The sequence below is a fragment of the Vipera ursinii genome (assembly GCF_947247035.1).
Source record: "Vipera ursinii genome assembly, chromosome: 2".
Lineage (NCBI taxonomy): Eukaryota > Metazoa > Chordata > Lepidosauria > Squamata > Viperidae > Vipera > Vipera ursinii.
The window spans coordinates 161,437,738-161,543,726 of NC_139513.1; the positions used below are offsets into that span (position 1 = coordinate 161,437,738).

At 42.7% G+C, this 105,989-nt stretch overlaps 1 protein-coding gene across 1 annotated transcript; it reads left to right on the top strand.

The window, feature by feature from the left end:
- Positions 1-711: 711 nt before the first annotated feature.
- Positions 712-102,544, top strand: NXPH4 (neurexophilin 4; the record flags this gene model as incomplete). Its single annotated transcript, XM_083351842.1, has 2 exons — positions 712-765; positions 101,777-102,544. The coding sequence occupies 2 exons, from the start codon at positions 712-714 to the stop codon at positions 102,542-102,544; spliced, it is 822 nt and encodes a 273-aa protein (XP_083207968.1).
- Positions 102,545-105,989: the final 3,445 nt, after the last annotated feature.

Sequence of the window (105,989 nt, forward strand, 5' to 3'; positions counted from 1 at the left end):
AATCTCCTATGCTGCACCCCGCATCTTAAGAACACCCTGCTCCCCCACCCCAGTTTTCTTGCTCTTTCTCTCTCTCTCTCTCCTACCCGTGCCGCTTATTAAAATGGTAGAGAGGGTTCTTTCCTTAATCCTACTCCCCCCCACCACCAGCCCCCTCCTTCAGAACGGCCCGAAAGAAGTTGGCAACATCTTCTCCCACCAGGTCTGTGGTTAAGGGTGGGTGGGGTTGGTAAAACTCGGCACCCCGCCCCTTTCCCCGGGCTCCTTGGACAGGGCACGTGCAACTCACCCCCGCCTGTGCTGGCGCCCCCCACCCCAACCCTCCCCAACCAAGTGCAGAGTCAACTTTCTGCATTTGTCCCCCCCCACCCACCCTCCCTTCCTGTCAGGGCTCGGTGCATCTTGGGTTGCTGCTCCGAGAACCTGCTGCTCATCCTTCTTCTCCCGCTCAGCTCTTTCGCGCTCCGCTCCCCACCCACCCCGAGGATTCTCTCTCTCTCTCTCTCTCTCTCTCTCTCTCTCTCTCTCTCTCTCTCTCTCTCTCTCTCTCTTTTTGGAGGGGGGTGTCTTTCTTAAGGAGCAGCGCTCGGCCTCCCCACATCTTTCCCTCCAGCCTCTTCTCTCCTTCTCTTTCTCCCTCTGGCTCTCTCCCGTTTTTCTCCTCTCCTCCTCCCCGCTCTCAATGCTGGTGAACGGTCTCTCCTTTGGAAGATGAAGGTCCTCAGCTGGGTACGGCTCGCCCTCAGCCAGTGGCTTGTGCGAGAGGTAAGGCGCGCGGGGAGGACGGACTGACGGACGGACGGCGGATGCGGGGAAAGCGCCGAGCGAGGGGGAAGTCGGTGCGGCCGGGGAACGGCAGCCTCGCCCCGGACCAAACTTGGTTCCGGAGGACGGGAGGAAGAGGGAGCGGGGCGTCGAGAAGCCGGGAGCGGCCGGCTCGATGGGAAACTGGCTCCCGCCGGGGCTGGGGGATCGGGAGGGCGCGTTTGTCGGGAGCTTCTCCCGACGACTCTTTTCCTAACTTTGACTCGACTCTGGGCTGTTCAAAGAAGCGAACGGAGGAGACTCGACGCGTGTCTCCAAAGTTCGCGCTTGACGCGGGCGGGCTGGCGGAACCGGCTGGAACCCGGGGAGCGCGGGGCAGGGGGGAGGGGAGAAACTCGCCGCGGCGGGACAAACCGCGTTGGATGGAGGGGTGGGGTGGGGTGGGGAAGCGTAGAAGAGTCCCGTTTCCTTCTCGCGGGGGGTGGGGAAACCAACCGTCGAGGCAGCCAGCAAGTCGCCTGCTTCGCCCCCAGGATCAAAGTGGGGCGGCGGGCGCTGGAGGAGGGCCGCGACTGCCGAGGTGGAAAAAAACAATACCAACCCCCCCCAAAAAAAAAAAAAAAAAACTCAACCACCTTCTGACGGGCGACGACGACCCGTCAATGGCGTAAAACAGCGTTTCCCAACCTTAGGAACTTGAAGATGCGTGGACTTCAACTTCCAGAATTCCCCAGCCAGCTATGCTGGCTGGGGAATTCTGGGAGTTGAAGTCCACGCATCTTCAAGCTCCTAAGGTTGGGAAACGCTGGCGTAAAAGATAGCCTGGCCTGCCAAGTCGGGTTTAATCTTAGCCTGCAGAGCGGCTTGGCCTGGGCGGATTCAGGTGGAAGCCCGAGACGAGACGCGCGCTTTCCCCTCGCGTCTCTTGGCTGACAGCGAAACACCCGCTCGCCCTCCTTCCCCCCCCCCCCCTTCGAGCGGCTGATCGGGCCAGCCGAGGCCGGCAGCGCGACTTCTGCCCGCGTTCTTGCCCGGGATTGGAGCAGCTGTCGGGTTCCGCTCGGCTCGGAATAGGATAGCGTTACTTTTCGGGCCCCGCGGGTCCAACTGTTGAAGCTCGGCTGCGCCGTCACGTACTACTGGTTGTGTGTACAAACGCAGGCACGTGGCCGGGCACTTCCCGCTAGCTAGCTGTTGTGCGGCCGGGTTTGATCCGCGCCTGATTGTAACGGTATGCAGTGTTGATAACGTGGGAATGGGCATTTTTGGAGGTACCGTGGCTCGTTTGCGTTCATATACAACGCGGTGGAGAGACCACGCAAGCTAATAGCGGGGAGCGGCGCGTTGTCTACTTGTACGTGTGAGCCCGCCCACCGAAATTCCAATCGATGTGTATATATATATATATTTTCTTGGGAAGGGTTCCGTGGAAGTGCCACACATCCATCCACCTATATATGTGTAGGAGGATTTCCTGGGCTGTAGGGAACGGATCGTTTGTATCGCCAGATCACCACCCTAATCCAAGACGTTTTTGTTTAAATTCATCACTTTTTCAGAGCACAGCTGCAGGAGTAAGAAGGGGTACAGTTTTCTTCGAGGCCGTTTTCCTGGTCTTTCCGCCTCCCCCCCCCCACCTTCTCAGATGCTAATGGTTATTCCTGGCATCCAAATTAAACAGAGTAATTTTGTACCTGTTTTTACTAATTGTGAATTTAATTCTACCAGTATAAATATAGTCTCAGGTGTGGAGAAGCCTTTGATCCATTGTTGAGTCTCCCCAGGAGATTTTTCCAGGCCAGCTTCCCTAGATTTCTATAGGGAAGAATTTTGGCTAGGCAGACACAATGAAAACACAGGGTCCAAGGAGCTGGCTTTGTAAACCTCTTGCTGGCACAAAACCTGCCTGCCCCCCTCCTGATGTTATGAGCCACTTGCACCCCATCTTCTGAAGCAATATGGCTGAAAAAGGAGATGCACCCCACCAAAAAAAACCCCTCCCAAGCATTTCCTTTATAATACACACAAGGGGCAATTGTGTTGCAGCAGACAATTGTTTCCAGATTAATTTGCTTATAAGACAGCACACCAAGTGTATTATAAATAGGTTAGCCTGGATTTTTTTTTTTGTTAAACCAAGGATATAATTGTCCCACTAACTATTAACCTGGAAGCTCGTGCCTCCAATTTATCCAGTTAAGCTGAATAAAGAAGCATTTAATGCAAGTGATATTAAGTAATTGTAGAGGCCTTTTTACCCAGACCTTTCGCCTTTTTCTGCTACCATCCCCTTAGGCTTTGAATGTTTTTCTTCCTTCTACCAAATCAGGTGCCATTTTTTTAAAAAAAAGTCTTTTTTTTTAAAAAAAGCAAACTGTCTCACACTCTTTTTCTGGTGGCTTGGAACTTTATAACTTCCTTATTTCTTCTTAGAACAAACAATAGCACCCAGAAAGGATCATAAAATTTTGATTCTTCTCTGCCTGCTGCATCCACAGCCGCCTGTGTGCAAAAATAATTCTTTCACAGGTAAATGGCATTGCCATTTTTAGTGCTTGCAAATCAGGAGTCGAAGCGCCTCAGCTTCATTTTTTTTTATTTTTCTCTCTGTGTGTCTTATTTTTCTTTTTACGGCATTATAATGTTGCAGGGAGAAATAAGGAATGGGCTCATTAAGCACTGGGCCGGTGAGAATCGGATTTCATAACAATCAATTTTTACTTTTCAACAATTTCATGAAGGCTGATCTGCTCCCCCACCTCCCCTTTCAAGGCATTGCATTCAGACTTCCAGGAAGTAAGATCTAACTAGGCTGAGGCTCTTTGGCTTATCCTGTTCTTTAAGGCAGGAAGAGGAAAGGAGGAAATTCTTTGCAGGCTACCTCCAGCCTTTCTCGTCAGCAAAAAAGGCTGCTTTTAAGATGGTAAAAACCTTTGTTTCAAACAGATAATATATACTTTTTGCGGGGTGGGGTGGTGGTGAGGGAGTGGGAAAGGAGATAAAAGAAAGTAGATCTGTGTCGGGTTTGAAAAAGAGATGTAGCTGCTAATGCAGATGTTTAGTATTTGTTTAGTTGTTTTAGGATTTATTTATTTATTTATACCTTGCATTAAAAAAGAGCATCTAGGGGGAAAGCATAAATTGAGATGCTTTTCAAACCACCTAGTGTGTGTGTGTGTGTGTGTGTGTGTGTGTGTAAAAACACAGTATGAGCGCAGACGTCCTCTCCCACTTTTCTGGGAAGGGGACCCGCCCTCCTTCCCTTGTACATCTAATTAAATTGGAAAATGGCTGGCAACTGGTTTTTATTTTAAACCCAAGTTAAGAAATGTGGAAAGCCCTGCCAGGTATTAAAACATTAGTGGATATATGCTTGGTCTGCGTGACCTTTCTTAGTTGTAATCCTCAATCTAGTTTTTGTGTAGTTCTGAGGGTGTTTTATATTTTGTTTTTGTTTTTAATTCAGACATTGTTTTATTTCCTTTCTAGCTGCTACATTCTAAACCTCTGTATTTTTCCTGTCTTCCATACTTTTTTGGGGGAAGAAATAAGCGTTCCCTATCCACAGTCCTCCATGATGGTCTTAGACCTAAGAAAAACAAGATGCTTTTATCTGAGGATACAGTTACTGTTCAAACCCACTGGAACCCTATCTAACAACAAAGAAGGAAGAATGTAAAGCCTCAATTTCATATTGTAGAATCTAAAATACAATGTGATCATGTGGAATCCAGTAGTTTCCACTCCATGCTCACAATCTAACCATGTTGACATCTCCTTTCAGTCCATGCAAGAAAAAGACCAGCTTTTTAGTCTTCAGATGGTAGAATCCATCCTTAAAACACTATATTAGCATCTACAGATTTCCTGTTAGTTAATAATTGTTGCTATTGATTTTCGTTAAGCACAGAATTTCAAGTAACCACTTTTTATTTTTTACAAAAAGTCTAGAACAACATTCATGGGAAGTGATGTCTCTCCTTTAAGGCACATGAGATCATAACCGAACGCAGTCCAGTGAATTCAGAATTTGGGTTCCGGTTTCTGGATTTCTCCCTTCCTATTCAGTTCAAAATTTACAATTACTTTTATGTAGAGTTGGATCTGGATTTTGTTTAGTTTAGATTACCTACGAATGAGTCAGAATCACTTTCATGCATTATAAATCTAGGAGGCTTACTTGCATTAGATTGGACTATGTGGCCACCATGACATGTCAGAATGCCAGCTTTTTCCATATCATTGCTACATTTTTTTAAACAAAAAAATGAGAGATACCAGCTTAGAATCTTTGGCATGCAAAGTGTGTTATCTACTATTGATCGGTAGTCACTGCTGGCTATATCTGTTGACTAATATAAAAGATAGGCCTTACTTTTTATTGCAGTGATGAACAAAGGCTAAATTTCATTAGTGATACTGCCCAAAAGAGAACATTTGCAAAAATCCAGATGACTTTCTAGGATTTATCCTCAGTCTCAAATAAGCTCCATAACAGTGCCTTGTCACAAGCATCCTGTTCTTTACCTGGCATAAAAGTGTATTGCTGAGAGGCTGTCTTTTACAGCCAGGGCAGATGGGTGCTAAGGGCAGTTACTAACAAGCGGATGTCCATCCACTTTCCAAAGGGGGCGGCATCTTAGCGCAGGCACTACAAGGTGATTCTGCTTGAAGCCCGGGGTCCCATTGCCACCGTGATCTGCCTTCAAGTTGAGATGAAGTTGGTAGACCAGCTGGCAATCGTACACTGAATATAGGGAGTCAAGCAGTTTTAAAATATGAAATATAAATAAATAAAAATAAAATGGGGGCATCTTCTGCTAATAGGGTTGGGTGCAATTTGTTCAGGTGAGGTTTACCTTACACCCCATTTGTTACTTATGGTACTTAATCAGGGAACCAACTTTTGGAAAATTTCTAGCTATACTTATGCCCGCTGGAAGTTAAAGAATGTTTGTGGCTGCCTTACTTCTCTTGTGGTTTTGCATCTTCAGTTGTTGGTTGTTTTTTTAACTTACCTTGATTTTGAGCAGATACTGTCAACAGATGTTTGCAGATTATGAGAGGCAGATCCAGAGCTTCTGACTAATAAAATAAATTTAAAACACCCCAAACACACTGCAGGGAGAAAGAAGCGTGCAGTTTTGCTTAGAATGCATACTTTGTAAGTGTAGCGGAGACTACCCAATTTTGAATTTACTTACCCAGGCTGTACTATGGGGAGGGGATAATAGTGACTGAGTAAGTAAAGGCATTGGAAAGGACACGATTAGAAGATGTGTGGCTGAAGATGCATCTGAGCATAGGACAAGAACTAGACTTAACCATGAGCCATATGTAACCATCTGATTTTTTGAGCTTTTAGAAAAAAAGCATTTGCTTTTGCATGATGGGGAAAAGTTATCTATGTTTGGAGGAAGATTCGTTTTTTTTGGGGGGGGCGCAAAATAAAGGCACAGATGAACTAAAAGCAAGCCAGTTCGGTTTAGTTAAGGTGCCAGGTTAGAAACCAGGAGACTGTAAATTCTGGGCCTTTTTTTTAGGCATGAAAACCACCTGAGTCACTCACTCACTCTCAGCCTAAGCCTCACAGGGTTTTGTTGTGTGGAAAATGGAGGAGGACACAGTATTAGGCATTTTTGCCACCTTGAGCCGTTTATAAAAATAATAAAGGTAGGATTAAAAAAAAAACCTTAAAAAGAAAAAACCCCACTCTGGAACTCTAGAAAACTGAGTTTTATACCTGTGGTGAAGCCATTTTCTGAAATCTGTCCTCATATATTAATTCAGCATTATGAGACAGTGTTGTAAGAAAACTGTCTTTAAGAAAAAAAAACAAGTTAGGTTAAACCAGAGGCAATTGCAACTGGTACATTACTTTGATTCTGATACACCAAGTCCTTTTTTCCCTTCCTCCCTCCTTGAATCCAGCTTTGCTTCCTGTGACCCCCTCCCTCCTGTAATCACATTTTAAGTGTTGAAGGTGTGATGGACTGACACACTCTGGCGTGGCTGGGAAGAATGAGTAAGCTCTTGACTCAATTGCATCCAAGCGCCTTCGTGTTACAATTTGAATCTGCATCAAAGCAGACTGGCACGCTTCCAGTTTTGCTCTGCAAGGGGAATTTTTGATGTTATTGCCTGATTGCATTTCTCGCTTTTCCCTGTATCCCCTTGGTGAGCGTCGGGGGCTTTAGACACATTGATCACACAACTCATCGGGCAGAGCGTAACTTTGAGGGGAAGGTCAATTTTGTCTTCAGTTCTCAAGGAGGAAGAAGGGCGGTGACTGATTCTGAGTTTCTCAGGATTTCTTATTCCTGGTTCCACCGAACATCTTGAGTTTCCAACCTGGAGCAGCCTCTACAAACACAATTGAGCCCCAAAATTACTGTCGCTAAGTGAGACATTTGTTAAGTGAGCCTTGCCCCATTTGGTGGACTTTCTTACCACAGTTGTTACGTGATTCACTGCAGTCATTAAATTCGTAACACAGCTGTTAAGTGAAATCTGGCTTCCCCACTGACTTTGCTTGTCAGAAGGTCACAAAAGGTGTTCACGTGACCCCCCCCCCCCCCCGACACTGCAGTGGTCATAACTATGAGTCAGTTGCCAAGCATCTAAATTTTGATCACATGACCATGGTCAGGGGTAGGCAACCTTGGCTCTTTTGTGACTCGTGGACTTCAACTCCCAGAATTCCTGAGCCAGCCATGGGAATGCTGCAAAGGTCACACACATTGAAAAACGACCATAAGTCATTTTTTTTCAAAGCCGTTGTAACATCAAACGGTCAGTAAGTGAACTATTGTAAGTTGAGGACTACCTGTATTGAGGCTTGTTGAACTTGCATGCTTATCTCACCAAGACCTATTTTGGAAAGCAGCCCCCCTCCTTTGAAAATGGGACAGTCTGCTTTACTTCAGGGTTATTCACTTAACTGGTCGTGAAATAGTTTCCTAAAATAATGGCACATGGCCATCTTTTATACTTCCGACCCTTGGACAAGGGCATATGTCCTCCTTCCAGGGATAATTCAGCTCGTCCTCTCACTGGGTCTCCTCACTGGCTGCATCCAGCACTCCCCTGTTCTGAGGGAAAAGAACTGGCTCTCTTCTTCTTTTCCATTTATTACGCTCAATAGCCACTTAAAGTAGCTGATGGGTGCCTGGAGCCCCTTCTGGCCCTGCTGCTTCTCAGGGTCATGCGACTGCCAGATGTTCTTGCATTTAAACAGCTGTCATAGCCTCATTTTGATAAAATAATAAATCCCCCCCTCCCTCTTTAGTTTTAACTACTTCCTGGCTCTTTCTGCTCTCAGCCATGGTTACAGAGGAGCATACCATCCACGTACACAGTGCACTGCCACGGGATCTGGAGAGGCAGAGGGGTTATTTATTTACTTATTTATTTATTTATTTTAAAAGAATCCCATAGAGAAACGGGGCTGGTTTCTACCTGGATGAGTTGAGGCACTCTAGTTGGCTGGTGCATCATAGGACACAATATCTGGGCCTTTGTGCATGTAATATGGTTAAGGGTGGTAGCATGGAAGCGTCCGTTGCTTTCCTCATTGCAGCAATGTTAGATCAGTTAAAATTATCCTGCCCCTAAATGCAGGGGCCTTCTTATCGGTCTGAATTGGGCTACTTAGCTGAATTGTGTGGCTCTCGACCTACGTGCTCCGGATCCACACTCCCTGCTTGGAAGGGAACCCACTTTTGACACAGCTACATCAGAATGGTGACTGACAAGAAAACAGCATCCAGCAAGCAACTCTTAGTTGGAGGGAGGGGCATCTTATGTCCCATAGGAAGCAGCCTTGTTAACCAAGTGGTTTCAGCCAGAAAGACTGTTTGGATGATGAGGAAAAGGAGAAGAGTAAGGGGTACTAAGAGTTAAGCCAGGATGTGGAAGGGCTAGGTGGGGGAGATGTATAGTTGAGCATTTAGTGGCTAATTTTCTGCCAAATGGCTGAATAAAGTTAGACGCATGTGACTGGTGCCCCATACTGAGTAGGCTGGCTATATCTGAATGGCCTAGGATCATTCTCTGTACATCGGGCATTCCATATTCATATGGCCCTTCTTGTGTAAAACAATTTTCACTCTCCTAATGTTTGTTCTGTTTCTTCAAAGTCTCCATCTTGAGCAAATGTCAAGCCTGTAGAAGAACTGTGTTTCCTCAACCTGGGCTACGTTTAAGATATGTGGACTTTTTAATTCCCAGAATTCCCTGGTGGCTAGGGGATTCTGAGAACTGAAGTCCGCATATCTTAAAGTAACCACGGTTCAAAAGCACCTGTGTAGGAAATAGAGGTCTGTAGGATACTGAGGCTAAGTTAAAATCCAGCTTAATTTTGGAGAAATGACTGGTTGGGGAGTTTTGGTGCAGCCTCAGGATCTATTATTCAAACAACAATTAGCGATGGCTTATTCTGAAGGGTAATTGGGAGGACTGGAATAAAGACATATTCCTATTTGAAATAAACATTGAATTGTAAAATAATTACTAGAAAAGGAGATGGTCCTGAATTTAAGATGGCCCCCTGCCAGAGGAAAACTAGGTTTTTGTTTTTGTTTTAAAGCTCCCTTGCTGCTGTATTTTCCGTGAGTTTAAGACAATCCTCCATTTCAATGATAAAGTATTTAGAACAAAACAGCTTGCCTTCCTTTCAGGTAAATACAATACGCACATTTAGGAAGCATAATGGGCTTTCAGCTGAATTTAGTCCACCCTCTTTCCAGCCTGATCTTGGAGTTCATTTCTCATCTTAGCTTCTGTGTTAGATCGTCAGTGAGCCGAAGGTAAGATTGAGGTTTGCAATAATAATAGTCTTGAGAGGGATTTGCAATTCTTAAGCAGTTTTTTTTCTGACTCCCTGGTTTCTACGAACACTTGCAACAGCAACAAAGAGAACCCCCAAACGCTACTCGCAAATTATGCTGTTGGAATACATTTTTAAAGGCACAGTTAACTAGAACTATATTTTTTATTTGCAATTCATTTAATGTTCAAAAGACAGCCCTGGGCTTTGCAATTCTTTATTTATAAGCGTGTTTCTTGAACCAGGCTGCCTTGTGGCGTCTTGGGGTCCCAGTAAAAAATAAAATGGGACCTGTATATCTATAATTTGATCACCCTGCACTTGACCTTAATTCATGCAAACATACTGCTAAAAAAATTAAGAATACAGTATGTGTCTAGGATGAGTTAGGGGATATCACTATGAAATGGTTTGTTCACCCTTGAAACCCAAGGGCTGCTAACCCAAGCCATCCTGCCACCCTTGTTCTTTAGATTAGCAAGGATTTAAGCCATTGTCTCAAGTAACTGAGATGGTTGTGCTTGTGAGTTTCTTTTCCATCTTCACTGTTCCCTGCATGCTCCATGTCTGTCCATTAGGGGGAGCTCTTGATTTCCATTCCTTTCAATCTTTTGTTCCAGACCTTCCCCCCTTAACTTTTTTTCCCCCTGGAAGTTTCTTGAGAATAATTTTCCTTTTTTTTTTACCAATATGGAATATGGATACATGAATTCTAAATAGAAACGTAAATTCTGAATAGAATATAGAGTTGATTCTAATATAAAATTGTTATGTAACACATTTTAAAAATAAATTTCTAGCCCCTGTGATGTTTGAAAAAAATGCTTCAAAGCATATTGGTCTTCAGAAGTAAGGCAACCTTTCCCCCATTTCCTGTGCATGTATTTTTAATTGGCCTTGGCTCTTCTCTTGCCCCTGCCCTCCAAGTGGAAGTTTTATATCCAAAATATAATTGATTCTGAGTTGAACAAATCTCGGAATTTCTTCTGTGTGCAGAATCACTACCAACCTTTGGCAATAAACTGCCCTGAGTCCTTCGGGAAAGGGCGGTATATAAATTTAATAAAATTTAAATAAATAAATAAATAAATAAATAAATAAATAAATAAATAAATAAATAAATAACAAAAAGACTTGAGTTAAAAGTTATCCAGTTGACGGAATAGCTGTGGGATTGGTCTCTTCTCCCTTGCATAGTGCCACATTACTTCAGAGCTACATAGGATTTCCAAATATGTCAGGTATATATATATCAAGGATGGGCTACACATTTATAAATGAAATAAATAGCTAACGTAAGGGGAATCCCCTTCTATATAGGTTTTATTTATTTATTTGTTTATATCCTGCCTTTATTATTTTTACAAGTGGTAAACATATCCAATAAACTTCCTCCTCCTATTTTTTCCCCAACAACAACCCTGTGAGGTGGGTGGGACTGAGAGAAAGAGTGACTGGCCCAAGGTCACCCAGCCAGCTTTCGTGGCTTAAGGCGGGACTTGAATTCACAGCATCCCACTTTCTAGTCTGGTACATTAACCACTAACCAAACTGTCTCTCTTCTCCCAAGGTACAGTGTAGCCCAGGCTGGATGCGTCATGTGCCCACCCCATTGCCGGCAATGGAGAAAAAGTTGCGATACGTCGCGACAAGTCATGTGATGTTGCGAGTTTGACACCCCGGCATCTTGAGAAATAACAGCAACACACAGCAATTGAATGCTGCCAGATCTTTATCAACTCTTGCAGTCTCTTACTCCTCTGCTTTCCGTTATTTTCTCAGTGTCTTGCATACAGCTAAACTTCTGAAGAGAAGTCTGTATACATGTAAACAAAATAGTTGGTCCCTGAAGATATGCCCATTTCATTCTATACAGCCATTGCTTTCCTGTCCCACTCCTTTCCTTAGATTGTGCTCCTAAAAGAGGGAGGATGTTGTTCTCCATTCTAAGAGGGGCTCTTGGTGTAAGCCCCTGCCCATTTCCTGACAGAAAGAAACCTGGAGCAGTAAATACACCTACCTTGACTCAGCTGGTCTTGTTTGGCCTTGCAGCCTCCCAAAAGAGCAGGAGAATGTGGTCCATTCATGTTTGACTTTCAGACATTCCAGAGGCGGCACAAGAACGAGGCCCTCTCGTGTAACTTCCAGAGGGTCTGGAGGCCTGGCGTGTCACCAAAAAGGACATGCACGTCATAGGTTCGCTGTCACCGTGTTAGAGAAACGACTGTATTGGAAAAATGCCTATACAGTAAAAACTGCAACCCTTGTGGTTTAAGCTGGAGATTTCTCGTGAGAAAGAAAGATTTATGGAAAATGCTTCTGCCCTTATTGATGGGCATAGGAAGTCTGGGGTAGGGGAAGTTCCATGAATATCTCACAAAAGCACGAATTTGTGCAGAATTTAGTATCCTCTTTTTTTAATGTGTGTTTCTAGCCCTGAGGGCTGATAAGTGTATGGGTAATACTAGGTAAAATCTCATAGGTTAAAGGATAGCAGTTTAAATAAATTTCTCTCTAGTCAAGGTTTCTGATCACTACCTCTCACTACAAACAAAAAACAGAACAAAACACAAAAGTCTTGAATGAATTATGCAAGTAAGGTCAAATAGGCAAATACCTACATTTGTATAAATTTATTCTGATTATAGAATCTTTGTTTTTGGGTGGGTTTTTTTTGACCTACTATGCTTGCAAGCAGAGGGATACAATAGGGCCCTGGGCCCTGGTACATATAAAATAAATAATAATTTTATAAGCAGTGCATGCTGCCTTGATTTCTGCCTCTGTGGGTGCTAGCCAAGGTGCTGATGCAAAGGACTACTCTTGATTGAAAAGTTGTCTCTAAGAGACTCAAGTGCTGAATCTCTTTTCAAGCCATCTCCAGAGCTAATATATTGCCGAACAAACACACTTTAATTCAGATTGAAGCTTTCCAATATGACTCATTTCCCTCCTTTAATAATACTCCCCCTGCTGTGGCCTTTAAACCCTTGGCTGCAAGCAATTCAATAAAGAGGCACAGGACCCCGTCTGCTACATTCGTTGAGAATGGAAATGAACTGCTAGCTAAGGTGGGGAGGGGGAGGGGCTACGCTGGGGCAAAATCCTCTTTTCCATGAAAAACACAGCTTTTTAATAAGAAGGAAATATACTCCCTTCGCTGCTGCTCCCCCTCGTTCCCCCCTCCCTTCTGCAGCTGATTATATTTGAAAGCAATTCAGGAGTCGGAATCAGCAGGGAGGCTGGAGGTCAGAACTGAGGAGACCCATCTGAAGGAGGTTATGAAAAGTTGCAGCAAGAGATTGACAGCACGGAGAATGTGGTGGGAAGCAGAGCATGGTATTTTGGTGGGCAGGCCATCAGGCAGTAGAGCCCACAACAGCTGTTTGGCCTTATTCCGTAATGTGGAAACAGGCCTGATTTTCAGCATCTCTGAGGTAGGGTGGTGGGAAAATTCAAACATTCAGGCAGAGAGGTTTAAATTTCCTGGAAGAATCTGGGAAAAACAAGAGCAGGGCTGGTGTCACTGTGCCATTCCATCCATCCAACCATCTACTACAGACATGTTAAACTCGTGACATCGTGCAATGTATCGGGACAGTTTTGCCATTGCCGGCAATGGGGTGGACGGAGCTTCCACTTGATGCGTCTGGCCCGTGGGCCGGCAGTTTGACACCCCGATCTACTGTGCTTTAGGTTATGGTTTGCTAAGGATTGAGGTTATCAATCACATCATTTTTATTGAAGATGTTTCAGAAAAGGGCTTTAGCTACTAATGTGAACTTCTGAAATCCATACATGGATGCTGTTCATTTAGAGAGGCTATAGAAGAAAAATTTATGAGGGGAAAACATATATACGTATGTGTGTGTATGTATATATGTGTGTGTATAATATAATTATTAAGTGTGTGTGTATGTATGTAGCAATAGCACGTAGACTTACATACCGCTTCATAGTGCTCATGCAGCCCTCTCTAAGCAGTTTACAGAGTCAGCATATTCCCCCCCCAACAATCTGGGTCCTCATTTTACCAACTTCAGAAGGATGGAAGGCTGAGTCAACCTTGAGCCAGTCAGGATCGAACTTCTGACAGTGAGCAGTCAGCTTGCAATACTGCATTCTAATGTCTGTGCCACCACGGCTCTCATATGTAGTGATTACTTACTGTATATGTGCTAGGTGTTTCATAATATAATGATGCTTTTTTTCCCTCTATAAGCATATTCACCCAAGAGCTCTCCAGTTTCTTAAAATAAGAAGTGAAACACTTAGGTTTGGTATGTTACACTAATTGCGCCTATGGATATTCTCGATCATCCAGGTCATGATTGTCCCAAACGTGCTTTTCTGAAAGGCAACTAACTGGACTTTCTCTAGTTGGAACTGAAGAAGCTTCTTGGATGAGAAACACAATGTTTTCAAAGGAAAAAAAACAACAAATCAAGTCCAGCTGCCTTTTGGAAAAGTACCTTTGGGACAATCATGACCTGGATGATTGAGAATCTCCATAGATATGATTAGTGTAATATACCAACTAAGTCTTTCACTTTTTATTTAAGAAACACTGACTGGCAGCAGCATTAAGGTTGCAGGCAGGACTAACACCGGGGCTTGAATCCAAGGCCTTTTGCATGTCAGGTGAATGCATAAAAAAGGTAAGAGATTTGAGATGATTCTGGGCAGTAGCAAGAACATTTGTTTAAGTGACACACAACCAGCCCCACAGTGAACAGCTAACTGCTCTGCACCATGCTAGGTAAAAGGCTAAACAACACTAAAATGTGAGTACAGCAGAAGGTAGGCAAAAGTCCTCTCTGGAAAGGCAAGTGGCACTTTTCTCTGTACTGCAGTGACTCCATTTGCTTATATGCTCTTAGAACTATTCCTTCTGTAAAGATATTCATGGATCCCAGCCTTCTTTAATTGGGAAGGATAATTTCGGCACACCTGGGGAGTACAACCGTGGGATGGGTAGGTGCATGGGATGAAACCGGAGACTGGTGGTCCAGCTGTGGGGCTCAATTAGGTGGCTTCTTAGCCCAACGTTTACAATGCTATCTTGCCATGCTCCGTTTCTTAACAGCGTGATAATCGGCCACAAATGAACGTTGAAGGCAAAATTATTATCCCTTTTTACAGAAGTCTTGTGCATTGGCGACACCAGGTTTTAAAGATCATTGTGCGAGAGACCGTTAGAACAAATGACCAGTGTCTCTTTCCTGTGTAGTTGTTGGAAAGCTGTTCCTTCTCCCTCTCTCTCCCACCCCAACTGCTTCTCCTGTTCAGCATTCTCCTCTGTCTCTAAGGCTAAATGGCCCTCAAAAGATGAAAACTTTTCTCTGCGCCCGGCTGGATTGATGCTAAAGAAATAATCAACCCCCAGATCGCTGGGCAAAAAGCCATTCGGCAAACGAGCGCCGAGACTGCAATCTTGGCTATTAAGAGCTGCCAAGCCCCATTCTAGAATTGGAATTATTTTTCCTCTTCTTCGTCCTATGGAGGGGATGCTGTAAAAACTGTTGCTTTCACACTCGGGGGAACGATGCAGTAGAGACTGTCCTGTTGTAGCCTGCTGTCTCTTGCCAAACGTGTCCCAGGTACGTTTGTCCTTCACAGTGGACAAATCGTCCTTCCTTTTGCTCAGTTGAAGAGGATTAAAATATGTGCCCCCCTCCCACACGTTATATATGCTGAACAGACTAGATTTTGAAAGCCTGAGGCTACCATAGGGATGTGCAGTTTTTTTCTGTGCACAAACCATTTTGTGCCTGGAACAGCTGGCCTGTGCCTGAACTGAAATGTCTGTGTTTTGGACAGTTTGTCATACATATGGAATAAAATAGGTTGGTTCTGTTCCAGATACTGGATTCTGGGTAGAAATAACAGTGGGGGAGAAGACCAGGAAAAGCTCATGTCTTCGTAACACTGGCAGTGGCTCAAGAGAAAAAAGTAGAGGAAAAGTATTGGAATTGAGGATGGGTGAGTTGCACAAGTCATGAAGAAATAGGGCAAGACAGGTCAAGACACACTGGTTTTGTCCTACTCCCCAGGATCCTTTTAGACTTTGTTTCAGTCAAGACCAGGAACTAAAGCTTTTCTAGCACTGATGGATCTTACCTGTTTTGGGTAATGAAACGTCTGCAAGAAAACAAGCTCGGAGAGCACCAAGGATTCCTCAAAACCTTTCCAGATTTTGTTTCTGCCAAACCACAGCCAACCATAATGATTCCTCAGGACTTCAAGAACACAGTGGTTTTGCTTCAGGTTAGAAACAAGGTGTATTTTCTACTTCATACTCACTCGTAAGCTTCCATCTGGTTGCTCAGAATTGAGATAGCTGCAAGAGTCTCTTATCATTTTCGTGCTACCTAATGGACCTCTGCAGTTTTGCAGGCCTGATTTGATAGCCCTATGTAAGCCAATTTCTTAATATCCAGCATGGTAAGGATTGGAATAGGGGTAAGGAGGAAAATTCTTTGTGTGTATGTACATGTTTTGGAATATATAAAGTTACAATATTTTGCTTCTGAAAAGTACCACAAGCTCTCAGCTTGGTGCCGATTTACCTTCTCTAAAAACTTGGACTCAGCAAAGTCAAATCTGAATTGCACTAGAGCAAGGGTGTCAAACTCGCCACGTCACGTGACGTGTCGTGTCTTATCGTGACTCTTACATTGCCAGCAATGGGGTGGGCACGGCTTCAGTATGATGAAACCAGCCTGCAGGCTGGCAGTTTGACACCCCTGCACTAGACTATCATCTAAGGATGACTTGTAAACGGAAAACTTTAGTTGTCAGGATACCCAACCTAGCTGAGATGACAAAGACTAGACTGGTCTGTTGTATCAAATCCCATTATGTCCACCACCATCTGTGCTCACAGAACATAACCATTTCCTCATTTCAATCCATCAGTGCTATCATTGAATAAAGGGACATGTTGTTAAAGAAGGCCTCTAGTAAGTGCCAAGCAAGAGATCGGTTTTGAGAAGTTCCCTTTAGAGCATTTCAAGGAAAGAATGGAGCTGGGAGGTTGGTCTGGCACTCAAGACATAAAAAGCTGAAGGAACAATTTCTCCCTTGGAGCCTTATGAACTTGTCAAGTTCACCCAAGACATTGTTAAAAGTTTGCTACTTTGTGCTAGGAAAGAATTGGCCTATATTGTTTTGAGACCCCATCTGATAGTATTTAAGAAGCTTAAACTGTAAGGATTGGAGAGAATTTTGTGCAGGCAAGCTTCCTACCAATTTATAAAAATAAACTTGGTGGGGGGAGTGTAATCTCCAAAAGTCCCCATTCATATCCTTGTTTTGCTATGAATCTAGAGTAGATGAATCTGGACCAGTTATCATCGCTCAGCCCAATTCACTTCATGCATTTGTTTTGTAGATAAAACAGGAAAGTGTACTTTTATGTGCTATCTTATAGAAAAATTGGGATGTGGAAAAAATAAGGGAGCAAACTTTTTGGTTGAGCCCAACTCTACAAATAAAACACCAATGAAGATATCGGTGAATTGCATATCAGTCTTCCAATGCTTCTGCGCTTCAGGCGGGTGATCCATCTTATTTTTAAAAGAGCTGCATGAACATTTATGTATGCCTCTGTTCCTTCCTTTGCCCTCTCTCGTTTCCTTAGTTATTACACATTGGAGCCAGATGTTGTCATTCAGAATCAGTTATATTTCAGAATTTCACTTGTTATTGTTATTTTTAAAAAACCCATAACAAATCACATGCATTCCAGTTTCAATATGTAGAATCACTCCGTCTTTTCTCCCCTGGTATCACAAAGCCTGGTGTAAAACATTATACAAGGTGTGGCCAGGATAATGTACAAGTTAGAATCAGGTTAGATAAAAATAAAGAAATAAATAAATGCAATGAATATGCTTTTTTGTCAGTGGAGGGCAAGCAAAATAAATAAGCAGCTCACAATATTTCATTTCAAAATGTTCTGAGGTCATAATGTTGTGAAATGGGTCGCCTGAAGCTTTTTTGGAATGATTGCAAGCTTAAAAGCAAGGTTTTGGAATACTCCAGCTTGAGATCTGAAACGCTTTCAATATTCTTGAAATGGTCGGTATCACATTTGAAGTGAGACATTTTGCAAATGCTGCAACTTGAAACACCAAATGTTTGGCAGTCTCTGATGGAGAAAATCTCTGTGATTGTGATGAATTGAGAACAACTTGATGGCACATAATCAAACTATCAGTGTTTAGATATGTGGATTTGGATGTGTTTCCCATAATCCTTTGCCTTTGATATTTCCAGATTACTCAGTGTTCTCAACTGGCTTAGTTCACACTTAGCACGCATCTCTCTGCTCAGAATCCTCTTCCTGGCCTGTAACTATGAGATTACTAATACCATTTCATGCTTTATGTAAGTCCACAAAACATAATGCCTGTTGCCTTAACCCAAGCAGCGAATACACAAATACACAGGATGCCTTTATTTGATAAACACATGAAAAGTGAATAGAAACATGTCTTGTGGTAATAATTGCTAATAATGTAGCAATATGGTCGCTGGTAAGGTCTCCCCAACCCCAGTCTCTGCCTTAATATTATTCTGAAGAGGGTCTTTCAGACCTACCTATACAAATACAGAATTATTAAAGCTGTGGCCAATTGGCATGTCTTCTTGTATGCTAAGCCACACATATACTTACATTGTTGGCTCAGATGATTGGGCAAGTATAGATACAAGCTGTGGGAGAGAAAGAAAGGAATGCAAAGTTACCGACTCTTGGCAGAGAGAGTTCATGAAGCTCGGCATTTTTCAAACTTGGCAACTTTTAAGATTATGGACTTCAGCTCCCAGAATTCCTCAGCCAGTATGCTCTCTGAGGTATTCTGAGAGATGAAGTCCATCTTAAAGTTTCTAAGTTTGAAAAATATTGCTGCAGCTCAGTGGGAGACATAAAGCTCAGGATCATCTTCGGCCTCTCCGAATGAAGTGCATAGGAAGTGGTGGTAAGAAACCCCGGAAGGCTTTTGCAAATCAGAATGAGCAATATTGACCTAAATAGGCAAGGGGTCTGATCTGGTATAAGAAGAATTTGGATCCCATGACATGGAATACCTTGTTTTCCTGGCTTTATGCTTATCCATCATCACTAGCTCTTCATGAAAGGTCTAGATCTTGTGGGACTTTGTCAAGGATTAGTATAATCCATAGCTTATCTTCCAGATCAGGAAAGGAATACAAAGAAGCAGCAGCCAGAAGTCAGCCTCCATCTACTCCCTGTAGTGTGGATTGCTTTGGATGAACAATCCTTTGGAACTGAATTCAGTCTGAATAGATCGGGAAGCAATAAGGCTGAACTACCTCTTTGAAGGGTTTAGACCAGGGGTAGGCAACCTTGGCTCTTTTATGACTCGTGGACTTCAACTCCCAGAATTCCTGAGCCAGCATGGTTCAGCTTGGAAACCTCTCCCTTTCCCCTCAGCATGGCTGGCTCAGGAATTCTGGGAGTAGAAGTCTAAGAGTCATAAAAGAGCCAAGGTTGCCTACCCCTGGATTAGACCAGGGCTTTTCAACTTTTTCACCCATTGTACCAGTTTTAGGATATGGCAACATTTGAGTACCACCAGTCGCCTAGCAAGGTGTCAAAAACTTGATGACCAAAAAAAAAAAGGGAAAAAAAGTGATGAAGTACAGGTAGTCCTCAACTTACAACAGTTCACTTAGTGACTGTTCGAAGTTACAATGGCACTGAAAAAAGTGCCCCCCCCAAGCCACAGCCGAGCAAGACACCTGCCTGCCCGCCTGGCAGCGCTCTTCCTCCTGTCCGAGGTTTTCATTGTGAGGATTGGCAGCGGGGGTGGGGTGGGGTTGTTTGGTTTTTATTCCCCCCCCCCCCGCTGGGTGGTTGCAGCAGGTTTTGGTCACTTCACGTGACCCTGGGACACTGTGACCATCATAAATATTAATCCGTTGCCAAGCATCTGAATGTAAATCACAAGACCCTGGAGATGCTGCAACATTCCAGCTGAGCTCCAGCTGGAGCCTGGCGCTGATCCTGGCGCTTCCACTGAGCCCTGACAGCCCTGCAGCTCCAGTCATCTCTTGCTCAAGCTTGTGCGGTGCTGCCACCATTTCAGCTCATTCCCCTCCCCTGCTACCACTTTTCTAGGATGGTCGCGTACCACCTGCCAGGTGGCAATGTACCACAGGTGGTACCTGTACCACTGGTTGAAAAGCCCTGGTTTAGACAGTGTGCAGGTGACCCCTTTGGTGCTCAGCCTCCTTATTGAAGTGCTCGCAAGAACAAGGAGCCAGGATAAACATTAAAGGTTCACAATGCAGCTGGACAATTGCAGAATCTGGTCCTCTGCTTATCCTGCCTAGAAAATAGCATGGAGACCATCCCATTTTGCAAAGAAAGATAACTTTGAACCACTAAGTAGCACCCTAAGGCAGACATGTCAAACACAAGGCCCAGGGGCCGGATCCGGCCCGCGAAGTGGTTTCATGTGGCCCACGAAGCCATCCTGGAAACAGTGAGGGAACGGCCCCCACTGCCTTGGCCCTGGCCCAGAGACCCTCCTTCTGCCAGAGACCCTCAGATCTGTCCCACTCCTGCCCAGGCCCCCATAGGCACCCTTGATACGAACGATGTAGAGCTGGCCACGCCCACCCAGTAGGCCATATGCACTCTGGCCACGCCCACCCAATAGGCCACGCCCACCCTGACCATACCCACCCGGCCCCCTGAGGGCAACCGCAATGCTGATGCGGCCCTCAATGAAATTGAGTTTGACACCCTTCCCTAAGGGATACCACTAGGAGCGCATGTATTCTGGTGCTTGCTCACTCTCTAAGTGTGTACTCTGCTCAGGATTGCTTACTTGTACCACACAAGCAGCCCTATCCTCAGCCACAGATCACACAGTGGCCTTCTTTTAACCCCAGAGGCATCCTCATCTTTCGATAGAATCCATTAGAGAGAGATTCCAGTCACATCCAGGCCCGGTGGACTTAATTTTTTTCCATTCCTTGGAACTTGGTCTGTGTTAGGCTTCAGTAACTTAGCAACCACAATCCTTTTATGGTCACCTTTCTGTATTTGGGGCTTGAGACTGAAACCTGGTTGTATCAGATCAGGGACAAGAAAGTTTTAAGTAACTGTCTTACCACTTGTACTTAGCCTGAATAGAAAAAGGGAGAAGGTTTTGTGCCCGTGTGGGCTTGTGCACAAAGCAAACTGGGTCTGTTTTGTTGGAATAAAGGGACTTCAGCATAGTTTAATATACAGCTCACTTATCTACCTCAAATATGTTTGCCAAACAGAAGGGCCTTATGCTCCCAGAGTCGTTATTTGCATTATGTGAAGAATCCATTTCTCAGACAGCAAAATAGAGGCTTTGGGAATGTACCACCACTTTGAGTTTTGAACATAATGCTTCCAGGCCGATTGGTGAGAAATGACTGTATTACAGGCTGTGACTGGTTCCCTGAGGCAGGCTTCTGGCTGATGTAGGAGCTAATTATGTCAGCCTTGTCATTTCATTGTCCCTTTTCTCTCTAATCCTGGAATGTCACGGGAAGCAGCCCTGAGAGGGGGAAAAGGCATCATTCCTGTAACATCTTATTTAATACGAAGCGTCTGCATCAGAGTACGTTCCGGTTTTTCACTTTTAGTAATTCTTGAACTTTTCCTGCAAGGCTAATGAAATGAAGTCAGTTCATATGACATTGTTTGCACTATAATGAGCTCAAAACTTCCATTTTTGTATGGTGGGGCTTCTGGGTGGAATTTGCTATTTCTATTGCAGATAGAAATAGCTGCTAATAAGGCAAGGGGCAATCTGTAGCATACACACTGAATGGGAATGCAACTCTGTGACACCATCGGTGAGTTTCAGGGGGAAAGAATCAGAACAGACAGAGAGCCTACAGTCCCTTTCACGACATTTCACTGTTTTACTTAAACATACTATGTCCTGAAGTTGTTTGTTAAAGGAGAGTCCTTCCTTGGCTGAGAGATTAATTAGTGGAAGTTGGTCCTAAGATTTATACAGACTTGTGATGGATTGTTGCTGTTATTTGTTTCTGAGATGACAGCATGCAGAGATCTAAATAAGCAATTCTATTCTCTAGCTAAATCTGTCTGTCTGTCTATCTGTCATCTGCTCTACCTATCTATCTACCCATCTCCCTCAGAGAGCAACTCTGGTTTAGAAATTCAGAAACAAATCACAGATGCATGCAGATAATAATCTTTTTCTTCCACTTTTCATCGTAGGACTCTGTTCCATCGTAATATTTGGTCCTTGCCATGAGAATAAGAAAGTTCTTTTATTTCTTCACTATCTTTCCAACATCTTCTAAAACACTTCATTTCATTTCAGGAGCAAAGCCGGGAGAAATAAATAAATAAATAAATAAGTACGTACGTATGTACATACATACATACATACATACATACATACATACATACATACATACAGGGTAATAGCACTGTCCCCTGCCTCATTTTTCCAAATGCCTCGGGCTCCACCCCTCCACATTTTTCCAACTCAGCTATTTTTGTTTGACTATATTTATCAGCAAAACAAATTTTCTCTCTGGCTCCTCTGCTTTGATTGCTTTTTTTTTAAGCAAGACTTCTCCCATGGTGATTTTAATCTGTGCTCCTATTTTCCTTCCTCCTGCCCCAAGGGAGAGTGGGCTATATAGACAGAGAAGGTGTACAAATATTTCAGTCCACCTATGCAAGCAAATTTATGTTCCCTAACAGGCTTTTACACTGCAACGGGCTCGGAAGTAGCGTTTTTCCACCCTGTGACAGAAACCTTTCATCATAATGGGTAAACATGGTTGGATGAGGCCTCAGCATCAGGAGCTTCATTAGACAGATTCAGATCTTAAGTCCACATTGTCTGCATCAGTTTTTCCCAATTCACACCCTTCCAAATGTCTTTAAATTGCATCCCTCAGAAAGACCAGCCAGCTTGACTTTTGCCAACTGAATACATTTAGAGGGCATCAAATTCTAGTTTGGCTAGTCATGGCTCTCTTGTGTTTTCTCCATGGACTTTCCCCAGCCCTGCGCCTACTATGTGGAGTAAGAAATGCAATGTCTGAGCTTGATATCTTTTGCAGGTAGCTTTTGTGTTCTCAAGGATTGATATATTCTGTCCTTCCTCAGTGGAGCGACAGGTGGAGACAGGATGGAGGGCAAACTGGAATACAGATAATCCTTGAGTTATGGACCTTACATGAGCCCCACAATTACAGTTGTACGTTGTGACAGTAATAAAACGGGTCACTGTATGATCAGACTTCATTTTACAACATTTTTTCGTGGAGGCTTTAAAGTGAATGCCACAGTCATTAAGTGAACGTCGCAGTTGTGAAGCGAACCACTAGTTCACAAGGGGGCATCCTTTATCAGAAACTGGAAGTAAATGCTGGTTTCCGGCAAAACCATTGTGAATCACGGTCACATGATCATGAGGCGCTGAAAATTGCTGTACATGTGAGCTGATTGCCAAAGGCCCAAAATGCAGTCACGTGACTAGGGGGGACATGTTGGATCTTTGAAACCAGGTTGTAAGTAGGTTTTGGGGAAATTAGTCGTAACTTTAAATGGTCGCTAAGTGACCTGTCGTAAGTTGAAGCCTTATGGGCCACCCACCAAAAAGGAATGTGGGGGAAATTAGTCTGGCTAGATTGCCAGGATTATTTGGGGCAACGGTGCTGCAGTTACAGTGTTTAATTCGTTCCTCATCTTGAAATTCTTTGGAGAATAGCAGGCAGCTGATGTGTCCCTTTGCTTCCCACTGTTTCATTCCCACATCTAAGCTTATATACCATCCTCAGTCAGCTTTCTGACAAATCAAGGGATTTGCACCATGATGCAAGGAAAGGCACCTCAGAAATGCAATTTATGATCCTTTCTGATAAGATCTTATAAAATTTCCTGGGCACAGTCGGAATTACGTTTCCATAGCTCTCTCTCGCACCGATCTCCTTGAGTAGATGATACTTGCCATTTTTATGGCTACATTTATTGCAATAATAAAGTGAAATGGTGAGCTTGGTGGTACAGCGGAGAAAACCAGAAACACTGGGGCATTTGTCTCTCTCCCCCCCGCCCGAAGTTTAGCATCAGGCAAAAGTTTTGTTTTTCCTTGGCAAGAATGACCCAGCTGCCGGGCACGGGTGCCTTACATTAGGAGAAAAATGCCTTTGCTTTCCAAAGCATTTGCTGTTGCCTATCAGAGTCGTTGTTTAATGGTTTGCAAAAATGAAGGTGACATAAAGAGGAGAAGTGCTGCTTTTATTTTCCTGGGTTTTTCCCTGAGCCTTTAGTTGCGAGCCAATTGCAGAGAACGAGGAGCACGGGCAGTTTCTGTTCAATCTTGCTGTAAATTGGCACTAGGGGCTATTAGTTAATGTCTACTTATTAAACTTGCACTCAGTCTTCCAATATGTGATGCAATACAGCAATGAAGAGTGCTCTTTAGCATATGCAAAGCTTATTTTCCATTGTCAAGTGACCAGAATTTGACAGCTAGAACCTGGGATTAGCAATAGCTAGTGGGCTCCCTCAGTGAAGGATTGTTATGTATTTCTGATTATCCCCATGTGCATTACAGTACTTAAACTTATAAATTAGGTTGAATACAAAAGCTGGCATCGACAAAGGAGGTTCCTGATTCAGTGTTTGGTCTTAATTTGTATGCCAACTTCTGTTTTGAATACTGGAAGAGGCAGCCTATCTACATTCAAGAAGATGGAAACTGTGACTGCACAATGGTTGATTTTGGTTCGGAATTGGGCTTTGGGAACAAACTAAGCACAGTAGTCCTTTATTTACAACCATTCATTTGGCAACCACCGGAAGTTACAATGGCAGTGGAAAAAAAGTGATGTATGACTGGTACTTGCACTTATGACAGTGATGATCAGAATTTGGGCCCTTGGCAATCTGCATGTATATATACAATGGTTGCAGCATTCCAGGGTCACATCATTGCCGTTAGTGATCTTTCCACCAGTTTGCAACAAGCAAACTCAGTTGGGGCGGGGGGAGCTGGATTTGCTAAAGAAGGAGGAGATTCAATTAACAATTGCAGTGATTCACTGAACTGTGGTTAAAAAAAAATTCTAGAATTGGGTGCGACTGACTTAATGACCACCTTCCTTAGCAGTGGAAATTCTGGTGCCAATTGTCGTATGTTGAAGACTACTTATAATCCAGCCGTGCCAGACCATACCAGTCTCAGCCCCCTTTATGATCTACTACAATATTATATTATAAGCAACGACTCTCTCAACCAAGCAGTGCAACCTCTGAAATGGCTGTAGCAGTGAAGTAGGCTATCTTGGCCAGGCTGTAGTGCAGAGACAGAAATAATAGAGAAGATGACCACGTAGCTGTACTCTTTCATCTTCAGACAATCCCTAACTTGTAACTGGACAAGAGTTATGGAAAAGGAAGTTGGAGACTCCTCTGCTATGTTTGGTATATGCAGCAGCCAAAAGTTGTTAAGATTGCAAAAACCCAGTTAATCAATAGGTGGCAGCAAAGGGATATATGAAACCAATTTGTTTTGTATCCCAGATCTGGTAGCTATTTATTACTGTATCTGCTCTTTTTTCTCTGGTATGGTCCCTTCCACTCTTCAGTATCAAGAATGCCTTGAATTTTCTTTTTTAGAATATGTACTGCCCTTTCCTTAAGACCCTTTTGCCTTAAGAATGGAGGGAAAAAGAGCATAAAAGAACATGTTCTTCAGTGCTATCAATGAGGGGCAAGTGGAGACATTGATTTCTTTGCTGTAGTCAGTCTCTGAGATATTAGTGCAAGACAGGAAATTAGCTATCCGGATAATAAGGCGCTTTAGTCTCTCTGTTTTATTTCTGTTTCTTTTCCTCTCAGCTTTGCACCAGCTCAATTACTCCTTCTATTCAGAATGGTCCCTCACCCCACTGTCGCATGATCAGTCTTCCATTTTAGATATAAAAGATGCTCCCTGTTAGCATTCAGCCTAGAGATCTTTCTGTTCCACCCTGCTTCATGTTACTCACTCTCTTTTTACTTAATGCTTGAAAATCATTGGAAAATGAAGTTTAACATTCACATAGGCTGTCAGAAAGTTTAGAGTGTTCTGACCTCTTGAGAGGCATTGTCTTGGTGGCCCTTTTACAACAGCCTTTCCTTAGGTCAGCATTCCTTCTCCATATTTAGGTTTGCTGGGTTAGATATCATATCCACCTCAGAGTGCCCTGTAAGAATTCCACAAACAGGAATATTTCCGATGAAGCGTGTGGGCTCAGGCAAACATTTCACTAAATTTGGTGAAGGTTAAAGCCTATCTCAGAAGAACTAAAGAGCCTGTTGTTGCGGGTGAAGAAGCAGAGTGCAAAAGTTGGGTTGAAACTTAACATTAAGAAAACCAAGATCATGGCATCCGGCCCTCTCAATTCCTGGCAAATAGATGGGGAAGAAATGGAGGTAGTGACAGATTTTATTTTCCTGGGCTCAAAGATCACTGCAAATGGGGACTGTAGCCAAGAAATTAAAAGATGCTTGCTCCTGGGGAGGAAAGCCATGGCAAATCTAGACAGCACAGAGACATCACCCTGCCAACAAAAGTGCGTATAGTCAAGGCTATGGTCTTCCCAGCTGCAATGTATGGCAGTGAAAGTTGGACCATAAGAAAGGCTGAGCGCCAAAGAATTGAAGCCTTTGAACTATGGAAAAGACTCCTGCAAGTCCCTTGGACTGCAAGGCGATCAAACTGGTCAGTCCTAGAGGAGATCAACCCTGACTGCTCTTTAGAAAGCCAGATCCTGAAGCTAAAACTCAAATACTTTGGCCACCTAATGAGAAGGAAGGACTCAGTGGAGAAGAGCCTAATGCTGGGAAAGATTGAGGGCAATAGAAGAAGGGGACGACAGAGAATGAGGTGGCTGGATGGAGTCCCTGAAGCGGTAGGCGTGAGCTTAAATGGACTCCAGAAGATGGTAGAGGACAGGAAGGCCTGGAGGAACATTGTCCATGGGGTCGTGATGGGTCGGACACAATTTCACAGCTAACAACAACAAAGCCTATCTCATACCTACTTAGCCTTAGGTCCCCTTGATTCCAAAGGGATTTATTCCCAGGAAAAGTTGTGCAGAATTGCAGCCTGATATGGTTATGTTTGTTTCCAGCTGCCATTTTTTCCGTTAGCTTTCAAACGCAAGTACATTGCTGGGCTGTTGATGAGAGAGATGGCTCTACTGAAGCACACAAGTCATGATTGCTTCTCAAATCATCTGACTGCTGGATATTCAATTCACAGCAGGGAAACTTGCCTGAAGGAGATTAAGGTCCTGCCTTGGCATCTCCAGAAGCAATCTGGGATGAACCAGGGCATCGCCTCGTTACCTTCTCACAAGGATAAGCAAAAGTCTTAACAAGCTTCCAAAGTGTGTGCTTAGAGGAGAGGGTGGATTTCTAAATGATGAGGCCTTTATCCATCTACGGCCATCAGAGAGGAGACGTAGCTTAGGGGATTCTCTTCTCTCCTATTTCAGTCCCAGCTACCCACATTAGCTGTGGATTCACACAGCCTCATTTCTTGATGCTTTCACGTGTTTTGCCCCGAGTTTTCCTGTCATTTTCAGGAAAATGATATCCTTTCTCCCATCTCCAGGTAGAATATTGTAGAAATGGCTGCCCTGATTCCCCCATTCCAGTAGGTCAACGTCCACTTGACAGACCAAAGAAATCTGGGGTGGAAAAACATTTCCCATGTTAAAGCAGGAATTGTGCTGCTTTAAGGCACCTGCAGCTTGATTAATCCTGAACAAGGATTAATTCTCTGCCTATTATTAAACTTTGCTTAAAGCAAAGGGGCGCAGAGCCATTCTAAGAAATCTGCTCTCCCAACCATAGGATTTGAACCATGAAAGAAAGAAAAAAAAGGTTGGCTCCCAATTACTTTTTTTTTTTTTTGCTTCTGTAACATTTTAAGATCAGGATTCAAAACCTTGTAAGAACCATCCAGGGATGTTGAAGTGTACTAGATGGACATTTTAACTTTTGTAACTGACAGTTATTGTGTGTCTCCATCACCCATCTGCATTCATAAAAGCTGCTAATAGGATAGTTCTTGTTTTGCGGCCAGTGGAGCTCTTGAGTCCCCTCTTGAGCTTCTGATTTACCAGTTTTGTTTTATTGTCTTTGCACATGTCCTGTATACTCACTGCTAATGCACAAAATTTAGTTGCAAATCCATATTAGCCAATTAACATATCCACGGTGCTTAACATTTTGATCTTGATTTACAGGTGTCTCTTTTCAATTAGTTATGAGTCTGTTAACTCTCCCAGATAGTACAATATAACACATTTCAGTTCATTTGCTTTGCAATCCCTTTGGCCTACTTTTCTTGTTTCCTTGCATTATCTCCGAATCCATGTTATTGACTGTGGTATTTCTTACGTGATCAAGGCACTGATGGTGATGGGTATATGGTCTCACAGATATGGAAGCATACTCCTAACCAAGACTGATGCCCTACTGTTGTTAGGAGATGCATGACAAAAGCACAGCATCATGTTACCTAAAAGGCAGGCCTTTATTTTTTTCATTAAACTTCCAGATTTCCTCACAGTTCCCTAACACTTATAAAAATGCAAAGGACTACAAAAAATATGCTTCCCTCTTTTTTAAGTACACTAAATACTAACACCGTGTACAGTGTATATACTCGTTTAGGGCTTTGTAGTACCGTGTTTCCCTGAAAATAAGACCTACCCTGAAAAATAAGCCCTAGCTTGATTTTTTTTGTGGGGGGGTGGGCCTAATATAAGCCCTACCCCAAAAATAAGCCCTAATTTTGGGGCGAGGCACAGGCCTAAAAATCAAGCTAGGGCAGGGGTGGGGGGTGGAGCTGCCCCACGTGCCCTGCACCTGCTTACTATTGCAGCCAGGCCTCCCAAGCCCTGACACCTGCCTTGCCTTGCCAGCCCACTTCTTCTGCAGCCACTCACCACCGCTTGCGTGTGCCGGCCCTGGCCTCCATTTTGCCATCAGAGTCCTTAAGGAAATATCTCTGCAGCCAAGAACAGAGCTCTGGATTGATGTGTGTGTCACCTCCGTGGCCTCCAGGGGGCGCCATACATGTCAATCCAGAGCTCAGTGCTGCGCTGCAGAGGCCTTTCCTGAAGGCCTCTGATGGCGAAACAGGCCGGGGGCAATGCATGTGAGTGGTGGCGAGCGGCTGCAAAAGAAGTGGGCCGGCTGGGCAGGCGTGTCGGTGCCGCTGCCGCAAGGTGAGACTGGAAAAGACATCCTCTGAAAATAATAATAATAATAATAATAATAATAATAATAATAATAATAATAATAATAATAATAATAATAAAGTTGGAAGGGACCTTGGAGGTCATCTAGTCCAACCCCCTGCTCAGGCAGGAAACCTTATACCATTTCAGGCAAATGGCTGTCCAGTCTCTTCTTAAAAACCTCCAGTGTTGGAGCATTCACAGCTTCTGGAGGCAGGTTGTTCCGCTGGTTACGGTATATACTTGAGTATAAGCCGAATTTTTCAGCCCACTTTTTGGGCTGAAAAATTCCACTTCGGCTTATACTCCAGTCAACAAAAAAACTTACCGAGGACTTGTGCGCGGCCGAGGCTTTGGTGCTTCCGGGATCGCGTGCACCTCTCCCAAGCCACCGCCGTCCGAGACCTGCCGAAGTTTGGGGAGGTTTGGGGAGGTGCGCGCGCACCTCCCCAAACCTCCCCAAACCTCCCCAGGTCTCCGTTCCTCCGCGCAGACCTGCTGACGTTTGGGGAGGCCATTTAGCTGCCATTCAAAACAACCAACACCCCAAAACTACAAATAACCTCTTTCAAATTTATGACAAATGCAGCACTCCAGTGGTCATTCACACTTACCACAGACCCTGGGGATGTTGCGCTGTCCTCCCCTGCCCGTCTTCCCCTGCAGCACTTAGGCCTGCTCCCCAGGACTCCTGGAAGCAGCTGCGAACAATTCCTTGCTAAAATGGCGGCTACTTTCAGAGCCTTCTCCGCTAATCAGCTGTCTGCCCATCAGCTGTCCATAGGGATGCTGCAAAGCTCTCCTTCTCTAGGCCTTGGACTCCCTCCTGGCTGAAGAGTAGATGAACCAAGCCAGCAAGGAGACAAAATGTTTCTGCAGCTGTTTTTCCTCTGAAGTTTTTTTTTTTTTAAAGTAATCTCCGAAGGTTATGCCAGAAAATGGAGGACGCTGGGTCTTTGCAAGCTTTAGCTGTCCGCCTGGCTGCCTGAAGGCCGCCCTTTTCAGGCAGTCTGACAGACAGCTAAAACTTGCAAAGACCCAGCGTCCTCCATTTTCTGGCACAACTTTTAGGGATTTATTATTATTATTATTCCTACTACTACTATTACTACTATTACTACTTCAGGAGTAAAAAGTTGCAGAAAAAAATTCTCTCCTTACTAGCTTAGTTCCTCTACTCTTCCATCTGGAGCCAAGGTAAGATTTTAAAAAGGGATCTTGGTTGGAAGGCAGAGGGAGAGTTTAGTTTTAGCATCTAAAAAAAGGGGGGGGGGAAATCAGCGAGTACATCCCAACCAGCTTTTTATGTTTTTGTTATTGAAGAAATATGGGGGAGGGGGAGGGGTTCTGGGGTGGGTTGGGGAGGGGATAATATTGTAACTTCAATAAAAATTTTCAATAAAAAAAAAGAAATATGGCTTTCTGGGGGAAGGTGGGGAGGGCGTTAAGGAAGGAAAGGGTTTTTGGAAGCTCGTCCTGAAGCTGCCTTTTGTGCAAGGGGCCTTTTCTCAAAGAGGCAGCTTTGTTGCCTCCCCGTAGACAGCTGATGGGCGAACACCAAAAGCTCCAAAAGGCTAGGGAACTAGTCCCAGAACAAAACGGAGACCTGCCGTTTGGTTTGGGAGGCGCCCAAACCTCCCCAAACGTCGGCAGGTCTGCGCGGAGGAACGGGCGTGTTTCCTCGCCTGCTGGGCGCCGCGATTTGCCCGGGGAACGCGCGGGCCCCGAATGGCAGCGTGGAGTGAGGAAGCGGACAGCCAGGGCTTCCCCGAGAGCCGCGGCCACACAGGGTATTCCTGTGTATTCAGGCTTGCAAAATGGCGGATCGAGCCTCTGCTGGCGGCAGAGGCTTGCAGAGCGCGGATCCAGCCTCCGAGGCATGCAGAACGGCGGATCGGCTTATACTCGAGTCAACAACTTTTCCCAGTTTTTGGGGGTGAAATTGGGGGTCTCGGCTTATACTTGAGTCGGCTTATACTCAAGTATATACGGGGTAATTGTTCTAACTGTCAGGAAGTTTCTCCTTAGTTCTAGGTTGCTTCTCTCCTTGACTAGTTTCCATCTGTTGCTTCTTGTCCTGCTTTCAGGTGCTTTGGAGAATAGCTTGACTCCCTCTTCTTTGTGGTAGACCTGATGACTCTTTTGGAGGCAAAAAAAAAAAAAAGTAAGACCGGATCTTATTTTGGGGGGAAACAGTAGTTCTCGAAGGAGGACTCAGCTGGCCCAGCCTGCAAATAGGAAGAACAAGGAAAAATAGAAGAGGATATTAGAATCCTGTAGCCATAGTTTTCAGTAAGATAGTTCAAATTAGTTAGGTGAGCTTTGGCACCCCTTCTTACTGCCTTTTTAATATTGGATTTCTAGCTCTCTATCTGCAATGACAGCAGATGCTCTTTTTATATTATTACAGACATAAGACTTTTATTATTCCTTTATCTCATTTCCCTGCTCCGTATTCCCTTTCTTTCATCTTGGCCCATGAATGGTTGAAATGTTTAAGATCATCCTATTCTATCACACCAGCTCAATCAGTGTTAAGTTTCTTTACTGTTGTAAAGTGCCTTATAAAATAGGTTTAATCTGTATTCATTTGAATTTTAGCCATGGGGATGGGGAGCGTATCAGTCATTAGAGGCATTTCAGAAATTTTAACTGCCCAGCCCAGCCCAAGAGATTGGAGAAGTTGATTTTGCATAAGGAATGGGATTGTCTCTTCCTGCAGGTAATCAGCTAACATAAAAACTGGGAAAACACTTCTGGCTGGAAGGATATAGGCTTCTTCCCCTACTTATGCAAATGGCTGTCTGGGACCAAGTCTTAATCTATGGTATTGCTTTTAGTGTCTATCACACTGTCTTGTAGAAATGTGACAAATTTTTCTCTCTCGCAATCCCTTATTTTGCAGGCGCTGTGCTATTTCAGATTGGGTGTTAAGCAAATTCATAGCAATCCCTGTTATCTTGAAAGCGTCCAAGAGGACCTTGCACTATGTTGTTCTTCCTACATGTGGACGGGAGGTACAGATAATCCTCAACTTACAACAGTTTGCTTAGTGACTGTACAAAGTTACAACATTACTGGAAAAAAAGTGACTTATGATCATTTTTCACCGTTACGACCTTTGCAGCATCCCCATGATCATGTGATCAAAATTCAAATGCTTGGCAACTGGTTCATATTTATCACCGTTGCAGTGTCCCAAGGTCATGTGATGCCCTTTTGCGACCTTCTGACAATGGGGAGGCCAGATTCCCTTAAGCCAGGTTACTAACTTATCAACTGCAATGATTCACATAACAACTGAGGCAAGACAGGTTGTAAAATGGGGCAAATTCATTTAACAAATGTCTCACTCAACAGCAGAAAATTGAGGCTCAATTGTGGTCGTAAATCAAGGACTACCTATACTGCCCTTCTTCTCTTGTTAACTATGCTTTGGACAACCACTTAGAGCCTCATGTACCTGTCATGGTTTGCTATATAAATTTAGCAAATCAGTTTACAGAGGTGGGCAATGGACACCTACCACATTTGTATACGGACCTTTTCCATACAAGGAAGAAGCCATCATTGACCATGAGTTTTCCCTCAAAGAATCCTTTTTAATTATATTTCAGAATATACTTTCTTGATTTCTCTGATTCATGTGAAGTACATCGCTTACCCTCAAACACTAGGCACATTTTCCCCACTATCTAAAGAACATAAAATAATTATTTTGCGACCCACCAATATGTTTTCCCCCAACATAATATGGCACGGGATTAGCTGGGATGTGCTGCCTGCATGCATATACATGTTGGACCGTGCATGAATATTCAGGGACAGCCAGTAATAGCTCACCTAATTCTTTGTCTCTCTAATGTGTGCGAACATGAATTGAAAGATTAATGAGCCACCTAATACTTATTTACTTTAGATGTATAACCGGCTTTTCTTTTAGGAATTTAAATTAGCATACTTAGCATGCTAGTTTTTTCCCCCCACAACATCCCTAAGAAGTACCTTGGGCTAAGTTTATGACTGGTCCAAATTTAGCCAATAAGGATCAGTGGCTAAGGATGGATTTGGACCTGGCTTTCTTGGTCATAGTCCAATATGGGACTTTAGCAGTTTTCTTATACGTTGATCAAGACTCACCAATGTTTGGGTGGAAGAAGCAGCTACGTGATTCTAACAGTTGCATAAAACCCTTTGTAAAACCCACCCATGGCCAAGATGGTCCTTCTTTCATTTAGAAGACAGCGTGGTATTCTTTTCTTGGGAAAAGACAATATAGTTAATTGTTCTGTCTCCCTAGATTCTGGCAGGCAAACCAGCTGCCCCCTTATAGTCCCAAAATTTCTACGTATCTTCTTTGCTATGCAAATTCCTTACAAAACTCTCTATTCTGGAAGGTTAGGGCTCTTTCTGTTTGTCTGGAAACCACCTTCGAAACAGGTTATGATTCAGCAAGATTGCTTTGGTTAGGACATGCAGGATAGATTGCATAGCACCTAGCTGGCTTTGAAAAGGCTAAACAGGATCAGGCCAAGTTAAGCTATGCATGGGCACCACTAGGAAATCTAAGGACTACTGTAAAGGCTGAACTAGGACATTTTTTAAAAAAAGGAATCCCATTAGTACTGCAGGGAAAAAAACCCCATGGATTTGTCCAGGTATTCATCAGGAGCTGAAGTTGACTCAAGCAAAGTCTTATCTTCACTTGGCTCTCTTCCTGGACCTTGCCTCATTTAGACTCACAATAAGGCAGATCCCAGAAATATCTGTAGGGTATGATTGAAAATGTCAAGACGATGGCTGTGGCTATCTGACCAAAGCCTGGCCTGTTTTTATGCACAGAGTTTCCATAATAACATCCCAGCCCTCCATCTTGAGTTTTTTTGACCATGGCCGATCCTGTCAACTTTTGAGCCAGGGACCCCCCCCTTTCCGTCACTTTCCCAATATTGTTGTCCCCTCATAATTTGACAGCCTGAAGCTGCAAAGCTCCCATTGGTGCTTTAGATTAAAAACATGAAGAAATTGTATTTTCTTCAGCCGGTTTAAATCTGGGCTCCAGTTCTGCTGTTTCTGTGGGAAGAGGCGTGCCTGTGGCCAAACATATCCTGCTTTTGACCAGTCTCCCCGTTGCTCTTGCCACCTTCCGCGTATCACATCCCTGCCTTTCTTTTGCTGCCATTGACTGTTCATTTATTCCTTTCTCATATTTTTCGCCTTTATTTCTTCATTTTTTTAAAGCACCCAATGAATCACCCAGCCCCAGCCCAGATTCATTGTCCTCTGTGCGACTGCATTCCCCCTCTCACCCACCCCAATTTTCCATTTCCAGACTTTGGTGCTTGATAATGTTGAGGAGGGGGGAGTTAAATCAAGCGCTGCTCCCCCCTCCCCGTCCTCCTCCCCGAGTTACCTCCCAGCCACGATGTTCAAACAGAGAGAGAAATAAAGGGAAGGAAAGAGGCAGAAAACGAGTGGCAGAAATAAAGCGCTGGAGAAATTGGGGAGCGGGGTGGGAGTAGAGATGAAATATTTATTAGCTGGTGTGCGTGCCGGGCACATTAATAACAGTGCCAGTTTTGGTCTCCTGTGGGGGATGCTGCCATGTATATATGGGGTGGAGGACAGGGGGAGAAGGGGAATACATTGAAATGGAGTCTGGGAGAGGGAGAGGCCAGTTTTGTACTGGAGGGATAGGAAAATTGCTTTGCCAACAGTGCAGCAGGCTGGTGGATGGATGGTTCCTTGGCCTGCAGGCTTTGTGGAAGCTGGAGCCTCAGCAGGGCATTTATTAACAGGTGTGGAGGGACAACATATTTGCAACCAGTTTGTGAGCTGGTTTGCCACTGGGGAAACAGGTACTAGGTTAGGCCAGTTTTGAGTGTGATTCATTGATTACATCTTATAATGGGGGTGAGGGGGGGCTTGTTCTGAAGCAGTGTTCTATAGCTTTTTTGTGGGGGGAGTATGCCTTCAAGTCATTGTTAACTCCTGGCAACTGCCTGGACACGTCCCTGCAGTTTTCTTGGCAAGATTTTTCAGAAGTGGTTTGCCCTTGCTTCCTCCTTAGGGCTGAGAGTGACTGGCCTAAGGTCACCCAGCTGGCTTTGTGCCTCAGGTGGGACTAGAACTCCCTGTCTCCCTGTCTCTAGCCTGGTGTCTTAACCACTTGTAACAGTAGGTGGGAATGACTTCAGGTGACAGGAGAGCCACAGACCGGACAACCAGCTTGTAAGAGATAGCCTATAGAAGGAGGCAGGGTGAGAGAAACTTTTCAGAAGGGACCCTCCAGGCATTAAAAGGAAAGAAGGGGAGAAACACTTTTGGTTTGCAAGATTAATATAACCTGTCAATAAAGATAAGAGTTAGTACGGCTGGCTGTGCTTCTTGTCTGGACTACCTCGCAGGGCTAGCACCACTACATCAACCTGACTCACTTTCCCAATTTGAGTGTCCTCAAATGTATGACCGCCAGGCTGTTTGGGGTGTTCTGAGCGCTGGAAGACTTCCTGTCTGCAGGACATGGAGAAGGGAAGGGAGAATAAGCAAATGGCAGGGGGGGGGAGTTGGAAGTTCCTTCCAAAATGGTCTTTTGCTTTCTGAAAATAAGCATGTTCTGCTGGCAGAGTTCATGCACATTTATCATTCGTGGATCTTAGCGCATAGATTTCATGGGTAGCTCAAAGCACGCGAGGTCCTTGAGGTGCCCGCCTTGTAGCCAAAATAGCTTTGTCAAATTTGACCCATTTCCTAGGTAAGAGAAAGGCCAGAGATTACTAGGAGTTAAGTCCCATAAAACTGGCATGCCAAAGAAATGCACCTACAAAATGGTAACCAATAAGACTCGTACTATGGTAATAGAAGACCTGCAATATCAGCCTTTCCAAGGGCTCCTGTTTTCAGCATCTGATTTCTGGCAGGGCTAGCCACAGGACCCCCCCACACACACTTTTCTTATCTGGCACCTGACTGTGGTAAGGAGGTAGGGAGGAGGAGACCAGTTTGTTTATTAGTTTCTTTGTCTAAACTAGGGCTGTCCAGCCTTGGCGACTTCAAAACACCTCTTTAAAAACAAATCTCTGGCTGGCTCACAGCCAGTTTACACAACAAGAGGCAATGTGTTTCAAAAGACTGCTTTAATTGACTTTAGTACACGGGTGTCAAAGTGCCGGGCCCGCAGGCCGGATGCGTCATCCGGAAGCCACGCCCACCCCATTGCCGGCAATGGCAAAACTCTCCCGATACGTTGCGCGGCATCATGTGACGTCGCGAGTTTGACATGTCTGACTTAGCATAAAGTCTGTCTTGGAATTTTACTCTTAAAAGTTTCAAGATTATGTTTTGACCCCAGCTAGCATTAAAGATGCCTTTCTGAAACTTGTATGGTTCTTGCACCAATTTTGGAAATGAAAAACTACACATTTTAGGAATATTGTTCAGCCTTATGATTTTAACTATTATACTGTAGTTCAAAATTATCTTCCAAAACTATTGTATTTCCAAAATTATACTGCTGTAAGGTATGATTTGAAAGCAAAAGAAATCTATAGCTGGACAAAGCAATATCAATTTGAGTTAGAAAGACTTCCAACATTCTTAAAATGCCAGTGCGCGCGCGCACGCACACACACACACACACACACACACAGAGAGAGAGAGAGAGAGAGAAATCTAACGTCCAATAATTTTAAACACTTTTTGAGGAGCTCAATAGATATGAAATAACATTTTGATGCATTTCATTTTTAAATGAAACAAGTCACTTCTTAAAACTTGGACCTCTTTGATTTTCTAAAATTTGATACTGCAAGTCTTCATTCTACAATTCAGTCATAGAATTAATTACAGAACTAATACTAACTTTTGTTCTGCTTTATAGTTTCTTATAAAATTAGATTGTTGTCAGTTCAAGTGCTGCATCTCTTAAAGATCCTAAGATTGCAAGTACCTCTGAGGCTATTAAGCATCCGAGCCACACTGTTTAGTCAGTCCATATTTCAGTTTTATGTATTGAAAAGCAGATATTACAGGTAAATCATATTCATAGCACAATCTCTCAAAATCTTTAAAGCAACCGTAATAAATCAAATAGTTCGAAGTATTGATCTCTTGTTTGTCCCAAATATTCCAATAAAACCCCTTTCCCCACTACCTTCAAATTTAAGTTATTTCACAACATCAGTTTCTCATGTGATTTGGATCAAATTTTAGCACCTTACCCATTAATAACCAACTGCATCTGGCAGCTTTCAAGGGGGAACATGAAGATCCATATTTAATATATCTAAAACTTGCCAAGATTTCAGAAGGGTTACAAACTTGCTCTCCACAAACTTGCTCTCCGTATTCCTAAAAGTTTTCTTCCCCCCTCTCCTCCAAAGCAGATTCAAAAACAGCCAAAGCAGAAATAACTGCTCTAGAGGGACAAAGTGTCCCAGTAGGAGGGCGCAGTCTTGCAATCAGCCAGTTGAAGCCTGGACTGTCATTTTGTGTTTTAAGCAGAGTGGGGACCATACCCATTTTTGTGCGGATGTCCTGGATTGAATCTAGAAATCCTGTTAATTAATTAAATGTATATGCCGCCCAACTCACTGTCACGCAACTCTGGGCCGCTTACAGCGTAAGAAAAACAGCATCATAAAACAGTGAATATAGTGCAGAACACAATATTTGCAGGCCAGTCCTGCCCAGAGCCTGGAGTTTGATCTGAATTTGACTCAGCCTTCCATCTTTCCCAGGCAGTAAAATGAGGACCCAGATTATTGGGGGTAATATGGTGACATTGTAAACTGCCCGGAGGACACTGTAAAGCAGGGGTCCCCAATCCCATGGCCACAGACTGATACTGGTATGGGGCCTGTTAGGAACTGGGCCACATAGCTGGAGATGAGTGGCAGACGAGTGAGCAAAGCTTCATCTGTATTTGCAGCCGCTCCCCAATATCACTACCTCAGTTCCTCCTCAGGTCATAGGCATTAGATTATCACAGGAGCACAAACCCTACCGTAAACTGCACAGGTGAGGGATTTAGGTTGCACGCTTTTCCCCCCTCCCCCCAGTCGGTGGAAAAAGTTTTCTTCTACAAAAGTGGACCCTGGTGCCAAAAAGGTTGGGAAGTGCTGCTGGAAAGCACTGTGGGGTGGTGTATAACTCTTAAGTGCTATTGCTATTATTATAACATTAAAATTAACAGAATTTATTAAGATAGGGGGAGTATACAATGGGTGGAAGTGGGATCTTCCATTTAATCCAGTAACTGCCTTCAGAGTGGTATACCCCATCCAGGCCCCAGCCAATTGGCAGAGCCAGGGTTTTAAGGCCCTTTCAGGGGTCTAAGAGGGTGGGAGGATGGATCTATAGTTTGCAAATATCTATCTGGGTTTGCCTTGCTTGCCTTTGTTGTGGTCATACAAAGTGTTTCACACAACAAGCCAAGGGAAGCCTTCAACAAGCAGACTTCAGAGTTGCTGAATGTACGAGAAGCTTTTAATCCACTCTTCATTGCTTAAGGGCTAGCACAGGGGTCGGCAACCTTAAACACTCAAAGAGCCATTTGGACCGTTTCCCACAGAAAAGAAAACACTGGGAGCCACAAAACCCTTTTGACATCTAAAATGAAGATAACACTGCATATATCGTTTTTTACCTTTATGGTATGTATAAAAAAACCTATAGTGTGTTGCATTTATGAAATCAATGAACTGCTACAAAGAAAACAAATTTTTATTTCTGCATGCAACAAAAACATTTTCAAATCTAAAAAAAAACATGCTGGGTTGAAGGTTACTTTCAAATAAAATACTCATAATAAAATTATTCCCATACCTCATCTTTTAATTAAAAAAAATCAAAATATTTCATTATACGTTCTTTACTAAAAGTCTAGTAAGGACAACCACATATATTCTCTCTCTCTCTCCCCCTCCCTCCCTCCCTCCCTTCTCTCTCTCTCTCTGTTTCCTCTGCCTTGAGAAGAAACTGATTCAAAGGCTGAGAAAGTTCATTCAGCCAATTTTGGGGGTCTGGGAGAAAGCCCCCCCTTGAAACCTCCTTTTTGGCAATAGACTCAGCTTCACCTGCAGCCAAATTGCTTCCATCTTCACACCTGGGAAGGTTCCTGATTTGGGGGAGGGAGTCCAAAAACACCCACAAACATTTAAACTAAAATTCGGGTCATAAGAAACATATCCCGTGGCAAGCTGTCCGGCATTGAGCTGGCTGCGGCAAGTTGGGTCCCCTTGCCCCCACCCCCCCATCCCGGGCAGAAATTCCCATCAGGTAGTGGGACCCCTCCCCACCTCCTTCCTCAGGAATGACCGGTTCCTGTGGCTGGGAAGGAGGCCTGCCGGCTGCAGGCAGAGGGTGGCCTGGGGGGGGGGAATCTCCCACCCAATCCCCCCAAAGCCCCCCCTTGAGATCCCCCAAAATCTCTTCTGTCCATCTTGCTCCGAAAGGGGGATTTGGGGTTTGTCAGTCTTCAGCTGGGGGGGGGGGGAGAAGCTCTTTCTTCAGGGGATTCTGGCAGCAATGGGGAGCAAATGGCTGCCCCTCATTGGGGTCCTTTGCTCTTTCCTTAAAAATGTCTTTGTGTTGATGCTTCCTAAAAATGTTGGATTTTGCAGCCACCTCACACTTTGCACTTTTCCCCCTTGAATCTTCTGCTGGATTTTGTTTATTTGTGTATATTGTGGGCCACAAACGCAAAAAAGAAAGGAAGAAATTTTCTTTCTCCAAATAAAACTTTTTGAAAAGTGATTGAAACACAGGAGAAAATTAGGAGAAAGATGGGCCTTGGCTTGAACCATTCAAGCTTTTCTTTTTCTTTTCTTTCTTTTTCTATCATGTATTTAAAAGTGTTTTTATTATTATTATTATTTTTAAAAAGATATCTCTGAATCAATACAGTATTATGGAAAGCATAGCATTTTTTCTTCCAGCATTCTCTAAAGTTTGTCCTCACAGCCTTCAGCTTGCACCTTCATCAATTGTGGCATTTTTATTGATGTTGTTAGGCATATGGTGCTAGCCTACAATGTTGGGTTGAAAATATATTAACCATAATGCTATGTCTTTAAGATGTTAATTGGCCAATGGGTGTGTAAGTGTTCTCATGGCCATAAGAGGAAGCTAGGAACGTAGCTTCTCTCTCTCTCTGAATTCACTGATCTCTACTGTTACTGTTTTTTGCTCTGCTGTTGGTTTACTACTGTTGTAACCTAAACTGTGTATTGACCTCTGGACCGGTAAGAAGACTTTGTATTGTGGATTGCTACTTGGACTGTTGCTATTGTTTATGACCTGGACTGTTTATTTTTTGACTGTGCATTTTTGTTCTTACACCACCTCAAAAGTAAACTACTTTTTGTTTTTATAACTCAGTGTATTCTTGTGTGACTTTTTCTACTCAGTACCATTCCTTGTCTGTGCAACTCTTTGTTAGCACAAGGAGACCTCTGCACAAATAAAATTCCTTAACACTGGTTATGGGCCCAGGCCTGTACTGAGAGTTAGTACACACAGTATTCCTAGCTGAGTTTGTGTTAGTTATTTTTGGTGTAAAATGGCACAGGAACTGTTGTCAGGCATCTCCTGGATAACCCGGTTGGATGGGACAAACTATGTTTCCTGGTCCACGAAATGCTGCTTGCTTTTGCGCAAGGAAGGACTATGGTCTGTTGTAAATAACCCACCAGATACTACTGCTTGGGATCCAGATGATGAAGAGGATGCAAAGAAGTTAGACGACTTTAAACGAAGCAACGAGAAAGCTCTTTGCATTATTGGACTAACACTGAATGACCAGCAGCTTGTCCATATTCGTGGTGAGGAGTCTGCTGCTAGGTGTTGGGCTGTTTTGCGAAGGCTTTATGTTCGTGACAGTGTGGGTGCACATATACACCTTACACGTAAGCTGTTTAGGGCTCGTCTGCAGAAGAATGGAGATATGCTGACCCATTTAAATTACATGAAGGCAGCTTTTCAAGAGCTTCATGAAAAGGAGCTGATTTTTTCAGAGTTGCATCAGGTCTACATTATTCTGTCATCTTTGGATGAGAGTTATGATGAGTATGTTTCTTCTTTGGAAGTCCTGACCAGAGAGGAACTGACATTGACTAACATTACTGGGAGACTGCTGGAAGAGTCCAGAAGGAGGCGTGACAGAGACCAGCTGAGAGAGACACAGCCACGAGAGGAGCAGCAATTCACCACTGCTTACAACGTCAAGAAATGTTTTTCTTGTGGGGCTAGAGGGCATATAGCCAAATTTTGTAGAAAGGGTAGAAAACAGAATGTAAATAGCAGTGGGAAGGCTAAGAAGGGCATTGGTTTAGCTATTTCTGATGAATCAACATCCAGAAACAATGAATTGTGGGTTGTTGATAGTGGGGCTTCACAATGCATTACTAAAGTGAAGGATAGGTTTATTAATATGAAAAACAGCAACCAATATGTTTCACTAGCCAACGGTTGGAGGATGAAGGCCTCTGGTGAAGGTAATTCCTATTGTCCATGCATTGATGAACAGTTACCTATGTTATATATACCTAAGCTAAGATTCAACCTGTTATCTGTAAGGGAATTGGTTAAGGTTGGGTTTGTGGTAACATTCAGAGGGGAGCAATGCACTATTGAGAGGAATGGAACCTGTGTAACTGCTAATTTGAAAAATGGTTTATTCGTTCTCACAAGTAACCAGGTTAGTACAGTTAAAGCTAACTCAATATGTGAGAACAAGAAGCCACATGATGAATGTATACAGTTATTGCATAGGCGGCTAGGGCATGTAAACTTTAACTCACTACGTAAAACAGTTGAGTTAGTAGAGGGAATTAAACTGAAGCCATGTAGTAAGTATTTGAATTGCAATGCCTGTAATCAGGAAAAGAGTAAGGCAAGTCCGGCAAACAGGATAAACAGCTTCAAAACAACTGTTCCTTTGGAAGTTGTGTTTGCTGATTTAATTGGACCCATGAAACCAAGTTTAGGAGGATCATGTTATATTTTAAGTATATTGGACCACTACTCTCGTTATGGTTTTTGTTATCTGCTTAAGTCAAAGGCAGACACTTTCCAACAATTTGCAAACTGGCTGAAGTTTGTGGAGAGAAAAACAAAGAGAAAGGTTCAGTGCATAATTACTGATAATGGTACTGAATTTACAAATAAGCGTTTTGTTGATATGCTAGAATCTGCTGGCATTGAGCATAAACGTTCAGCCCCTCATAGGCCTCAACATAATGCTTTTGTTGAGAGACGTGGGCAAACGTTACAAGCCATGATGAGAACCATGTTACAAGATTCAGGCTTAACAGATAGACTGTGGGGGGAGGCAGCAAAATGTGCAAACCATGTTCTGAATTTAGTTGTTAATACTTCTACTGGTAAAATACCATATACTATATGGCATGGTAGAAGACCAAACCTTGATTACCTGCACACGTTTGGCACCCCAGCTTGGGTCCACATTCCTGCACAACTCAGGAGTAAAGGCCAACATAGGGCTAGGCAATTATACTTCGTAGGTTATGAAGCTAACCATAGATCCTATCGTTTCTGCGAACGAGGCACAACTAATGTATATAATAGTGCGAGTGCAAAATTCCTTGAGCACGTTGGTTGGGATAGACTAGAGCAAGAAACTGTTAATACTGATCCTCTAGTGTTTGAGGACTCCTCTGATAACGTAACTAGCAATGATAATACATCTCCTATAAAAGATGAAGAGGAGATAGGGGAGATTAAAGATGAATCAGAGTCAGAGGAAGGAAAGGAGTCAGGAATTCAAAGCCCTGTAATTCCTTGGCGTTCAACGCGTATCAGACATCCACCTGATCGCTATGAAGCTAGTATATGTCAAGTTAGTGTAGAGCCATCTAACTATGATGAGATCAGGATGTATCCTGAAAAGGAACAGGCATCATGGAAAGCTGCAATGAACAGGGAGTTAAAGTCTTTGCAGTCATGTCTATCAGTGTTATGTACAGAACTGCTAGTGTACAAACAATTATTGTTAGATATGGGTTTAGATGTAAATGATCCATTCATTGTATATGAGGACAATCAAGCTGCAATAAAGATGGCTAACAATGCTGCAGTAAAGAACAAGATCTAAACATACTGATCTTCGTTATTTAAATGTCAGACAATGTGTCAAAGATAAATTAATACAGCTAGAGTATTGTCCATCTGATGTAAATATTGCAGACCATTTTACGAAGGTACAAAGTGCTGTGAAACACAATGCTAATTGTGAAAGAATGTGCATAAGATTGTAAGAGTTATATATTATTCTACCCAAAGGGGAGAATGTTAGGCATATGGTGCTAGCCTACAATGTTGGGTTGAAAATATATTAACCATAATGCTATGTCTTTAAGATGTTAATTGGCCAATGGGTGTGTAAGTGTTCTCATGGCCATAAGAGGAAGCTAGGAACGTAGCTTCTCTCTCTCTCTGAATTCACTGATCTCTACTGTTACTGTTTTTTGCTCTGCTGTTGGTTTACTACTGTTGTAACCTAAACTGTGTATTGACCTCTGGACCGGTAAGAAGACTTTGTATTGTGGATTGCTACTTGGACTGTTGCTATTGTTTATGACCTGGACTGTTTATTTTTTGACTGTGCATTTTTGTTCTTACACCACCTCAAAAGTAAACTACTTTTTGTTTTTATAACTCAGTGTATTCTTGTGTGACTTTTTCTACTCAGTACCATTCCTTGTCTGTGCAACTCTTTGTTAGCACAAGGAGACCTCTGCACAAATAAAATTCCTTAACAGATGTGACCCCCGGGGAGGGGAGATGGATGGGCAGTGATCATCCCAGTACCCCTGTTGCCACTCAGGGGCTTTGCTCCCCCCCCCCCCCGCGAGTTTCTGTGTCCGGGGCTCCCGGGGTCAGCCAGGAGTGAGGCTGCTGTCCCAGCCTCTGCTCACCATCCGGTCAGTTTCAAGAGTGAAAGAAACTCCTGGGACTTTGTTTCTCCCAGAGCGGAACTGGACTGAGATTAAACCCACAGAGGCACAGAAGCAGCAGAGCCAGTTCTGGAGTTTTTGCCTGAAAACAGTCTGGGTGAAAACCCCTTTTTTCTCTTGGACTTCTGTCTGCTCATCGTCCACCAATCAATTGCCTTCATTTCATTTTGGGAAGGATCGGAGTGCTTCAGAGTTTCCCTGCGTTTGGCCTGGGTGTGTCTGTTGTCTCCCAGGCTGTGTGGGCTCACTCGTCTCCTTCCTTCCATCCCAAAACCTTCTTTCTGTCTGGAATCTGGGATCCCTTTGATCCCTCCCCCCAAAAAACCCCACCCACATATGATTTTGGGGTTGAGATGAGAATCCAGCCAGGTCAGCAGAAGAGAGAGGGAGGGAGGGAGAGAGAGAAGCAAAGCGCAAGTGTCTGTCTCTGTCTCTCTCTCTCTCTGCAAATGGCAGAGAAGGGCTGGGAGCCACAGTGGAAGGCTCCAGAGCTGCGGGTTGCTGACCCGTGGGCTAGCAGATCTGAGGTGCAAAGGTGTGGGTCAACACTAGAGGGCAACAAGAAGAGAACACTATGTGACTCTTTGCTGCCCTCTAGTAATTGTAAGCTGTTTTCGACCCAAAACTGGTAGCCCTTCCCTTTGAACATATTCCAAGAAAAGCATTTACTTTCACTTACCAAAGCTGTGTTTACTGTTCATTCATTCATGAAGAAACCTATTCACTGTTATGCTATCTAAAATCTAGCAGTAGATCCCAATCTCTCTTTTGCTCATTTCTGTTTCAAAGGATTGAGCTTTTAGGGTGGTTTTTTTTTTTTTTTTTGGCTTGGCTTTCACAACTTTGTTACTCCACAGTCCCAATTCACTGAAAGTTGATCCCTACCCTGACTGAGGCAGCCTCTCCCTCTGTTTCTGGGCCTCATGCCTGTCTAAAAATATTGTATACGTTAAAGAAAAAAGATGTCTATTACAGAGGCATTCTGTAACACTCTTGTTAGTAAACCCAAAATCTCGTACCTAGCCAAAGCAAACACTTAAATCAACTCTTATCTGAACAAGTGATATGTTTGGGTAAACTTTTGTCATTGTTCTACCTGGAATGACTTTGGAAGGCTAATAACTGTAAAAGCTGGAGATAAACTAAGCACTAGCTGTTGAAAGCCTTCTCAGATGGTCCTATCTCAGATTTTGGCCCCACCCAGCCAAAGTTCTCGTCCTCCTCCTCCTCTCTTCCAACTCCACTTCCTTTTCCTTGCTATTTGCTTGGGATCATTCTTCCCTTGTGTCACCTTTCCCATAGATCACAATATAGGACATTCCAATTTTTTGAGATATGGATCTCCTGCTCCCTTCCCTGACTTCATCACAATTTCCAGGCTGACTTCTAACCCTGATGATCCCGTCAGGGCAGTTTTCCCCTAGCCTTTGCTGAACGGCAATCAAACATGAGTGTTGCATGGATGAGATAAATATTTGGCCCTGGTAATGGGCTGGATTGGTTTAACCTATAATTTATCACAGAGGGTGATTATGAGTATTATATCATGAACTCCTCCGTGTAACTTTTATTCTATGATTGCTATGCTTCAGTGGTAAAATTCCTGTGTATTCTTCCTGTTTTGCTCTTTTTTTATTTTCACACCAAAAGAAAGAGGGAAATAACATAATCGCTCCATAATGTCTTTTTCCTAAGAGTTCAGAGAACCTCCTATTTAAAATGTGCAATATTTCATTTACTAGAATTCTCCCTCTTGGAAGACTGGCCCTATCTTTTAGCATACGGAGGCAGCTGCCCTAAGAATTAAATATAGAGAAATCACAATGATTTAAAGAACCAGATCTTATCCTGGGTTTGTATGATGCCCAGCATTAAGTAAGAGTCAGCTGTTGTCTGGTGGAGGGCTTTTTTCCTCTCAGGAAAGTTGATTGCCCGACTGATGGCCCAAAGTCATTTGTAGCTCTGAAGAGCCTTGAGGGTAACTTCTAACTTGGCAGCAAGCTGGAATTTTCCATGTGATGGAAGGGAGAAATTATTCAATACATATGTGGAACTGAATGATTATTATAGGCCTTGAAAATACACATGCGCATACACACACACAGGTACATTTTTTAGGAAGAAATGGGTGGGTGTTAATTGTAGGAGATATATTAAAATGCAGTAATGGTACACAAATTGCTATATTCCCAAAAGGAGCGATTTGTGGTTGTGTGCTCCATTTGGGAATGCAGCAATTTTACATTCATTTTCTTTGGGAAGATTTGATGAACTGAAGATGTTCAGAAGAAATTGAATAGATACATACAGCAGTATTAGCAATACTGTATACCAGGGGTGTCAAACTGCCGGCCCATGAGCCGGATGCATCATAGCAAAACTGCGCCCACCCCATTGCTGGCAATGGCAGAAAAGTTGTGATACATCACGACATGTCACGTGACTGTACGAGTTTGACACCCCTACTGTATACTGTGGCTTCAAAACAAATAGGAAAGGAAAGGAAAGTAAGAAAAGTCCTGGAAAATTTTATTACAAACAGAATAACTGTAAAACATTTGACCCTACTGCTCTTCCTTGGTCCATTGTTGAAAAACAAATTACAGTTTTCAGATGTGAGCAAACAGTGCATCTTAGCAATTCACTGTTGCACATCAAATGTCAATCACTTTTATGATTATTCTTTCCACCAGCTCCAGCTCCCCCAAAAACTGTGTCCGTTGGTAGGTTCCAAATACAGGAAATATGTCAAAAATTCTGGGAAGACTCACTGGTTTGTATGTATGCCTGTGATCTTTTGAATTTCTTACCAACATTTTGGAGAACAATGTGAATGGACACTACATGTTTTTATGATAGTGGAAATAGATGCGAAGGTTATTCTCTGACTAATAAAATCTCAAGGACTCTCTTCTTTTCTCATATTGGAATAAAGACTTTATTGTCCAGTTTCAGGATTATTTAGAACTTTGGGCTGTGTGAGCAATGCATATATGTTTAATGTTCCATTTTTAAGAAAAACCATTTTAAATGTAAATAATTTGAGAAGATGTCATGAAGATATAAGTAAAACTAGCTTTATTTAGTAGGTAGGAGATGTAGGCTTTTGTGGACCTTTGCCCTCTGGTTTGCTCTTTTTTCTCTGTAATAAAATAAATACGTTGGGAGTACTCCATTAAATTTAATAAATTTAGTTTTAATTACTTAACAGGTATACATTTTTACAGGTAAACCTTGATTTATGACCATAGTTGGGACCAGAATCGTCATTGCTAAGCAAGGCAGTTGTTAAATCTGATTTTATGTCTTTTTTTTGCCACAATTGTTAAATGAATCACTGCATTTGTTAAGCGAATCCAGCTTCTCCCATTGACTTTGCTTGTCGGAATCCAGATGGCAAGGTCACTCATGACCCAAGGATGTTGCAACCGTTGTGAATATATACTGATTGCCAAGCACCCAGCTTTTTGATCACATTACTGTGGGGATGCTGATGCTGTGGGGTTGTGAGCTGTAAGTCATAAGTCACTTTTTTACAATGCCGTTTGTAACTTTGAATCGTCATTAAAAGAATAGATGTAAGTCGAGAACTATCTACATCAGACATGTCAAACACAAGGCCCGGGGGCCAGATCCGGCCCGCGAAGTGGTTTCATGCGGCCCGCGAAGCCATCCTGGAAACAGTGAGGGAACGGCCCCCACTGCCATGGCCCTGGCCCAGAGACCCTCCTTCTGCCAGAGACCCTCAGATCTGTCCCACTCCTGCCCAGGCCCCCATAGGCACCCTTGATGCGAACGATGCAGAGCTGGCCACGCCCACCCAGTAGGCCATACGCACTCTAGCCATGCCCACCCAGTAGGCCATGCCCACCCAGTAGGCCACGCCCACCCGGCCCCCTGAGGGCAGCTGCAATGCTGATGCGGCCCTCCATGAAATTGAGTTTGACACCCCTGATCTACATTGATTTTTGGCTGATCTCCTTGTTCTGTCCTCATGACAAAAGGACTGTTAGGCAAATGGGGCTAACAGCCTGAAAAAAAAGCGTAAACTTGACTTTAAGTGTTGTTATTCTTGTTGTGATTCAGGGTCAGCCTGTGGGTTCGGCAGTTGGGTCGGACGACTCAGAGGAGGAGGAGGGGGGTGTTGAAGAGCTTGCTGAGGGGATTGGACAGCTTGATGAGAGCCCCCAGGGCCGGTAGCAGGCTAGTACAGAACAATTCTTTACTTCTCTTCTAAACATTCCACTTTCTTCTAAGAGGTGGTATATTGCAATAAAATGTAGCTCATACATACAGTGCTAACAGTTGAAAGGTATTATCTTCAGTGAATATGAAAAGGACTTTGCGTCCCGATCAGCTCCTTACCTAATAACAATACTGAAGTGGTTTACCATTGCCTTCTCGGGATACTTTTTAACTTCCTAGTTTAGTCTGCTACAAGCCTGAATTTCCTGGTGTTGTTCCTTCCCATTACTAAAAGGACTGAATCTCTACAGTAGTTCTTTTCAAGTCTTGCTACACTCAACTAGATACTGCCGCCCACTCTAATGCTGTTCAGGAGAGCGATCAGAAAACAATGCTTATATCTGATTTACTCATTAGAAGAAGGAAAAGTGGAGTAAACCACAATATTGGGCAAGAAGAAATGCTTAAATGGTTTTCTCTGTTACAAAAAAAGAAAAAAGCTAAACAACCCGCAAGTAGAAAAAAGGCAGACTTGGAAAAATCTTTCTCTTTGATGTGTAAAGTGTGCTTGTTCATCTGGAATCTGTTTTTCTGAAGCGACCCGAAGTGGAACAGTCCATTTTAGCATTTATTAATGTTTATTTCTTTATCTGTTGCTGGTGTAAATCAGAGCTTATAGCCAGATTGGATGTTTGGTTATAACTCAGCACTCAAAAGAAAGCTCTAAAAAAAATGGGAGTGAATAGGTCAGATCAGTCACCTTTCTTGTTGCCTAGCATGCTCCAGGCAATTTTTGAATTATTTTAGAATCTTTTAAATATTTTTTTCAAAAATATCCCAGGAAACCCATATTTTCCTGAAGCAAAGCACCAATCTTTAGCATCATCATTATTTATGTCTCTTGGATGTATGCACCTCTTTAGGCCTGATTGGAAACAGAAAAAAAAAATGTGATTGGCTGCAGCCCCCATGCTTTGTTTAAAAATGGGCCTCCTTGCCCAGAAACAAATGTCAAAGAGACAGAGAGTAGGTTACAGTATATATTTTTGTTGTTGTTAAAAGGGCATTTTGTGACATAGCATCCATTTTTTTAAATTAGCACTCCCACCTCCCCACACTTATGAAAGCTATTTTTTTAAAAAATAACCATAACATGCTCTCCGAATTTCCCATCTCTTTACCAGTCCCAAGAGGCTGTGCAGAACTGAGAGCAGAATGGGCCCATTATTATTTTTTTCTTAACATCCCCATCCATCTAACCAAGAGTTTCAGACATATTTGCTGAGGTAGGAACAAAATATGGTTTTAAAGGAGGGGGTTCTGTGAGAAGGGTGTTTGTGCTTGTTTGCAGAAAGGCTTAAGGGATCTTCCCAAGCCTGTCACCTCCAAATTGCAACTTCTCCTGGTAGCTTTTGAGACTATGACAAACACCTGAATTCCTAGCCCTTTTTCCCTAGAGACATCTGTTTCAACCTCAGAAGGTCTTATCTTAGGATGCACATTTCAACCAGCAGGAGTATGTGTCCTGATTTCAGGAGACACCAAATATAAACCTGGTGTGTGTGTGTGTGTGTGCGCGTGCCCATGTGTGATTTGTTTGCACACACACTTTGAACCTAGATATTGAGACAGCTTGCCTGGGTTGCTAATGTAATTCTCAGTGAATTCTACAAAGACTCAATGCCTGCATGAAGCTTCCAGGATCATAGAGTGACAGCTAATGAAATTTCTTTCTTTTCCTGCTTTTCTGCATGTTTCCTGATCTTTGATGGGATGTATACATGGGCGTATCTTGACACAAGCTGCTGATGTGGAAAGCATGCATTAGCTGATCGCCAGGCATTGAAATGGCAAGTCAGCATTGACAAGCGTGCTACGGTGGCTGAAAACCAAAATGAATTATGAGGAATTCATTGCATAGCAGTATCCCCTTTTTAAAAAGCTCTTATCGCAGTCTTGCTTTATCACAACATGGATTCTCGGCTTAGGATACTGTGCTTCCTTCACACCGATGTGCCTGTTCGATGTCCAGTCTAGCATGATAAATGTCCCCATGAAAAATAATTAAAAAACCCTCCATGCTGTCAGAAGATTAGCACGCCAACAAGATGGTTAACACTTCCGAACTATCGTTCTTGGACTGCTTGCATGCCTTTGGTAGTTTTTCTGCTCTATTAGGGTTGTTCATTTCAAAATTGAACATTTTCAGTTCCTTCTCTCTCAACCTCCTTGGAAAATGCATATGGTTCTATCAAGATTTTACAGGGTAAATGCTTATGGGGGAGAAATAATTCAACCCTGGAGTGCTCTTTGATTTCAATCTCTTTGAGCCCATGTTGAAAATCCTTCAATCTCCCTTCCTGTTCCTGGAGGAGTGTACCACCTATTTTCTTTCCTTGAGCTATGCTCAGGGTTTCTGGTGTACCAGCTCAGACCCTCTCTTTTGATTGACATAGCTACCTTGACTTGCATTGATGTCCCCTCTTGGTGAAAAGTCCCCAGTCTGGAAGTCTTCGCTGCGGTCCTGCACTTATAACTGCAAGGCTTCTGCACCTTATTTACTTCTTCGGGAGGGGGGCATTGGTTGGTCAAGAGAGCAGATGTCAGCCTTACTTCTGTTCTCTCTGGTGTACCCACAGCAGGACTCCTCTATGTCTTATTCCTTTCCTCTCCCTTTCCATGTCCCACCAAGGCTTGTTCTTGGTCTGTTCTTGTCAGGCCCTGACAGATGTGCATTGTTGTGCCATTTCTTCTGGCCTCATTGAGGCGATCGCATTAAAGCACTCTCTGGCGTCCTTGCTCGAGCCAAGATAAATGGTATCTGTCAACTGCTGTGTGTTCACTCCTAACCTTTGGATCTACCACAGTGCCTGGCTCTGAATTGTGCTTGAAGCTACAGGGAGTGGGGTGGGAAGGCAAGAAGAAAGGGGCAAACAGAGCAGGGGGCTTGGACCGTGAGGGATTGCTCCTTCCAAGCCTTGGTTAATTTAATTACACCAATTTAGTGAGAAGTATTAAGGTTCCAGAAGCTTAGAAGGAACACTAATCTGAGTTTTTATATAATTTATTTATTATTTAAATTTAAATTTATAATGCCCTAGAATGCAGTGTGCAGCCATTTGGGGGAAACAGTCTTGTGAAATGTGTCTAGAACTGCACTCAAAAACATATCTGGAGTGAGCGGGAGGGAAGCAAATGGCAAAATCTGTCTCATGATGTCTCAACAAAACCCCATTCTATCTATTTAGTAGGACATTCAGTCATTGGCTACATTATGACATGTTTTTTATCTTGTATTGAGATCTAAGTCCAAAAGTGGGTGGGACGTAAAGGAGGAAATGGGTGTTAAGCCCCACCCAGCTGGGCAAATATTAAGGAAGCAAGTACTACAGGTAGACCTGTTAGAAATTCTGTATACAGCTCTACAGAACAAACAGCGTACAATCAACATGTGCTTTTTGGTCTAACTGTGACAAGGAAAAGGAAACTTTTATACAGAGAAAAGCCATAGAGTATACCAACTACAAACTTGCAAACACTGCCATCTACTGGTTGGAGAATACTGCTGTGGTTGTACAAAATACACGAACACTGTATTCCAACAAGTCCTTGACTTAACAACAACAACTGAGCCCAGCATTAGAACCATTAAATTGTTGCTGTCATTAAGCAAGGCACTCTGCAATCCCGGATCTCCTCACTGCATCCATTATAGGGAGCATGGAGTGCCTCAGGGGGTGGGGGAGGCTCTGAGTTGCTGAGTGAACAGTTATAAATCTGCACACACTCAGATTTCTGTCAGACATCTTTAATGCTAATCCGGGGTAAGTGGAAAGCCCTGGAAAATTAAGAATTTTCCATTTTCCTTTGAGGGCAGTACATTAAGGCGGAGTCTCTTTGATTGTTCTGAGATGCTTCCACAGGTTCCTTGCCACCTGGGCTGAATTGCTGCTTGTGAGATAAGCTGCCAACTGACTCAGCCTCTCTCTCCTGATTGCTTATCTGTGCTTACCCTTTTGTTCCGTTCCCACTCACCCCCACCCATCCCTGAAAACAAGGCCAAAGCAATTTTTAAAAGGATAGAGATGAATATTTGGTTCACTAAATATGAGGGCTAGGCGGCATTGTAGATTTGAAAGGAAAAAGTAGATTTTAAGAAAAATAAATAAATTTTCCTTACCTGGGATCAGGCATCTGCCTTCTGCAGTTATATCCTAGGAAAGGACCCATTTGGTTTGAAGAGATATTGGCAGATATCAGTATGTGGACTGAACCTCCTTTTTTTTTCCTTTCAGATCCAAATTAAATACGCAAATAAACCAAATAAATATTCTGTCTTAGCCATAGCCTTCCAAGAAAGCATGAAAAAGGGACTGGGAGCCTCATAAATACTTTTTGCAATTTTTGCTCTATTCCCCCCCCCCACATAAGATACAACAAAGCACATATATACCCATATACATTTTGCGAGCTTCTCTGAGATTTCAGTGGGGTTCTGAAATCTCAAGAGAGACGATACCGTGTTCAGAGAGGCAGTGTGTTGCTCACAAAATAAGGGTTCCCTCCACTGACTTAATTCTGTAAAGGAGAAGATTGAATGTAGACAAGGCTGAAAGGAGAGAATCAATAATGTACCTATTTGACGTCTGAAACTAATAATTTACACACCCACATCCACCCTTCTGCTAAACAATTGATTGGCATGCTGGTAGCAATGACCCAGCTCCACAACTGCACCAAGCCTCCTTATTGTCCCCAATTCACCAGATGATGCATCTCTCTTTTTTTTTAATCCCATTTATATCCCGCCCTTCTCTGAAGACTCAGGGCAGCTTACAATTTAAAGCACAAATCAATGTGCTTAGCAATAGCCTTCATTCTATGTATATGCCTGCTTATTAGGGCTTTCACACACACCCTAAGCGGCATTATTACAAAGTCAACTTAATTGCCCCTAACAATCTGGGTCCTCATTTTACCTACCTCAGAAGGATGGAAGGCTGAGTCAACCTTGAGCCTGGTGGGATGCGAACCTGCACTAATTGCAGGCAGCTGGTGTTACTTAAGGAGGCATTAGCCCACTGCTCCACCAAGGAGTCTTGCTTACAGTCTTGCTTACATTCAGGGCGGATCACCCTGCTTTTGGCACACCACTCTGTATTTGAATTAGTTTCTTCAAGATTGAGCCTTGTACATTACTTAATCTGTTCCCATGGAGCGGGTTTTTCTGCTCAAACCTCAAAGTCTTTCCAGATGTTGGAGAAGTACAGCTCCCATCATCCCTGGCCATTAGAAATGATATCCAATCTGGTGTCCAGCTTCTTCAGAAAATTAATACACATTAAAGAGAGTGCCTCATTCTGTATTTTTCTGCCAATAGACATGAAAGCGAGATAAAATAAATGAATGAATGAATGAATAAGCAACAACCAAGCAGCCACATAGGTCAAGGAAATATCCATACTAGGTAAGGAACATAGCCCTGATCTGCTCTGTGTGTGTGACTCTGTGTGCGTGCCCGCATTTGTGTGTGACAACTGAAATTTGCAACTGGCAAGGCCATGGTTATGATCACCATTCCTTGTTTTTTCTTCACCGTAACTGATGCTTAGAAACATACTCTCACTGAGCGGGGATGTTTGTGTAACAGTGTGCGATGTCTATATTATAGTAATAAGCAGACCGTTACAAATTATTGATTGAAAAGCCTATTACAGAACTTACATGCATTAAGTTCTGTGAGCGAGTGGAGCCGGCAGTTTTACTATACTGAGGTTACCCAATCAAGACAGAAAAAGAGGATGTGGCTCTTATGTCTTTGATTATGTTGTAAAAGAGGGCATTTTGCACTCTTTTATTATTGACTTTAACCAAGAATTTCTTTTAACAAAATAAAAACAGTATAATTTAAAAAAAAATGAGAGTAAAGTGAAAAGTGAGAAATAAATAAAAGGAAAGACAAAAGGAAGAAAAGGAAAGAATAAAAGATGTAAAGAAGCGACTTCTGATCTTCTTTACAGCAGTCATAAATGCATTTATACGTTATCGTCTCTCTCTCTCTCTCAAGTTGCTGTACATCTTGGCTCCCCTTCTTTCCATCTAGAACGCTTTCTAATCATCCATTCCATAAATCACAAGCTCATTTTTTCCCCCGTTTTCAGCAAAAAGTCTGCAAAGGAATTCCAATCACGAAGAAATGTTATTGTTGTCTTTTCCCTAATCAAGCAAGTCAGTTTTGCCACCTCTGCAAATTCTGTCACCTTCAAGCAGCCATTGTGGGTATTTCAGAGTCTTTCCATTGCTGTGCATGTAATAATCTCGCTGCAGTTATCATGTACAAAAACAATATTCTGCAAGTCTTTTCTACTTGCCTGTTGATTGGTCCCATCAACCAAGTTCTGGTTTCATTTTAATATTTAAAATTGTTGGTGTCGCTGTAGGGATTTTGCGCTTTTGAACCTCTCTGCCCTTTTAATGGGGGAATAAGCACCTCTTCAAAATAGTAGAATCTGTATACCTGAGGAAGCATATGCAGAACTTGCAATTTGTCCAGGATAAGAAAAGATCCGTGTCTAAACCTCCAGGCCATTTTACTAAGTAGGAGCTTGTGGGTGATCATTTATGTGCCAATTCAGCACAATGCCTGTTAGTAATCTTATATGAAGAATCTAGAATTTATATAAAGATCCCGCCAGCTCCCTTAAGATGTTGAACCACTCAGCAGAAATTCGATCTGCATGGGACCCATTTGGCTATCGGGATGTAGTAATTAGAGAGGGTATGGGGCTCACAACACTCCTGTGAGTAATTGCACTTAACAGAATAACAGATTTGGAAGGATCCTTGGAGGTCTTCTAGTCCACCCCCCTGCACAAGTAGTAGACCTTTTACCATTCCAGACAAGTGACAGTCTCTTCTTGGGAGCCTCCAGTGTTGGAGCACCCCAAACTTCAGGAGGCAAGCCGTTCCACTGATTAATTGTTCTCAGTGATAGGAATTTTCTCCTTAGTTCTAGGTTGCTTCTCTCCTTGGTTAGTTTCCATCCATTTTTTCTTGTCTTGCCTTCTGGTGCTTTGGAGAATAGGTTGGCTCCCTCTTCAAGTAAAGGGTAGAACTGCTAGTCTAGCCGGTCCTGTTTTCCAGCTGTCCATTAAACATGCAGATCACTTTCAGGATACTCAGACAAAAGAGGAGCCTAACCTTAAAACTAACAACAAAAACATAATTAATTGGTGACGACCCTTCCAAGATGGAAGGTGGTGGTACTTGGTGGTTTCCTAGTTGAGAAGATAAATGTGCGGTGAGAGTTAAGATAGCTTCTTGGCTAGTAGTAGATGATTCAAAAAAGGCTTTGGTTCTTAAATAATACTTTAAAAAAGAAGATTAATTTTATTTTAAAAGCCACCTTTATTATTATTTATAAATAACTCAAGGTGGTGAATATCTAATACTCCTTCCTCCTCCTATTTTCTCTACAGCAACAACCCTGTGAGGCGAATTGGGCTGAGAAGAGAGTGACTGGCCCAAATTTACTCAGCTGGCTCTCATGTCCAAGGTGGGATTAGAACTCCTAATCTAGCCACTAGACCAGGGGTCATCAAACTTGGCCCTTTTATGACTTGTGGACTTCAACTCCCAGAATTCCTCAGCCAGGCATGCTGGCTGAGGAATTCTGGGAGTTGAAGTCTACAAGTCATAAAAGGGCCAGTTTGAAGACCTCCTGCACTAGACCAAACTGGCTCTTGGATTGTCATGGATCCTTTTAAGCATAGCCCCATTCAATTAAAGCACCAAGACCTAATCTTGCAAGTCTCATCCAAAGCATACCAAACAGATATTTAAGAACCAGCTCTGCATTTAAAAAAGGAGGTTAAAAATGTGCAAGCATCATCATCAAACTTTTCTGAGCTGTGCCGGCCAGGCATTCAGGACTTTTCCCTCTTCGGCTATCATAACATTGAGAGACTGATAAATTTACATATGCCATGGAATCTCAAAGCACGTGTTGTTGTTTTCTCTCTCTCTCTCTCTCTCTCTCTCTCTCAGAAAGTATGGCACCGGTGGGGTTTGTTAACAAAGCCACCATAACTCTGAGGAAAGTGGCTCTTAATTGCACACACAGCGAGCTTCACTGGATTAAATATTGAAGTGGGTGGTAGTCTACGTGGCAGAGGTTGGTGAGCTTTGACATCGATTCCTGTCACTAGTGAACAGGTGTGTATACAGGCGTGGTATTTAAGTGGCTTAACTCTGTTTTAACAGCCCTCTAGACTGCTTTAATAAAATCAATATGACGGTTTTAAATGCAGGGACTTTGAGCAGAAGAGACCCTTTTGGAGTGGGCTCGCTCAAGGAAAAAAGTATATGGGTGAAAAGCATATCCGGCTGAGTGTTTTGAGCTGAGGAAGATGCTGGAAATTTGCAACGTTGGCTAATTTGGGAACTGAGTAGAGCAGGCAGTCACATCTGTTTTATCCACAAGTTTGTAGCCTGGCAGTTTCCCCCAAGGCTGCTGCTTGTCATCCAGATGCAAAGCCCAAGCACGTTTTTTTTGTTTTGTTTTTCCCCACTTTGTCTGGCTTGGTGCCAAACTGCCAAACTGCTCCTTTCAGATCTACTCACAAGCAGAAGGGAGAAGCTGGTAGTTACCAGACTTCAAAGGCTGTTAGGCAAATGTCTTCCACTAGAAAAGGTGACATTTTAAGATGGCTCCATCATTAATATCTACTCTTTCCTATGCCTGGTGGTTTCTATTTTTTAAAAAATAATTATGACTTTTATATTTTTTTTAATAATGATTGTTTTATACATTTATCGTTTTAATTGTTGTGCACCAGCCATAGTCACTTTTTGTGAGATGTGACTGTATAAATCTGATAAATTAAATAAACGTTAAGAAAAAAAACTCGAGAGGTGATAACTTCGTGCATATCCAAAGAACATGCTTGCATTGCTGTACTGCTATTTTCTGAAAACACATGCAAGGAAATAGGCAAAATATAGCTATGAGTGGCTTTCTTTGGACTGAAAAAATGGGGAGTGTAGGTAGGTACATTATTTACTCAAAAATGTTTTAGTGTGAAAGCCAAAGTGGTAATAATGATTTCTCTGCTGCTGGCCATCTATTATCATACCATTTCCTTTATTTCTCCTCCTTTGAATTGGTGATGGGGTATCCTAGCTTTTTCTTCTGCTAGATTAATATCTGGGGTTGCATCCTGTGGTCCTGAGTGACCTATGTTGATCAAGCATTATTGAAAGAAAGTATCTTTTATTGTCCATCTCAAACCTGCTGCCACCTCATTTCATTGCGTGGCCTTGAGGTCCATGTGATGTATGTGAGAATCACCTTGGGAGACGGAAGGAAGAGCTGGAATCTAAACAGTGGTCTGATAAACGAAACCAGAGTCCAAAGGAGAGGCGGGGATGGATAAAGTGCCTTGGAAGGGACTCTCCCTAGTTTTCAAGAAAGTAAAAGTAAAAGTAAAAGTAAGAGGTGCTTTCAGGACTGATGCCTTCCTCCAAAACAGTCCAGAAAAGAAGCATCGACCACGAGTGCTTACACTACGTTTGTGGTAAAGTTACAGTAACAGAATCATAGTTTAGCTTTCTCAAGCTCCTGAGACATTTCCTCCACCCAACCTCTCCTTCAGTTTCAGATTTTGTTTTATCAGATTGCGATCAAGGCCACAACTCTTCCTCACAAGGGTCATCCCTATGTACCATTATGATCTAATGTTAAAAAGAGGGAAAATGTCTTCCTGTATCCCTATGCCACACTGTTCGTAATTTACTGAGGCCAGCAGTACCTCTCTTGTAACTGCCTTTACTTTTTTAACCTTCAGAACTTTACAAAAAAAAAAATTGCCCCCAAATGTCAGCCTTTCTTTGCAGGGAAGAGGCTATAATTCTATTCTTTTTGTGACCTTTCCAGCATTACGCTACTTTTGGGGAGGCAGAGCGGAATATTCTCAATTATTGCCACGTAGCAACCCTTAAACCCTGGCGTGGAATTTAACGTCTTGTTGCCATTGCATACTATCTTGATGGATCTAGCTGTCAAACATTTTTCTTAAAAAAATAACAGCATAAAGCAAGATAATGTACGATGGATTAAAAGTACAGAAAAAGGTACCGTGGTAAAACAAATTGATTGTGCCATCAATATGTTTTGGAAAACTTTTCAGTAGAAAATGGACCAGAAGGGCTTAACAGGGAGGGCCTTCTCAGGGTGCCCAGGGGGAGGGCCTTCTCTGTGGGCGCACCTGCCCTCTGGAACCAGTTACCCGTAGAGCTTAGGACTGCCCCTGATTTTCGTTCGTTCCGCCGGGACCTGAAGACCTGGCTCTTTGAGCTTTCCGGCCAGGACTGAGGATTTTTTTAATTTTTTAACTTATTGTAATTGGGTTTTTAATCAGAGTTATAGGGGTTTTAGATTTTAATTAAGGATAATTTAATCTATTTTAATTGTTATTAATTTTTGTATTGTGATGTTTTAATTGCCTTGTGAACCGCCCTGGGTCCTGTGGGAGAAGGGCGGTATATAAGTTTAATAAATAAATGAAAAAATAATAATAATGCTAAGATGTGTGTAATTTTGGTGGGACCTTCAAGAAGGGCCTTCAAGCAGAGCCCACCTCTGCTCCCCCACCAAGAAGAAGGGGTTGATAAACGAAATCTCCCCCAGGGAAGGGGCCATGCACTGCTTTTGCTCAATTTAAAAGGGTAGCAGGAGGGCGTTACCAATACAAAAGTCAGAGAAGGCTTATATATGGCTAAAACCTCTCTTCATGTTAAGAAATCAAGCAACTATAGCTTCTCCTGTTCCTTCTTCTTTCCTCCCGTCATTCACCCCTTTGCCCAATCTTTTCTAATGGGAGGGGGACAGTTGCCACAAAGCAGGAGAGGGAATTAGCAAAAGAACCCATGCCTCCCTTGCTTTGGTGAATTGTGAATATGAGTATAAATTTTCCAGACTTCCCTCCATGTCTGCGGTTTCCATAAACTAATGATATTCACCAAGGGCCAATTCATAATATGTGGCAAAGAAACGTGTGGAATATCGTGAAGCAAATGCCATCTTTCCTGAAGAAAGGAGAGCTATCCCATCATTACTGGGCTTTTGGATTACGGTAGGCAAAATGAGACCTTCGCCGTGCTAAATCAGCGTTCCCAGATTGATGCCCTCCAGATGCATTGAACGACATCATCTAGGCTGGCCGTGACAGTAGTGGAATTAGGGGTTTGTGGTCCAATGTATGTCAAGAGCACTGAGTTGGGGAAGACTGATTTAGGAATACACACGATAGACAGGTGGCCAGAGTGCCTGCCCAGAAAAAAAGGATCACAGGCCTGTGTGGGAAGCTGGCTTTGCCAACATTGCCATCTGTCCTGTTGAACTGCCAGTCTTTTACCTCCCAGGGTTCTCTAAGAAGATACAGGACAGACACAGCTATTGCCTCTGCAAATATGATGCATTTTAAGCGAGAAGCCCTGGATAACGGAAGCCTTGATTGCATATCAGCGCCAATGCTAATTTCCTGGTAATTTCCTGTGCTGTCGGCTGGGTCCCCTGCAAAAGGTATTGAAAAGGCCCCATAAATATGCATAAACTGGAACTTTAATAACTGCAGAAAGATTACAGCAGATTATCTTTCTAGTCCCTGCTCATCCACTTTATTATTTGTTCACGTGGTGAGTCTGCTGTTTTCAAGCTCTCGGCTGGCAGTTACGCCTGCTTGTTGCCTCAGGCAAAGAAAGATCTGTGATCACCAGCCTTCTTAAACTCACCAGGCCAGGTCTATATAATTTGTCACCCAGCAAGTGAAAGGCAGCTCTGCCACCATATATTTCAGCCTGTCAAATATTTGCTGCCCTCTGCTTTGCACTGCCAGGCAGGTAGATTGATTTAGCCACCAAGAGCACTGCATACAAAATGTCTGAGGTTTTGCAGGGCCAGGCTTCTTTTCTGTCTCCACAGCTAAAACAAGCTAAGGAGCTCTGCATCTTCTTGCTTTCTGTTCAAGCAACAGCCTTAAGGGGAAGACCTCAGATATCGAGCTCAGCTTGATGGGGGTTGCCATAACCTTCTTGGATGTTTACCTGACTGTCCAGCCTACCCTGAAGCCCTGAGATGTTGGTGCTGCTGGTCCTGCAAGCCCACATCTGAGATGCCACGTGACTCCTAGCAATAGACCATAGCAGCACCAAGCCAAGTCCTGCCCGTTAGCAGAATCAGCAACAATCCTTTCTGAAGTCATTCATTTACTCTTTGATATAACCAAATTATAGGAGTTATTGTGCGCAGCTGTTTTGGAAACTCTGCTTTGTCCACAGTAGCTAGTCCTGAGCTCAAGAAACTGTCTTTGAATTCCTAACAACCCCCCCACCCCACCCCCACCCACCCCACCCCACCCCCGCAATAGGGTCTTTTGTCAGTTGTTTTTCCTAATTCCTATCCACAACACCAAACACTTTACCTGCTGCTAACTCTCCAGCCAACCAGGAGGTCTAAGAGGCATGTCCCCTCCCTTCATGGATCCAGTTAGACCCAGGAGATTTCTAGAGATGAAGAGAAAACATAGCTTTCCTTTCCTGTATTTTGTGTGTGAGAAATCATCTCTCATCCCAGATGCGAGAATATTTTCATGCAGGCATTCAAGAGCATGAAATCTCAAGTGACTGGAGACTTGCTCAGTGTCTCCATTGCCCGATACTTTTCTTTTCTTTTCTTTTCTTTTCTTTTCTTTTCTTTTCTTTTCTTTTCTTTTCTTTTCTTTTCTTTTCTTTTTTTTTTATTGAAAAGTTTTATCATACATTTTATCTTTAACAAACCCCCCTACCCCTCCCCTATCCCTCCCTCCTTACCCCTCCCCCCCTCCCCCCCCCCCGACTTCCCAGAGCTAAGTACAAGGTATAAAAAACAAAAAAAAAGAATCATAAACAACCATATGCTAACAACCGTAAACTCTAAAATCTATCACTCTCTAGCTCATATAGGATAACTACAAACACTATTATTTATTTATTTATTTATTTATTTGTTTTTATAAACCGCCCTTCTCCCGAGGGACTCGTGGCGGTGTACAGAATAAGGTAGGCATACAGAATGAACAATAGTGAAAACAAACAATAGTAAAATACAAACTGGGACCCCAATTAGAGCTATCAGGCCAGGCCGGACTGCTGGAACAGGTAAGTTTTTAATTCGCGCCGGAAGGTGCGGAGGTCGGGGGCCATCCGGATTTCGGTTGGTAAGCTGTTCCAGAGGGCTGGCGCACCCACTGAGAATGCCCTCCCCCTGGGAGCCACCAGCCGACATTAATATAAATTAATGTATAATTAATACATTATATTAATATATATACATAATTAATTAATTAATTAATATATATACATATATTTATATATGTACATTATATTAATATAAAATATATAAAAATATATATAAAAAAAGAAAGGGAAAAAAAGGAAGACTTACTCAAATGCTACATGAAACCTCTTAGTCCCGTATTTGTTCTGGATATACTCAATCCATTTTCTCCACTCCATAATATAGCGTTCTTGCGAATAATCTTTCAAATAGGCTGATATCTTTGCCATCTCTGCCAGGTCAGAAACCTTTAAAGTCCATTCTTCTATAGTCAGCAGTTCATCCTTCTTCCAATACTGACCTATTAAGAGTCTTGCTGCCGTAATTAAATTCAACATCAACTTAGTGTCCACAATACCCGATACTTTTCTGAAAGAGGAAATAACAGATGGTCCTCAACTTAGCCACCGCAACGGAGCCCAAAATTTCTATTGCTAAGTGAGACATTTGTTAAGCTAGTTTTGCCCCATTTTAATCGTGCCATAATTGTTAAGTAAATCACTGCAGTTGTTAAGTGAGGAACAGGGTTGTTGAGTGAATTTGGCTTTCCCACTGACTTTGCTTGTCAGGAGGTCACGAAAGAGGATGACATGACACCGGGATACTGCAATTGTCATAAATATGAGTGAGTTACCAAGCCCCTGGATTTTGAGCGTGTGACCCTGGGGATAGTGCAGCGGTTATAAGTGAAAAATGGCGATAAGTCACTTTTTTCAGTGCTGTTGTAACTTTGCTCACTAAACGAATTGTTGCAAGTCAAGGACTACCTGTATGTTTTCCACCACACAAGTACATATACAGCAGAGTCCATTTCTTCACCTAGCTCAGACATGTCAAACACAAGGCCCGGGGGCCAGATCCGCCCCGCGAAGCCATCCTGGAAACAGTGAGGGAACGGCCCCCACTGCCTTGGCCCTGGCCCAGAGACCCTCCTTCTGCCACAGACCCTCAGATCTGTCCCACTCCTGCCCAGGCCCCCATAGGCACCCTTGATGCAAACGATGTAGAGCTGGCCACGCCCACCCAGCAGGCCATACGCACTCTAGCCACGCCCACTCAGTAGGCCACGCCCACCCAGGCCACGCCCACCCGGCCCCTTGAGGGCAACCGCAATGCTGATGCGGCCCTCAATGAAATTGAGTTTGACACCCCTGACTTAGCTAGATGGCTCAGCCATAGCTGTCTTGCAAAAAAAAAAATCTCTTGTCTTTTAGTGATCTGAAAATTCTTGAAACTTCTCGTTGGTGGCTCCAGTCCAAACCTAGCTTAGCTGCTTATCTCCTCCTCGGCTTTACCAGTCCCAGCTTGCCCTCCCAGCCATCACACAAAGAGCACGTAATACTTTCAGTTCTGTCCCAGCCAACATACTGGGCAATTCCCTCCACAGGGCGAGCTTTCTACCATGCCACTTGGGTCCGTAGAGCAGCGAGGAGGGAAACCTGTGGATGTTTTCCTTTTCTTCCTGATCAAAAATTGTCCTTCTGACTGTCTCTGAACTCAAGCACTTTGTCTCTTGTCTCCCTTTCTTCTTCTTAAGCTACCTAGCCTTTCCGTCTGCCTCTTTTATTCTCCTGCCCTTTTATCCCCTGAAGAGCTTTTCCTACGCTAGCCACTTCCTTTACTCTCTCCTATCCAGGGCTGCAATCTCCAGGTCAGAAGCGTCTGTCACAGGTAGACTACCACGGTCTCTGCGTCCCACTCCTTCATTTGGGTTTCCACATCTCACTGCTTCACAACTTTTATTTCTTCTGTGTCCCTCCCCTCCCCTCCCCAAGGTCCCCAATTATGTTTTGTATGCTGACTTACACTTTGCCTAGGAAGAAGCACCTGGTCTTATCTCATGATTTAATTATCTTATTTCTCCCAGTTATCTTTACATGCACCTGGCACATCCATCTCGGCTTCTAAATTCCTAGCGCCCTAATTATTTCCTTGAGTTGGAAATCCACCTATCTAAAAGTTGCTAAGTTTGAGAAACACGGCTTAGGCCAGGGGTAGGCAACCTTGGCTCTTTTATGACTCATGGACTTCAACTCCCAGAATTCCTGAGTCAGCTGTGCTGACTCAGAAATTCTGGGAGTTGAAGTCCATGAGTCATAAAAGAGCCAAGGTTGCCTACCCCTGGCTTAGGCATATAGGGAGTCCCTGACTTACAGCCACAAATGAGCCCAAAGTTTATGTTGCTAAAGTGAGACATTTGTTAAGTGAGTTTTGCCCCATTTTACGACATTTCTTGCCACAGTTGTTAAGCGAATCACTGCAGTTGTTAAGTGAGTAACTGAGTTATTAAGGGAAGCTGGCTCCCCCATTGACTTTGCTTGTCAGGAGGTCACAAAAGGGGATCACATGACCCCCGGGACACTGCAACGGTCATAAGTATGAACCAGTTGCCGAGCGTCTTGAGTTTTGATCGTGTGACCATGGGGAGACTGCAGAAGTTGTAAGTGTGAAAAATGCAGTTGTAACTATGAACGGTCGCTAAACGAACTGTTGTAAGTCAAGGACTACCTGTACACGTTTGTAGTATATATGAGAACCAGTGTAGTGTAGTGGTTAATGTGCTGGACGAGGAGGAGGGAGACCTAGTTTCTCATCCTTTCTTAGGAATGGATTATGGAAGTCAGCTGAACCACTTTGGACCAGTACAAAAAAAAATACCTCTCAATCTGCCCTGGATCATGTAATCATAATCAACAGTTATAATCAATCAGATTATGGCCCATAATTTTCAGTGGAGAGACCTTCATCCTGCATGGATTGATTTATTCTCTCTCTCTCTCTCTCTCTCTCTCTCTCTCTCTCTCTCTCTCTCTCCCTCCCTCTCCCCCTCTCCCCCTCTCTCTCTCTGCGCGCGTGTGTGTATTTCATTTCTCATTGCAGTTAACAACACTAAGTTAGGGGTTAAATCAGAGAAAAAAAGTATTTGGGAAAATAGAGTTGGTAGCTGCTATTAAATTGTCCAGCCTAATTGTGCTCTGTTCAGGACCAAACTTTTATATTTATATTTATATTTATTAAATTTTTATACCGCCCTTCTCCCGAAGGACTCAGGGCGGTGTACAGGGCAATAAATATTAAAAAACAAAGTACAAAAGTTAAAAAACAATTAAATAATTTATGCCCGATATATACAATAGTTAACAGATAGTTTCCTTTTGAAAGAAAGGAAACAAAAAAAAAGACCAGCTATAACAATATTCCTGGGTAAATTATTTTCGGGGGGGGGGGCGCCTGCTCCCTTTAGCTCAATCTAAAGAAACTGTGACACTGTGTGCACATGAGTTGCCTCCTTCTTATCAGCCCCATTAGATAGAATTAACCATGAAGTCAACTCCACAGGAAGACTAAAACTATTTTTTATTGACCTTGATTATAATAACAGAGTCTCGTAAGCCTGAGTGTGCTTCACCTCTTCCTGCTTCTTATACTCCTGCGAATTAGGGAGGCATCTGCCTGAGCTCCTTCTGAATGTCATTGTGATATTCTGGACTTTAAAAATGTTTCATCCCATTATATTTTTTTGCCTGAGTGAGAGTTTCTGCATATTTCCATGAAGGACATTTTTCTTACTGTCTACACCTGCCCAGAGTCTCCAGACTCTATTTCTGAGTCTGATTCACCCCCTCCCCTTTGGTCTCTCTCTATCCTCATGGAACATGAGGGTAAGGATGATGGTTCCCTGCTCACCCAGGTCTGTTTTTGGCAGAACCCAGGGATTTTTGTCCTCCCCGTTCCAAAGTGAGTATTGGACAGACAGCAGCCACAACACAGTCTTCCTGCTTTTCTCTGCTTCTCTTACAGTTTGCTCTTTTCTCTGTTCCTAATCAGTTTTGCTGTATCATATTTTTTTTCTCGTTCACCTAATTAAATTCTTTTCTCAGCTCTTCAATTAGCTATTAACCTCTCCTGCACCCCCCTTACCCCCCCACTCCTTTACCTCTCTCTATCTTCCAAACTGTCTCTCTCTTTAGACACCTGCCTTTGAAGATGCATTGAAATATAAATAAGGCCCCCGTGCAGCCGAGGGAGAGAATATGCAGAAAAGTTAAGGGGAAAGAGGTGGGTAGAGCAGGCTAGTGGGGAACTCTTTGTACTTGGTTGGCCTGCTTAGTGCCACAATCCCCGACTCCCATCATTCCTTCATGCATGCCTTATGATAGCCAGTCCCTAAACAATTTGGCAGAGTAAAAGCTAAGCTTCCTGCTTGAAGGTTGCATTTGTTAACTGTGCAAGATTGGGGGGAGGCTGGGAAGGGATGGAAGGAAGCATACTGATAAATAAAAAATAGATGAGCCAGTTGACAGCTGATCTCATGAATGGCATCTCAGCCCAGGTGGCAGGAAAACCTGGGAAGAAGCATTTCAAATCTTCCAGAGAGGCTTCACCTTAACGAGCTCAGTGATAAACGAGGGCTGGAAATTCCTCATGTTTTTCCAAGATTCGGTATTTATCTAATAACCCTACTACAGGTAATTCTCGGCGTAACGACCGCAACTGAGCCCAAAATTTCTGTTGTTAAGCAAGACCTTTGTTAGCTGAGTTTTGCCCCATTTTTACAACCTTTCTTGCCTCCGTTGTTAATTGAATCACTGCGGTTGATAAGTTAGGAACCCGATTGTTAAGTGAACGTGGCTTCCCCCGTGGATTGATTTTGCTTGTCGGAAGCTCATGAAAGGGGATCACGTGACTTTGGCACACAGCAGCGGTCATAGGCACACAGCAGCGGTCATAAATATGAACCAGTGGCCAAGCATCTGGATGCTGCAAAGGTCGCAACTGCGAAAAATGATCGTAAGTCACATTTTTCAGTGCTGTTGTAACTTTGAACTGTCACCAAATGAACTGTTGTAAGTCGAGGACTACCTGTATTTTTTAAAAAAATCTTCCCTGGAGACTGTATTGTTCTTGTTTCCCTGATCTTGCCCAGCCGAGTGTCTCACCTAGAAGTGGATGGCTCTTAATTCTTAAGGTCACGGAAGAAAATATTGCATGGGGTGGGGCAACATGCTAGCATTATAATTCCATTGTGTCCTGACTGCATCCATATTTTTTTTCTAGATTTGCCCATTTGTGGGAACGTTCCTTCCCTGATCCTTAAAAATTCTAATGTTGCCCTCAGCCTGAAAAGCATATTGGGTCTCTGCTCTCTTGCAGCCAAGCAGCTCTGTAAACCTTTGCTCCTTTGGGTACCTTCATGAAGTAGGAAGCTGGAAGGATGTGTACTGGTCACCTATCCTTCCTGTAGGATCCATAGGGCTTCTAGGATGAAAGGCTGGCCTTCTCTTCCATGGGAAGAAGACACAATGTCCATATGGATTGTTGCTGAGGGGAGAGGAACACAATCTCTCCTGCTGTGGCTTGACCTCCTTGCGATGGACACAATGGAGCATGCAAAGCGTGTTATGCCCCTCCCTGAAAACTCCCTAACACAGAGCCTTTCCTCTTCATTACCTACCTTAATATGGGACATTTTGCAGCCAAAAGAGTACTAAAGAAAATGGCTCTTTTGATCGTATGGGATGCTTATTTCTCCCAAGTACCAACTGTTTGCTCCTGCACAGAAAGGCTTACACTTGAGCCCCCGGCATCTCATTTTAATGTATTTAAAGAAATTGGCCTCTTCAAGAAGCTCAGGTTCTGTGATCAGAAGGAATCGCAGAGATCAAATATATATGCATACATTTACCTGGCTGTGAATGATTCATTCTGCTTCCATGTGTCGGGTTTTCCATCAGGAATTTTATTTTACATTATTAGGGTGTTGCCAAGACAAACAGAGGGAAGGGAAAGGCCACAGTCAATTCAGAATGAAGTCCAAGGCCCCCAAGAAGCCACGTTTTAAGCCTGAGAGCAAAAGTTGCATTTGTGTAACCAACGAGCAGCCACAAGCACAGTGCGCGTAGCCACGTTTATTGGCAAATCCGTGTGCCATTAATGCTGTGTTCTAAATCAATAAAAAAAACTTAAAAACAACAAGCGACGAAAGTAGTAGAAGAAGGCTGGCTGTAACTGGCTAGTACCTCAAAGCTAAACCAAATGGAACAAAAGAAATAGAGATTTTATATTTAAATACTTACTTACTTACTTGCTTGCTTACTTAACTTTTATGGCTGCCTATTTCTTACAATGACTTGTAAATGTAAGAACCACCTGGAAAAGATGGGCTGTTGCAAAGGGATTGCACGTTGCTAATGCAATCTGGGTGCTCTCTTCCTTCATAAAAGTAAGTGCTTAATTCAAAACTATTTGGCTAGCCTTAGACTGCTTGTCCACTACAGGAAGGGGGGGAGGGGGGCAGGGTTTGCATGTTCTCCTTAAATGGTCAGTCTTGAGGGAGCAAAGAAAGTTGCCACAGGAACATCTAATCAAACTCAGTAAAAATCCTCCACCAGCATTAATTCCACCAGTGAAATATACCATTAGGTTCCAAAATAGAGTATTATTGGGGCTTAGCTATTTGATATATAAATGTAAATCTTCCACGAATGAAGGCAAATATATGTGTCCCAGGATAATGATGTGAGATTGAATTGGGTTTGGTGACGGAATACGTGCTTTGAGCTGTTCTGTGAATCGTGTTTATGTGGTGCCTTCCTATTGGCTGATTGGTGTGTTGATGGCTGGTGATTGGCTGTCATTTCCAAGCCCTCAGCTCCTACGTATTTACTGGTGGTAAATCAGCACTCCTGTTAACTGACAAGGGGCCTGTTTCCCAAGCTTCAGTCATTTCCCTGGCTATCTTTATACCTGCATGGCTAATGATCTTAGTTCCAGCAAAATTAAATGTGTGTTCTTGTTCATTGCAATGTCAGGCTAACAGTGAACTTAGGTCTCCTTGTCTGACCACTCGCTTGTTTTTCTTGCAATCTCCATGCAAGGTAGATTACATTGGAAGTATCTCCCACCTCCAAACCCTCTTTACAATCCATAATTTGGCCTCTGGTCCCGGTGACTGACCATGATTTGATCTCGTATAAATCTTCCCTCTAAAAGAGAAGAAAAAACCCCAATGCAAATTAATATAAAGTAAGAGGGGGAAAAAGAAAAAGAAAAGAAAAAGCAAAATGGAAGAAGTTAAAAGAAACACAGAAAAAGAAGAAAGATAAAAGAAATAACTAATATTCTTCACAGCGGTTATAAGTCCAAGTATATTTCAACCTCTCTCTAAAAGTTACCTCATGACACTTTATTTTTATAATCTATCCTGTTTATTCATCAAAGCCGTTAATCATACGTTTATTTTTTCATTTTTATGCACAAAGTCCATAAGAGGTTTCCAGGCACTAATATAGATAATGCCTTTTCTCTGATTTAAGAAATTAGTTTACCCATCTCAGCAGTTTCACATTCTTCCACAGTAGGTAGTATTGAATCTTTCCATCTATGGATATCACAATCTCACTGCAGTAATCATATACTGAAATAATCTTTTCTGATTTTTTTCTTAATTTTATATATCAGTCTTAAAAGGAAAATTCCTAACTTCACTTGAATATTAAACTTTAAAATCCTCTGTATCAGTGCATATGTTTGAATCCATTTTTAAGCTTTTTTATATGTCAATGAAGCATGATAAAATGTCCCTTCATGTTATTCACATCACCAAATATATTTGAAATGTCTAGATTCTAAATAATTTCTCTGGTGATATGATAACATGACATTTTATAAAAATTATCTCAGATTGTAACAACGTAAATTTCAAAACTTTTAACCACATCTTTTCTGGTTGTATATTATAACCAGAATTCTTAATCCATTTTATCATACATTCTTTAACCTGTTTTTTCCTCTATTTCAAATTTCAGCAAAAGTTTATACATTTTAGGAATTACACAATGCAAACATCGGTACACAAATGTTCTTCAAATTTTCTTACTTTGCTCCGTGCTGTAAGTCTTTTTGTCCATTTTGAATCTTTCTGATAATTGTAAATGGGAAAACCATTAATAACAACATAGTTCTGCTATTAATTGCTCACTTGCTTTAATTTTAAAAACCCTTTGATGGTTTTCCAATAATTCCCGATACATCAACCATTTATCTTTATCTGCTGTTTCTCTTCTATGATATGCTTCTTGAACTGAGATCCATAAAAGTGTTTTGGAGCACAATCTGAAGTTATATCTATTCCATATTCTCAGTATGGCAGATCTAATACAATGATTTCAAATCCTTGTCAGTTTCTGTCTTTTTAAATATATTTTATTAATTTTCTATTTTTACAAATCATGTGTTTAGTAAACAATGTGTTGTCTGGGTTTATTTCTAACTTAAAAATACATATTGAGTTATTTAAAATTATTCTATGTCTTCTTTTTCTTTGTCCTTCAATATCACTCTCCATTTCTACACAATCCAATGTTTTCTTGATTCTCTCTTCTTCAGGTAATATTTCTTTGTTTTTCAAACACTCAGCAAATACAGTTGTTAATGCTATTAATACATACAACGTTAAGTATATACTTCCTCATCATATTTTTCTAATATATCTAATAAAAATAGTTCCGATTTATAACATCTTTTCTATCCAGCTCATATTCAATTATATTTGCAGTTGAGGCCACCTTATTGAACCAATAACCTGTTTTTCCAACTCTTGTTTCAGTTTTAGTTCCCCTTCCATATTCAAAATATCTTTATAGGTTACAGTTTCTCCAAAGTTGATTAAGTTTGGGCGAGTAAAAGCGTCTCTTGTTACAAGCCATCCTGATGTTTCCATATTTCCCATCCCATAGAAAAGTGTGCTATCCTAATTATAAATCATATCTTTCTAAGTATACTAATCTTTTAATATCTAAGGATTATCTATTTCTTTCAGCCGTATTCAAACACCTTGATTGTATAGGGCACAGGTCTGCAACCCGCGGCTCCAGAGCTGCATGCGGCTTTTTCAGCCATCTCCTGTGGCTCCCAGTCTTCTGCTACGTGTAGTCCAAAAAAAAAAAGTGGGACTAATAAAGTTCAACCAATCAATTCAAATATGCAGGGTAGGTGCATATCTCGCCTTGGCTCCACTCTTCAGTCAAACCCTGTTCTGCGCATGCGCGCATGTACGCACATGCGCACACATTTTTTGCAGCTCCCAGTTTTTCCTTTTGTGAGGGAACCGGTTCTGAGGGGCTCTTTCACTGTTTCAGGTTGCTGACCCCTGGTATAGGGCCCCCACCAATAGGCCAAGTCCTCTAATTTCTTTAATCTAACTTTAGCTTTCTTCCTTTGCCAGATAAATTTACAAATCAGTGTATTTAAGTCAAAGGATTTTTTCTCTCTGTTTTTATGAGTACTATTTGTAGTAGAAGAGGCCATTTGGATAAGATATTTCTGAGGGGGAGTTCAACCCATTTATATTCACTGGAGATCTCCCACTTTCCTTCTTCTTAAGTTTCTCTTTTCATTTCTTGTTTCCCAGTTTCTAATGTTTCTCCTGAAAGCTGTATAATCTGTTCTGTAAAATCTTCTTCCCTACTTCAAATGTTTTCTGAAATCTTGAGGGATGATATGCCTTTTCCATTTCTGGTATTATCACTAAGTCTTCCATGTTTTTCTTTGTGCCATTTCTGTAATTTCCTTCCTTTGTATTCTCCATCTTTGGATCAGTTTCTTCTGGTTTGTCTTCTATTTTCTGAGTCCCTTGTTCCTTCTTTATAATCATTTTCTGAAGGTTATCTAATTGTAAGTTTAAGTTAGAAACTTTTATTCATTTAACTTATTCACATTATCTTTAGTCTCATCATGGTTTCTTCTTTATGTGAATCAATTGCCTCTTGAATTCATTGCAATATAGATTGCATTTCCTTCTGAAAGTTGTTAGGTTTTTCTCTCTGACATACTGGGTTGGGGGCTTCAGAGGTAGATACTGGGGATGGTTTCTTACCACTTTTAGCTAGGCATGGAACAGTCATTTTTCTTTTTTTCCCCACCCTCTAACATATTTCCAGATGCTAAGCTTGTCTAAAATGACCAAACGTATAATCAGTGCAACAGTACACTACTTAAATTTAACTTTAACATCCAAAATATAGGTCCATCACCAAAAGGGGTGTTTTGTAACAGTTCTTTTGTCCAGGAATCCAAGAATTATCAGTCAATCAGTATTTGTAGTCCAAAGTGTCCAACCACCCTACAATCAGTCCATAGGTTTCCCTCAAGAGGCAAATGAAGGGTATATGAAGGCCAACACCAGCTAAAGAACTGGTAACTGATATACACATTATTTTGTATATAATAATAAATAGCAATGGCACGTAGACTTACATACCACTTCATAGTGCTTTACAACCCTCTCTAAGCGGTTTACAGAGTCAGCATATTGCCCCCAACAATCTGGGTCTTCATTTTACCGACCTCGGAACGATAGAAGGCTGAGTCAACCTTGAGCAGGTCAGAATCAAATTCCTGTCAGTGAGTTAGCCTGCAGTACTACATTCTAACCACTGCATCACCAGGTCTCTTTCTATACTAAATATAGTATATAGAAATTTACTACCATAAAACAGAATATTTATAGTAGTAAATATATTACCAGCAGCAGCTGTTACCCATGTGGGGTAGTCCAGAAAGGAAGCATGCTCAGATGAATTAATTCTACTTTATTGTAAGGCTACATGGACAGAATCTTGCAAGACTGAAAGTAATATTTCTCCCCTTTTGTCTTTACTGCCCTAGAAACTAAGGGGGGGTCCCTTCTGAAATCTTTGTTGCACCCACATTTCTTCTGTGCTCTACGTTGCCTCTTATACAACCATTCCCCTGGCCTTTGGCTCTTCCCCATATTTCCTAAGGTAATCCCCTCATACCATTCCATCAGCACGTGTAAAAAACTGTGGTAACATTTCAGTAATAGTGCCTGATGATGTCATCACACAAATGCTGGGATTACACACTTGTGTCATGTGGCATTTGCATGATGGCATGTTGTTGCATAAATGTTGTCCTTTGCTTACACTCCCCGAGGACTCCATTGCCACAGCTGGTAGCAAAAATTATAGAGAGATGGCCATCAAAAGCAAGCATCCATAAATTAAAATTATTTCTTACAGATGCATATATTCAGAAGCTTCTGAAAATTCCCCCCACCAAAAAAAATAATCCCTTGAATTACGACGTGGGAGGTTAAAATTTGAGAAGTTCATCACCGTCTTTTATACAGTAATCAAATAGGACTTCATTTTGAGAAGATGTACTTGAGAACTTGCCTCACTGAGTGCCTGCCATAGGGAATATAATATCTCTGTTTAGTGCCATTTGGAAAGACAGTTTAATTTCTGTTTCCTGCTGATTGGAGAAAGACCAGTGATACTGTATTGGAAACTTTGAGTGGAATTATTACTTACAATTGACTCCCATCTCTCTTATGAATTCGCTCGCTATGCAGCCCAGTTGAACAGTTGTTCTGGCTTCTTCCCCTTGAGAAAAGGTTAGTGTGTTTACACATGCGCCCACCCGGGCTTTTCTGTGGCAGGCAAGCTGTATTCAGTGGCAGGAGGAGAGAGCAATTGGGAGCAAAAAGCATCATCCCTGTTTAGGAAGATATAGGTCAAAAAGCAGGTGATTCTGGAAGCCAAGCCAGCATTCTTTATTTTGAGCGAGTCTCCAAGCAACTTATAGACAACATCACCACCAGATGGATCTGTAGATGGCTGGCAAACCGTACTCAACGAGTAGTGTTGAAATCGGTTTTTCATCCGCTTTATTGCAAAAGCGTGAATAGGATTATGTCATTAATGGCTTGCAATAATATAATATAATGAGAGGTGATAAGGTGTAAGTGCTTAGGGTGCTGGTCTAGGACTGTGAGATCCAGGTTCTTGTCCACCCTCAGCCACCAAAGCTCCCTAGGTGATTTGGGGCCAGTCCTTCTTCCAACCTAATCTGCTTCATGTGATTATCCTGGAGATGGAGGGAGATTCTCAATGCAAGGAAAGTTAAGTAATACGTAACATACGGTTCGTGGTAATCTGTAGCTCAGTTTTCTCAAAATGATCTGGCAAGCGTTTCTCGTGGCAGGATGAAAGTCTTCATAGGTGCACCTCTGTAGTTCATGGATCCCTATCTCAGTTCCTCCAGATCCCTCCTCAGTGTTGTGATTCAGGGTCAGCCTGTGGGTTCGGCAGTTAGGTCGGACGACTCAGAGGAGGAGGAGGGGGTGTTGAAGAGCTTGCTGAGGGGATTGGACAGCTTGATGAGAGCCCCCAGCAAGGCCCCTCTCATCTGGTCACGATGCAGACCCAGCTGTGTGAGCCTGACAGAGTGGATGAAGATGACCCACAGCTGGCCCTGTTCAAGGACACCCGACGCAGGAGGCAGTCAGTTAGGAGTAAACAGAGGAAGGCAATGGGGCACCTCGGAAGGAGGCACAGAGAGGCCACGCCCTGAACTGTATTTAAGGGGAATGTGTATGAGGGCTGGTTTGCTGAAGGCAACCACTTGGATTGTTCCTGCTTCTTAGCTCGTGTTTTATGGTTGGTGTCTTGTCTTGCTCTGTTTTATGTGAATAAATTTGGCAGGCTTTATTCCAGCCTCTTTCCGTTTGTAAAGGGGTTGTCCCTGCTTTTGCTGCAGGGCCGGTAGCAGGCTGGTACAGAACACTCCGTTCCTTTTACCTGCTATGGTAGTTTTATAGATTCTACTTCTTTATCATGCAATTAGAACTTAACCTAACATGACTCCTCTAAGCTCCTCTCACGTCTGCTATTTCAGCACTGAGCCCATCCTAAACCCTACTTGACTGATTATATTAAATATAAAAGTTGTTTTACATAACGGCATAAAGTACCATGGCTCTGAGTCACTTGCATATCTGTTCGTATGGGTGATTTCTTTTTTATTTTGTTACAAATGTAGGGCCATGCTTAAAGTACAGGGTACATGACAAGGGATACCTCTCCTCTCTAATCTTCCCAATGATATAAAGAAAACACACAATGGACCAGCCTCATGGCTGGAATTCTTGCCACACTCTGTTTCACTGCCTGCCGTTTGTGAGCGGAATAAATCCCAAGAGCATTGGTGTTACATACCATATTGTTTGATAAGATGCCAGTTGGCAGGGTTACACATCCCTATAAAATCACACCTCAACCACACTAATCAAATGGTACTGTTTCCCAGTCAGTGTCTCGGCAATTTCTTTCTACTTTCAAGATACGAAATTGTCTGCTTCATCACAGTTCCATAAGCACATAACATATGGTCCATATAACTCTGGGCAACCCTTCATGACTGCCATAAAATGTATTCCTCCTATCCGTATGTCAACCAGAAAGCAGACTGATCTCATTTGTGTTGCCTCCATGGTTGAGCTTCAGCAATGAGAGGGTAGAAGAAGGCTGCCCGTAGAGATGTTTTAGGGTAGAAATGGTGAGTTCCCCAGTTTTGTTTTCCCACCCACCAGCCTCACTTGCTTTCCCTAACACGTGACACACGGAGTTAGAAGATGTGGGGTGCTCCATCCCATGCTTCTCCATTGCCCCCATGGTATGTCAGCCAGAAAGTCTTTTTTTCTTCTTTTTTTTCTTTTTCCCCATAGATCAATAATCCCCCTCAAAAAGACCCAGTGAAAAGTGTACTCTGCACAAGGTGTTGTTCTGATTTCTTTTGCAGCCTGTGCTAAAATGAAGGAGGAGGAGGAGGAGGAAGAGGAGGATGATCTTGACTCTTGGTGATTACCTAGACTATTTCCTTGTCTCTGCTTCCTTTCTATGACTGAGAGACAGTGGCTTGCCCTGGTTACCTATGGCACAATTGGTACCTCCCCCATTCCCAGTTTTTAGCCTGGTGCTGTGCAAAGCAAACATTTGGATTCTCTCTAAAGGCAAAATGGACAGAGTACACTACCCGGTGACCACTGTCCTCCGGCAGCCTTAAGTGGCCAAAAGGTGCAGCACAGATCTTATGTCTTCACCCTCCTTGTTGCTGAGGCATCAGAGATGGTTAGAACAGCAAGACTTGGTCAGGAAAAGAGAGGGGGAAAAGTCTTACATGCTTATGACAAGTGCAGGGAAGGGGTTAAAAAAACAAGATTGCAAGCATAATCATGCATTTGAAACCTACCCCTTTTAATGTAGCTTGTGATGGGACTGGCCGAGATTGCATGGATCTGGCTGCCATCTTGATTTTTTTTAACCTCTCTGTTATAAACCCTCCTGTAACTACATGCCCCTTCAAAAGAGTGAATAGTCTTCATGGTCCCCTTCATGGATTACTGCCTTGTTGTGGCGAAGGGGCTTGCGTAATTCAATGAAGCTATGAGCTATGCCATGCAGGGCCACCCAAGACGGACAGGTCATAGCAGAGTGTTCTGACAAAACGTGATCCACTGAAGAAGGAAATGGCAACCCACTCCAGTATCTTTGCCATGAAAATACCATGGACAGTACCAAAAGGAAAAAAGATATGACGCTGGATGATGAGCCCCTCAGGTTGGGAGGCATCCATTATGCTACTGGGGAAGAGCAGAGGGCTAGTACTAGTAGTGCCAGAAAGAATGAAGCGACTGGGCCAAAGCCAAAAGGACGCTCAGCTGTGGATGTATCTGGTGCTGAAAGGAAAGTCCGATGCTGTAAAGATTTTTTCTCCATAGGAACCTGGAATGTAGGATCCATTAATCAAGGAAAGGTGGTCGTGGTCAAACAAGAGATGACAAGACTGAACATCGATATCTTAGGAATCAGCAAACTAAAATGGACAGGAATGGGTGACCATCAGATGACCATCAGGTATACTACTGCGGGCAAGAATCCCTCAGAAGAAATGGACTAGCCTTCATAGTCAATAAAAGAGTAAGAAAAGCAATACTGGGATACAATCCTCAAAATGATAGAATGATCTCAGTTCGAATCCAAGGCAAACCATTCAATATCACAGTAGTCCAAGTCTATGCCCCAAACACTGGTGCTGAAGAGGATGAAATTGACCGGTTCTATGAATCCCTAAAGCACCTTATAGAACTAACACCAAAAAATGATATCCTTATCATCATGGGGGATTGGAATGCTAAAGTAGGAAGCCAAAAGATAACCGGAATAACAGGCAGGTTTGGCCTTGGAGTACAAAATGAAGCAGGGCACAGGCTGATAGAATTTTGTCAAGAGAATACGATGGTCATCGCAAACACTCTTTTTCAACAACCCAAGAGACGGCTGTACACATGGACATCACCAGACGGTCAACACAGAAATCAGACTGACTATGTGCTCTGCAGCCAAAGATGGAGAAGCTCTATACAGTCAGTAAAAACAAGACCAGGAGCTGACTGTGGCTCAGACCATGAGCTTCTCATTGCAAAATTTAGGCTTAAACTGAAGAAAGTAGGGAAAAGCACTAGGCCACTCAGGTATGAACTAAATCATATCCCTGACGAATATACAGTAGAGGTGACAAATAGATTTAAAGAATTAGATCTGATAGACAGAGTGCCTGAAGAACTATGGACGGAGGTTTGCAACATTGTACAAGAAGTAGCAACTAAAACCATCCCAAAGAAAAAGAAATGCAAGAAAGCAAAATGGCTGTCTCAGGAAGCTTTGCAAATAGCTGAGGACAGGAGGGAAGCGAAAGGCAAGGGAGAAAAAGAAAGATACACCCAATTGAATGCAGAATTCCAGAGAATAGCTAGAAGAGATAAGAATGCCTTCTTAAATGAACAGTGCAAAGAAATAGAAGAAAACAATAGAATAGGGAGGACCAGAGATCTCTTCAAGAAAATTGGAGAGATGAAGGGAACGTTTCATGCAAAGATGGGCATGATAAAGGACCAAAATAGCAGGGACCTAACAGAGGCAGAAGAGATTAAGGAGAGGTGGCAAAATTACACAGAAGAACTATACAAGAACAAGCTTAACATCCCTGATAACCACGATGAGGTGGTCACTGACCTCGAGCCAGACATCCTAGAATGTGAAGTGAAATGGGCCTTAGTAAAGCTGAGCAACAACAAAGGTAGTGGAGGTGACAGTATTCCAGCTGAGCTATTCAAAATCTTAAAAGATGATGCAGTAAAAGTTCTACACTCAATTTGCCAGCAAATTTGGAAAACTCAACAGTGGCCACAGAATTGGAAAAGATCAGTTTACATTCCAATTCCAAAGAAAGGCAGTGCCAAAGAATGTTCAAACTATCTCACCATTGCACTCATTTCACATGCTAGTAAAGTTATGCTTAAAATCCTACAAACTAGACTCCAGCAGTATGTGGATTGAGAACTACCAGAAGTACAGGCAGGATTTCGAAGAGACAGAGGAACTAGAGATCAAATTGCCAACATATACTGGATCATGGAGAAAGCTAGGGAGTTCCACAAAAACATCTACTTCTGCTTCATTATCTATGCTAAAGCATTTGATTGTGTGGATCACAACAAACTGGCAAGTTCTTAAAGAGATGGGCGTACCAGACCATCTGTCTTTTGAGAAACCTATATGCGGGTTAAGAAGCAACAGTGAGAACTGGACATGGAACCACTGATTGGTTCAAAATTGGGAAATGGGTCTGGCAAGGCTGTATACTGTCACCCTGCCTGCTTAACTTATATGCAGAGCACATCCTGAGAAAGGCAGGGCTAGATGAATCAAAAGTTTGAATTAAGATTGCCGGGAGAAATATCAACAACCTAAGATATGCAGATGATACCATCCTAATGGCAGAAAGTGAAGAGGAACTAAAGAGCCTCTTGTTGCAAGTGAAGAAGGAGAGTGCAAAAGTTGGGTTGAAACTAAACATTAAGAAAACCAAGATCATGGCATCTGGCCCTCTCAATTCCTGGCAAATAGATGGGGAAGAAATGGAGGTAGTGATAGACTTTATTTTCCTGGGCTCCAATATCACCGCAGACGGGGACTGCAGCCAAGAAATTAAAAGACGCTTGCTCCTGGGGAGGAAAGCCATGACAAATCTAGACAGCACACTAAAAAGCAGAGACATCACCCTGCCAACAAAAGTGCGTATAGTCAAGGCTATGGTCTTCTCAGTTGCAATGTATAGCTGTGAAAGTTGGACTATAAGAAAGGCTGAGCGCCAAATAATTGAGGCCTTTCAACTATGGTGCTGGAGAAGACTCCTGCGAGTCCCTTGGACTGGAAGGCGATCAAACCGGTCAGTCCTAGAGGAGATCAATCCTGACTGCTCTTTAGATAGCCAGATCCTGAAGTTGAAACTCAAATACTTTGGCCACCTAATGAGAAGGAAGGACTCACTGGAGAAGAGCCTAATGCTGGGAAAGGTTGAGGGCAAGAGAAGAAGGGGATGATAGAGAATGAGGTGGCTGAATGGAGTCACTGAAGCAGTAGGCGTGAGCCTAAATAGACTCCAGAAGATGGTAGAGGACAGGAAGGCCTGGAGGAACATTGTCCATGAGGTCACGATGGGTCGGACATGACTTCGCAACTAACAACAACAGTCTTCATGGTAAGCATGATATGAGTATGAGCTCTGTCACTCTGTGAAATCTGTGGAATATAACATGATGTCTCTTGGTTACTTTCTTGTTTACTTATTTTACACCCATTCCTGAGGACTTTGGGTAGCCAACAATCTAGATCATCATAAAATAAGAAGCAGCCCTCAAAAATAATACAGCCACCAATAATATAAATGAAATTGACATCAAAATAGTAAACAGAAAATATACAGAGTTATGCACATGTAACATTCTAACCTTCAGTCCAAACATGGCTTCCTCCTGTTCTCAATGGAGCACCAGGTTTTATCTGTTCTCTTAAATCCCAGAGGAGAAGAAGCAGACTGTCTTTCCATGAGGACGGAATCCAAGAAGAGGGGGCAGGAGTAAAAAATGTTTGCATCTGAGGTCCTGTCAGATGACCATCTTGCACAGAAGCAACTGAACCTATTCAATCTCATTGGATGGGCTGATGAACAGGGGAGAAGAAATAGCAATCATCTTGTGGGCTTCCCCAAATTTCGTAAGATGTTTATGTTCTCATACAGGATCCCATGATACTTTAGGGTTGAAATTTCCAACACTGAGATAGGATTGTATGAATTACATGAGATTTTTACCTCATCACAAGAGACTGAATTAAGATCTCTGGCATAAAATGGATCACCGTCTCTCATGAATTATTGCACCAGCCATTTTTAAGATTTCAGAATTATTTTTAATTTCATGGGATTGCTCTGGTGGCTCAGTGCACTGTGTTGTGTCGTCTGGACTGGGGGTTGGGACGGGATGAGTGCTGGCTGGCTTCTCTTCACTAGATATGTTCAAGCAGAGGCTGAATCTTCTTGTAAGATTCTTTAATCAGAATGTCTGCACTGAATAGAGAGTGGGTTGATATCCTAAAAGACTCCTTCCAGTTATATGATTCTATGGACAAGATGTGTTTAAAATTGGATGGGGCTACAGACCTAAATCGCCAGACTTTTTGTTGATAGGGAGTTATGCTGAGAGGCAGGCGACTTATCACGCCAGCAGAAAAACAGGTTCTAGTCAAGGGAGCAAATTAGAATTGATACAGCTGCTAAGCTACCTTATTTCCAAGTCTTGCTCCAGTGACAATCCACTTCTTCTGCGGCTTTTCCATTTCTGAAAAGCTCCAACACATCAGTTTCTAAGATGATGGGCTGCCTATGATCAAGCCTAAGGATTTTTAAAAAGGACAAAAAAAAAGTTAAAAGTCTGCCAAGTCAGATGTGGCAGTGGTTGACATTGATTGACGAAGCTGACACAGACCTACATGATGATCAAAAGCCATCAGAGCATAGCTGAAAAAACAAGCAAGAGGAATCAGCTTGAAGCGGAGAGGATGCTTTGTGGGGAAGGAGGGGGGAGAAATATGGCACCAGAGCAGATGCCTGTATGATGGAGAGGGTGAACAGAGAGTTACTATAGCCAGTGATCTCCAAGTGATGGATGGGAGAGTAAGAGGCCAAGGTGGAGAATGGAAAAAATCTTGCCTGTGGCTGGCGGGCAGGAAGGAGTAGCGGGCCAGAGCAGTGAGTGGTATAAATTATGATTGATAAATAGTCCACAGAGTGAGGTGGTGATGATGAATAGTCTAGACATTGTTTAACCCTAGATTGATTTAGTCCCTTTGTGTATGTTTTATGACTCCATGGAAATATTATGTTTGCTTTAAATGTAATAGGGATTGGGTGAGATTTAGAAATTAAGCGGGGGTGTGTGTTGTGGTTAGGGGAACTAAAGTGAAACCTACCAAGGATCACTGAAAAATAAGTTAAATGTGGGTGAAGGTTCGTTCTCCGAGCTTGTGGGTTGGTTTCTGAACATTTCATTACCAGGCGAGGTAACATCTTTAGCAGAGTTTAGGGGATGTCAGTATTCTTTTGTTTATAAGGGCTTCAGGTGTGGGTAACAATAATAATAATAATTTTAAAAAAAGTTGGAAGAGACCTTGGAGATCATCTAGACCAACCCCCTGCTCAGGCAGGAAACCCTATACCATTTTGGACAAATGGCTGTCCAGTCTCCTCTTAAAAGCTTCCAGTGTTGGAGCATTCACCGCTTCTGGAGGCAGGTTGTTCCACCGGTTAATTGATCTAACTGTCAGGAAGTTTCTCCTTAGTTCTAGGATTTTGTGATGGGTCAGGTTAAGCTAATGGTAATAAATTAAATGGTAAAGGTAGGCTTTCTTTTCTTAGGTAAGCAGAAGAATCTTGTTCCCACATCCCAGTCTAGAAAACAGCTATTTTGACTTTAGTTATTTGGGAAAAAAAGAATGTTATGTTTTCCTTGCCCGCTTCCTTGATTTTTGATCTGCTTCCCTCATGGTATATGATGTAGCTTACTGCTAGCTTACTACCATTTCAGAGAAAGGTGGAGTTGGAGGTTTTAAACTGGGTGTAGCAATAGCATTTAGGCTTATATACCATCCACAGCACTCTCTGGGCAGTTTACAATGTTGAAGCATTATTTGCATACTGTATTGCCCCCACAATCTGGGTCCTCATTTTACCGACCTTGGAAGAATAGAAGGTTGAGTCAATCTTGAGCCAGTCAGGATTGAACCCCAGGCTGTGGGCAGAGTTTGCCTGCAATGCTGCACTTTAAACACTGTGCCACCAGGACTCCACAAGTATCTAACAACTATCCGTCCAACTATACTTAGAGCACTGAGCTGGGCCCAATCAAGCATCTGCAATGGTAATATGTCACTCATCCAAGGTCAAATTATCTCTTAGGTCCTGTACATCTTCCTTATCTGATCTCCTTCTACTTTCCTCATCCTTCCCAGTACTATTTTTCTAGTTCATCATCCACTTGAATCACCTGTTCAAAATAACAACAATAACAACAACAACAACAATAATAATAATTGGAAGGGACCTTGGAGGTCTTCTAGTCCAACCCCCTGCTCAGGTAGGAAACCCTATACCACTTCAGACAAATCTCTTCTTAAAAACCTCCAGTGTTGGAGCATTCACAGCTTCTGGAGGCAGGTTGTTCCACTGGTTAATTGTTCTAACTGTCAGGAAGTTTCTCCTTAGTTCTAGGTTGCTTCTCTCCTTGATTAGGTTCCATCTGTTGCTTCTTGTCCTGCCTTCGGGCGCTTTGGAGAATAGCTTGACTCCCTCTTCTTTGTGGCAACCCCTAAGATATTGGAACACAGCCATCATGTCACCCCTCATCCTTCTCTTCATTAAACTAGACATACCTAATTCCAGCAACCAACCGTTCCTTATATGTTTTAGCCTCCAGACCTCTAATCATCTTTGTTGCTCTTCTCTGTACTCTTTCTAGAGTCTCAACATCTTTTTTACATCGTGGTGACCAAAACTGGATGCAGTATTCCAGGTGTGGCCTTACCAAGGCATTATAAAGCGGTATTAACACTTCACCTGATCTTGATTCTATCCCTTTGTTAATGCAGCTTAGCACTGTGTTAGGCTTTTTTGGCAGAGGCAGCACACTGCTGGCTCATATTTAAGTGATTGTGCACTAGGACTCTGAGATCCCTTTCACAGTTACTACTATTGAGCAAGGTACCACCTATACTGTACTTGTGCATTTGGTTTTTCTTGCTTCTGCTTGCTAATTTTAATGTAGGAATTAGTTTTATTTGCTCCATAATTTTTGATTGACCGGTTTTCAGCCCATGGCATTCTTCAATTGTCCACAGATGCAACATTCAATGATATCTGTCTTTTTCCCTCTCCTCACTCTTTCTCAAAGTCCAGCTTTCACAACTGTACATTGTTCTTGGAAAACTCTTGCTTTAGATATTCTGATTTTTGTTGTCATAGAATTATCCCTGTTTTTCATGATCTCGTCTGCTATTTCCTTCTTTTCCATGATTAATCTCTTCTTCACTGTCAGCCTTAAGTTCTTTGCTGTCAATTGTAAGTTCCTAAACATTACCTTTATCTTTTAAATATTTAACATTAACTCAGATTTTGCACTTTCCATTTTTACTTTCATAATGAGCTCTTCTAAGTGTTTTTCACTTTCAGCTAACAAAGTGCTGTCACCTGCATATCTCATATTCTTTAAACCTCCAGTTTTGATTATAGTTGTCCTCTCTCCCAATCCTGCTATCCTTAAATTTGCTGTATAATTAAACATACAGGGGGAAAATATTCATCCTTGCCTCACTCCCTTCTCTATTCTAAATCACTTTGATTTTTTTTTAAATTCAATTTTTACAACACCTTCTGGCTCACTATAAAGGTTCTTCCTCTTTATATTATCTTGCTGTCTCCATTATCCCTCTTCTTTTATCTTTCTAATTTCATGTCCCTCTACTTTTTTTTTCAAAACCCATGTTCATTTGGCATTACTTCTATGTGTACAGCTGTATTCTTTGTACGTTTTGAAGAAAGCACTTCTTGTGTTGTGGATTAGTGCAACGGGTGGCTAATTTGCACATTCACTTGTACCCCCTTCTTTGATAAAGCCAGGGCTTTTTTTCTCATAGAACATGTCTGTCAGGACCCACCTCAATCCACATCTTAGGAAATAAGAACTCTTGGATGCAAGTTTAGTCCAAAAGGAAAATGTTTACTAGGATGGAATCGATTGTGGCAATACAAGACGGAATCTAAGAAAGTTACATTTCAATCCTATATAAAGCATTCCCATTTCAGCCCCTCCCCTCGTCCATTTGATCAGGCCCTTCCGTGGGAAAGGGAACTCTCCTTGGTTTTATGGTTATTGCTTTCCTTTTTAGTTGTAAATGAAGATGCAATCCAGATCTGTCTCTCCCCCTCCCTCCCCCAGTTCAAATGTTCCCTGTTGTTAGAAGATCACCTTAAGTCTATCCTCTCCCCCCCCCCTTCGGAGTGATGGCAGAATCCCCAGAATAAGCACATTGTTCTACCTATACATTTATGAAATGTGATATAAATGGATTCTGACAGTGTCAGAACGGAGTTCCGGCACCTTTTTGGATGGAACCTAGTAGGGTAGGCAAGGCGGGTTGTATAACATGTGTGAGTTCCGGCACCTTTTTCTTTTACAAAAAAAGCACTGGATAAAGCTATTCTGTGTGTCTCTGCCTCCTTTCCAATCTCTTGGCTCTTTGGCCCCATGCTTGCTGACATGGAGCTATTAGCACTTAAACTGACTCTTCTCCTATAACTTTTAAATAGTTCCTTTATGTCTGATACTCTCCTTTTTGATGCCTAGTCTATTATCTTTCTCACTTCCCTTAATAGTGTTGCTTCTTCAATATCTCCTCTCTCTGTTTTTTCATTATGTAATCCCATTTTTGAACGTTTCTCAGCACAAGTCTTTTCATTTTCCTTTAATTTCATTTGCCTCCATTAGATTGCTTTCATGATTAACCTTGGGAAGCACTCCCTGAGCCTTGGTGGAGCAGTGGGCTAATGCCTCCTTAAGTAACACCAGCAGCCTGCAATTAGTGCAGGTTCGAGTCCCACCAGGCTCAAGGTTGACTCAGCCTTCCATCCTTCCGAGGTAGGTAAAATGAGGACCCAGATTGTTGGGGGCAATAAGCTGACTTTGTAATAATGCCGCTGGGGGGGGAAGCCCTAATAAGCAGGCATATACATAGAATGAAGGCTATTGCTAAGCATATTTGATTTGTGCTTAGATTGTAAGCCGTCCTGAGTCTTCGGAGAAGGGCGGGATATAAATGGGATTAAAATAAAAAAATAAAAAAAAATTCCTAAGATCTTTTGAGCTTCTCAAAAATGCCTCTCCTTTTCCTTTTTCTTGCTATTGCTGAGGATTATGACATGACAATTGGATGCAGAGTGGCAGGTGGAAGTGGGCTGTGGACCAACACCATTGCCTCTGTCTCCTTTGAACCCATTGCTGAGGCAGCTTGAAGTCGTCCTTAGCTATTTCAGTTTTTACCAATCCCCCAATATTTTTTTGCTCTGGACCTGATCTGCCATGTTTCATCAACAGGGTGGTTAATGATATGGCGAGGGACTGGCATCTGCTCAGCTTCTGTAGGCCACTTTGATTTGCCTTAGATAAGCCCTTCTTCTCTTTGACTGCTGGGAACTGAATCCCTGGGTTTCACAGAACATCTGACTGGCACTTTTTTCTGATTTGGGAAACAGATTTGTCCTGTCTAAAGAAAAAATTGTGAAAATGAAGCATCATATGTAAGAACTCTTTCTTTTAATTGAACAGCTTCCCAAAAGCACCAGTCTAAATTTGGGAATTGGGTGCCAGACAGGTTTTTTTTTCAATAGGAGTTGTTGATATGTTCTTAAAAGCAGCTGCAGAATTAATTCTTTTTTGGAAGTTGGTTACCATAACAGATTTAGACCTGGCAAGTAGAAATTACATGAGTGGTATGAAGGTTTTGGGACCTTGTATGTGCATGGATGAATGGATGGATGGATGGAGATAGAGAGACAGACCAACAGACAAGACAGGCAGAAATTCTTGATGTTCACATTTTCCTGGATTGAAATTCTGTCATTTATAGATACAGCAGTGTAAGAATTAACAGAATAACAGAGTTGGAGGTCATCTAGTCCAACTCGCTGCTCAGGCAGGAGACCCTACACCAGGGGTCTTCAGACTTGCCCCTTTTATGACTTGTGGACTTCAACTCTCAGAATTCCTCAGCCAGCGTGCCTGGCTGAAGAATTCTGGGAGTTGAAGTCCACAAGTCCTAAAAGGGGCAAGTTTGAAGACCCCTGCCCTATACTATTCTAGACAAATGGCTGTCCAATCTCTTCTTAAAAACTTGCAGGCTGCAGGCAAGCAGGTATCATTTTGTTATGTATTCAGTTTTAAGATACCTTTGTTTGTTTGCTTGAAGCATTCTCCTTATTTGAAAAGAGAGGAGTAACTTATATATGGCTTTAAAAAAGCGACTAGCCTTGCTGTCAGAATTAGATGAAAGAAAAGGAAAAAGGGAAGGGGAAAGACGAGGAAAAAGAAGCAAACTCACCTGTAAGTAGTTCTTGCAATGGCCACTTAATCCAATTACATAATGCATATTCAGCGATAGGATTTGTAGGAATCAAAAGAGCCTGGAGTAGGATATAAAAGCAAATACCAGTGGGGCTGTCAATGGAAGAGGACAAGAACGAGTATTTTGCTGCCTCCGGGGAAAGGATTTGTTCTGAAGTAATAGGAGAAAGTTCTTGATGGTCAGAACAATTGACTACAAAGCCAGCTACCTAGATGCGTGCTTAGCTATCTCTTGCTGGAGGCTAAAAAGTCTCCCCTTGAAGCTTTTTTAAGCACAGGCTTTGCTGCGTTGCTACAGTTTGGACTATAGCCTATAAAGCGTCTGCTCCTTTTAATAATCTTTGGTTGCAGCCCTGTTCCTATTTAACATCTTCAAAGTGAGGGGTTACGATTGCATGTTTGAATGTAAATGAAAAACTCCCTCCATATGGAAAGCTAGCATCTTAGGCTACTTGGCTAGACTATTCCCTCCTTTTATCCTGATACGTTCCTTTCTTTTTTCTTTAATGAAACGGCTGTTGTTTGAATTGGATAAATCATCCATACCTGTATTCCTACAGCTGGGTCTATATGATATTAACGGCCACTTTTCTTTGTGCCTTAAACTCTATCACTGCGGAGAATACATTTGTCTTGTTCCGTCAGATTCTTTTAGGAGAAGAAAAAAAAATTGAGCAGTTCTGAAGATGGGGCCAATGCCCTCCAGCACAAGACGGGAAGATGTAGGCAGCGTCCCTCTGTGGAAAGATTTAAAAGACTTCGGAGCTTAAAAGCTTAGCTATAATGAGCTGTTGGATATTGTCACAGAGACCAGTGCTTTGTCTGATGTGCTGCAATGGCCCCTCAGTGGCTTGCCAGGTCTGATGTAGGGAATTGCCTATGTGCTTCTCTCCAAGCTCTTTTCATTGGGGATGCTGGAAAATTAGCCTCCTACGGATGCAAACGTACATGGTTTATTGACATAAAGTAGTCCTTGACTTAGGACTAAGTGACCTTTCGAAGTTACAACGGTCCTCCCCAGGGGTACTTATGAACCAGTTCTGAGGTTCCGACAGCTCCCCCTGTGATGACATAACTGCATTTCAGCTCCTCAGCAATGGCCTTCATTTATGGCCATTTGCAGCATCCCATGGTCACGTGACTGTATTTATGACGTTTTTGCCCAAACCTGGCATTTGCTTCTGGTTTTTGACAACACCAGCCCAGAGCAAACAATTGGTTCACTTAATGACTGCTGCCTTCACTTAATGATCACAGCAATTGCTTTACAACTGCCTCTGTCAAGCACAGGGAAATGAGGAAGTCCAGGCTGTTTAGAATGAATATAAAGGTTTATTTTAAGCTTAAGCTTTCTACAAGACTAGTCCAACCCCCTGCTCAGGCAGGAAACCCCATACCACATTTCAGACAAATGGCTGTCCAATCTCTTCTTAAAAACTTCCAGTCTTGGAGAATACACAACTTCTGGAGGCAAGTCATTCCACTGATTAATTGTTCTAACTGTCAGGAAATTTCTCCTTAGTTCTAGGTTGCTTCTCTCTTTGATTAGGTTACCATGTGTTGCTTCTTGTCCTGCCTTCAGGTGCTTTGGAGAATTGGTTGACTCCCTCTTCTTTGTGGTAGCTCCTGAGCTATTGGAACACTGCTATCATGTCACCCCTTGTCCTCCTTTTCATTAAACTAGACATATCCAGTTCCAGCAACCATCAAAGGAATTCAAGGTGGGCTGGAGTTAGATTTCATGAACTCGAGAATTATGACGCATTTAACCCCTCCCTCAGGCTCAGCCTGGTCATCTCCTACAGCCACATTCGCTTAACAACTGCTGAAAAAAAGTCATAAAACCAGGTCGGTCACATCAGTGTCCCCCTTTGCAACTGTCACAACTTAGAACCATAATGAGCAGGCTCAATTGCAGTCATAAGTCAAGGACCACCTGTACACTGATCACCTTGCTAGTCTCACTGTCATGAAGGATGCTGGATTCAGCTACACCCAGAGGGCTGAAACTTCCCATCTCTGTGTTAAGAATGGTCAGTCTTAAGTATGTGTGATGTACAAACCCAAATTAATTGCACAGGTCATCTGTTTGGAGCCCAAGTATGTGATGGAATCACCATCACCCGGAGGTTCAGGCCATAAGAGTAAAATTCAGTTGCAAGTGACTTACCCAGATCCATCAATGCAGTTTCCTTGCCATGATATGACTGTAAAGTGCCACTGCTTTCTTCCAGGATCTTTTTTCAACATCCCTTCTAGCCCTTCTCTGCATCTGGCCTCCTCTTCCTCCAAAAAGAAAAGTAAAGGTTCTGGCATTGTGTCCAAGCTATGCAATGTTTTTGCGAAGGAGGCTTGCCTGATGCTAATTTTTCACAAAATAATTCACTGGGGTGTTTGAAAATAATCATTGCATCTTTACAGTTCTGTGGTTTTTAATTATATGTATACCCCCTATAAGATTTGTTTGCATTTACTGTTGCTTTTCTTGTTTGTGAAATATTTGCATCTCGCCTTGGAACCACTGGTGAAAGGTGACATATAAACTGCTTAAATGAATAAAATGCTGCAGTTGCTGACTTCTCTGATTCCGTGTAAAGTGGAGCTCAGGTGTGGTTGTAATAAAAAAAAGGAAGCAATAACAATAGCAAAGGAAGTTAGAAACAGAGGGAAGGAACAGTGCAATATGATCTGGGATAACCACAAATAAGTTAGCATCAACTGGCAAAAACCATATTCTGTTGATACTTCTGTGTGCAAAATCATTAATCTGAATCAGGAATCAGGAGAATCTATTCTAAATTAATCCTGTGTAATACAAGAGCTAGACTCTTGAGGGTCCCCTGGACTGCAAGGAGACCAAATCAGTAAACCCTAAAGGAAACCAACCCTGATTGTTCTCTGAAAGGACAGATAGAGTAGCTAAAACTCAAATTCTTTGAAGCCATCAAATAAGAAGACTCATTGGAAAAGACCCAGATGTTGGGAAAGGTTGAAGGTGAAAGGGGACGGGGACAGAAGAGATAAGGAGGTTATATAGTGTCATCAGTGCAAAAAACATTGGTTTGAGCAGAGTCCAGGAGACACTGGAGGGCAGGGAGGCCTCTGGTGCTATGGTCCAGGGGGGTGCAAAGAGTTGGACATAACTTAGCAACTGAACAACAACAAAAATACAATAGCTAGTATTTTAACCTTTTGTTTAACCGGCATTATGTCCTGGTTCACACATACGATTTGTAAACCATAACAGCTAGGTTAAAATGTAATGCTAGGTGAAAGTTTAATAAACCACATCATGGCACAATCTGATTAAAACTTGATTATAGAAACAGGAAAGACCAGTGTATTCGTTTTCAGCTGCTTTTAGCTCCAGAAGAAGCAGTGGCCCGTTCAAAAGCTTGATTGCTCTTTAGATCCAGGCGTTCTGGTTATTTTCCTTACAGTGGCTTGTGGAATCTTCTGCCATTGGTGAGTTCCATAATTAAGAAGAGTGGGCTAAGGAAATGACAATATTATTATTTAAAGCTGGGTTTCTTGCCAGTTTCCCTAAGGCCAATCTCAGCCCATAGCAGGGCTGATTTCAAATTCCAGCTCAGTCTGTTATTAAAGCATGGCAGGCTGAAAGCCAGATTGGATCCCGATAGAGAAACGCTGCTGACCTGACATTCAAGGCAGCTGGAGCAGCATGCAGAAATCCAGATCCATTTGGCAGCAGCCCACTCCTACAATTGCTTCGCCCTGACACAACTCCATACCGGCAGGGATGGAACTGAAAAAGTGTGATTGCCATAGACTGAGTCCAATGGTCAAGGAAACTGGGCCTCGGAGTTGGGGGAGCAAGGAAGGAGAATTGAGGTGCAGAATTAAGCTTGATTTAGAGTTGTCTGTAACTGTGCACAAGCATCACTGCATACCTACATTGCAAAGGGGTTGATGGGTAAGGCTGGGTTGCCAATGGCTGCAGATGAACCAATGTGCACACCTCCCAAATCCCAACTGTGCGTTGGGCAGAGGTGCGTGTTCTTCATGCTGATTGGTTAATCTTGACTTCCTGAAACACCGGGAGCATTTGAGCGCCCGCTAGGCAGAATGTTAAAATTCTCAGATGTATAAATGTGACCGAGATCAACTATTATGCAGCTGCCAGGAGCAGATCCCTTCGTCCTAAAAGGAATTCCTGCTTTGGTTCTAGTTCCCTTTTTTTTCTCCAGTGGGATGGACCACACGTGGCCGTTTTTTACCTACTGGAGCATTCACGAGTCGGCTTCGTGGAGGATTCCTCCTTCCTCCTTGTGCATCCAGAGCCTGGGCCCCAGAGAGCTCTAGCAAACTGCGGCCTTGCAACTTCACACCTGCCTTGTGCCTCAGACACCCTTCCCTCCCACTTCTCCAATTCCCTACATGTCATGCCCCCCAAGGAAGCTTTATGTCACACAGACGCTGCGTGCACTCAAGGAGGGCAGGAGCTTTGTGGCTCAAGTCACGGCAGCCTTGGTAGAATAACACAATTAAAGGCTTTTGTGGCGTCTGCTCAAGGCAATGCAGGCTGCCCCCCACGGCCTTTTAATGGGCTTCTGGGCTCCCCTGAGCAGGTGTTAACACATTGCTCAGTGTCTTGTTCTCACTGACTGCCATGAGGTACTGTAAATCCTGCACTTGGGTTTCCTTGGAGTGGAGCTGAAATAGAGCTGCTCCCCCCACATTTCCTTTCAGTATCTCGGAATACTGTCAAGAGACCTTTTAGTATAATATCCAGACTCCCTATAAGTAAAGACGACATTTGTTTCACAGTCCTGAAATTAGAAAGCCAAGTGCTTGTGATAATTTCTCATTTTTGGAGATCGAGCTCAACGTAAGCATGAATGTATGTATGGGAGGGTGCAGCACACAGGTAGTCCTTGACTTACCACCACAGTTGTGACCAAAATTTCTGTTTCTATATGAAACATTTGTTAAGTGAGTTTTGTCCCCTTTTTACGACCTTTCTTGTGACAGCCGTTAAGTGAATCACTGCGATTGCTAAGATAGTTGACCCAGTTGTTAAGTGAATCTGGCTTCCCCATTGAGTTTGCTTGTCAGAAGGTCGCAAAAAGCGATCACATGACCATTGGGTTGTTAAAAATGGTCACAAGTGTGAAAAATAATCCTAAGTCACTTTTTTCACTGTTGTTGCAACTTTGAACGGTCATTAAACAAACTGTCGTATATCAAGGACTTCCTGTAGTGCTTGCAAGCTCCTTTCCTCTCCAGCCTTGATACGTTGGAAACAACCATGATTTTCTTTGGATTTAAATACTAGGAAGCCTACTAAATCGTCCTCAACTTAACAACCACAATTGAGCCGAACATTTCTGTTGTTCAGCGAGACATTTGTTAAGCGAGTTTTTCCCCCTTTCTATAATCTTTCTTGCCAGAGTTGTTAAGGGAATCACAGCAGTTAATATGTTGTTAAGTGAACCTGGCCTTCCCCATTGACTTCGCTTGTCAGAAGGTTGCAAAAGGGGATCACAGGAGCCCGGAACACTGCAACGGTCATAAACATGAGTCAGTGGCCAAGGGTCTGAATTTTGATCAGGTGACCGCGGGGATGCTGCAAAAGTCATAACTGTGAAAAGCGGTCCTAAGTCACTTTTTTCAGGGCCGTCGTCATAACTTTGAATGGTCACTAAACGAACTGTTGCAAAGTCGAGGGTAACTTGTAAAAGGACACTCCAGGTCGTGAGAACAAGATAAGATTTGCAATTGGAAAGACTTAATGAAATTCTTGTGGATTCCAGGAGGGACAAAATTCTTTTTTGCAGGGCAGTTCCTGCCTCAATGCACCCCTGCCCTGAGCTTGAAAGAGAAGTTCTTTCTGACTGGAAGGGATTCTCACCTCAGCTCCTCAGTTCTCCTAGCAAGGTTGGCTTGGCCAGGGAAATGTGCCTGAATGAATTATTGTCATCAGAGGTCACGATGGTTTGTGGCTGTGGGTGAATTGGAAACGTCTCCCGGTTTTCAATCTATTGCACTTTTTCCCCTTGTACAGTTTTTACTCAAATGGCCTCTGGGTTTTCTTTTCTTATTAAAAAAAACCCAACAACAACCAAAAGTGAAAGTTGAGAGAGGGGCAAATATTTGCAATTTATTTTCCCTTCTTTTTTTATCTGGTGGAGAAAAAGGCTGAGGTTTCCACCTGGACATGTTGAACCTGAGATGGCAGGAAAAAGTGCTCAGCTCTTGGCCATCTTGAAAGGACAGCAAGCAAATGAGCAGAGTTGAGCTGCCTATTGAGTTAAGCAATTAGCCGAAAAGGGCAAGCAAGAATTGGCTGGTGGTTCTGTGCAAATTCTAGTGCAGCGTTTCTCAACCTTGGTAACTTTTAAGGTGTGGGAACTATTAAGAATTGTGGACGGCTGGCTGGGGAATTCTGGGAATATCTTAACGTTGCCAAGGTTGAGACATACTGCTCTTGAGTCACAGATTATCATAATGGCCATGCTCAGTCTGAATAGGTCTGCAAATAGCCCCAAACAGTTCAGTTTTGGAGGCATTTTAAGGTTGCCTGAAAAGGGCTGCTAAATATTGTAGAAAGGCTGATTATCTGGAAGACTCCTAAAAAAAAAATTAGGGGATGGAACAAACATAATCATTTGCTATCATTTCATTTTTAAATTGAGTGTACTTGTATCACCTCTGTTTTATAATTGGATTACTGCTTGAAGTCCTACTACTTCTGCTGTATTGCATATTAGTGAAATATTTTCTCTGCCTCTGATGCTCAAATACTTAGTACTATTTGTTCTTATAAAAGAGACAGGACTAACCTTCCAGATGTGATGGGTAACAATTCCCTTCATAGAATTGTGGTGTATTAAGCTGAGAAAGGCTGGGAAAGCATTACTATTATACAATGTGATATTTATTATCAGAATAAATTTCTATGTACTTCATGGTAACCAAATATTCATCTACATGTACTCTAAGAAACAGGATAGACTAAATTAGTTATGTTAAATCCCACTAAAGTAAATTTTAAAAAATCTAGTATCTCTTGTTGATATTGGTGAGAATTAACTGCAGCTAATTTATCCAGCGAAAACCTAATCAAATATTTTTCTTGCCATCAAGTGATCCTTAAACACTACTTTTCCCCCCCAGGCCTTGAGTTAGAACAGGTCCTTTAAATTCTTTGTATGAGGACAATAAGAGTGCTATTAGACTTTCCATATCTTACTTTAGCCCAATGATGGCGAACCTTTTAGAGACTGAGCGTCCAAAAATCGCCCCACCCCTACTCCACCCCCCGCAACAGCCCACCGCCAATCGCCCAGGTGGCCCTGCAGTGTCATGGCGGCCACACCCTCTGCCCCCGCCCCGCAGCATCATCTTCATGCAATGGGGCAAGAGTGCAGAATCTTGTCTCTGCTGCCTGGCTGCCATGTCCTTGGGTGCGCTGCTCCACACAGGCCACACCTGGGGCGACTCTCCTCCCGGGGGCTGTTCATGAGGAGGGGGCTGCAGAGGGAGGCGGGGCTGGGGCAACGGTGGGCGTGCCCACAGAGAGGGCTCTGAGTGCCGCCTCTGGCATGTGTGCCATAGGTTCGCCACCACTGCTTTAGCCTATAAGTCATTTCATTTCTAGAGATAAAGGAGGGGAAGGAATAAGATAGGGCTATTGACAGACAGACAGACAGATAGGTAGATAACCTTTATTGTCATTGTTTTTACTGTGGGCACAATGGCACACATTAAAAATGAAATTTAGTTGCTTGCTCTCAACATACATAACACACATTTAAACGTACTATATACAACATATTTATAGACCTACACCCTTACATATAAGTAACATATAAATATTAATCACTGTCCATCTTGAATACATAATGGAAGGAGGAATCTTTAGAGTTCACAAGGTTAATACTGTATGGAACAAAACTGTGACTGAATCTGGATGTTCTGCTTTGGATACCATGGAGTCTCCTCCCCAAAGGTAACAAGGAAAACAGGTCACGAAGAGGATGTGTAATGTCCCAGACAATCTTCTGGACCTTGCTCAAGTGATGTTTATGTGCTATGTCCTGGATGGAGGGGAGGGAACTGCCAATAATCTTTTCAGCCATCCTCACCACTCTCTGCACCCCCTTCCTGTCTGAAGCAGTGATGCAGTGGTGCAAAGAAGTGCTGCCTATGGAATGGTCAGATAAGAGAGGACATAGCCTACAGCTGCATATTGGGTGGAGAAAGAGGGACTTCCCTAGCTTCTTAAACTGTAAAGGAGACAGCAGGAGATTTGCTCTTATAGACTTGCAATATTCTGTTCATGTAAGCTTAGAGTAAAGTGGAATTACCTCATCTGGTTGTGTTGCCTGTCTGATCTACCAGGAAAGGCGGACAGGTTAGGTGCTAAAATCAGAAATATATTACTGATGTCAAGAACTAGTTTTAAATACCCCCCCACACTTTTTTTTGTTAGCAGGAAAGAAAAGCCATGGTGGATACTGGCCTGGTCAATGATAGCTTAGGAAATGTCTGAGTTTTTGATCAGAGTTAAATTGGTGTTCTCCACCTACCTTTGAGAGAGCAGAAAATTGTGGTGGCATGAAATAGGCTGCCTCTATCGTGCCTCTCTTGACTCTGTTCCAAATCCCCAGCAAATGATACTGTGGTGATTACGTGTGTGTAGTGTGTGATAGCTAAAGACGTTGGTTGATTCCTTTCTCTTTTCAGCACATTATCAGCCAGAGGGAAAAGTATCAACAATTAAGTCACAGCATTGCAGCAGGAAAGGCATGGGTCTGGCTGCAAAATACTGTCTCTCACCTCTAGTTCTTTCCTGTAGCCCTCCTACTAATTGTATCCTTGTGTAACCTGAACTGAATAAAATAAGGTTCAGAGTCATGAAGGGAGCTCAACCATAAGCAGTATTTTTATTTAAGATTCCCTTTCATTTCTTTATACAGGCAGCAAATGATAACTTCCCTACTCTTCCATGTTCATTCCACAATTATGAACCATGGTGACACAGTGGTTAGAATACAGTATTGCAGGCTAATTCTGCCAACTGCCAGCAGTTTGATCCTGACCGGCTCAAGGTTGACTCAGGCCTTCCATCCTTCCAAGATTGGTAAAATGAGGACCCAGATTGTTTGGGGGACAATATGCTGACTCTTGCACATGAAAGTACTGACAAAGCGTCATATACCTTTTCCCTCTTTGCTGGGTAGCTGTAACCATGGCTAATATTGTTGAAGTCAGCGCCTGTCTGTGAAGAGAGTTCTTGATTGCCACTCATAATTCTGGAAATGAAGTTTCCCTTTTCAACCCCCCTTTTCTCTCTGTCTCCTTTTCTTGGAAGACTATATACAGCAGATGGGCCAGGATCCAACCTGAGTTAGTCGCAAGTAATTTCCTGAGCATGGGCAGCACAAGTCTGAAAGCTTGGAAGACTAAACTTGGAACACATGTATTTGCCTTCATTCGTACAATATACCAGTTGTTTGGAATTAGACGTTCCATAAGCTTAACTGGCTAGGTCAGGGGTAGGCAACCTTGGCTCTTTTATGACTCGTGAACTTCAACTCCCAGAATTCCTGAGCCAGCCGGAATTCTGGAAGTTGAAGTTCACGAGTCATAAAAGAGCCAAGGTTGCCTACCCTGGGGCTAGGTGGAGATAGCTTAACACTGTGAATCAATGGATCTGTTTGAAGTTAATTTTACCCTTTGGAGATAATAGACTAGGGATAATTTCAACACAGCCACTCCTCCCATTCTCCCAGTTAAATGTGTTGTTGTAAGAACATGACTTCGCTGTAGTGTTTCAGAGCAAGACTTTCGTTCACGGGTAAATTCCTACAGAACAATTGCTCTTGAGAGCTTTCTTTTCCTTTGTTTCACTGAGACACAAAGCGGTGAATTTCTTCCTTCACTGACTCGACTCATCTGTTATTGCAAAAAAATGTTGTCCATTTGCTTTCCTTTTGCTCCACAGCGATGGTGATGATGAAGAAGAAATGGAAAATCCATAAGCACAACTATATTTTCTAAAGTTGCTCAGAATGTTTGCTGCTCTCATTGAGAGAATTTGATACAGGTGGTCCTCAATTGTATGACCACAATTGAGCCCAAACTTTCCGTTGCTAAGTAAGACATTTGTTTTGTGAGTTTTGCCCCATTTAACATCCTTAAGTAAATCACTGCAGTTGTTAAATTAGTAACACGGTTATTAAGTGATCTGTCTTCCCCAGTGACTCTGTTTGTCAGGAACTCACAAAAAGTGATCACATGACCCTAAGACACGGCAACCATCATAACCATGAGTCAGTTGCCAAGTGTTCAAATTTTGATCATGTAATCATGGGGTTGTTGCAGAGGTTGTAAATGTGAAAAATGGTCATAAGTCATTTTTTCACTGCCATTGTAACTATGAATGGTGACTAAACAAATGGTTGTAAGTCGAGGACTATCTGTAACACTCACAATGTTTTAGAACTAAAACAGGCTTAAAATTTAGTGTGCATGGAACCTGAGAACTGAACATGAACTTGGGCGAGGTGGAACTAACCACATACCTGATTCAGCATACTTCAGATGTCAAGACAAAGTACATAGCATAGGTATTTCAATAACAATAGAACTTAGACTTATATACTGCTTCACAGTGCTTTACAACCCTCTCTAAGTGGTTTTCAGAGTCAGCATATTGTTCCCCCAACCATCTGGGTCCTCCTTTTACTGACCTGGAAAAGATAGAAGGCTGAGTCAACTTTGAGCGGGTTAGGATCAAACTACTGGCAGTTGGCATAATTAGCCTGCAATACTCCATTCCAACCACTGTGCCACCACAGAATAGTGACATCATCAGCATGTGTTGTCCTTTTGTTATTATAAGAGTTTGCTGTGGACACCACTAGAAAAGAGGAGAAACTTGAATTGTGCGGGGCAGGAAGTTTCTGCATTTCAAGGAATGTGTGGTTTTTGCTTCTAGCCAAAGAGTAAAAACAAGAAGGGCAAATTATATACAAATTTGAAACTCCAAAGTGGTCCTGCTGTTTCCAGAAGTGGATTAAATGGATTAATTCATAATTAGGATCTCTTCTTCGCTTGGCAGCTCCAGACCAAGATATTTTAGTTTGGCATTTTAAGCCCATTAGGCTGCAATGTAAGTTAAAATAAAATCTCCCAAGGGTCATGGGTTAATTCAGAGCTGCCATCCCCACCCAAGGTTGGATTGTCCCAGTTAAAGTGGGAACATCCACTGAATCTCTTCCAAATGGCTTGCTTAATTACAAGGAGACAGTAGCAAATCATTATTGTCCCATGCCTGAATGATTCATTCATTGCTTTTCTGTCTGGCAGAGCAATGGGATTTTAATTTTATCTTGGATCAAGTAGGGAAAAAATGTGATGGTTGAATAAGCTACTTGGATGGAAGTGACAGAAATACTGTCCTATCCTTCTCCTTCAACTCCAGAATTGGGAGTAACAATGATATACATGTATGTACACATATGCACACAAGGGCAAAGACTGGACTTTTAACTCAGCTGAATCCAGTTGTTTGATTTGCAGAGAATATATGATGTGTTACTTGTGTGCATCACTATAGTTAGTGTGGAAGTGGGGAGTAAGGAGTAGATCCAGGTTTCAAGGCCCGTACATGTTTCTGTATTAAGAATATTGGGTTATTTCTCTTATTTCTGTCAGGGGAAGAAAAGGGAAGGAAGACATTAAGTACTTTGTCAAGTTGTTTGGCACACTCTGGAAGTGAACTCAACCTTATTAGTGTCTCATTAATGTGTGCATTGGAATGCCTACAAATTTTGTGTGTCTCCAAATTTTTATGAGACTCTCCGATCAAGATGCCTGGCCAAGTGATATCCAGGAGGCGATGCACATCATTTAAATGATAATTTTCATACAACTTATTTTTAAAAGTTCTAAAAAGACTGCAGGGAGTAGACTTACGTTTGAATGCTCAGAAAATGAATATTGACTGGAACTGACCAGATATACCCGTACCTAAATAAAACATGCTGAGAATCCCTACTACAAAACTTCCATCATTTGCTTTTAAGGAATAATTTTTAAAAGAAGTGGGGTAGATGGCATAAAAACTTTTTATGGCAAGCGAATATATAAAATTGGTGGATAGGTATATTTGTAGTATGCTGTTAGACAAGTCATTCTGATCTTTGGGATGAGCCACACTTGATGGTAAACAAAATGGCGGATTCAGATGTTCACTCATCTTATCTCCTAGTTCAGAAGTGACCAGTATTGCCATTAGGGGCTGATTTAACCAGGTTTACACCAGAGCTGGCCTTGGCCCTTTCATTTTCCTCACTGTTTAGGCCTTAAGCCGGCAAACTTCCCTGCAGAGTCAGTCATTGCTCTTGTCTCTCTTTTAATGAGTATCCCAGCATGTACTCCCTCTCCTTGTGAACAGCGCTGTCTCTTGTTACTCCTCTCCACCCGCTCAATAATGATGACTACATGGCCTTTGTTCGTACGCAAGGGTTGTAAGACTGAGATTTATGGTTCCTTGAGGCTTCCTTCTTCAGGGAGGACTTGGTGGCCCAGCAAATATAGACTGATTTTGTTCCATCCCATGAAGGAAACCAAGGGGTGGGGGGCATTTGTCATGGTTTTGCAGAACTTTGCTGAGGAGCTGCCCCTCACCATTCTGCCCTGTTGTCCCTCTCCTCACCCTCTATAGGAAAAGACGGGTGATAGCCTGCATGTTTTTCCTCCACTGGGTGAAGTATTAGGAACCAATGGTCTCCTTAATCTCCCAGAGGAGGCAGGGCAAGAACTGGTAGCATTCAAATTGTACTCAGCTTATCATTTCGGGACATTATTCCCTCCCAGCCATTAAGCACTGAGGACAGTGACATAGAATGACAAGTATTAGGTGTCTCACCCCCTACAAACTTTGCCAAATCAAGACCAAGGCTGAGCTGAACTGAGCATTTGATACATAGTGCCATAGTTCCGACAGATGAAACTGTTCAAAGAACTTCGAGGCATTGTTTACCTTAAAGAATCTTTATTTGAGTAGCATAGCATCGGCACTAACATAGTCGAAGCCAAAAACTGAGTTCTCCTCCCCTGAGCACATAGTATCAAAGCACAATTCCCTCCTCCAATTAACAGTAATAATCACATTCTCCAATTAGTTTGAAATGCAGGCTTCCCCCCAGTTCTCCAGCCCGCCAATTCTTATCATCTCTTATTTCAATAACCTTGGTTCTCACACTAGGTTCAGTATTGTTATGTCTAGCTAAACTCTCATGCACATTCCTCCCCCCACCATCATCTTACTCTAACTCTAAGAGTAAAACATAAGAAGAAAATGGTTGCATCTCCTTCTGTTGTCAAAGCAAAAACATCCAATGTTAGCAGCGCTGACACGTAGTTTTGGCTGTGGTCTCAGGAAAGTTCTTGGAAATAGACATATGTGCCTCCAGGCTTGAACCACTTTCTGTTTCTCCTAGGTTTCAATCATGGGTGCTTTGAGAGGTACAGTTTGTCCTAGGGCCATGGTGGTGAACCTATGGCACGCGTGCCACAGGTGGCATGCAGAGCCCTTTCTGTGGGTATGCACACCATCAGCCCAGGCCTAGGCCTTCAGCTGGGTTTTATAAAACCTTTTCACTTTAGGCCTCCGCCACCATGTGCAAAAAAAAAAAGGTTCAATCAATCAATTTCAACTTATCATGGGGGAAAAAAAATCTCGCAGTGTTGTGATTCAGGGTCAGCCTGTGGGTTCGGCAGTTGGGTCGGACGACTCAGAGGAGGAGGAGGGGGTGTTGAAGAGCTTGCTGAGGGGATTGGACAGCTTGATGAGAGCCCCCAGCCAGGCCCCTCTCATCTGGTCACGATGCAGACCCAGCTGTGTGAGCCTGACAGCGTGGATGAAGATGACCCACAGCTGGCCCTGTTCAAGGACGCCCGACGCAGGAGGCAGTCAGTCAGGAGTAAACAGGAAGGCAATGGGGCACCTCGGAAGGAGGCAGAGAGAGGCCACGCCCTGAACTGTATTTAAGGGGAATGTGTGGGAGGGCTGGTTTGCTGAAGGCAACCGATTGGATAGTTCCTGTTTCTTAGCTCCTGTTTTTATGGTTGGTGTCTTGTCTTGCTCTGTTTTATGTGAATAAATTTGGCAGGCTTTATTCCAGCCTCTTGCCGTTTGTAAAGGGGTTGTCCCTGCTTTTGCTGCAGGGCCGGTAGCAGGCTGGTACAGAACACAAAGTTGGAATTGATTGAACTTTTTAGTCCCACCCAGTCTGCCGTTACCACCACAGCCACGCCCACCCAATTGGCCACACCCACCCAGTGGGCCACACCCATCCGGCACCCGACGATACATAAGTGGGTTTTGGGTTGCAGTTTGGGCATTCAGTCTCTAAAAGGTTCGCCATCACTGTCCTAGGGAGGACATGCTGTATCTCCCTCACTGCTGTTTTCAGTTTTCCTTCAGTTGGAGGAAGGTTCCAGTAAAAAGCACAAAGCAGTATTGCAGTCCCAGCTTTACCCACCCTTACCTGTGAGCCTTTGGTTCCAGCTTGTGTTTGAAAGTATAAATTCCCCTTCATGAATCATCCCACCAGACTTTCCACTTGGAAGGGTTCACCTGTCCATGTGTGGCCAGCAAAAAGCTGCTGCTGTTGTGGTGGCGGCATGCCTGCAAATCAAATAATTCTGCTGTTGGGCAAAGGAATACCATTCATCCATCATGGGATGTCAGCCAGCTGTTGTGTTGGCAAAAAAAAAGGAGGGGGGAAAGGAGATGACAGATTCTATGAAACAAGCTGGGTTAGAATGCAAATGAAAGAGACAAGAGGAGTTGGAAAAACAGAAGAAGATGCCTCCGAAAATGCAGAAAACCAGCGTACTATAAGAATTGATTGCAGCAGATCTAAGCTGCTAGGCTTAGCCTGTCTGCTGGTTCATTTAGCTTGGACTCCAGAATTGTGACAGAATTGGGTGCTTCTGAGAAATGATTATGAGAAACAGAAGCTGTTTAGCATTAGTTGCTTGTTCCCAATGTCCTACACGTTGTTATCCATCTAGGCTGATGGCCACTCACATATGATGGTATTCTGTTATTCTTTTGAATTTAACTGCTGTACTGTATTGGCTATTATGAAAGATTCTCAACAGCCTTAAGCATATTTGTATTTTATCTAATGGCGGTCAAATTAAACATGGCTTCTCATGGACCTTATTTATCACCACTGTTTTGGCAGCACTTCTCTGATGGTCCAAAAGCATGCAGTGTGGATAAATATATGCACCCTTTTTTGTTGTGAAGTTTGATCCAGTTTTTGGAGTTTGTGGAGTTTTGGAATCTTTGCTACCCAGCTTCAGAGTCAATATCTTCTGACAGTATATTCTAACTTTCTAATCCACACCCTTCCAGATCTATGGACTGGTTGAAAAGTGTCAAATTTGGACCACAACATACCTGGGGAGCATTAGTTTGGGAAGATTAGCCTGGAGTGATTCAGAGCAATGCAACCTCCCATTGAGATACTAATATAATATGGCACAAAGTTTAAATCAGACTTCCCAAATTTGATGTCCTTCAGGTGTTTAGACTGAAGTTCCTATAACCCTCATTCCACATATTGGTCGGCCACAAGGTTATGGATTATGGGAGATTTTTATTCTATGAATTTGGAAAGTGCCTTGATGGAGGCAGCTCTTCCATAGATTTCTGTATGACTTGCACTCAGCATGATTCAGGTAGGGTGTATCATATGGATAACTGAAGAATCGCATAGTATGTATAATCTAATGTAGGGGTTCCCAACCAGGGGTGCAAAAACTTGGGTTTTCAAAATTATAGTGCACATGCATAATTCGTTGCCCTTATTTTGAACTTTTGTAAGGGGTGCGAGAATATATCAGAAGCGTTCTAGGAGCGCGGGGTACAGAAAAGGTTGGGAGCTGCTGATCTAATATAACCTCCTTTGTTTACTCTTTGATAGGTTGTATGTGCCGAGGGCCATGTAAGCAAGACCCTGAACTATCTTGAAATGAGTCCTTCGAGTGTCTTGAAGACTGGACCATACGGTAGCTCTTTCAAACCCCACTCGCTCAGCCCTGGCCGGATATTTTCCAATGAGCCATCCAAAGCCAAGCTGGACCCTTTTGGTGGTGCACTGAGTCCGTGGGACTGGACCAAGAATCAGACAGCCATGGAGCACTTCAATCAGCGAGCCAAAAGGAAGCCCTCAATGAAGGCAGGTCGTACCAAGAAAATCTTTGGATGGGGGGACTTTTATTTCAACATCAAGACTTTGAAGTTTAGCCTCCTTGTGACAGGCAAGATTGTGGATCACATTAATGGTACCTTCAGTGTCTATTTCCGACACAACTCCTCCAGCCTGGGCAATGTTTCAGTAAGCATTGTGCCACCCACCAAAGTCGTAGAATTTGATGTCTTGGTTCCTCCTATTCCCACCCAACATCTCCATCCCCAGCAGTCCACCTTAGGTGAGCCGAAGGAATCTAAGACCTTCAATTGTCATGTGGAGTATGAGAAGACCAACCGGGCACGCAAGAATAAGCCCTGCCTGTACGACCCATCCAAGATCTGTTTCACTGAGCATACACAGAGCCATGCAGCCTGGCTCTGTGCTAAACCGTTCAAGGTCATCTGCATCTTCATCTCATTCTTCAGCATTGATTACAAGCTGGTTCAGAAAGTCTGTCCAGACTATAACTTCCAGAATGAGAATCCTTACTTTGGCTGATGAGTGGACTGGGCCTTGGAGGGATGGGGATGTGGGGATGAAATAAGTTGTGATTTTTATCCAGCAGAGAGTGAGAACTTTGGATGACTGGGGAAGAAAAATATGAACTCCCTACCATGCTTGATAGTACAAAAACAGCTGGTTTGGTTTAGGAAATGGATGTTGTTCCATCAGACACTCCACTTCCAGTAGCCAGTGAATTTCCCAGGACATTAGGAAGAGGAAGAGTGGCCAGAGGGACAATATTGTTTTCACAACTCATTCTTCCCCCTTCTGATGCCATTTGTGAGCATCTCATGGGGATTCCCTGCAAGATGAAGAAATAGCTTGCTGTGGCTGTATCTCTTTTGTGCATACATAACCCCTGCTGCTTTGGTGGGGTTCTTACACTGACTACATGTTCACATCCCTCAGGATCATACCTCCCAGATGGAATGTGAAGGTTCAGGTAGCGGTGACAGATATCTCTCTTCCTCAGGCTACATCATACATCATCCAGCTGAGTTCTCCTTGGAATTTTCATGGGCCTAACAGGGTGGGGGAATAGAATATTAACCAAGTGCACTAATTCAAGTCTCATCGGATAACATAGAAGAGCAAACGTCAGCAAGGTTGAGGGATACTTGCCTAGGGCGGGAAATTCAGCTGCCCGAACTTTCCTGTTCCAATAAGGAGAGGTGAAATGTGGAGGAAGCGTCATATGAAATCTAGGAATATGTGGCAAGTGGAATTAAAGAGGGTAGCTGGGATGTGAGTAAGATCATGGCATATGGCACATGCCTGAGCAAAGCAGGAGAAATAGGAAGTTGTAAGATAGTATGTTGACAGGACATTATTGATTGTGTGTGTGTGTGTGTGTGTGTGTGTGTGTGTGTGTGTGTGTGTGTGTGAGAGAGAGAGAGAGAGAGAGAGAGAGAGAGAGAGAGAGAGTGAGTAGAACCATGACATCCAAGCCATGTGTAAGACTGATTGAAATCAATCAAAAATAGGTATGTGTGTGCAAAACCTAAAGCGTGTATGTATAGGAACTTGTATCCCATTAGGCACCTACTTGTCACCTTAGTGACATGTACCCACAAGATCATTTTGTATGAGTATGTAGGTAGAAACATACACTGTATATATGTCAGGTGTGCAGGTGCATGTGAGTTGAATTAGGTCTGCAGAGTTGCAGTGATTGATTCAGCAGATCACTTAACTAGATCTTTCATCACAGATTCAAAGTTGATTGGCAGGCCCAAGATTGAAAGGCACCCCATAAGGTAATCGGGACAAGTGTAGCAAGTCTTTTCTTGTACTGGATTGGTTTTCTCTCCAGTTTTCCTCCTAAATCAACTGACTGGATTTAATGTAACAGAATAACAGAGTTGGAAGGGACCTGGGAGGTCTTCTAGTCCAACCCCCCTGCTCAGGCAGGAAACCCTATAACACTTCAGACAAATGGTTGTCCAATCTCTTCTTAAAAACTTGCAGTGTTGGAGCACCCACAACTTCTGGAGGCAAGTCGTTCCACTGTGGTACAATTGGGTTTTCCTTATGGCAGGCAGAGTCCAGTGCAGATAGGATCGGGAGTGCTTACCGTTAAGTGACAGCTGTCTTTTAAATGTAGATTCTCCACTACATATGAGATTGGAGCTTGTACAGATTCAAAGGCATTTTGGCTCTGGTGTGCTGCTATAGTTAGAGATGCTCTGTATCGGGGAGGCAGTAAAGAAGCTTTTCAGAGCAACAAATAGTTATGTTTGCTTATCAAATTGCAACCATCCTCTTGTTTAATAGAAATCCAGGACATCCCTTCAGCAATTTTCAATAGGCACAAAGATTTTTTTTTTTTTTTGCAATTGGAGCAATGTTTCAGTCAGCAATTCCCAAGATGAAGATTGGGTACTGAATACATCATTGGTACCAGTGTTCCTGATACCCGTTTTCATTTGAACTTAAGGGATGGAAAAGCTATTTTCATACAACACACTCAACAGGATTGGGTGGTTATGTTATATAAAGCAGTTCGTTGGGTTAAGTCAGAATATGATCTATTTTGTTTGGACATATCATATTCTGTAAACATGCAGACTAACCTTCATTAATTTAGGTTTAGTTTATAATGTAAGCCTTACCAGAAAAAGATTGCTCTCTCCAACTCTGACAAAAAAGACCACCCCCACCCCCCCAAAAAAACCCCATTAGTCCCCTTTTATTTCTTCCCTTGCTCAACACATGATCGAAAGGAGTTTTATTTTCCTTGGAAGAGTTATTCTAAAAGCAACTTATTATGTTTCTGCTCTGTCACTTTGTGGCTTTAAAAGAATATACGGGATACTTTTTTTGGATTACCTGGTAATTTGGGCAGCAGAATGACTAGGTTATATTCTGGCTCTTTGATGTTGAATTTTCATTATATTTCTTATTGCTCATCAGCTGCTCTTCTTGCAAAGATTACAAAAATCAGTTATGGAGGGGTGTAAATAGAGGAAGGATAAGTTTGTGTTTTGAGAACATTATCTTCTACTATACTAAAAAAAATACCGCTATTTTTTTTAAAGAACAAATACGGAATATCTCATTTTTTCTGAATTGCCTTACTTTAGGAAAAGTAGGTAAGAAACCACATGCTTGAAATACTTCCATTCCTACATCAAACATTTCTTGCCTTTATAAATCTAGCACATCAAAGAGAAGAGACATACTTAAGCCTTTTGCTTACGTCTAATCTGAATGCAGAACTTGGATTGATTCATTTAATTTTGCTGAAGTAGAATAGTATCCAAACATTTAATTATTTCCCCAAATAAACGGAGTCCCAGGACTACATGATATCCCTAAATGTGTAGTTCAGCTACAGGAGTTAACACTAGAAATGGTTTGCCGTTCAAGTGTCCAGATCAAACCTAGGAACCCAATATGACTTCTTGGAGGATGGCTTGAGTTTTAACTTGCACCTTTAGTGACGACGGTTTTGGCCTAGAAAAAATTACTTTCCCTTCACCTAAACATATTTACTTCCACAAGTGAAGAATATGTGATCCAATACTGGTTAGGCAAGTTCTATCGTGTCAGGTTCAGAAATGAGGGATTGTAAACTCATATTAATGACAGGTGTCGAATCTGAAGATACTATGACTTCCCATTTAGGGCTGATATCTCGGGATGCTCTGTGGGTAATGTTTACACATAAAGAAAGGATGCAAAGAAAATGCCTACATTAGAAATCATGAATCATATGTTTATCCCAGCTTCTGCCTGACCAATGGTGAATCATCACACCCACATTGGTTTTAGTCTACAAGCTAGACTTCTACTAATTACATCAAAGTTAAAACAAAACTGCAGGCAGCCAACACTCTGTGAGAGTTGTCTCTTGGCTATTATATTTGGTGTGTCATACACACTGCCACAAAATGCAGCTACCTTTATCTGAGAATTATGCAGGTGATTGTGTCCATTA